This window comes from Microchirus variegatus, assembly GCF_963457635.1.
Source record: "Microchirus variegatus genome assembly, chromosome: 5".
In the NCBI taxonomy this organism is placed as follows: Eukaryota; Metazoa; Chordata; class Actinopteri; order Pleuronectiformes; family Soleidae; genus Microchirus; species Microchirus variegatus.
In genome coordinates this window covers 2476182-2620360 of record NC_139806.1, presented here as the reverse complement: position 1 = coordinate 2620360, position 144179 = coordinate 2476182, and the positions used below count along the sequence as shown (strand labels likewise).

The window sequence follows — 144179 nt, the reverse complement described above, 5'->3', positions numbered from 1 at the left end:
CGTTCCAAAACCGAGATGCCGAGCATGGTGAACCATAAGATCAGATTTGTTTCATATCAGATCAGAACCCATGTGACGTTTTGCTGATATACATGCGCTCTCAAAATTAGACAAAAATTGGAGGAGCGTGTCGTCCTCTGGAGGTAAATCTCACTCTCTATGATTCTGAATTTTTCTATTTCCCTTGATGAATAAAGGTTATTTTCTTATAATTCTTATATATAACACACAGGGTTAGGGTTGATGCTGCAGATGATGCTGTACTTGAATTCCAATTCCTATCTTAATCCTCAATCTCAAAAATGTTCTCCCTCTAGTGCAAGTGCTGTCCTGATTCTCAGAAAAATTAAGTTGAGGCCAAGTTTAAGGGCTGTATCGCCCTCAATATTGAGATTTTCCAAACCACCCTTGGGAGCAAGAGCTACCCAGAATGCATTGCGTGTTTTGACAGAACAAAGATGGCGTCGAAAGCAGCGAAACGAGTACGCTACAAATTAAGGCAAATTAAGAAATTAAATTTTCTTTGTAACTTGACTGACAAACGGATCAGAATAAATAATCCTGACGTAAATGTCTTCTTCTTCTTCTTCTTTTTTGGAGTTGACAGACTGGACGCAGCTTTGGCGTTATTCTGCCCCCTACAGTCTGAAGACGTATCTGCATTTAAGGGGTGTCCCATTTCTAAGTGACAAAATAACCCTCAACACTTGGTTTTGAGGCCAGTTAAGATTAAGGGTTGAGCCTCAGGGTTAAGATAGGAATTGGAATTTGGCCCTGAGTTGGAAGTGCATTATTTTTTGCACTGTAAAGCCTGGATTGTGTGTTTTTTTGTGTGTTTTTGCTAACGCTGGCACATTGAACTGTTGATTAATGTGTTTTTGTGAGGAATTCTGTAGCAAGTGATGTGTAAAGTACACAGTGATCTATACGCTTCCGTTTCCCCACTAACATCTGCTTCTTTTTTTTTTTTGCTTTGTTTTTTACTCCGCAGTAGAAATTGACGGAGTCTGCATTGACTTCTGGGTCAAATGATTTTTTGCAATATCAACTTATGTGTCAGGAACTGTCTGCAGCGGTTCTATGCTGTCCAGACCGTCTCATACCGTCCTGGCGCAGGATTACACATATAATCACGAAAAAAAAGATAGATAGACTAAAATAATCCCTGTTATTCCCTGGATAAGGAAACACAGATAGACGTTTGGAATATTGAGGGGTGACAATACGAACGATTCCGCCGTCGGAACACACGTCCACAGTGCAGTGATTGCTTTTGTGATTTGTGTAGTTTTGAGCAGCTTTTTCATGTCACTTCAGACGAAGCCGCAGATCCAACGACACAATAACAGACGAGTCGTGTGTTCTGTTTGTGTGCTTCTGTTTGTGCCGCTGCTTTTTCCCCAATCCAATTATAAAGTAATGTGCTCAACAAGATTGGGTCAGGTGGTCCACTCTTAGCAGTGATTACGGTCGGTGTATAAATTTGATTTAATATGACTGATTGCGCGGGACCTTATTTGTGTAGGTGAAGTGTGTGATTAGGTTTTCATTTCACCAGATGCCGAGATTTGTCGGAGATCTTCTGGAAGACGTCGCCGAGCATCTGGGCTCACGTGACGGCGGCGTGAGGTGCCGTTGGACTGCTAAGTGCGCCGTTTCAGCCACACTTGCACTTTTAAGTTGAATTTTTTTAATTAAGCAAGGCTTTTATACTCCCACACCCATAAAAGCACATTTTAATGCTCCCGATCTAATTTCCTGCCTCTTACACGTGTAACCACTGAGATCGCGTGTTAAAGGTAAATAGTTCGGAATTTTGAACATAAGACCTATTTTCCAACTCAGCCGGTGTGATGGAGACGTCTGGAGATGTTTACAAGAAATTTCATTCAGTTCTTCTAGTTGCCGAGTTTGTTGGTGCTCTGGCTAGTGCAAGTCAATGGTACCAGTTAGCATGGCATTAAAAAAACTCATACCGAACTATCCCTTTAAGACTCGGAGAAGAACTTCCACCACCGCACTCGGGGGAACCTGCCGTCTCACTGTGCTGCCAGCACCACCTACTGTGCGCAGCGTGAAGCTGCTCTGCTAACAAGCTGCTGACGCTACTCCTGGTGAAGAGATATGATTCAAGCCCAGGAGGAGGATGACTTACAATGCGATCTATAAGCAAACGCACAAAAGAAAACAACGGCAATCGTCAACAACACACTGTTGTGTTGTTTGTGTTGTGTTGTTTGTGTGTCAGGGTTCAAGACCCTTTCAAGGAAAGCTTTTGAAAAAATAAAAGACATGAGTCATTGAAATCACTCGAGTTTTGTGCCAGAAAAAGAAGTCAGGTTGATATTTGGGTGAATGTCGACCTCGTTTGTTTACGACGCCACCTACTGTTTCATGTCCTACACTCTTGGAAATAAAAGTGCTAAGTAGAATCATATAAGGTTCTTTGGCTTGTCCTCATAGGAGAACCCTTTTGGAGGGTTGCACCAAGAACCCTCTTAAAACCCTTTATTCAGGAAAGGGCTTTTTAAACGGTTCTCTGGATCAAAATGGTTCTTACTGGAACCATTAGTGTTACCAAGAACCCTTGAAAAACCCTTTCCCGAAGAAAAGGTTTTTCAGAAGCAAATGGTTCCAGGTAGAACCTCAGCTCTTGTAGAACTAGAAGGAACCCTTATTTCTAGAAGGAACCCTTAATTCTAAGAGTGTACATTGCTTGATGAGGTCTACGCTGAACACATTGTCAAGGTGTGATTATAAGCCACGTTGTTTGGACACCGTCCACTGTCTCTGTCTTGACGTGAGATTAACGTTAATCCAAGAGAGCAGATTTCAATCGGCTCGTTTCACCAAAGCAAATTTACAAAGACTGATTTTGATCCCTGAGGACAATCAAAAATAAAAGTGGACGCCGCCATCACGGACGAAGACAAGACAAGCTCTTACATCTTGTCAACACATTCTGTCTTTGAATTTGAGGGATTTGGTCGTGGAAAGTCCTTGAATTTGAGGTGCGGGAACCCTGCGTACACGTAATCCCCTGTGTACAAAAGGAAAAGAACTCAATGAAGTCGTCCATATCTAGATGTAGATGTAGATGGCGTCTCTCCACCGAAATCCTCCAGAGAAAGCTTCATAAAAAAGTAACTCAGGTGACATTGTTTTTTGGACATTGCATAGCTTCCAGTGTTTGTCTGTTTTGAAGTTTGTGTGTTATCATCACTGGTTATGGATGGATGCAGCCTGAAGTCGCTCAAAACAGCTTTAGGCTGCAGCAGCAGCCCACACGTGAGGCTGCGAGCACATCGACCCGTGGAACATGTGAGTGGGCGTCACGGCCTTGTGGGCACAAAAATGGGGATGTGTTTGTTTTCTCTTGTGCTGCTGTTTTTATATTTTATCTAAATTACTTTGTCTCGTTGATTGAGCCTAAATGTTCAATGATGAAATTAGTATATTATATTATTGTACACTACCGTTCAAAAGTTTGGGGTCACTTAGAAATTCCTTATTTTTTCCTTATTTTTGAAGGAAAATATATATTTTTTAATGACTATAACATTAAATTACTCATAAACACACTCTATACATTGTTAATGTGGTAAACGACTATTCTAGCTGCAAACGTGTATAGAGGCCCATTTCCACTATTCTAATGGTATGTTGTGTTTGCTAATGGCGTTAGAAGGATGATTAGAAAACCCTTGTGCAATGAGTGAAAACAGTTTTATTTAGAATAAAAATCATTATTTCTAATCTTGGCAACGTCTTGACGTATATTTTCTATTCATTTTGCAACTCTTTTGATGAATAAAAGTCTGACTTTTAATGGAAAACACACAAAAAATTGTATAGGTGAGCCCAAACTTTTGACCAGTAGTGTATATATCTATCTTAAAGGTGCATTATGTAATAAATGATAAAATCCTCCTAATATGTCACAGAGACTCAAGAATAATGTTCATATAACAAACTGAACTCACCAACAACAACAGTACAGACAAAATATTTGCATTAAAAAAACTATTTTGCAGACTGTAAATCATGTTTATGTTTTGAAATCATGTTTTGGCGTCATGTAGCGCCACCTACCGCCGTCTATCAATCATTGCAGTCAGTAGAGTCTCAGCTGCAGAGCAACCACAGGTTGCCAGTTACATCAAAAAACGAAACCTAAAAGACCTCTGTGTTTTGAATTTGAATGTAGTAACTGTTTTTGGCCACATTCTTACATATGGCACCTTTAAGGTCATGTCAGTGACATTGTGCACAATCTATTCTTTCAAAAGTATGACAAAGAAGTATAAGTGTGTGTGTGTCTGCATGTCTTTGTGTCACTTTTACTTTTTCTGTGTGTTTTTTTTTTTTTTTTACACTTGACCGTGCCCTACAAACGCCAGGTGAAGCATAAAAGATAATACCACAAATCAATAAAAGCTTGGCTCGGATGGTGACAGGCGGCCTGAAGGAGAACCTGAGCTTTTGGACACGTCTCAACTCCTGTATCTTTTCAGGCCTGGCTGATCAGAGCCAATTTTCTATGTGGCTACACCGGAGCAGCTGTGAACACAACACATTGAATGTGTGAACGTGTTTAGCCAGTGGATCAGAGGACAGAAGTCCTGGCCAGTCAACAGACTGTCATGGACCTCGGGGGAGAAAAAAAACAAAAACCTTTTCAGTGTCTGCAAACACAGAACAAGCACTTGGGAGAGAGACATTTTCTATATTTGCCTGCGCTTGCTAATAGATTCAGTGCTGTCAGGCTGCTCTCTGCAAAATGGACACTATCCAGGGGCAATGCAGAGACACATAGCCCCCAAGAATGGATTATATTAGTCCTCAGCAATCGCAAATCATGAAAGTTCTTTTAAATACAACCACCAGGACCCTGTCACCGACAGCACTGCACTCAATAAAGTCCAAATAAAGGAGGGAAACACAGCTTTACTGCAATTTATTTTACATCAAAACAGAATAATGCAGAAATATAAACTGTGGATGAGCAAAAAACAAAAAAACAAATTGAGCTGTGCTGCGGAGCTGAAAGAGAGAGGGAGGGAGGGAGGACATTCTTAGAGGATGGAGGAAAAAACCGAGCCCAGATGTCTCCAAACGTGACAAATCACCAAACCACAGCGAGGAAAAACAATAAGTTATATGAAAAATACTAAGTTCAACACATTTTAAAGCGGACCTAGACCGGAAGTTCCAATTAACGCTGTTTTTTAGTGTGTATCTGCGTCATTACCTTGTTTATGAAGCCCTGAAGGTTCTAAACAAACAGTTCAGCCACTGCTGAGAACGCTGTGTTTTATTGTAATCTCGGGCTCAGCGAGATCTCTGAAAAAACCTGGTCCGGTTACATAAACAGCGGTTCTCCTGAACAGCAGATCCTCCTGCTCCGGGCACTAGTCCGGGCACATCTGGTTGCGTACATTGAACCGCAGAAGAAGAATAACGTCCGTTGTGGAGGTGTTTCACGAGCGACAGTGTCTTCTGACTCTGGGTCTGACTCTGGGTCAAAGGTCGTCAAAGGGACTGAGGCGGGGAGTCGTGAAGAAGCTATTTTTAAACACTGTGAAAACAATGTTTTGATAATGAGGAGCAGTGCATCCACCGTTCCAGAGGTGGGCGATGTGCTTCTGAGAGCGGGTGTGCTGAATATGTCACTTCTGGGTATTGGCCAATCACAAGACTCTGTCTTCTGGGTGAGAGAGTTGAGTCTAAAATATCGTGGCTCAGGAACAGCGTCAGAAAAGAGGATTTCAATCGGCTCGTTTACAGCAACTAGGAGGTTTTTGAGCATAAAAACAAGTTAATGTATGTAAGTAGACCTCCATAACTAACATATATGTGCAACAGGACCACTCTAGGTCCGCTTCAACGCAAAATTGTCCCTGGCAGTGACCGTGTGAATGTGTGAATGTGTGAAACTGTAGTAGCAGCTCTGATTGATCATATTCAAAAATATGAACCACTCCTTTATGAGACACAAAAGGGAAAAGGAGGGGTCTCCCAGGGTTCTCCTACTTCCAAACCCCCCCCCCCCCCCCTCAATGAGTCTGTTTCTGCTCTGATTTTTCTATGATGGCCACATCACATCACATCACATCACATCACATCACATCACATCACATCACATCACATCACATCACATCACATCACATCACATCACATCCACGCCACCTTGTTGTGAATACAGAGAGTGTTGGAATAGTCGGAGCAGAGCGAATGCAGAAATCAGATCAAATGCATGGCACAAACACAGAGAGAATCTGGAGCTGCAGATGTGCCCCTGAGCAAACGTGTGTTGGGATGTGAGGGAGGAGGGGGGGGGGGGGGGGGGGGGGGGGGAAGCAGTCGCATGAAACTTCTTCAAGCCGAAATTGGCCGTGCTTTTTTTTTTTTTTTTACGTGTGATGTCGCATCCAAAGATGGCAAACTACAGCAGCCCAGAGCCAAAAGCCTCTGCAGCTCAGCAACAATCGCACCAGAGCTGTCAGAGTGAGAGGATGACACTCGCATCCATTCACCCATTCATCGCTACAGGCCGAGATCCCCTTATTCCCACCTCTCAGTGTTGGCTTGACTTTTTTTGCACACTTTCACACACTCGCACAAAAATAATTGGTCTCATTTCCCAGCTGGATCCAGAGGAAGTTAAAGGACAGTGTCGTATAATTGCTCGGTTTGCGTATTTTGGTGTTTTCTCGCTGATGGTTTTGGTGAAAAAAACGTTTTTTTTGTTCTGTTTTCTTGTTTTTTTTTTGTCCTCCATTTGACTCTGAGTCCTCTGTGTCTCACATTGTCGTTTGTAATATGAGAGGGAAACAAAACACAATCATCTCCATCTTCAGCTCCACCTAGAGGTGCGAGGTTAGACTACGGGCTAATTCCAATTCCTATCTTAACCCTTAATCTTAACTGGCCTCAAAACCAAGTGTTGAGGGTTATTTTGTCACTTAGAAATGGGACACCCCTTAAATGCAGATACGTCTTCAGACTGTAGGGGGCAGAATAACGCGAAAGCTGCACGAAGAAGAACACATTTACGTCGCGATTATTTATTATGATCCGTTTGTCAGTCAAGTTATTAGGTTATTGGCAAAAGATCGTAAAATAAAAATAAATGTTACGCAACAATGACGTTCATAATTTTTATATCTCTATCAACAAAGAAAATACTTCATTTGTAGCGTACTCTTTTTTCGCTGCTTTCGGCGCCATCTTTGTTATGTCAAAACACGCAATGCATTCTGGGTAGCCCTTGCTCCCAAGGGTGGTCTCAGAAAATCTCAATATTGAGGGCGATACAGCCCTTAAACTTGCCCCTCAACTTAATTTTTCTGAGAATCGGGACAACACATTTTTGAGATTGAGGATTAAGATAGGAATTGGAATTCACCCTACAATTACAATTGTCACGCTGTCAGATTAAGTGACTTAAAGGCTTAAAGAAACCGGACTTAGAACAACCATCGGGTAAGTTTATATGACGTAAAAGACCAGGTAGGACATTTTGGTCCGGTCCGTTTAAGCGTATACATGCAGGAGTAATCGGACTTTGAATCGGATTATCTAGGGTACGTTAGTCTGACTAAGAATAGTTCGATTTTACGTGACACTCTGAAAACCAAACTATTATCCTAGTCCGACTAAAATTGGACTTCTGTCCACACGCCTCAACATCCATCCATCCATCCATCCATTTTCCACCGCTTATCCGGGGCCGGGTCGCGGGGGCAGCAGTCTGAGAAGGGACGCCCAGACTTCCCTCTCGCAGGACACTTCCTCCAGCTCTTCCGGGGGGACCCCAAGGCGTTCCCAGGCCAGCCGGGTGACGTAGTCACTCCAGCGTGTCCTGGGTCTTCCTCTGGGTCTTCTCCCGGTGGGACATGCCCGGAACACCTCCCGAGGGAGGCGTCCAGGGGGCATCCGATACAGATGCCCGAGCCACCTCAGCTGGCTCCTCACGATGTGGAGGAGCAGCGGCTCTACTCCGAGCTCCTCCCGGGTGACAGAGCTCCTCACCCTATCTCTAAGGGAGCGCTCCGCCACCCTGCGGAGAAAACTCATTTCAGCCGCTTGTATCCGGGATCTTGTTCTTTCGGTCATAACCCAAAGTTCAAGACCATAGGTGAGGGTAGGAACGTAGATTCGCCTCAACATATAAAACAATAATTACAAATTTCCTGGCTCTAAAAAATGGAAAATTGCAATGTGCGGACGGTTTCGTCGCCGCGGTGGCAAAAGACTAATTTCCAGCATTTAATTTTGATTTATTCCTCACGAAGCCAGTGAAGACGTGCATATAAAATAAAAAAATATATATAAAAAAAGCCCCTTGCTGCTGAAAAAGTGTCAAACATTAATTGTCCTCCGGTGCTAATTTCACTAATAATTTTGTGCAAATGTATGTGCAAAATCAGTCAATTGGCCGTAATAGAAGAACATTTATTTGACCAAAAAAACTGTGCTCAGAATACGCCCTGGAGTTTAACGTGATAATAATAATTAACAGAGGAAATGAAAAATCACAGCATCATTTAGCGGCTCGTGGTAATTAGCATATCGATGATCATTTCCGTGACACGCTCTCGTGTTAGGTAAAGGTACAGAGGCGACTTTTTTGAGTGGAAAAAGTGGTATTTGTTATTAGCGATGCTGCTCGTGTATGTACTGAGGAACTTTTGGGTGGGATTATGGGAAGGGGAGGGGCTTTAAGCTAAGGGGAAGAATCGAGAAGGATTAAGGAACGAGGATAAAAGAGTGAGGATGAGCATCAGGGCTTGAGGTGAGATTATGTCATCTGTCTCTTTCTGTCTTTACCTATTTGTTGTCCTTCAGATTATTATTATTATTATATCTGTGGCTTTGCGGTCATTTCTGAGGGGGAAAAAATGTTGACCGTAACCATGGCCTCAACAACAGGAAGTTAGCCATTTTTAATTTTTGGCGTTAGCTTTGGTGATTTGCACGGGACCGGATCTATGTTCCCCGGGTCCTATGTTCCTCGATTTCACCCAAAAAGACCCTAACCCCTTACCCTAACCCTAACCCTTTACCCTGGAGCTCCACACCCAGGCTTCCACAAATTTGGGAACATAGGACCTTTTTTGGGAGAAACGGGGAACATAGGTACGACCCCATTTTCACCCGACATAATCGAGCTAACTCCCGATCTAAGCTCTATAAGGCCCCATGGACTGCTATCTTTGGCCACTACTTCTTCTACTCTGTTTCGTGAGCGGGGTGGAAGTTCGATTCGTGCATTCGCTGTTCACGCGCACGGATCCAAAAATCTCGACTGCATAATCCTTGAAGATGCAGTTTGCGTGTTGCGCGTTGGGTCCACGGAAGTTTATAGCAGGGCCTTAAACGAGCCCCGGCTCTGATGAAAATGAAGTCGAACTTCAAAACTGCGATAAAGAGACTGAGGAGACGAGAGAAAGCGTTTGGTTGGAGAACGTTTGAGCTGTGGTTTTTAAGAGCTTTGAACTGCGATGGGCGTAGGATGAGACGGACGAGATGAGAGGAACTGTGATCAAGAACTCTCGAAAACTGTCGAGGTGGCGAGGGCTAGCGGAACACCGCTCAGTGTGCGGCTCGCCAGAAATTATTCGAAAAAGAAGAATCAATCAATCAATCAATCAATCAATGGAAAGACTCTTAACACTTAACATCTATGTGCATTATATTTACTGTGTTTGTAGTGCTTCTGCAGTATCTGTGTCAAACATGAACGGAATGTGAGCAGCCTTTCTGTCGCAGCCTTTTCCCGACGGCATTGATTTCCTTACAATGATTCTTGTTGTGCGGCTACTTATCCTTGACGCGATCACTTGCACAAACGCTGGTAATGGCAAAACACTTTCAGAGGCATTCAGAACACCGCTCTCAGTGCTATTACTGTAACATTAACAGTGATGGCAGTTTGTGTGCGAAATGAAAGTCTGCGATGAGACCTCAACTCTCCATGCCGGGGACATATTTCACTCTGATCTCTGTGTATTACAATCGTCAGAGTTCCCTTATAACCTGGTGCTCAGGTCAGTGCACAGCAGTGTGTGCCTTTTTCCCTTTGTCATTCATAAATCACGCACATACTTTGGGTCTGACGGCGACGACCGCGTCCTTTGACTATTAATTCCACTGAATCTACAGTCCTGGTTTAAGTTAATATCGTCCAGCTGGAGGAAAGATAAGGCCGTATCTCAGAGAGCTGTGTGTCGCTAGCTAATTGAAAAACAATATTGTCTTTCATATCTCTATTTTAAAAAAAAGTTGGTGTATGAACAAGACAACAGGGTCAGTATCACAAAGCACAGGTTTGCCCTCGACAATCGATGTCATCTGCACAGAACGCAGTACCGTTCCCCTTCATCATCATCATCATCATCATCATTTCCATTTCCATTGATCCGGGCTTAGGAACTGACGCAAGGGATTAAACGAGATGTGGCTCCCTCTGTTGGCTGAGGTCATCACAACATAACAATGAGCAATGAGGAATGGGTGCCCGGCGGGGGACTCAAACTGGCAACCCTTCAGTCACAAGCAGAAGAAGGTTAGAGGTAAGTCGGCTAAGTTTGAAAACCAAGTGTTGAGGGTTATTTTGTCACTTAGAAATGGGACACCCCTTAAATGCAGATACGTCTTCAGACTGTAGGGGGCAGAATAACGTGAAAGCTGCGTCCAGTCTGTCAACTCCAAAAAAGAAGAAGAAGAAGAACACATTTACGTCAGGATTATTTATTTATTATTTTATTTCAGTCAAGTTATTAGGTTGTCAGTTAGTTATAAGATGATACTCATACAAATATTCAGCTGACAGTTACCACACACCACGACTTATTGAAAAGTAAACCATAGCGAACGATCGTGTGTCTGGGCGGTGGGTTAATTTTTTTTTGCGTTTTTTAGCCCCTAAAAACGCCGTCGCCGTCTAAACGAAAGGCACATCTGATAAAATATTTTGTCACCCGGGAGCGTTGTCGTGTAAAGCCAGCCGTAGACCATCTCAGGCCTGAAGGTGTACTTCCTGTTGCCAGTAGGTGGCACAATGACTGGCTTTGCAGGTGAAAAACAATAGAGACTATTCCCTCAAACATAACGTTTCACCTGCTACCACGGTTGTCGTGGTAACGGAAGGTGAGGGCGGAGTCTGTCTGAGGGCGGAGTCTGTCTCATGCATGGCTAGTGGGAAAACAAAAATATGTAAAATGTCTTTTTAACTTTTTACATTTTGCGCTCAGCTTTTGTTGAGCTAATATTTGCCTCCTCCCGAATATGACGGGAACGTTTGTTGTTTGTGTAACGCTGCCCTCTACAGTTTAAAGCTCTCAACGCTCACAATAGCATCAACCATGCCTTAGTCTTATTTTGTAATTTTATAGAAAATAGTACAGATGAGCACTTTTTTTTAAAACTTTAAACTCTCTTCCGTCCTTCGTACAGATCCTATAAAAACGACAATAGCACAACAAACACAAGCAAATTAGCAATTTCTCTCAGTCCGTACCTCCTGCTCCTGCTCCTGCATATCGCTGAGCGAACACTTCCACAAATTAAACCCTGCAGGAGAAGAAGAAGCAGCAGCAGCCAGATAAAAGGAGGTGTTAGTTGTTAATCAAAACAGGAAAGGACAGAGGAAACGAAAGGAGAAGGAGAAGAAAAAAAAAAACATTAGATGAAGATTAAATTCATTTGTCGTCAGCACAATAACCTGTCAGATGGAGCATCCCTCCACGGCGTTATATTAAATAATCGATTACTTTAATGGAGAACTCAAATAGGATGCAGGGCAAGTTAATGGTTTTATTTTATTCTACCTTTCAGAACAGGTTATTTCCTTCCCGATGAAATATGTGGATTTCGAGGTCACAGTTTCCTCTCGTACGAGACGCTGCGCTCCCTCTCACCGGTGCGACGCGACAAGCAATCGGCATCACAGGTGCCATAAAAGGAGGCCTGTTTATACTGCTGCTAGATCAAATACACTGTGTGTGTGTGTGCTCTTCTACAGATGCTATACAATATAAATAAAAGCCGTGTGTTATTGCTCTCATGCTGGTTGAAAATGAGTGGATCGGATATCAGGAAAAAGACTTAAATGCCTTAAATATCGTGTAAATGCTTCAATAAGCGCGGGATGTAAAGCGTGAGCAGCAGCAGCAGCAGCAGCAGCAGCAGCAGCAGCAGCAGCAACACTGCTTAACTCAGTTGTGTGGTCGGCTGTTTATTCCTACCTTCGTGCACGTTAGAATATCTGTCGCACATTTAGCAGCATTAGGTTTTTCCGAATTGGCCGATTACGGCCGGGCGGCAGATGCATCAGCACAACTGTTATTAGCAATTTAGCTGTTTAAAATGAGCGTATAAGGACGATCAAACGGATCATGATTCTCGCCCGCCGGACGTGCGAAAGTGGTGTTGAGCCATTTGTGGTGATTTGTAGCCGTTAGCTTGAGATAATGTGCAATAGAACAAAAAAAAAAAGTGAAATGTTTTTTCCTGTAGCTCGAGTTTTCCAGATGTAAAACTTTACCACTGCTCTTAACGCCAGTAGGGTTGGGTACTCGTTCTTAAGTGAACCGCTACGTTAGCGGTATCTGCAGTGCGGTATCGCTACCAAACGGTATAATTTCGGTACTTTTAAAATGTTTTTCAGTTGTAAAATAAAGTCTACACTCCACAGTTTCAATTTTTTATTAAGAATATTTAAGAACAGTGAATAAATAAACGTAATTTCCTCGTCAACGTTTCTAGCTTGACTGGCTTCAACGGTGCTAGTAGTAGCACTGCTAGCACTGGTAGCTGATGCAGCAATCGTCACGTTCCGTGAGTCAAAAACGGTACATTGTTCAGCTTTTAAATAAATCCCGTGTTTGACCAGATGCTTCATCAGGTTTGAGGTGTTTCCCCGCCCCGCCATTTGCGGTGATTTGTAGCCGTTAGCTTGAGATAATCTGCAATAGAACAAAAAATAGGTGAAATGTTTTCTTGTGGCTCGAGTTTTCCAGCTGTGGTACCGTTCTTACTTGAACTGATGCGGTTCCTGTATCAGTATCTGGAATTCATTACCGGTACCAATGGTTTTTTTAAGTTGTAAAAGTCTCTACACTCCTTAGCTTCAGATTTCTCTTAAGAACAGTAAATACAGCTAGCTAGTTAGCTGACAATTATGTGTCGATGAGGTGGATTCATTGTTCATTTTTCGTCGTCAACGTTTCTAGCTTGACTGGCTTCAGGGGTGTTGCTTCTAGCAGTGCTAGTAGTAGCACTAGTAGCTAGCGGTGGTAGCACTGCTATCGCTGGTAGCTGATGCAGCAGTCGTCACTTTGCATGAGTCAAAAACGGTACATTGTGTGAAAAATTTGTGTAAAAACCGCCAGTTAGCCTTGATATTTCACACGTGAACATTCAAATTGAAGCCGTTTGTTTGGAAACTGTTGTTTTGTCTGTGACGGCGCCAAGTACGTCATAAATTTCGACTTTTTATCTCATAATTTCCATGTTTTTATCTCATAATTCCGACTTACTTTGACAAAGTTTTATCTTATTATATTTTTTTTCTGGCGGAAATAGGCTTCCACAGCATCATTTGAATTTGGTTCCCGTGGCAACATTTCCACTCTTTGCTCACCAGCAGCGAAGCATTTTACATCAACCACCAGCGACGGGAACGCCAGAGGTGAAGAGAAGAGGAAAACAGGTGGAGAAAAAAAAATAACTGCAAGTTGAGAAAAAAGACAAAGCAACAGGTTTTTGGATCATATGAGGAAATAAATAAAAAAATAAAAAAATAAAAATAACCAACAAAAAAATAGCCCCCAAGAAGAGTTTCAGATGCTCCACATGACACAAGAAACTCACCGTTCACAGAGGAAGTGAGGTGGGGATTTGTCAAAGTGTGCGCCCCCTGCTGGGCTGTGGACACCGTGGACAGTTATAGGACACCAAGTGGAGAAAAAACAATTCTATACTGTAATAATGAACATTTACGAATTTAAGGTCAAATTCGGGGCTGATCATTAAAATTGAAACCTTTATTTGTCTCATCCTTCTCCAAGAATATCTCCATCACTCTGTTACCCATTGTGCCTATGGGGCTCAGCACTGCCCCCTATCAATGCGGCATGGTACTTTCTGCCTCACCCATGTATGTGGTTATACGTCTGGTTCGCTGCAGGTCAACATCAATGTGTGGTGGTGGTGGTGGTGCAGGAGCTCGTATAGATTACATATATATATAAGGGCCTTGTGTTTCCCCTGTAATTTACCAGTGTAAATTAAACCTGGAATCAGTATCGACACTTTTTTTTTTAATTTTATTTGTCGACAAAGATTTCCTGTAACAAGAGGGGAAGAAATAGTGAGGCGCTGAATACGACAACTATACTGATAATAATAACAGAAATAGCAATAATACAGTACAACAATTACACGTGAAAGAAAACAGGAGGAGGATCTAAAAAAAGCAGCTCAGGCATCTTTTAAAACACTGCAAGGAGTAAAAATAATGAGAACTTGATTTGTTTTTCTTTTTCAATGAAATGTGTTTTTTTTTATGCTTATAAATATAAATATAAATGCCCTCCATGTCTCTAGTAGATTTATCATCATCATGTAATTGTACATTTAGACTAAAAGCTTACATCCAAGCCCACATTCATCACAAGATTTGCCATTACTGAAAATGAGAGTGAGCTTCAAAGAGCTCTATAATGGTAAATTATTAATATTTGGAGAAATGATGACCTTTTTTTTTGTTTGTTTTTTGTTATTTCTTAGAAGGAAATTGTCCAAAATTTGTGTCTACTTTAATGTATTTGTTACAGTTACTTTATGACTTTTTAATCTCATAATTTCGACTTTTAAGATCATAATTATCTCGTAATTTTGACTTTTAATCTCATAATTATGACTTTTTTTATCTCGTAATTATGACATTTATCTCATAATTATGACTCTTCATCTCATAATTTAAACTTTTTATCTCATAATTTCAACTTTTTATCTCATAATTTCAACTTTTTATTTTATAAATTTTACTTTTTATCTCGTAATTTCGACTTTTTATCTCGTAATCCTGACTTTTTATCTCATAACTTCAACTTTTTATCATATAATTATGACATTTTATCTCATAATAATGACTTTTTCTCTCATAATTTCAATTTTGAGGAAGTTTTCCCTGTTTGTTTTCTGTTTTCTATCTTCCATCGCTCATCACGCTCCTCATGGAGCTAAATCCACACCTCCCTGCTCAGATCCAGTCATCCAGGCCTTTGACGAAGACCCTGTGAATATATGTGGCCATTAAAGGAGTGAAAGAGTGCTGCAGGGTCTAAAATAGGTTGGCTTTATTTGTGTGTGTGTGTGTGTGTGTGTGTCGCTCTAATTTGACACCACGCAAGGCGACACACCTCCAGCGTCTAATCCTTCTCTGTCAAAAGACGACATCTTTGCACAGAACGTGATTATTTCTGTGCCCGTCTGTCTTCAGTGTAAACACACACACACACACACACACACACACACACACACACACACACACACACACACACACACACACACACACACACACACACACACACACACACACACACACACACACACCCCCAAACACACACACTCCCAACAAGCCGCAGCAGATCAGTCGTCTTTTATTTTCGGAGCTCATGTATAATAAGCCCCTCAATCTGATTCGGATGGTGCGAAAACAAGATCTGAGGTTTGTGTAGCGAGGATAAGACGCTCTATTTATGCCCTTAAAGCCACAACACCACCACCATCATCATCACCACGTGACACTTATTATTTAGCGCCGCTGCCGCTAAATTAGCTCTGTAAATTTCCCGTCATACCTTTTATTTGAGGCGTGAAACGGGGCCGAGGTACGTTTACGGAGACGTGTGGAGACGTGGCAACTGAAATGTCGCAAACAAACTGTTGTTGTTGTTGTTGTTGTTGTTGTTGTTTCTGTTTCTTTGGACAGTGCAAACCTAACCCTAATTTGTAAAAAGATACTTGGATCAACGAAACAATAGCAAGAGGCCATCCCGTAAAAATGGCTTTTTACGGTAAATTTTGATTCATCCACTTCTTCAAAATATCATAAAAGAATTCATGATTGAGAAGATGACACTGTGTTTTCTGAACTCATAAACGTACTTTCTACTGCAGTCGCTTCTCTGTTGTTATTTAACTTCCTTAACTTTTCCTCTGACAGTTTTTTCCGGTGCTTTTGTCGTCAGGTGCAGTTTTTGTCTGAAGCCTCGTTGAGCATCAGCTCACTTTGAGCTATCCTGGATTAGATGTTTCTCCAAACTCACGCCGTCTTCAAAAAGCCATCGACGAACGAACGAACAACAGACACTTTGCATTCATCTCCGTCTGTCTCCGGCGTCGGCCTTTGATGATGCAGAGGAACAACAGGCAGCACATCCACATCCACGCAGTCGCCGTTCACTTACTGAGGACGCACTCATCATCAGTCCCTGACGCTGATGTTTTCCCCACCATCGCTTCTTCTTCTTCACGTCTGGATGTTTGCAGCTGTCCTCGCTGAGGGGAGGACATCTGTGGTGGATCGTGTTCACCAGAGAGAGGACGAACGCACTGATTGTGCTCTGAAGTCAATGTTCAGAAGCACAATCAAAAGTCTCTGAGACCAAATCCCAGCACAGATACAGTTTGTCTTGAACACAGTTTGTCTTTTCTGTGTTCCTAAGTGTAAGATTTAGACTTGCAAGGAAAGTAGAAAGTGTTTTCATGTGAGATTTTCATGGAGGATTAGGGCCACACAGGAAAAAAATATTTGAGTTCTGACTGAGAATAAAGTCAGAATTCCTAGTTTTAAAGTCAGAATTCTGAGAATAAAGTCGGAATTCTGAGTTAAAAGTCAGAATTCTGAGAATAAAGACAGAAATTCTGAGAAAAAAAGTCAGAAACTCAGAATTCTGATTTTAGTCAGAATTATGAGTTTTAAAGTCAGAAATTCAGAGAAAAAGTCAGAATTCTGAGTTTTAAAGTGAGAATTCTGAGAATAAATTCCGAATTCTGAGAATAAAGTCGGAAATCTCAGTTTAAAGTCAGAATTCTATAAATAAAGTCTGAATTCTGAGTTTTAAAGTCAGAATTCTGAGTTGTGTAAATAAGTGATTATTTCAATTATTGCTCTCTTTGTATCATTTTGAACCAGTACTGTCCATTTTCTTCTGATCTCTGGTCTCAAACAGACCAGTTTTCACCAAACAAAACTGTACGTTTTTCTCCTTTTCTGACCGCAGAGACGGCGACGGGCGAAAAATCCTCGTAGATCGGTAGTTTCTGAAATCCTCCGACAAACATCGCAGCTTTCTCTCCTCACCCCTGTGCTCACTTTGAATGCGATTAGGATATTTAGCGACTTACGAGCAGCAGTCGAGAAAATAACCAGACAAAAAGTTGAGTGTGAAGCGTCGATGTCAGTGATGTCGTTTACACTCTGCAGAGAAGAGAAGGTGCGATCGTGGAAGGAAGGAATGAGTGTCAGAGACGAGAGGGAAACTTCAGTTTAAAGACGGTGACACATAAAACTATATCAACTATATCAACTTTAGATTAGAACATTAGAGCTGCAACTAACCATTATTTTCACAATTGATTAATCTGCTGATTATTTTCTCGATGAATCTATGAATTGTTCCGTCCAGAAAATGTAAATAAAATGTCTTTGTTTTGACCACAAACCAAAATGATTCAGTTTTAAGAAGCTAAAACAATCAGAAATATTGTTTTAATCACGGAAAAAAAGCTTCAAACCGATTCATCTATTATCAATTGATTTAGTAATTGATTAATAATAGATGAATTGATATTATGTTCTGACACCTGTGTGTAAACATTTACATTTTAATAAAAGCGGCAAATGTAATTGTCCTTTAATTGTAATTGTCCCTTAATTGGCCAACGGATTTAACGGTAATTAGGTTAATGATGTTTCTGTACAACACATTCATGTGAACAGACCAGCAAAGTTCAGTGTGTGTGTGTGTGTGTGTGTGTGTGTGTGTGTGTGTGTGTGTGTGTGTGTGTGAGAACAGATGCTTTTGGTTCTGTCACTTCGACACACACATACACACACACACACACACACACACACACACACACACACTCGTCGTTTTCACAACCAACTTCACAATTTCACACAAACGCACGTCATGTCAAGTCTTGCGCTCTTGACAACTTTAATGGAATCGACTGAGAATTTCAGCACACACACACACACACACTTTCAGAGAGCACTCCTCCTCCTCCTCCATTCTCTTCTCCATTTCCTCTTTTCTTTCTGAAGAGTCCTCAGACAGAGGCTGCTGTGGCGACACCCGGAGAATCCTGCTGATTAACAGCTTTTCCTGTTTCCTGTGATTGGGTGATAATCTGCGTGTGCTTATGTGTGCATTAAGAGGAATGATTATTATTATTATTATTATTATTATTATTATTATTATTATAAACGAGCAGTTGAAAGGTCTGAGGCAAAGCCGCACTGGAGCTGCGTTCGCTCAAGACGGTTTAACAATATATCAAATTTGGAGGTCTCTTCATTTGTAAATCTGGTCATATTTGTCTCAGTTTCTAATAAAATAACGAAGTACAGAAAGTGTCTTATGTTCAACGTATCTTTGTTCAGGGTGATGCTGACTATTACTGTGTAAAATATCCGTAAAAAATATTTGCAAACCTCTTAAGGAATAATTTTAAAGAATTTTTGTAATTCAGGAAATGATTCATTTGCCCTGATGCACTTTGACAGTGAGCTGACTTTAGTCTCAAAAACAAAAAGTATCTCGGAATGACTTGAAATTTACCATCATAATAGTCGGCATCACCCTGAACAAGGATCAGTTGAAAATATTTTCAAAACTCCTAAGGAATAATTTTAATGAATTTTTGAAATTCAGGAAATTATCCATTTGCCCTGATGCACTTTGACAGTGAGCTGACTTTCTTAAAAAAACCAAAAAGTATCTCAGAATGACTTGAAATTTACCATCATAATAGTCGGCATCGCCCTGAACAAGGATCCGTTGAAAATATTTGCAAAACTCTTAAGGAATAATTTTAATGAATTTTTTAAATTCAGAATATGATCCATTTGCCCTGATGCACTTTGACAGTGAGCTGACTTTCTTCTCAAAAACAAAAAGTATCTCGTAATGACTTGAAATTTAAATGAAAAGAGCAGCGCCACAAATAACCAGCGTACCTGTGTACTGCGTATATGTGTCTCTGTTTTTAAAGTTTAGCGTTACTTTAGAGACTCATTTTAACAATCGTGAGTCACGTAAACATGACGTCACGCGTCTCTTTTTCCGGTCAGCTGTCATGATCTTTTTTTACAGGTTTTTAAAAAAACATTATTATTTCTTTCTTCCTGATGGGCTCGGCATTGCACGGTAGCTGTTAAACAGTGTGCTCTACAAAGAGTGAATGCCTTGATATCATATACATATTCTGTAACTGTGTGAAGAGTCAAAAAGCAGAGATTGAGTCAACAACAGGAAACAAATCGAATACACAACAGGTCAGATGAGGCAGAGCATATTGAACTAAAGAACCCAAAAGAGCACTTGGCATAAACACCAGATAAGGCAGAGGCAGAATGAAAGTGAGCTGGTTTATATAGAGGGGGGAACTAATGAGCTGCAGGTGAGGAAAAAGGGGGCGTGGCATAACAGGTGAGGAGAATGAGCTGATTGCACTGGAGAGAACTGTGAGTGTGGGAATCTGTCTAGTCCGAATTCAAATATGTGATGAATCAGAAACACTTACCGTTCTGGGGTTTTGACACCAAAAATAAATCTATAAATAATTGTTCCCAAGCTAAATATTAAGTGTAGTTTCAAACACAAACAAAGCACCCAACACTGATAATTTTAGATTTGACATAAAAATACCACGTTGACACGCTGAATATAATAAGTCCAAGTGTTCATTAGATTGTTCGTTTCTTTAGATTGTTTGTGAAGACAAATAAAAAGTGTTGTAAACACACACAAACCCACATAATAACATATTAATAGATATAGATCAGGGGGTCTCAAACACATTTAATTGTATATAAGCCTGTCTACATGTATATTTTGAGTTAATGTTTTAATTCGGTTTTATTTCTGGCTGTTTTTTACGGATTAATTTTGCGCCATAAATGTTTTTTTTGTTGTTGTTGTTGTTGTTGTCTTGAACTATCCATCAAAACAAACACTTTTACTTTGAAATGGTGTACAATGTCATCATGATGGATTATCAAGATGTCCTTTTAATTTCTAATCAGTAAACCGTTAATTTTTCCCGAATTGTTCTTTTCCCAGACTTTTTTCACTTGTCCCGCCCCCAGGTCATTTTGAGTTTGAGGTTCTGATATAGAGAAACATTTCAATCATCAGAATATGATTATATTTAGTCGACTAAAACTAGACCTCACCCTAAGTGCTCTTTTAATCATAAACTTAATTTGCTCTCACAGTGCAGAATATGTACGGTAACTCCGAGCTCGACTCTACTTCCACTTACAATCTGAGTCACTTAAGTCACGGTTGATGTTGAAAAGAAATATAGCTGCTGCTCCTCTGTTCCGTTCCAGCAGAAAATATACGCCGGCTTCTGGAAAATGAAATGCATAAAGAATGATCCTGCGGATCATTAGACGCGACATGACGGATCACGCCGCGTCCTGTGTGAACACACAGTAAGAACTGAATTGAATTGCAGCTACTTAGCCCTTTATTTTACCGCTTTGTCGCCTCCGCTGCTTTGCGCCTCATATTTCAAGCAGTAGCAGCTGCTTTTAACTGCAAAAAAAAAAGCCACAGTGACTAACAGCAGACAATGTCAGCGACACAAAGGGCCAAGCTGTGCTCCGACACCGGCGCTGGTGACCTTAAAAACTCTCTTTGTCGGTGTTTTGGTGGCACTGGTGCTCAGGTGGCAGGAGCCGTAATGGTATTTTTTGATGGAATTTGGAATCCTTTTTTTTTTCAATTTGCACTTGACTGTCACGCACAAATGTCACCAAATATGTCTGACGGTCTGATACAAATACAGAGAAATACACCAAATTCAAGGGCCCTCGCTTCCCCGTGCGAGTCAGGTGGTGCAGCAGTCCCCTGACCTCGCTTGTGAATCCGCAAAACTTTTTGACAGCTTTTCATCTTTGATGTGTCGAGCACAAATTGGACGAGTTTGCTCATTTATGTGGGGTGCAAATCGCCAAAATGGATGCCATAATTCAAAATGGCCAACTTCCTGTTGAGTTGAGGCCATGGTTACGGTCGACTTTTTTGTTCGTCTTGGTCTGAAACATCTTCCCACCAAGTTTTGGGGAAATTGGGTGGTTTTTGCTATTTAGAGCCCTTGAGCATCGTAATCCCAAGTTTCAAGTGTTTTTATGTACGTTAACCCCCTTAAAAATGACCACAAAGTCGCAGATATAATAATAATCTGAAGGATAACGATAGTTTCCTCGAGCAAGTTCCTTCCAGTAGCTGTGCGATGGTAAAGGGCTCTATATAGCGCCCCCTAAGGTGAAAACAGGCAAAATTGAGTTCCACCGAATTTCCCCGAAACTTGGTGGGAAAATGTTATAGACCAAGACGAACAAAAAAGTCGACAGTAACTATGGCCTCAACTCAACAGGAAGTCAGCCAGTTCGAATTTTGGCAAACTCGTCCGAGCGCGTTTGTCGAATTTACAATTATTATTACATTATATTCGGCCCCTGCCATTCGCCATAGATTTAAATTATAACCAGTGTATGTTTCAAAACCTGCACCAGTGTTTTCATGTGTTTTTATGAGGAATAAAACATCAAACAGGTTGATTATAACTCAAAACTGATGGAGAATTTATCGACGCACGTTCAACAAACTCAAGAACCCAAGAACTTTGTGCTCCCTACAGAACAGAGACTGTGATAACACTGACTCTGAGTTCTGGAGTTGTGTGGAACTTTCCAGGAAGCCACAGTGTGTGGGCGACGCAACAGATGAATAAATGAACGTCGCCTCTGTCTTTAAAATGTCCTTAATTGACTTGCAGCGACTGTGTTTGAACTTTGACACTTTGAGTGGATCTGCCACAGTCGGGGGGGAAAAAAGCTCACAAGTCGCTTTAATCATTCAAAGCGTGGATTTAATTTAAATATGTTTCCCCCGTTAGGACAAAAGAGCGAGGAGAAGAAAGAGTCGAGTCATGTATACGTTTGGAGGTTATGGTAATGAAAGAAGACCATAATCCTTTAATCGCTGCAAAGTATTATTAAACAGTTTGCAATTAATTAGAGGATATCTGATTAAATATTGAGTGTTAAACATTAAGATTACATTTTTGGTTTGCTCTCTCATATGTCTCTAATTAACATGCATATTCCTGCTCTCTCTGCTTGGACTTACTGTAGCTTGCCTTTGAACTTTTAATGTTTTCTTTCTCTATTCTCATTTTGAACTTGTTTAATTTTGAACACCCCAAAGCAAATAACATCTTGATCGTGTCTTAAATTAGACGAGCAGGTCGGGTGAATGTACATCTGACAGACTTGTGTTTGTCTCATATTAAACTAACACAGAGAAAACATTAATCATGTGTTGTGTTGTGACGTGAAGATGAACAACCAGGATTTGCAGTGACTGAAACCATACCACGATGGAAACACAGCATAAGTCAATGAGAAAATGAAAAGGGCCCAGCGTTGAGCCTTGTGGAACTCCGGCAGCGAGGCTGCAGGGCCAGTTTTTATGTCATCACTCGGTGAGTAAAGATTTTCTTGATCAGTTTCAGACCTTCTTTAAATCAGCTACACGTTACACTCCGGGAAGATCTGACCTTCAATTATTCCCAAGAAAAACCGACATGGCGCTGACCAAACTGCGAAATACGAGGCTTCAAATAAATATCTAATATGGCGAAATGTTGATGATACATTTTTCCAAGACAGAAAGAAAAAATTTCATGTGTGTTGAGATCCCAAACATGATACTATTTTACAACATTTTGTACCAAATGATTATCAATACAGTATCTATCTATAGCATTGGTTCTCAAAGTGCGGCCCGGGGGCCAATGGCGGCCCCCAGAAACATTTCTGGCGGCCCGCAGTGACTTACACTTGATAGTTTTAATCCAGGAGCTACTAAGCTTATTAAATGTTTATTGGACTTTACTGGATACAGACCAATAAGTGTAAACTGTAGATTATTAAAATGATTACACAAGGGATTTCTTTCTGCCCAACGTTGGACTGAAGGCCACCAAAGAAAAAAAACCAGAAAGAAATCCCATGTGTAAGAAGAACCCTTGGACGCCCTCAGTCCAAAGTTGGGTCCCCTAAATTGGCCCTCAGGGATCAAATAGTATCTATAGTAGTCTATAATTAGACTGTTAGACGTGGGAAATGACACGTGTTTGGATGTTTTCCTAATGCTTAACTTAAACCTTTATTAATGAGTAAAAAAAAAACATCAACCTCTTTCTTTTGTAGAGTGTAAGAAACAAAATCATACATCTTATGATCTTCTGTTGTAAATGCAAAAGGCTCACGGGTTCAGATGTAAAATGTGCAGCAATATTCAAACAATCATCTCGTCCTTTATCAGTTCCGCCAGGGAGGCGACTGTTGGGTCCGTGAGTGATTCTGCCACAGAACCACAAACCCAAACACAAAAGGCAGAGAGACATAAAGGATGACGAGTCCAGCAGCAGATGGTCTGTTCTCCACAGAGACCTGATCTCAGCATCCTGGAGTCGGTCTGGGATCATAAACAAACACTGGAACCCCGTTTTTTTTTTTTTTTTAAATTGCGCTTGCTTATTTATTTCCTGGTGTAAACTTGGCCATATGGTCTATTATTTAGAAAGCGACTTTGGCCGTGATGTGTCCAAGTCCTCCTGGGCTAGATTCCTCTCTCCTCTGCTCCTTCATGGCCCATTGTTTCGCAATGAAATAACAAAACTCTTTCTGGCTTCTGTTTTATTGTTTGGCTTTTATGAATTTTTTATTTTTCTCAATGCGAGCTGACAATAAAAGCCGTTTCCCAGTGTTCCTTGGGTTCCAGAAGAGCCCGTTTCTCTTCTCTTGTTGTGCTTTCTCTCTCAGTTGCAGTCCTCTACAGCGGCTTCCAGGGTGTGTTTGTGTGTCTTGTTGTTGTTGTTGTTGTTGTGCCTGGAGGTGGAGGGAAAGGCCTAACCCCTGCAGGCCATTACAGAGCACAGCGTCCTGGAGAAGCAGCTCCACACTTTATTCACCCCGAGCCTTGAAGAACGAACAGTCATAAATTTTTGAGTTAATCTGTGTGTGGTTAGTGAGTTTGACAGTCACTGTTTATCTCCATACATGACATCTTTATCAAAGATTAAGTACACTCGTAACAATAAAAGTGCTACGTAGAACCATATAAGGTTCCTTGGCTTGTCCTCATAGGAGAACCCTTTTTGGAGGGTTCCACCTGGAAACCTTTTAAAACCCTTTATTCAGGAAAGGGGTTTTAAAGAGTTCTCTGGATCAAAAATGGTTCTTACTGGAACCATTAGTGTTACCAAGAACCCTCGAAATCATCCAATAGCCTTCTAACGCGATTAGCAAACACAATATACCATTAGAACACTGGAGAGATGGTTGCTGGAAATGGGCCTCTATACACCTATGTACACTCTTCGAAATAAGGGTTCCAAAAGGGTTCTTCTACAAGGGCTGAGGTTCTACCATTTGCTTTTTCAAGTGTTCTTGGTAACACTAACGGTTCCAGTAAGAACCCTTTTGATCCAGACAACCCTTTAAAACCCCTTTTCCGAATAAAGGGTTTTAAAAGGGTTCCAGGTGTAACCTTTATAAAAAGTTTCTACCTGAAGCCAAAAAGGGTTATCCTACTGGAACCATTAGTGTTACCAAGAACCCTTGAAAAACCCTTTCTTCGGGAAAGGGTTTTTCAGAAGCAAATAGTTCCAGGTAGAACCTCAGCCCTTGTAGAAGAACCCTTTTGGAACCATTATTTCGAAGAATGTACCTAACGGAGGCACACAGGGTTAAAGTTACAGCCGCCAATGCTAATGTTGACAAAAGAAAGCTCGTCAATCCCCATTGAAAAAGGTTTCAAAACTCTCTGCAGCTTTACCAATTTCAAGATTTAATTGTACTGTATATGATCAATATACACCATTTATAGATTAATTCTCCGTTACATTAGCTGGAAAAGAAACAGTCCCACGACAAATAAATGGCTTATGACATTGTAACAGCAGTTTACGACAAGCAGCTCAGTGCTGATCGGGCTGAGCTTCAGTCAGCGCCGCCCACTCTGAGAATTCATCCAGAGAGTCTGAGACAGGGACTGACAACAAGAGTAGCTGTGTGTCATTAGCAGAATCCACATGGAGAAGAAGAAGAAGAAAAAGAAGAAGAGAGGGCCCGGGATGATGCCTTGTGGAGCTCCTGCAGTTAGTACGAGGAGACCTGTCAGGTGGAATGCAAACGGAAACACAGAGAGCGACTGAGACAGCCGCTGCTTTCACGGCGGGAGAAGAAGATCTGGCCTCGCCGTGTCAGCTGCAGTCGACAGCTGCAGGAGTACGAGGACAGAGAAGGAGCTTCCTCCTTCGCTCCTGTCACGAGGAGATTCAACGGCTGTTCAACGGCCGACTTTGAAAGCAGATCAGTGCCGAGATCTATAGGTTGTTGCCCGTTCTGTCGAAAGAAAAGCAGCGTCTTATCACGTACATTACAACGTATAATATCACCTCAGTGTGTGGTTGACCAAGAAACCTAATTATCGAGAGAGAACAGTCACATTTTAGTCGGATTGTGACATGTTGGTACTTCATTTTGGAGCCTTAAAAAAACATTATGTGGGGGGTAATAATCTTTCTGTAACTGGATGTGAAAGATGTCACTTTTCTACCTCTTCTTAAGAGAGACAGATGGAACGTCGTCATCAAACTAAAAGCAGAACAAACATTTTAACTGTAAACGTTTATTTTTGATAAAATTAAACAACTTGATAATACATCATCATCATCGTCATATACAGATGGTTCCACACCTCAATGACATTACAAAACAGTGAAGTTGGAGGTTTGGCTTGATTTTTTTTTCTTCGCCCACTCCAGGATTATCATCATCATCATCATCATCATCATCATCATCATCGTCGTCCTCCTCGTCGTCACCATGTCCTATAAATATTTGGTACAAAAAAGAATGAATTACAATGTAAAGAAAAGAAAAACATGGATGTTTATGTTTTAAGCCTTCAGAGCGGAACACGGTCACGGAAACACAACGAGAACAAACTGCTGCTTTTACTGGAACGGTCATAACACAATACAAACGCCTGCTATGAAATTAAATTATGACATCGTGGTTTCCTCCATCACTTGGAATATATATATATGTATATATATATACATATATATATATATATATATATATATATATATATATATATATATATATATGTATATATATATACATATATATATATATATATATATATATATATATATATATATATATATATATATATATATATATATATATAAACATGGCACTGAGGTTGACTGTTGTGATTTTTTAACTTTTGCAAATAATGCCATATGCCACCTGCCAGTGTTGGTTAATTACAACATTTCAAACAAAACCTCATGGTTTTGAGTGAGACATGAGAGTGGGCTGACAAAAAAAAGTAAGAAAAAAACAAAACAAACAAACAGTAAATAAGGAAAGAAATGTGTTTTTTTTCCCTCCTTCTTCTTCTCGTCTCAAACAAAAGCAGTGAGTGAAATATGTGCCAGAAAACCTTAGGGAGTAAACATTTGAATCCCATCTTCAAACTGTGCGAATACATGAGGAAAAAAATAAAAATAAAAACAAAACAACAGGTGTGAGGAAGGAAATAATGAGGCAGAAAATGAGGTTACCAGTGAACCGGTGAACGACAGTCGAGATGCAGAACGTGGCTGTGAAGTACAGTAGGTCTGTCACCTTTTGTGTCCGTATTCACTTCACTTTGTTTACTTTCACAAAGAGCCTCATTGTGGTTGCGGCTAATGTGTTAGCATGTTAAGTACGCGGCGTCTTCGCCTCCATCTGGAGACGTTTGTATTCCTCACGTCGATGAACGGATTATAAGAAAGGAGCTTTCAGCACTTTTTAGCGCTCAGTTGTTTAGTCAGCACAGTTTAGCCGAGCTATGGTTGTCGCAGCTAGCTTAGTTTAGTCCCAGAATACAAGCACTAGCGCGTCAAGAATTTATTTAATGACGTGCGTTTGTCAGGTGGCTAGTTGTTAGCATGTCAAGCGCCATCCAAGAACTTTTAAATATTACATTTTATGCCGGTAGAAAAGTACTGTATTTGTATTTGAATACAGACATCCCAATACTTTTGTCCATATAATGTATTTTCAGCAAAATTTTGGGAAAGCTGAAAGATGCTAAAGCACGCTATAAAGTGAGGAGTTGGTGACCGTCACTACACACAGGCGTGCCATAAAATGGCTTTAATTAAGATTTTTTTATAGGTTTAACTTAAACTGCGGTCTGGATTTTCACAATAAAAGTGACAGGCCCAGCTTCACAGCAATGTAAAGCCACTGTTCAACCAACTGTCCCTTTGACACCTGTGAAGCTGTGTTTTCAGCAAAAAAGTAAAATTAAAGTTTTACAGAACTTAGTTCACATCCAATAGGACTCAGTTCCACCACAGTTCTGACACAATATACAGCCAAGAAGCTAAAACTCTAGAAATTATGCAGTTAACATACATATATTTTTTTGTGTGCAGCAAAAAAAAAAAGGGGAAAAAAAACAACAACAAAAAAAACCTGCATAAACATAAAGAAATCAGTGCATTTATTCAAAGGAGTTTTCTTTTACTCTGTGTCCCGAAGAAGGCGATTTTCGAGCGAGGATTCTTCAGAACAGCTCCCCTGGAATGATCATTTTGTACAAGACGGCGGAAGAACGACAAAAAAGCAATCATGTAAAAGTCGTTAGCCCCCTCCAGTGTCAGCCAGTGTGCAGGCGTCCACAGTTTAGCTCGAAGGGCAGCACAAAGGGCACTTAGTCAAAAAGGAAAAAAAAGAAAAGAAAGTGTCTTCCCCACACGCTTTGCTTCATATCTGCAGCCGTTAGTGTGGTCCAGTTCTGAACAACAACAAAAAATTACACTGGGGTTTTGTGGACTGACCTGGTTCCAACCACTCCATTCAGTCGGCCTTGAATGGCACATTAAAAGCCACGAGTGACATTCCAAAGACCGCTTATTCAGACATTAATGCCAAAACCTGAATGCATAACGTCCAATTCTCAATAGAAAATACAATTCAATTTTGATTTTCAAACTCCAATCAGGCCTGAAATGCGTCTCTGAAGAGGTCCACACTGGTGAAACTGAAGATCTTTGGATCCACCGTTGGGGCAGGTTGATTTACATTTCCATTCCCAAATATACATATATTTAGGACATTTTATCTCCAACTGAAAAAAAAACAACTCAATTTACATTGAAGGCAGGACAACGATCGAGTGGTGTTCTTGATTATCCCATGACATGGAACAGACACCTGCCAGCACACCTGCCAGTTTATGTGTTTATTTTTGAAAGTTCTCACGTTTTCTTAAAGCTCATCATCAGTGTTTACAGCAAGACGCAGCTGGTCCTTGGTCACAACCAAACCGAAGCTCGTCTTTTCTGCAGTATCTCTGTTAGCAGAAGTCACTGTCCTCGGCTCCGTACAGGTCGGCTAGTTTCCTGAACCTGGGCCCCCAGTCACTCAGGTAGTGATAGTCCTGCTCGGCCTCGGACGAAGCCGAGCCCAGCGAGCTCAGCGACTCCGCCACCGAGCCGGTGCCCTCGTACGCGTAGGTGGCCAGCGAGTCGTAAGGCGGCGCCGTCGGGTTGCAGTCGTTCTCCAGAACCCTCTGGTTGATGAATTCGCGCACGTCGCCGTTGTCCCGCGAGGCCAAGTTGACGGGCGGCATTATGAGGGCTGGGCCGGTGGGCACAGGCCGGCGTAGCGGCGGGTAGAGCAGAGTGTCGGTGGGGATGATATCGCGCCTCTGCTTGGCAGACTCCTCCAGGGCGGCGGCGGCGTCCGGGTGCCGCAGCGCTCCGATGTCGAAGGCCTGCGTGTCCTCCTCGCCGCCGCCCTCGTCGTTGTAGCTCACCACGTTGTCGCGGACGTCCTCCTTGGAGATGATGAGCGGCTCCTGCTTCCTCTGGCGTTTCAGCGCCGTGAACAGAACAACGATCACTGCAGGGGGACAACAGCAGAAGAACACAGGGTCATCCAAATGTTCAAGTAGCTAATTTCGGTGGCTTCGTTTTTATCGGGGATGACAAAGAGTAGTCAAGTTAACTGCCAAATTCTCAGATTATGATTAATTAAAGTGGACCTGTGGCTGGACCAGTGGCTGTTTTTTTAGTGTGTATCTGCGTCATTACCTTGTTTATGAAGCCCTGAAGGTTCTAAACAAACAGTTCAGCCACTGCTGAGAACGCTGTGTTTTATTGTAATCTCGGGCTCAGCGAGATCTCTGAAAAAACCCGGTCCGGTTACGTAAACAGCGGTTCTCCAGAGCAGCAGATCGTCCTGCTCCGGGCACTAGTCCGGGCACATCCGGTTGCGTACATTGAACCGCAGAAGAAGAATAACGTCCGTTGTTGAGGTGTTTCATGAGCGACAGTGTCTTCTGACTAGATGCACTGCTTCTGAGTAGCAGTGCATCCACCGTTCCAGAGGGGGGAGCTGTGCTTCTGAGAGCGGGTGTACTTCCGGGTACTGGCCAACCACAAGACTCTGTCTCCTGGGTGAGAGAGTTGAGTCTCAAATCTCTAAGCTGGGAAACACCGTCAGAAAAGAGGATTTCTATCGGCTCGTTTACAGCAACTAGAAGGTTTTTGACCATAAAAACAAAAGTAAATAAAGTAAATGTATGTAAGTAGACCTCCATAACTAACATATATGAGCAACAGGACCACTCTATGTGAGCTTTAAACTAGTTAGCTAACATCAATGCCACCCGTCCAATGTCAGACTGCCAAGTTTCTAACTAAAACATTGGTTTGGTGTAGGGATCTGACAAGATGAAGGCAAATGATCTGCCGCGGCAACCCCCGAATGAGAAGAGTCAAAAGAAGAACCTGTACAGGAAATGGCTGACTTACCAATATTAGGTCTTACAGACCTACCCGACAGGTTGTCTTTTTAAAAAGTTGATCCCCCAAATTTGGGAAACCTTGTCCTTTGAGCGTTGAATCATAAAATCAAGAGCAACCGGACTCAATTGTAGACTTTGTAGACTACGCATTACATTTTCCGACTATTTGACTTTGGGTTGTGAAGCTGTTATTACCGCTGAACGACGGCTAACAAGCTCAGGTTTTTGGCACCATAACATGGGTTACACTTAGCTTAGATCAATAGGTGAATATGTTCTGCTTGAGTGGAATATGCACATCTGTGATATACGTGAGCTCTGGCCTCGTCTTCCCTCCACTCGGCACACCAGGGAGCGTGGAGTGATGACACACCGAGTTCCCCCCATGAAGAACGAGAGTTTTAGAGCCTACAGGTGAATCCAGGGTTTGGAGATGAGGCCCCTTTTTTTTCAAACGCTACAAGAGCAGAGCTGACAGGTTCGAGTGCATTAAAAGGCTCCCTTGGAAAAATGCCACGGGAGCATTCCATTTTGTAATAAACCAGAACAATCTTTTCTCCAGCTGAACACAGGAAGCACAGCAACGATCAGGTAAAAGAGCAAGATCTGCCCATCACGATACAAACCAGACACATCAAAATAAAAAAAAAAACGAGGTGCAGATGAATTACATCCCCCAAAATAAAGAGCTGGAAACACCAGCAACAGGCAGCCTTTGATTTCAGAGAGGGTGCAGCCATCAATAATCATGCAGAACATTTGATTGGCTAAGCCCAGTCGGGGCTACTTTGAATGCAAATCGAGGAAAAAGCAAAAGAGCACGGTGGCAACAAGAAAGAGCCGAGGCGGAGTTAAGGTCGGGGGGGGGGGGGGAGTGAAATAACCCGAGATTAGGAGCAGCGTGAATCCCAGCGTGAAATGAAACGTCCGTCAAGCAACAGGAGAACATGAGCTGGGATGTGAATGAATGACACGCGATTCTTTCATTGGATAGAGAGAAAAGGTTAAAAAAAAAGGAGGACCAATCATCGTTAATAAAGGGAGGCAGTTACTGCACACGAAGGGCAGAAGAAGGAAAAGACGACGGACACTGACGTGAATTCAATGAACGCGTTATATCGACCGTCTTTTCCAGCACCACAGACTGTGATTCCCACGTAATACGCTGATATACTTGTGTTTCCCCTGCACAGCTACACGGCGTCAGACGGTCAACAACCGCTCCGTCTAACGTTCATTCCCACCTGAAGTGCTGTGGCTCGATACGAGCCGACACTGCAGGTCTCCCCTTCAGCAAACTGCACGTTATCACAGTTTCCTTTTAGTTTCACACCGTTAGATCATTTATTATATTGTTCCATGTCCTACTTGCATCGGATTTTGTTGATCTGCTCTGCAAACAAGACAAGACAAGACATCGATTGCTATTCTCCCTCGGAAACGTCTGGTGCGAGCGGCTCAACGCTGAAAGACCATGTCGGGAAGGGGAGTCGGGGTTTTTAGCCGGTTCGAGGGTTGCCAGGTTGAGGCTGGGATGGATTATCCTTGGCAACTAACTCTTCTGTTGCTGTTCTGTTCCGTCTGCTTAACACTCCACCTGCTTCACTCTTAGAAATAAAAGTGCTAAGTAGAACCATGTAAGAACCCTTTTTGGCTCCAGATAGACCCTTTTGGAGGGTTCCACCAAGAACCCTTTTAAAACCCTTTATTCAGGAAAAGGGTTTTTAAAGAGTTCTCTGGATGAAAATAGTTCTTACTGGAACCATTAGTGTTACCAAGAGAGGGTTTTTCAGAAGCAAATGGTTCCAGGTAGAACCTCAGCCCCGGTAGACCTTTTGGTACCCTTATTTCTAAGAGTGTAGTGGGCCGGAATTTCAAATCCCAGCAAGGGCCAAGGCACCCAATGCCCTATTGTACCCCAGGTGCACGCAAGAATGGGTTGAACAAATTCTAATTCCGAGGGTCTACGGACGGAGCCCACGAAGGTCTACTGTAATTTGTGCATTTAGAGTTCACCAAAGCAGTGAAGCAGAGTCTTCTATTACGGACTGGGTTGTGTTGATAGTGTGTTGCCGTACAGGAGCAGCCAGCACAATACAGCCATAACGCAGCGCACGCCGTGATATCGTGCGTATCAATGGCGCGGGCCTTGAACTGACAACTGTGCCGCGTTGACAAAGGTGTAACTGCTGAATCTGAGTCCATTGTGGCTTTTTAAAAAAAAAAAGCCTCAGAGATGTTACATTTTCAATGGCTCGCATGTAATAAAAAAGCTCCAACAAAGGCAGACTGGCCGAACTCCGGGAACACGACGGCTTTGTAATGCCACAGAGGAGTTTGTCCACTTTTGCCCAGATTTGGATGAAGTCTTCGGTTTATTACATGTTGGTGGTGATCTGAACATATTAAAGTTCCCAGGTGAGGGGAATTGTATTGACAGTGTGGTGGAAACTAGAGCGGTTTCTATGGTTATGATTATTATTATCATGACGTTTATTCAGGATGAGGCATTTGCATGACAAGTTTCAGAGTACGCGAGTGAAGAGGAGTTCATTTAAATATGTGTGTTTGTGTGTGTGTGTGTGTGTGTGTGAGCCTGTTTATGGCTGACTGCTCTCATATATGTTTGGACACTGCATTTCAGCGCTGCCTCTGTGTGTGTGTGTGTGTGTCCACTAAGTCTGCAATGACTACACCTTCAGAGGCATAAATATGTATTCATTTTTTTTTTTCCCAGCGGCCCACTGGACTGTGACCACTGCATGAATAAGAGGATAAGTGGGGATGTGGTGGCAGATGAGATGCGCTCATTTCCATACGAGGTTTGATTCTGATGAACAGCAGCCGACTGAAGCCCTGAACCGACATTGTTTTCCATTACAAGCAAATGAGAAAGTGCAGCGGCTGCTTGTGTTAACGACGCCGTACAAATGGAAGCTGCTAACATGGCCCGCGCAAGCGTGCTCAAACACACACTGCACACTTTGTGCGCCCGTTTCATTTTGTATTTGTCCTTTGAGCTTTTTCTCTGCTGTTTGACTTTTATGCAAAATATGTTTTTTTTAAATTTTTTCTGAATTTGCCTGTTTTTGGCTTCACTTTATATTCTTGTTGTTATTCGTGTATGTATGTATAAGGTTATGTTTGGTTTAGGTTTACATGAGCTAAGATGCAAGTTAGCTTACATAGCGTTGACTTGGGTTAGGTTTAGCTTAGGTTAGATGAGAGTTAGCTGAGCAAAGTTTACATTCATGTTAGGTTAGAACATAAAAGACCCTCAACATTGCACTTTCTTATAGCCTCTGTACGTTTTAACACAGTATTGGAAAAAAGCAGCCTAAATGCTCTGACGGCGTTGGAGCTAGAACTAAATGCAATAACAAGCAGGTTCTGAAGTGATTCATGCTCTTAACGGAAATGCGGTGCCTTATTTTAGCCATAAAATGAAGAAATATACCGCAGAGCATTCTCTGCTCCTGACCTGACCCTTTCTTTTCCACGTGTGTTGTAGAACATACAGTACGTAGCCTTCACCTAGCGCTCAGTTTGTCCATTGTGGACGACTGTAAAGACACGGCATATAAATATAAAAGGCTCGTTCTGTGGTCATAAAAAAAAACCAACAATTCACACAATCAAGTGACAGTTTCTCATAAAAGAATCTGTACAATTTTTACGCATGGGACCTTGAAGTATTAAATCAAAACAAGTAATTCCATAATAAACACTGAATCGTATTGTAGCTCATTCTCTTAGTGACTCAGTGACACACACACACACACACACACACACCCCCACACACACACACACACACACACACACACACACACTACTCACTCAGCAGTATGATGGCGCACAGGAGGATGGCGATGAGCGCGCCCGTGCTGAGGCCCGGCGAGCTGCTCAGCGCCTCGGGATTACACAGCTCCATGTTGCCCTCGCGGTCGCAGGTGCACACTCTCACAGTCAGGGTCCCCGTGCTGCTCTGCATGGGGTAGTCACCGTCCGTGATCACCACAGGAACCAGGTAGATGCTCTGGTGGAGGCGGCTGTAGCTGGCTCGACGCGTCAGGATGCTGGCAGTGTTATCTGAGACGTGGGGAGAAAAGTCGCGTTAGCCGATGACTTCAGCTCACCTGCGGCGCATCGACGACGCCTAACGCCGTCAGGAATTTTAAAAAAATAAAAAAATCACGTTGTTTTCCACGGTGGAAAGAGACGTCTGCGACAAGGCATTAGTCACTAATTAGAGTTTGAATTAGCGTTGAATTACATTTGTTTAAGTGAAATGAAAATAGCTAAAATGATTAATCACCTGCTTCAGTGCAATAAATGGTTTAAGACGCGCTGATGAACTCTTGATTCAGAATGGTTCTAATGTTTGTGCTACACTCTTAGAAATAAGGGTTACAAACGGGTTCTTCTACAAGGGCTGAGGTTCTACCTGGAACCATTTGCTTCTGAAAACCCCTTTCCCGAAGAAAGGGGTTTTCAAGGGTTCTTGGTAACACTAATGGTTCCAGTAAGAACCATCTTGATCCAGAGAACCCTTTGAAACCCTGAATAAAGGGTTTTAAAGGGTTCCAGGTGGAACCTTTATAAAAAGGTTGAGAGGGTAAATATAAGGCTCTAACTTCATTAACGACATCAGCGTTTATATAGAGTCTATAGGTATATAGGTTCCAGGTGGAACCTTTATAAAAAGGTTCTACTTGGAGCCAAGAAGGGTTCTCCCAATTAAACCCCATCAAGATTTACGAAGAAGAACTAAGTCCAGAACCGAATTCTGTAAATTTGCCAGTCAGACGAACACAGAACACGTCTGTGGAGCGAAAAGGTAAAAAAAAGAACATTTGTAGCAGCACTTGGCCGACGTAATTATCCCCAATTATGAGCTCCATACCCGCGAGCATATTCATTTATGAGATTTGTACTGATATGGCTTTTATTGATCTTTGCTGTTGTTCATTTAGTGAAACCGAGTTTCAGTTTTTAATAAACCTTGATGTGAGCGTGAGATGGCAGAGAGTGATATTTTCTGTCCTCCAATGACTTTATATCAACTCAGTGCCTCTCTCTTCATTCTGGAAAGCAGCTCATGAGTCGAGTATCTTGATTTTTAATGCGCTCGGCCTCAGATTTCTGCTGCGTCTGCTCGAGTGTTACTTACCGCCGTTGTCTCGGACGGTGAAGTTGCTGCGGTGCATCTTCTCAGGAGCCAGACTGAAGAAGAACTTGTGTCCCGACGACGGCTCGTCGGCGTCGACGGCGCTCACCGTCTGGATTCGCTGTTTGGAGACACACGGACGTGCATTAGCATCAAAATCCCAGCGGACGCCAGTGAATATAGAGGGTGGATGTCGAGTGGACGCAGGGTTGTTGTGAAAGCACACGCTGCTGTGATGTAAGCCTCGGATATTATCGGGTGATCGTTTGTCTTATTTGTCTGTGCAAAGTAAAAGATATGAATTTATCTGTCAACAACGCGCCTCTTTGAGATGATTTATTACATTTGTCGGCGGAAAGTTAACTGAGGCACAAACAAACAACCAAACAATGCAATGAATTAGAAATGATTTCTGTTGCTTTTAGTTTGCAGGGTGAGTCCAAGCAGGAAATAACACATTATTACACCTCCACCAGGGGGCAACCATGCCAGTGGCAAAAGTAACTGTTTAAATGGAAGTTGAATAGTCGTTTCAGCTCATGGAGATGAAAAAAGTACGGCTCAGTGGACAGTGTGATTGACAACTAGCGTCAAATCGAGATTCCCGAGGCTCGTTTTCCAACGCGAAGGCCACATCTATGTAAGGTCTACGATCAAATTCCTATTTTACTGCAGTACGTCCAGCAGCAGATTGCTAATCCCGAAATAAACGACATATAATATCAAAAAAAGATTACGTACACAGTGTCGTCGCTACTTTCTCTTTGACGTCCTTATTTATTTGCAATCCTGAGGCATTTGTAGTTCAAATGTGACCATCGCAGTCTTCGCCCAGACCACAAGATTACGACAAGATTACCACCTTTACAATAATATTGCCCGTCACAATAACCACTTGGACGTTTATATAAAGGTTTAGAAAGTACTACTTTCTTATTTATTTGCTATCTTTTAGCAGTTTTAGCTAAAACGTTATAGCTGCAATCTTTACCTTGACCACAAGATGTCACTAAAGCAGATGCGCTTGTCCTTTACGATAACATTGCTGATCACAATAACCACTTGGACATTTATATAAAGGTTTAGAAAGTACTACTTTCTTATTTATTTGCTATCTTTTAGCAGTTTTAGCTAAAACGTTATAGCTGCAATCTTTACCTTGACCACAAGATGTCACTAAATCAGCTGTGCTGGTCCTTTACGATAACATTGCTGATCACAATAACCACTTGGACGTTTATATTTAGGTTTAGAAAGTACGACTTTCTTATTTATTTGCTATCTTTTAGCAGTTTTAGCTAAAACGTTATAGCTGCAATCTTTAGCTGGACCACAAGATGTCACTAAAGCAGATGTGCTGGTCCTTTACGATAACATTGCCCGTCACAATAACCACTTGGACGTTTATATAAAGGTTTAGAAAGTACTACTTTCTTATTTATTTGCTATCTTTTAGCAGTTTTAGCTAAAACGATACAGTTGCAATCTTTACCTCGACCACAAGATCACAAGTCACTAAATCACGCGTTATTTTTATTTTGACATTCTCTGTGTCATTACAATACGTCAGTTTTCTTTTTCCCGTTACGACGTTCACAGTTGGAGAAGTTTGTTTCCGCGTTGCGACGTTTGCGACACCTTTCACGTCTACACAGGGCGAGAGCTTCACACTGCACAATTATTATGTTTTGTTGCTCTGTTTTGGCTGGATCTCCCTGATTGTTTAAACTGCTGTCACAGTGACTTTAAAGAAGGATATAATTACAGCACAGCAAGTTTCCCGTCATTTCTCAGCCGATGACATTTCCCTCTTCAAACGCTCTCGACTGCGGTCGTATTTCGTCGAACGGGGAAACACTCACAGAGAGATTAGTGGCTTTAACAAAGATCTGTGCCAATCACACGCACAGGAACACACACACGGAATAAATCCACGAGCACGAGGAAGCGGCGGAGGATATTTAGTGAACAAATACTGATGATTAACACTGATGGACAGATGAAAGGGCAGAGGAATTAAAGGATGAACTGGTGGCAGGATGACAAGGATGTGCGGAGATTAGCGGCGGCAAGCCACCGCGGCGAACTACGTCTAACTGATGCTGTTTATAGTGATTCTCTAACACTGGACCTTTAAGATTAAAAACAGGTATAAATCAGATGGAAATCGACGGTTATTTTCCATAATCTGTTGATTATTAATCGAGTCATCGTTTGGTCCATAAAATGTTGATCAGTGTTTGTCAAATCTGAAAATGATGATGTTTCTCAAATGTCTTGTTTTAGCACAAAAACTAAAATGATTCAGTTTTTTAATGAGAAACATATTAAAAAGAAAATATCCACATTTAAGACGCTCCTTCCCTTCTAAGTGTGTTTGGAGAACCTTCAGTTAGCATTAAAACTCAAAAAAAAGACGTTTTAGTTTGTCCATTTTGGGCTACTGTTAAAACAACATCAAACTAGCATGGGTGGCCCAAAATGGCTGCCAGGCAAATTAAAAATATGTTGACCCACAGTTCACACACTGGACTTTTGAGTTAAACAGAGAAGACAAAGTGACCGACAAACAGAAGGAAACACGGAGACTTTATACTCTGTAGGGGGCGGAGCTGAGCTAACGAGGAACAGGTGCTAACGGTTAGGAAATAGGTGTGGGTGTGGGCGTGGCATGAAGTGAAACAGGAAGTGACATAAAAAACCACCAGGAGAACTTCAAAACAAAAGTGCAATTAAATAAAAGAGAGAACGTCCACCCCTTACAAGGTTGCACACTGAAATTAAATCAATCAAATTCAGATTTTTATAGAATATTCAGGTTTGGCAAAGTCAAAAAACTATTGTGTAAAGTCATTCTTTTAAGGAAGCTGCAGGGGGAGCTGATTAACGTGATTTACTGTACGTCAATGGCTACGACTCATTTCTGCAGCTCGTTGACCTACATTTGTCAAACACTACGAGGGTCAGTGTGGTCGTGGTGTAGCAGCGGCTGAGTCCATGTGAAAATGCTGTGTTTGACTGTTCATAAATATGAGGAGAAGGAGGAGGGGGGGGGGGGGGGGATTACCAGCTTAGTTTAGCCTCTTGGACCCAACATGATGTCCCATAAGTGATTCATAAAAGCATCGGCGCACAATAACTGCACGGCGCCACCACCTGCTCAGAGCCCGAAGAGCTCAAAAATCTGTGGTAAAAGGTCGTTCGCGTCCACTGTTCCACATTCTGTGTTTCTACAGATTACTCACAGGTTATATAGTATATATATATGTATAATATATATATATGTAAGGAGAGAGTTTTTGTTTTATATCCCCAGCAGAACAATAATAATAACTATTTTATGTTAACTATTTCTGGACACAATATGACTCTTTCTATGCCAATAAAAAGAGTCCAAATTGAAATTTTGACAAACTGGTAACTGTGTATAACTGAGGTGAACTCACTGCGTCATCATTGGTGTCCATCCTTGTTCACGCATCACAAATAAATATCGGAATTTTCAAATGTGATTTAAATGATCACACACCGATCTCAGTAGCGGCTCGTTGGGGGAAATAAATCTTAATTCGACTTGAGAGAGGTGGTTCATGCCATATATCATCATTCCTATTCCTAATTTCCACTTTTGAAATCCCTGGAAACATCAGTGTTGTTAACGCTCTCAAAACTGTTATTATTATTATGATCATTTTATGACAAACCAACACAGGAAACCAGGTCATTCAGAACAGTTCCTCCACTCTTTTTCCATGTGGCCTTGTGTAGATCGGTGATTTACACAATGAGTGTTGGCAGTGGCCGCCCCCTAGTGGGCTGTGATGGTACTACAGGTTAAATTGCTGTAAATGATGTACGATTGTTTTTTTACGAAAACACTGATAAAGGATATAAACTAGTGCTGGGCGCTAGGTTAACGCACTACGACTGATTGGAACCGGTGTTTAAATTCTGTGTTATTTTTCTTTTATCTGACCTAGTATAGTAGGTAATATATATATACACACATATATATATATATGTAGTATATGGTGATATTGTGATATTTTATGTTGTGATTTAAGGTTTGGGTGTCAAACTCAGTTACTGTGACGTATTATCAGAAATGAAATGCAGGTCGTCTTCGAAGTTTCTTGTGTTGAAAAAGTAATTATTGCAGCGATGCAAATTATTTTCAAATCTAATCTACATTTCCCTCCTTACGGTGCACTTCTGTCCCCGTCTGCCTGTCGTTCCTCCCCCACTGAGAACACCTGCTGGCCGAGGCGACGCAGTAATTAGCAGCCGCGCTAACATTAATCAATTGACTGCTGAAGAAAATAACCTGTGCTCAAAAAAGCGGAGTGAGTAAAAAAATCTGTGCCTTTTTGAAAAAGAAAGCATCCAAAAACTACAATAAACGGAGACGCTCTCACAGGAAGTCTGTATTTTGGATCCGGAGGGACTTTAAGGGACAGGAAATGACATCAGCCACAGAGGCTACTGGGAGCTAACAGCAGTTAGCATTTGGAAAAGTGATCATTTGCAGGCTCTAGCAGGCACGTTGCCGTCATATATAACATGTATCCACTGGACAGATAAATCCTCTGAGGCTGGAAGTTTGTGTAGAACTCTGTGCTGCACTGTGGATCCAAGAATAGAACTTTTCGCAGACTTCCGGTTCCCAGCGAGTGCGGAAGTCAACATCGCATGTTTTTCTCCTGTACTTAGACTGAGGAGGAGCACAAAAACATGACTGATTCATCTTTTTTCACACTTTGCCGACTGATAGGACCTCCAGAGTCCCAAATATAAGGATTTAAATGATTAAAAAGTTGATTTTGCATAATATGTCCCCTTAAAATGACACCGCAATTGAGCTAGAATATCATTTGGATCACCTCTCAAGGAGTTGAAAATTTTGTATGTGATGTGAGATTCGGAATAGAAACAGAAAAAGATAGTAGATAGTAGATAGTAGTCGCCCCCTCTTTCTCTCTGTTTGTGTCTCGTCTGTTTTCTGGATGAAAAAAGGCAAAGTAATCACAGGTTGTGTTTACGCGGCTGAATCGCGGCAGTAAAGTGAAACGATCGGGCGGCCAAACTGGCAAAAACGTGCGTTCACTTTGGAATTCATGTCTGGCAGACGAGAGAAGGTATGAAAGCGGCGAAAAAGTGTGTGTGAATAACAAGATTTTCCTGAATTATTTGGTTGGTTTTTTTTGTCCTGGTGAAGAAATTCTTGCTTTTTGATTCACAACTCTTTTCCTGTTACACATCATCGTCATCCACATATGATTTCAACCTTTTATCTTCAATAACGCAATAATTTCTCATTATAACTTATACATTAAGTGAATTTAACCAAAACTAAATGGCCCGTCCCGCCAAAATAAAGATATTGGTTGGGTTTCATGTTGCAGTTGAATTATCCCTCACCTGACTCCCTCAGGTGTCGCCTTCAGTGACCATTAACACTCTTAAAAGGATATTTAATTTGTCCATTGTGGGCTGTTGTAAAAACACTGACTTGACACTGGCGCCTCATGTTTGCTGATGATCGTCTTCTTCTCAGCTTCAGTTTTGGGAATTTAAGACAATAACACAGTCTGTTAAAACTACAGAAGAAGAAGAAAAAGGAGGAGAAGATTTACCTGACCAGCCTTGGTCCTCTCACAGACGAAGGTTTCGTACACGGTGGCGAAGGTGGGAGCGTTGTCGTTGATGTCCAGCAGGCGGATGTGGACGGTAACGTGGCTGCTCTGACGGGGATTATCTGAAGGACAAACGCGAGAACGGCGTCACACACACAAACGTACGGAACAACCATCGACTTCCTCTTTGCGTTGCGACAGAAGAAGAAGAAGACGTGGTTTTTGAAACCCCAGAGTTGAAATAAAGAGATTTTCGGTCAAACATTGTTAGAAATGAAAAGCGACTCGACCAAAACAAAACATAGCCTCTTCTCTTTTACTTTTACACCGACTTCACTAGAGTGAAAATGAATTCCACTAACGCTGCATCGAACACTGCCGGCGACACGGTGACGTCCCACCGCTTTTGCACATCTCTTTTTACTGCATTAATTCCTTAATTCCCTCGCACAGTGTTTCGATGACGATGAGGTGCGAAAAACGAAACTTAGGCGTGAAGATCAGAGGCCGCCGCTACAGGGTTTTCAAAAAGGCGACTGACTTTTATCTGCTCTAAGATAACTATTAAAAAACATAAGCCAATATTGTCCGACTGGCCCGGTTTCCTTCTCTTTTTGACATAAAAAAAATGGTGTATTCTCTTGATCTGGTCTACTGCTGTATATCAGATGCACTCATAATGTCTCAACACATCAGTTATAATCAAAACTAGATTGCTTTTGTAGCATTGGTGCAAATTCGCCAAAAACGCCCAAAAAACGGCCGTTCAGCCCAAGATGGCGGCCTTCCTGTAGGACTTACGGCAAAGTCGTCATTGACTTTTTGGACCGTCCTGACATGATGAACATGCATACCAACTTTTGTTCATGGACGTGAAACACAATTTTTTTTTTCATAAGCCCCTCCCATTTCCCAATTTTTTAAGCACATGCCCCGACCTACTTTCAGACATAACATTTCACCAGGTCTGATGCGGTTGCAAAAATCCATGTGTATGGGAAAGGCCTCAAAAACACAATTTATTGTAAAGACCTAAATATGGTTTTGTAATGTTCAATATGGACAGAAATCATCAAACACTGAGGTCAAGTTCACAATATTATACCTCAAAGTGTGTATATCTTATATCTGTGAGGAGATCGCGTGTCGCTCTCTCGTTCACAAGAGGAGCACAGATGAAGTTGCGTCACAGATGAAGTTGCGTCAATCTTGTTTGACTTGAGCGATAGCGGGAACTCGTCTTAAAACTCTCTACTCGGCCAAATGAGATTTTGTTATTTGAGGTGAACAGATGCTTTCGCCGCTTCCCGCTCAGCTGGTCCCCGAATACTGTAATTAGTGGTTACAACCTCCCTGTTCTCGTCGAGTTCCCTCCCGTGATAAACGACCGTGACGCGTCTCGTCTGGCCTCGTACATCAATACATCACATCGCATCTGCAACCCCCCGACACCCACACCCCCCCACAACCCCCCCCACACTCACTGAACTCGGTGGCGATGACGGAGATGTTGTGCCACGCCGTCTCCTCTCTGTCCAGACGTTTGAGCAGGAACACGGAGCCGTTCCCCGGGTGGACGTTGAACAGACGGTCCATGTCGGTGCGGCGGTCGATGGAGTACCTGACGAAAACGGGAAAAAAAAGGACAGCGAGGGTGAGTTGAGCGGGTGAACTACAGTGACCCGAGGATTATTGATTTCTTTCAGTTCTATGATGAAGTTGAGCAGTAAAAAAATGTGATATCACATTATTTGTATTCTGCGTCCTTCTTCTTCTGGCTCTGTCAAGCAAAACTATCAGACCTGAATGAGGGGAGCAGCACAGGAGTGGGCGGGGACAAGAGCTATTACGAACACACCAAACTGCGGAATTGTCAGGTTTTAATATAGTTAACGGCGCGTAAACATGTGACGTCATGGAGTCCAGGTACCGTTTACCAGTTAGCTCCGTTAGCTGCGTTAGCTCCTTTAGCGCCCGTTAGCGCGCCTACAGTGGAACTGGAGCGGTCCGTTTATTAAACGAATAGAGCAACGCTCCAAATAACTAGCGTACCTGTCTACTGCGTATGTGTGCCTGTGTTTTTAAAGTTTTAGCGTTACTTTGAAGACTCTTTTTAACGAACGGGAGTCACGTAAACATGACGTCAGGCGTCATGCGTTAATGTTGACGCATCAGTGCCCAGCAAAAATAGCTTTAATAAATCAATCTTTCTCGCAATGAGATCAGAATATGATTATATATTATATTATTATATATCAGCACTCGCTAGTTTCACTGCAAATTAAAGGGGAATTTTTATAACTTTGACTTTGTGGGAAAGAGTCCTCTTTTCACATTATGTGAACACTTTCTGCAGAATTGGTATATTTTGGTGGGGCGGGCGTATAAATGTCAGGTTTTGAGAGCTACAAGTAGATCCTTATCTTGTTTTTTGGGGGGCGATCTTGAAACTTCTATAGAGGGCAGAAATGTGTTGTTGAAAATTTTCACTAAGGAATGACGAGACCGCCGCTCTTATTATCCTGAGGAGGAGGGAAAAAAAAATTAAAAAGCAAAGTACAGAGGAGATAAGAGACCCTGGAAGGAACATAACAACAGCAGCAATTTCTCACAAAGAAAGAAAAAGGCAAGAACGTTGCAGCACGTCGTTGCATCACTGTGCTAATTTGGTGTAAATTTTACTTAATGACTTCACATGGTTTTCTGCACCTGAAGGAACAAAAAAGAACTGGTGCATCAGGAACGCGTCCACTTTGATGTACCAGTTTGGATGAAACCAACAAACAAAAGGAACCCTTGATATATAGGAAAAACCGCCGGAATCACATAAACGCCGCTGCTCGTTTTCTGCACTCTGTCCTCCGCTCCCATTAAATCTCACTGTTCAAAAAACATCTCAGCCACTTGAAAATTCCTGTGGACCGCTTCGCCATTTTTGAACTATTTGCTGAATGCAGGCGGCTACACTCGCAGGCTTCACAGCGCTCGCTCCATGGATAATAGAACTGAGATGCCTTTGCCTTCTTGGCTTTTTCTTTTCCTCTTCCATCCGCCTGTCAAAGCGGAGGCAAACTGCTCTGTGAAAACTTCACACTGCACTGTGTATGTGTATGTGTGTGTGTGTGTGAACATCGCCAGTGTCTGGATCAAAGCTGCTTTCCCTAACACCCCCCCCCCCCAACTCAAAAAAAGCGTCCAAAAGTAACCAAGCAGCTAATTAAGCAGCATTCACAATCTTAATTATTGTTTTCCATAAAGCGATATGTGAATCTCAAAGCGCGTCCAGGTCGAGTCATAATTTGGAAGCACTCGACGGTAAAATAGTTCACTGACACAGCGCGACACAGATGATCCGTCCGTCATATACACAAACTCACCACCACAAGAGTAATTGGAACTGTGTGTGAGATTATGTGTGACACCGTCATTTTAAGAGCACTCCATGGTCCCGCGCTTGTTTTAATTTAATTTGTTTGTGTTTTTTCCGTTAAAAGTCACACTTTTATTCATCAAAAGAGTTGATGAATAAATGGATAGAAAATAAAGTCAAGACATTGACAAGATTAGAAATAAGAGTTTTCCGATCATCCAATAGTCTTCTAACGCCATTAGCAAACACAATGTACCATTAGAACACTGGAAATGTGCCTCTATACACCTATGTACATATTCCATTAAAAACCAGACGTTTGCAGCTCGAATAGTCGTTTACCAGCTTTCTGGCCACTTGGGGGCAGCACAAGAGGCTAATTTGCTATAGCTAACATGCTAAAGAGGCTCCACAAAAAAATTATCATTCAATTATTGATTAGTGTATCTTAAAATAATCCATAATCCATGTTGAGATATAACAATAAAAGTACTATGTGATCACTTTGAACCCGGTTTATAGGACATGCAGTACAAATATGAAATATTTGCTGTATTTCCATGTATTTTATTGTTAACCAGACGTTTGCAGCTAGAATAGTCGTTTACCACATTAACCATGTATAGAGTGTATTTATGATTCATTTAATGTTATTATTATTGATAAAAAAAAGTACTAAGGACATTTCCAAGCGACCCCAAACTTTTGAACAATAGTGTAGATCTTCTTTACCCGATCCAACCACGATGATGGTTTGATCCTCTCCTCATCCTCGTCTCCTCGTCCAGATTCATATTTTTTTTATACGACCTCCTCCTGTTGTTTATTCATTCATTCATTCATTCATTCATTCATTAATACATTTATTTACTAACCCTAACAGCTCCAATTCCCTTTCCGAGATCGGGGGGAAGTTTCAACTTATCTTAACAGTGTTGTAGCTCCTGATCAATACCCAGTGCAGCAGAGCAAATTACTGAGGGCCTTAAGGCTTATTTTCTTTTTTTTTTGTAAACATCAAGAAAATTCCCAGGACGTGCCGATGCCGTTTGAGCAAAAGGACAATTACAAAAAAAACGTGGCGCTCACACAGACCCGATGCCGAGCATCAATAATGAACGGCGCTGCAGTGAGCACAGGCAGCAGCCTGTAGGTTTTCACCCCCGCGCAGATGTACGGTCCACAGATGGTACGTAATCTCGACTGTAATCACGATACCGACCGCCATTGAACATGCTTTACATTTTGATTCTGTTTACCCTCTTATCAGAGCTCCTCACGAGCCTTTAGAGAATCGGGGTCCATTAGAAGTCAGACTTCACCCAACTTCAATGTATTTGGGGAGGGGGGGGGGTGCAAAAAAGCTGAGCAGGCAGTGCAGATATGGAAACTTTTAAATATGGGGCCAATTCCAATTCCTATCTTAACCCTCGAGCTCAACCCTTAATCTTAACTGGCCTCAAAACCAAGTATTGAGGGTTATTTTGTCACTTAGAAATGGGAAACCCCTTAAATGCAGATACGTCTTCAGACTGTAGGGGGCAGAATAACGCCAAAGCTGCGTCCAGTCTGTCAACTTCAAAGAAGAAGAAGAAGAAGAACACATTTACGTCAGGATTATTTATTCTGATCCGTTTGTCAGTCAAGTTATTAGGTTGTCAGTTAGTTATAAGATGATACTCATACAAATATTCAGCTGACAGTTACCACACACCACGACTTATTGAAAAGTAAACCACACCGGCCGACTATTGACAAAAGATCGTAAAATAAAAATAAATGTTACGCAACAATGACGTCAGTAATCCATAATATGGGCCTAAACTAAGATCATTTTTATATCTCTATTAACAAAGAAAATACTTCATTTGTAGCGTACTCGTTTCACTGCTTTCGGCGCCATCTTTGTTATATGAAAACACGCAATGCATTCTGGGTAGCCCTTGCTCCCAAGGGTGGTCTCGGAAAATCTCAATATTGAGGGCGAAACAGCCCTTAAACTTGACCCTCAACTTAATTTTCCTGAGAATCTGGACAGAACTTGGACTAGAGGGAGAACATTTTTGAGATTGAGGGTTAAGCAAGGAATTGGAATTCACCCATGAATGAATGAATGAATGAATGAATGAATGAATCTACTTGTGCAGCAGAAACAACCGTCTTCCCTTCAGTGAGACAAGGAATGAGTTCACGTGTACTGTATATGTGGTCGTGACTACATATACAGTATTTAGATCCGGCTGTATTTAGATCCGGCTGTACTCAAATACACACTGTACCGACATCAGAGGACTCAAGGGTTCAAGGACCTGATGTGCCGACACTGCAGTTTAAGATGGGGAGGGCAACTTGTAAGAGCCTCTTCCACTTTTTTTATTGATTTGCAGCACACGCTGCATCTGGCCAAGTGATCGTCCTTGGGATCTTGGACAAAGTCAATCTCAATTGTAATTTTCTTTGGGGCGAGCCAGAGATCTTAGAATTGGAATTTGCATTTTCCCCCAGCGCCATTCGCTCCCTCTCTCTCTCGCTTGCTAAACTCTACTTGCTCGTTGTTCTGCGCGGAAGCGAGTAGGCGGCGTCGTAATAAACAAGGGGAGACAAAACCTTTCAAGGGCCTTGAAACACTGACACTGTTTTTTTGTCTGTTTTTGTTGTTTTTGGATCGGCTTTATGATCAAACATAATGGATGCTAATACCAAATAAAAAGGTCTAAGGGGAAAAAAAAAATCACAAATGCTTCCTTTTATTTAGAGTTGAAGCATTGTAGCAAAAGCAAGCATACACATTTGTGTTGCTAATGCTACATTGCTTCATTGGAGATACTTAAGGGTAGCTTGAAAAACAGCCCCAATTCAATAATTAACTGCGGTACATGATGCCATGCTGAATTCTGGACCCACTGCTAGCACCAATGCTAGCAGGAGCAAATCAAAACCAGGGTATGTAAATATTCCTGCACAGGCGCGAGCTAACTACAGTAAACGTACGTATTTAAATGCTCAAGCAGGACAACGTCCACACAGAGCAAGAGCCATTCGACCTGTTGTTGGTGTTTCTGTTGGACGGAGTTCGCCCAACGACCGCAGACGCTTTAGCAACATTAGAGACAACAGATACGGTTCTGCTAACGTCCAACAAAAGCCACTTCCTGGACCGTTAAATGCCCACAGTCGAGCTTTAAAAAGTGAGGCATTTACACGGACTAGGACTGAAAGTTTACCACGTGCTACTGCTAATTAGCTGTGCAACTTTACCTGGTTACGTTCTGGAGGCTACCTTAACTAGCTAAGAACCGTGACAAGACATAGAGGAGGGGAGCTTGTAATTAAGAAGCTAATGGAATTATAAAAAAAAACAAAAAAACTCCGGGGCTGCTGGTGGTTAATGTGACCATTACAGTTTTATGCAAATACCCTTAAAATTTTAAATTTAATTGGCTATTGGCCATCTGCTGCGTGCAGTACAAGTAGTGTACAAGACATTTTATTCACTCAGCAGAAAAAAAAAAAAGTGGGGGGGAAGTAAACAATTCACTGAAAAATTCATGACTCATCAGAATCACAAAGTGGGCTACGACAGAAAAAAAAATCCTGACTAACTTTGACTGACTGACTGAATAACTAACTAACTAACACACTGTGGACTCACTTCACACCTCACTACATTGCGCTGTCAGCAGGACACGAGCACAGTGTTCGGGTTTGACCTGGGTCAGTTTGGGTAAAGTCGGTACAGCAGCTGTGACCCACTGAGCCCTTATTACATTAGAAATGAACTGTGTTTACCAGGTAGTATTCCATTAAATCCCCAGGGATTAACAGGGGACGAGCATTTCCCGCTCGTGGCTTGTGACTAAAAATAAATGTTTGTGAAACGCTGAAAGATTCCGCCCAGGTAGCGTTATTTTCACCCGCGAGGCCGTCGAGGCTTTCTCGGCGGACGTTGTCAGCGTTTTTTTAGAAAGAGGGCGCGAAAGTAAACCGTGGCCTTACTTGACAATGCTGCGAGCTCCGTCGGGGTCCATGGCGCTGACCGAGCCCGCCGCCACGCCCACTTCCGCGTCTTCCTTCAACTCCATGAAGTAGCTCGTCTTGTCGAAGAGCGGCGGCTCGTCCACGTCGTCCACGGCGATCCTCACCGTGGCCACGTCTCTGGAGCCCGCCGACGCGAAACGCGGGTCCATCTGGGTGTTCTGGACCTGGATCTCGACGGTGTACGACGGCTTCTTCTCGAAATCCAGAGGCTGCACATGGCAAAAGAGGGGAGACAGAAGCTGAACTTCAATTCTACGTGCCACATGTGATGCGTAAATAATGCTGAAACGAATAATACAGTTAGCATACGAGTTAGCCACATGGAGCAAAAACCCACAAAATAACCAAAATAAAGAAAGAACAATCTCAAAGAAAAGAAATAAAGATGTTTTTCAAAACTTAAAGATGCACTACGTAGCTTTCTGGCCACTTGGGGGCAGCACAAGAGGCTAATTTGCTATAGCTAACATGCTAAAGAGGCACAAAAAAACTCTTATTATTAAATTGTTGATTAGTGTATCATCTGCCGTCATACGTACGCCACGGTTACACCACCGTTCAAAAGTTCGGCGTGACCTATACAATTTGTTTTACATTAAAAGTCACACTTTTATTCATCAAAAGAGTTGCAAATTGAATAGCAAATATAGTCAAGACAAGATTAGAAATAAGAGTTTTCTAATCATCCAATAGTCTTCTAACACCATTAGCAAACACAATGTACCATTAGAACAATGGAAATGTGCCTCTATACACCTATGTACATATTCCGTTAAAAAACAGACGTTTGCAGCTAGAATAGTCGTTTACCAGCTTTCTGGCCACTTGGGGGCAGCACAAGAGGCTAATTTGCTATAGCTAACATGCTAAAGAGGTGTGTGCTCCACAAAAAAACTCTTATTATTCAATTATTGATTAGTGTATCTTAAAATAATCCATAATCCATGTTGAGATATAACAAAAAAAGTACTATGTGATCACTTTGAACCCAGTTTATAGGACATGCAGTACAAATATGAAATATTTGCTGTATTTTGTTGTATTTCTTGTTATAGTCCTTATATAAGAGAGTATATATACTCGGCGGTTCAGCGGGGGAATTATCTGGTTCAATATGTTATGTAATTTTACAGCTGAAAAGTTGAGCATCAAAGATAGGACGTAAGAACAGGACTCTTATCGTATCAGAGCTGCCGACTGATAAAAGAAAAGAAAGAAAAAAAGAACAGGACATGGAGTTACGCTGGAGAACGTGACATTAATAAAAAAGCTGCTGACAAATTCAATCACGTGACAAGCGCTAATAGTTTTTCAAGTTCAAATAACGTTCACAGAATGCGTTCCTCGACATCGCCTGTGACGACGCTGTGCGGCTGTTGTCTCCAAAGAAGAACAAAGCCTGGAATTTTGACTGGAGCAGCTCCCCCCCAACATGAAGGGCCTGCGCCTCCTTGAAGAAATAGCGGATATTGTGCTCATCTCGCATCCTGCTGACAGAACATCATTACTTCTTTGTTAGAGCCCGCAGACTTTCTTAGGGTTGTGTCAGCAAAGAGGAACAAAAGAATTTCTAAATATCAATTGTGATTGCACATCGGTAAACACGCTCTTTTGCGAGGACACTTTGAGTGAATCATTTTCTAAAAGTCGACAGCAGCAGCAGAAGAAGAAGAAGAAGACGGAAAGAAAGCAGCACTCCAGTGCATTTAGTGCCTGCTGCAAAGGCTACGACTTGAGGGTGGGCGAAGGGAAGGTAAAAGATGAAGAAGTTTAATTTGGTTTCTTTCATCTGTCAAGCACGCCGAGGCTTTGCATATTTAACGGCACATGTAAAAAACGGACTACGTGGGCAGGATCCATAATGTGAGTCCAAAGTGTGGGATCTGACGAGTCACCGCTTTAGAATTAATTTCGTTTATTTCACCAATGCCACAAGGAAAAAATATCAAGATAATTAAACGGATGCAGAGTTCCAAACTCTCAGAAAGAGACAACGCCGTCTCGACGCTGTAACTTAATATAAACTTAAGTGGAATAATTAAAGTATTCTCCGCGACACAGCACTGACATCTAACCAGTTACTAGGAGATCAGAGATTGTAATCTGACATTTTCATTATCTCAGAGTAGGAGGGAACAACTTTACTAACCAAACCTGTACAGTTCATAGGGGTGGGGGGAAAAAAATCGATTCACATAGGAATCGCGATTCTTATCATCCACGATTCTGAATCGATTCATAAACTAAAAAAAATTGATTTTTGAAAAAGAAAAAAATATATATATATTTTTTAAATTTCTATTTTGAAAAACCACACAAAACACCAATTTGTGTTTTTTGTGTACAGTTTATTTTTTTAACTTATGGGAGAAAAAGGTAGCTAGCTTAAGCTTTTATTTATGCAAGTTATTTTTTTGTACAGTAAGTAGGTTTTTATTTGTTTTGAATGAATAAATCTTAACTTTAGTCTTAAGTTTGCCTTTGTGTGATCACATTATATTATCTTATAAACTGAATTGTTTTGATGCCATAATTTGCCTTAACACACTATGCATCGTTTCAATTTTTGAATCGAGAATCGTTTGAATCGCGAGAATCGAGAATCGTTTGAATCGAGAATCGTTTGAATCGAGAATCGTTTGAATCGAGAATCGTTTGAAACGAGAATCGTTTGAATCGAGAATCGTTTGAATCGAGAATCGTATCAATCGAAACGGTTGAATCGAGAATCGATTTTGAATCGAATCGTGACCCTAAGAATCGTAATTGAAGCGTGAGCCACCTAACGATTCACATCCCTAGCAGATCATACTCTTTATTTAGACAGATATATGAGATGTATTATTACGTCTTTACGTGACAGAACTGCTGTATTTTGTACCTGCAGCACATCCTAAACTACCGTGCCATTTCCACCCGCAATCGTCTTTGTTAATTAATCACAGAAAGTCAAAATGTGACAACACGTTGCCGGAGAAAGATGCACGTGGGACAATCAGAAATCTGCCGTGAGTTTTTCAGAAACTCGTGCGTCGACCGCGCTGAGCTGCGTTTCCGCTGCTGTTAAAAATGTATTTCCTGACTTTGTCGCCCGAGCTACAGTCGTTGCTCTCCATCGCCCTCTTTGTCCGTCAGCGGCAGTGCAGACATTATGCTCAAAGACAAAGACATCTCTCAACTCTACCAACAAACCAAACGAGGTAGGTGTAGGCAAGAGCAGGTGCACTTATTCGCTCGCTCGCTCACTGGTGAACAATAAAGCGCTTACACCGTCAGCTCTGCTGCCTCAACATTTTTAGACGTGCCACATTATTTTTACTTCACGGTTGTAATTTTTTTTTTCGTCGTCAGCCACTATTTTCTGGCATGAAGAGGACAAACTTTGCATTTGCTTTACATGCACTTTCAGCTGCTTTCAGACATGTGATCTCTGGAGATCGTCTGGATGGGGGATGTGGGGGGGGGGGGCTGCTGTGTTTGTGTTGAGAACACAAATGTTGCCGCTGACATTTTTCCTGCCAGCAATTTTTTCTCCTCCCAAATCTCCAGATACCGTCTTAGTGAGCTCATGTAACGACAAAGCCAGAGAAACTCTGGAGAATCCACAGCAAGTCAACGGGCACCAAATGTTCCCCCTCGCTTAGAACACAACTCGCCGTGACCAGACACCCCCCCCCCCCTCCCCCGTTGCAGTCGTCATATCGTGTGAAACGCAAACTACGGACAACGTCTGGAGCCAACTGTTAATATCCTAACGTCCTGCGTCCGTCTTACCTTGCTGACAGTGATGACGCCCTCCTGAGTGGCCTTGTCGGTGGAGATCTCAAACATCTCCATGCCGTCTCCGCTGACGATGGTGAAGTACATCTCAGCGTTCTTCCCGACGTCTTTGTCCGTGGCCTTGATTCTTCCGATGGGGGTTCCAGACTTGGCCGACTCGGGAACTCTGAACTGGTAAATACCTGAAAACAGAGACAGCGAAGACAGTCAGATCACGGCTTTGTTTGCCTGCACCCCCGTATAATGTGGAGGATTCTTCTTTAAATCCAACGAATGATCGCGTTGATGTTTCTCCCCCCAACAAAAATGTTGAAGAAATAATCTGCGCATGCTTTTGTATTCCTGTTCGGGAGGCGGAGTCTTGATCATGCGACCTTGGTGTACTAGTGTTGATGATCGTAATACTTTGACCTCGCTTTGAGACGCTTGTTCTCGCCTTAGCAGCTATTTGCAATATCTTAAATTTGCCAAAGATCCAGTATTTTGTCTCAGAACTGTGGGAGGAAGCCTGAGAACCCGGAGAAAACGCCACGTGAATTGCGATACCGACTATTATCATGGTAAATTTCAAGTCATTCTGAGATACTTTTTGTTTTTGAGAAGAAAGTCAGCTCACTGTCAAAGTGTATCAGGGCAAATGGATCATGTCCTGATTTTCAAAAATTCCTTAAAATTATTCCTTAAGAGATATGTGAATATTTTCAACATATCCTTGTTCAGGGCGATAACGACTATTATGATGGTTAATTTCAAGTCATTCCAAGATAATTTTTGTTTTTGAGAAGAAAGTCAGCTCACTGTCAAAGTGCATCAGAGCAAATGCATCATGTCATTGTTCGACTAACCGCTAACCCGGGTCTTCAAGAGTGCTAACCACGACACCAACCATGAGGCCCCCCGATTACAACCAATTAACGTAAAACATACAAAACAAGTATTTCCCCTTTAGTAACACAAGTCAGTAAGTCTTGAAAACATGGCAGGACCACACTGAAGGCACTGCCAGTCCTACTAGAATATAATCTTGTCAGTGGTTGCATTCACAGAAACTCACGTCGCTCTGACTGTAAACAGCTACTGAAGCCAGTGTTTGTGTTTTCTTGTCTAATGCAGCCCCATGAGGCCCCTCACACCGTTACCGTTAGCGCAATTAAGGGCTGCGCAAATAAACCTGACTTAACACGACAGCCGCAGCATCGCCACCTGAGTCATTAAGGCGGCGGCGGCGGCGGCGGCGGGGGCGGCTGGGTGTCGACGAAGAGCTCTGTTAATACACCGGTGTGGAGTCGGCGATGGAGCAGCTGCAGTCGTCGAGGAGGAGGAAGAGGAAACAAAGACGTTGGAGAAAGTTCATCTCAAATCATGTGACGGCATAAACGCTGAATAGAGAAACATCTCAGGACTTCATTGTGAAGGTTAGACAGGTTAGACAGGTGAGACAGGCGAGAACAAAAGACGGAGGACAAAAATTAAACATTAAAAACATCAGTGTAAGCGCTGATGGAAGCCAGACGCTATAAGAACAATGTCTCTGCACCAAATCGCTGACAATCATTCCTTTTTTTTAAAAAGAAAGAAGCATTTTTAAGAGATTTTTTTTTTTTTTTCAGTGCTTTTTGTTCTTTGGATTAAGTGCTAACATTGTCTATTTCCATCAAGGCTGCTGCTGCTGAGCAGAGTCAGCGATTACTGAGACTTTTCCCTTCCCACTGTGAGACAACCGCACACACACACACACACACACACGTCCACAAGTAACACAAACACAACTAAATGAATGCAAATGAGGATTCACTGGGTGACAAGAACCTGAGGCACCTTCCTATCAACATTACATCCTATACTCTCTCACACTCTGTGTGTGTGTGTGTGTGTGTGTGTGTGTGTGTGTGTGTGTGTGTGTGTGAGTGAATATGTTCCATCTCAGCGACTCCAAGTGTGTATAAACCACTTGAGTGAGTAATTATATGCTGCAGAGACACATCAGGTATCATACAGTCTGTCACACAGACACTATTCAATCTACATTTCAGTATACTTATGTGGCTCGGGAAGGAGAATCAGATAAAAAAAAAAAGGACATGTTTACATTCATGAACGTCACAGCAATCGTTTCAGACGGGAAAGAAGGAAACGCGGCTGTCGACATCGGCCTTATCTTATTCAACAAAAGGATCGTTTCATTACCTTCACAAGGAGGGGTGTTTCCTCCTCCTCCTCCTCCTCCACCACAAACACGATAACTATTCCTATCGCCGATGACATTAAAAGTTCTAAGATCTTTAAATAATAATAATAATGATAAAAAACAATATAAGGTATAACAAAAGCTTAATTAACAGCAGAACACGAGGATTCACACGTCGCTGCACGACAGAAGCTCCGCTGCGAGCGCGGCGAAACGGAAAAAAACCGAATCACACACACACACGCGCCAAACGTGCCGACATGAACAAAACTTCACAAAACTGTTCAAAGTGACAGGAAAATAAGTGCCACAAATTCTAATCAGCAAAAAAACTGATTTTCTTTTTTTTAATTACAAAAAAAAAAAAAAAAAAACTCTGCACAGAGAATAAAAAACTGCCATCGCACACGGAAGAGACTTTTCAGAGTATTGGCGACAAACATCGCGTTTTGTGTCCGAGCGCCTGCCCATTTTAAGTTAAAATTTGATGGAGCGCTGTGGCTTTTGACTGAATTTCCATCATTAACTTGTCTAGAACATAATGGACCAAGTTTGACGCGGCTAGCTCAAACGTGCTAGGTCGAGTTTGTTCAAAACTAGCCTTTTTTTTTTTTCCAAAATGGCCGACTTCTGCATGGGCGGAGCTAATGGAAGTGCATCGGAAATTAGTTGGAATCAAGAGAGCAACGAGCGTCGCAAGTTTGGTTAAAATCGGAACAATTGTGTGCGACTTAGAGACGATAGAATTTTTTTTTTGCATTTGACGCAACTTTTGTCTAACCACGACCGGACTTCTGGGGGCGCTATAGAGCCCTGGGGCTAAGAAAGGGTTCGCGTCCTATGCCACTTTCGCATTTTTCGCCGACCCGACCAAATGTCAATAGCTTTTATGCTAGTTCACCTCCTGAAAAATGACCGGAAAAACCACAGATATAAAAATAATCTGACTGATAAAACACAAGAGAACCGTCTGACACCAGAAGACGTGAGAACGTGGGAACGATAAAGTGACTTGAGATCAGCGCGAGGAACAATTTACTCGCTGAAGCACAGCTAACGCTCACTCAAACACACACACACTTGACGAGTTCGCACCAGATGTTGCTGCGTTCAAACCTCAGCTATACTGTGACGCATCTACTAAAGTGGGAGTAGCACTGAATTAAACTGGAATACACACACACACACACACACACACACACACACACACACACACACACACACACACACACACACACGCACACACACACACACACACACATTCTTGTACTTGCCACATACTGACGACCAGCATTTCCACTTTATAAATCAACACAATTACAATGAATGACATCTATAAAGAACTACTGGGTGCAGTACCATAAAATGTCTGCAGGTGGAACCGGGTTGTGTACCAAATTGAGGAACTCAGTTAAAACAAACAGACTATAGCATGTTTACGACCCAAGGAAGTGATTTCAATGAAAACAAAGTGAGGACCGGCCAAAATGTCCTCACTTCGTAAAAAGGACCTCACTTTGTTGGTTAGGGTTACCCTTACCCTGCGAGGTGTTGAATACTGCACACAAGTATCTAAGGCACTCTATGCAGTATATTTCTGTATACTTGAAATAAATACAGTAGATCTATGTCTTTTAATCTATGTAGAAAATGATAGAAATAACTAAAAATAAAAATGTAATAAATTAAATAACAATTAAAGTTACTTTATAATCTTGCTATGTTTTAACCCCTTAACAACTAAGCCCTTTTTTTTTTTAACCATAAAAGAGCCAGAAAATGATCATGTGAGTCACTTTTTCCGAGAATAACTTCTGGACAATATCTGGCAGTTATTTTACAATATACTGCTATTTTAAAACGGTGTATTTACAATTTAAAATTGAGGGAAAAAAACCACAAGATTGTGCGTGTTAAATTTGACACGTGAACAGTATACGACATATCTTAATGGCGCCGTATGTAAGAATGTGGCCAAAAACAGTTACTACATTCAAATTCAAAATACCGATGTCTTTTAGGTTCGGTTTTCTGACCTAACTGGCAACCCGTGGTTGCTCGGCAGCAGAGACTCTACCGACTGCAATGATCAGTAGACGGCGGTAGGTGGCGCTACATGACGCCAAAACATGATTTCAAAACATAAACATGATTTGCAGTCTGCAAAATATTTTTTTAATGCAAATATTTTGTCTGTACTGTTGTTGTTGGTGAGTTCAGTTTGTTATATGAACATTATTCCTGAGTCTCTATGACAAATTAGGAGGATTTTATCATTTTTTACATAATGCACAGTACGTGAGGAAGAGGATGATTTTAACGACGGCGATGATGTTGAGAGGTCAACATAGGCGACACACAGCGGATAGCAAATTAAAAAACAACGACATAATAATGCAGAAAAGTAAAAAGGCACTTATTTCAAAGACCACTTCCAACAAACACAAACAAATATTAATTCAAAAAATCGACAGACGGGAAACGAGGTGAACGATTTTACATCTCGGTCTAATCTGTTCTTTGTCAAACAGCAGCTGAGATCTGAGTCTCCACCATCATCGTTTACAAATACTAGCTGTTGCTGTTTTTTTTACTATTATTATTATTTTTTAAATTCTCATCAGAATCAACCGGGCTGAAGAAGAAAGGGAAGAAAAACACACACAAACATCTGCTTGTGATGAACATACGACGATGAATAAACATAAGTAAAAAAAAAACAATCCTGCTAATTATAATCTGCTGGTGACAATAATTGTACAATACTGTACTTGTTATTATTCTGAAAACAACAGAATAATAATAATAAGGATAATGAAAGCAGAGATATCACCGGTAGCGGTATTTAAAAATGCAGGGCGGCCTGGAGGCCTTTGTCGCTCCGGGTTATGTTTTGCTTTTATTTTTTTATATAATCCCAAATATCCTCAGGACCCTTAGAGAGCGAGGGAGAGAGGGATTTATTTGATGTTTTCACAACACTGAACACTGACATTCTCAGCGTCTTGTTTATCAATATTTAGACCTGGTTTTATCGGATGTGGATTCCAGGCGACGCGTACAGTACGTGACGTGAGCTTTTGTATCTGCGTTATTGGATTAGCCGCCGTTCATTCAAAGCCGGCATCACTATGTCGGAACGAGGTTTTGACGAACACTTGTCTCCGCGGAGGATTAAGCTCCAGACATTAACAGTAGATTGTAGAGAGAGAAATTGGACTGGGCTAATTTGCTCTCACCTCTCCACACCAGAGTTTAATTAAGCAACTCTTCTGGATCCTTGGATGAATTTTTTTATTTATTTATTTATTCATGTCCGAGCGCTGGCCACCGTCGCTCTGTTGCCATGGCATTCAGAGCCTGAATTTGTTTTTCAAATTGTTTTTCTCTCTCTCTCTTCTCCCCGAGGCTCTGTGTCAAGTGTCCTCAGGAGAAAGTCTCTAAAGTCACATGTGAATCCAGGATGTCGCTCTTATTGTTTCTGTGAATCCACTTTTAAAACTCAAGCTTGTTCTCATGCGTCTTCATTTGAATTTAAACATTTAAATTGTTATTGAATATATTATGTTTATGATATATATATATACATATACAGTAAAGTTTTGAGTAAATTTGGATTCCTAGAATTAAATAAAATATCCTGAATTCTGAGATTAATGTCAGTATTCTGATATTTAACAAATAACACACACACACACACACACACACACACACACACACATTTAATTTTAGAATTCTGGTAAAAGGTTCATAATACTTTTCAAAATTCTGATATTTTAATCTCAGAAGTATGATTGTAATCTCAGAATTTAGGCTGTTTATCCCCTAATCCTAAACCTCTTCTGTAGAAATCATAATCTATTCAAACAAACAAAACAAAATATCAGAATTCAGAGATTTAAAAAAGAAAAAAAAAATCTTATTTCTGAATTTAATCTTAGAACTCTGGTAAAAGGTTCATAATACTGAGATTAAAATCAGTCAATTTTTTTTTAGAATTATGATTTTTATCTCAGAAGTATGATTGAAATCTCAAAATTCAGGCTGTTTATCCCTTAATCCTGAACCTCTTCTGTAGAAATCATAATCTATTCAAAACAAACGAACAAAACCTCAGAATTTAGAGATTTAAAAAAAAAAAAAAGAAAAAGAGAAAAAGCTTAAATTCTGAGATTAAAGTCAGTATTCTGATATTTGAAAAAAACAACAACAAAAAACAAAAAACATCTTAGTTCTGAATTTATTCTTAGAATTCTGATAAAAAGTGATGAAAGGTCACAGTCGTGTGTGTGTGTGTGTGTTTAAGCTGCCACTTCACGTCACATTACCTTGATCAGTTACTGTCATTTTCGTTTTTATTTAAATTCATATCTGTGCTACATTTTCAATTTACTTCTCTTTCACCTGTTCATCACCTGAGACGTGACTTCACGGAGACGTTGACGACCCTTTCTGCGCATTTACAAATTAATCGTAAATAAAAAATGAAAAAAAAGGTACCCTGTATCTGAAGCCTTGAGCTGAGTGATCTGTTCTTCATCTGGTGATTGCTCTAAAACAAGCTTTACACTGAACGACTGATTGCACCGACTGAACTATAATTTACAGATTGAATAATAATTAAATTTTTCCGCAGCGCCCAGCTGTGCCAGTGCAATCTATAATTTGTGGCCACATTTGGAGAGGACGTCATGAATATGTAAAATAACACAACACAGCACTAGTCTTCAGAGAGAGTCTACTTGGTACAAAGCCCACGCGTTAACACCGAGTATGTTTCTGTGATTAAGGCTGAATCCAGTTGAATTAATTAAAAGGTCTTTCAGGAAGAATCACTGTTACTGGGACAGAAGTTCATAACGTCGCATTTGTACGTTTTAGTGTGCTTTAGTGTGATTATGAGCCATTTTTCCATCGTGGTACAGTACGGAACGGTAAAGTCCTCGAGAACTGTACTGTTTACTAGCGCTGGGCACGTTAGCAGCGAGTGACGTCATGTTTATGTAACTCCCGATTGTTAAAATAACGTTAAACTTTAAAAACAGAGGCACGCATACGCAGTACACGGGTACGGAGGCTATCTGTAGCGCTGCTCTTTTCGTGTCGTCTTTGTGTTTGAGGCTTCAGGCCACGTTATACTTCTGCAACTGAGTAATGCGTTATCCGACTGCGTAACCACGGAGACCCCTCGAGCCTCTCCGTCGTGGTGCCGGATACGCGCTGCAATTTCCCGCCCGATCAGTAGGGGTCGCTACGCAAGGTTGTTGTGCGTCTGGACGATCTGCGGATCTGAACCGGTGTTTACGTAACTATTACGGGTTTTTCAGAGATCTCACTGAGCCCGAGATTACAATAAAACACAGCGTTCTCAGCAGTGGCTGAAATGTTTGTTAAGAACCTTCAGGGTTTCATAAACAAGGTAATGACGCTGATACACACTAAAAAACAGCATTAATTGGAACTTCTGGTCTAGGTCCATTTTAAACATCTACAACTAGTGATTCACCGGCACTTCATCGAAACAACAATCTCAATCTCCATCTTGGATCACATTTGCCTTGCTTTCCATTCTTGGATTCCATTGTGCGTTGCTTCAGTTTCCTCTGATCCTCACTCATATTAATTGGAGGGAAGAGCTTCCCCGTCTTTACCGCACGCTACATGTTCCTGCTACGGACAGTTTCGACTGTTATTACATTGAGTAGGTAAAAAAACAAAAAAAAACTTTATTTATTAGCAAAAACCGGAGCTGCCGTCTCCCCCTTACCACTGCTGCCAACACACAACCCACTCACAGAATCTTAACCCTTACCCCTGCGGGTCATCTCTCAGTAATAACTCCAGAAATGATGGACTTTCTGTGGGGGCGGCAAAGGCCGACCTTCCCGCCTGAACTTCAGCATCCACGCGCTGAAATGTGCAGCAGACTTTAGTTTGGGAGTTTGTTTTTTGAGTTTTGAAAAATAGCAGCAACTTCTCCATTTAAGAGTTCCGAATCTATTAAAAAATAAAATCAGTAAAGAGAAACTCCATTGTATTGTGCGCCATTAGGGTAAAAAAAAAAAAAGTTTTGTACCACTCACTCACTCACGGCTAAGTGGAGCGATTGCTGTTCTGTGAACAAAACCAGTTGTCGTTCTTCACTCGCTAACACACACATTTCCATTAGTGTCCGTCTATATTCTGGTAAAAATCCATAAAATCTTAATTTTCCCCCTCAGTAAATGGTGGGATATGAAATGTTGACTTTGCCTCGAGGGCTCGTTTTAAGTACATTTGGACGCAAAGGGATATTATTGATTCCTGAACTTGATTTGTGGATAAATAAACTCTGTGACATTTCTGTCTCGTTGAAACTTTTTTTTTTTCTTTCATTTCTGCCTCTGATTTCCATAATGAATGTTATGTTATTGTGTGACTCGGTGTTTCATCATGTGGATGCGATATCACCTCCTCACTTACTCTGGGTGAAACGTGGCGGGTTGTCGTTGACGTCGGTGAGGGTGATGTTGACCACCGTGGTGCCCGTGAGGCCCCCCCTCTGCCCGGCCATGTCTTTGGCCTCGATCACCACCTGGTAGTGCTCCCTCTGCTCGCGGTCCATGTCGCCGGGACCCAGAGCCGTCCGGATCACGCCTGAACAACAGAGACAATAACGTTATATAGCGGAGCTACGTCTTATACCTCCTACATCACATCACACTCACACTCACCCGACAATGACAGCCCTGCGCTGTACGAATGAACAAAAGAAGATTGTTAAGGTGACGTTAACCTGACTTTATGTTCTCTTGTTTCCTCTGTGGGTGGTTGAGTAGAGAACCACCTGTTTTTATGCACAGCTTGTTAACAACGGCGTTTTCAAATCCTCTTTGACCTCACAAAACTTTGCGTAATGCGTTTCTGTACAAATCAACAGACTTGATATACTGTAGGAACACATCACTAATCCTGTTTGGTTACTTTAATCATGACTTTACTGAGTTACTTTTCAAAAACATGATGCACAACCAAATGAAATGCAACAGTCTCTGACTAGGAAGAAAATTGTTAAACATTTAAACCTATTTTCTGCACATATTCCGCCATATTTTGATTAACTTATATTTTTCTGCAAGTTTCCTCTTCTTTTTTTTGTTAGCCCTGGTCCGAGGCTTGAAACTGTAACGCTAACTCCGCGCTAACTTTATCTTTGCTGGCATGCTAACAGGACCAAGTGTCACTGGTGGGCACTGATGGGTATCAGCTTCTTACATGTGAATATTTCAGCTCCATATAACAACCAAATTAAATGCAAGGAAGAAAATAGTTGTTGGAGTAATATTTTGGAAAAATGATGCTTCCCAACCTCAGTTTCCAGTTCTTTTTTTGTTACGTGCCCACCAGTGACACTTGGTTCGAGCCCTGGGCTGAGGCTGGAAACTGTAACGCTAATTCGGCAATTTTTAGACTCACCGGTTGCGTGACGGGACCTCATTCCCAGAATGTAAACAGTGTCCGCCATCTTTGCTGGGGACCAAGTCTCACTGGTGAGTATCAGCTTCTTAAATGTGAATATTTAAGCTCCATATAACAACCAAATTCAACGCAAGGAAGAAAATTGTTGAACATTTAAACCCATTTTCGGCACACATTCCGCCATATTTTGATAAAGTAAAGCAAGTCTTTCTTCGGTTAACTCATATCTCTGCATATTCCGCGACCGATGTGAAAAATTATGCTTCCCAACCTCCGTTTCCAGTAATTTGAGAAATATCTTTATTCTTTTTTTTGCTACGTGCCCACCAGTGAGTTAGACCCAGACAGTGTCCGCCATCTTTGCTAGCAGTTATGCTAACAGGACCAAGTGTCACTGGTGGGTATTAGCTTCTTAAATATGAATATTTTCTGATTTTCTTTGCTCCATAAAAACAAATAAATCATTAAAAACTGAATAATTTTGGTTTGTGGACAAAAACAAGACATTTGAGAAGATCCGAGAACCGTCTGCTTTTGAGTCTCCAGTGATAACAATGGCATGACTGTGTCGCCCCATTCATATACTGTATATATATATATATATATAAAAAAGAACTGCAGACTCCATTTGTGTTTTAATCGATGGCTGTTGTGAAGCTTTTTACCCTTTTCAAATAAAACTGCTTTGGGTTGCTTAAGATAAATTGGGTTAGTTATGGACATCTTTTTTTTTTCCCCCTTTCATCGATCCAACTCTCTTCTAAATGTTGTTTCCTTATTGAAAAATCTGTCTATACTGGAATGACTTAATGAGTAATTACTGAGATTGATACAGGCCACAGAATTCAGCAAGCATTCATATTTATTTATTTAACGTTCACGTAACGGCCACTTTATTAGGAACGCCGCAGGAAGTAAAGGCAGGAGTGGCAGCTTTTTTTCCATGCAAGGTTTGAAGGGTTATGTGTTTTTGGAAAATAGTCTTTGGTTGTAAACAAGTGGGATTGTTACCGTTCCTGCCTTTTTTCTATTTTGTACCAGTCTGCTCAATCTCCTCTGACCTCTGGCATCAAACGAGCCATTTTCTGCCCGTCGCGCAGAAAATGGCTGTTTCTGTAAATTCTAGAAATGGTTGTTTGTTGTGTTGTGTTGTGTGAGGAAGAAAAAAGCACAATAAAAGAGCGGTTTCTGAAATACTCTGGCTCCAACAACCATGACATGTTCAGAGTCACTAAATGCAGCCTTCCCCCCCCCCCGTCATTCTGATTCTTCAGTTTGAACTTCACAAGCGAGTGTATGTACGTACTTTTCTGTAAAATCCTTTCATTCTCATTTAATGTATTATTATTAGTGCTGGGAGGTTAAGTGTGGTGAACGTGCGTTAACCACGTCAACGTTAACGCACATTAACGCGTTTCCATGACGCGCGTGACGTCATGTTTACGTGACTCCCGATTGTTAAAATGAGTCTCTAAAGTAACGCTAAACTTTAAAAACAGAAGCACACATACGCAGTACACAGGTACGCTGGTTATTTGTAGCGCTGCTCTTTTCCTTTAATAAACAGACCGCTCCAGTTTGACTGTAGGCGCGCTAAAGGAGCTAGCGCAGCTAACTGAGCTAACATCTTGTAAACGGTGCCTGGACTCCGGTGCCACAGCACGTAAACATGACGTATTATTTATCTCTTGTTACTATTTACTCAGATTGCGTTCACAGGAGATTAACCCTTTTACAACCACAGGGATCACCGCGGCGCATACGTATTTCAAATTACCATAACTCTTAGCTGCTTCGTGCAATTTTAATCTTTCAAATTGCCCCTGAAACCTGTGAAAAAATTCTAAAACTATAATTTACAAGATTCGGATTTATTTACACAGAATATGCCTCTAAAACTTTGCCAAACTCCAAGGCACTCAGTCATTACCGTAATGCATGTAATAGCATCAGAAAGCCCCATTTCACAGCTTCCATGGGCAGTTCAAATGATTAAAATTGCACGAAAAAGCCAGGAGTTACGGTAATCTGAAATGCACATGCGCCGCGTGAGCACAGCGTACATCTAGACTTGTGTGTACAGTCAGTGGTCGCTGTTAACAACGTTCCACGACACTTGTTTACGCGGCTTTTATCGGGGGAATAATGTTTGTCACACCATGAAATCCGACCATGAACCTGAACCTGACTCATCTTTTTAGTTACAAACAAACAGATGAGCAGAAAGAGATTAGAGTGCTGATTATCTAAATGGACGGCTGACTTTTTTTCTTTTTATTTACACAGAAAGTACACAAGATCAGCTGGGGGCAGGAAAAGACATTACAGCAAAACCCATTTTCTCTTCTCTGTTCCCTTTTCTCCTCGTACAGAGGTGAAGGCTCGTCCTCATACTCACCGTTTTCACCATTAGGGTTTTTAGTTCTTCCATAATTATGAGTATTGATTCAAATTGAGATTATAAAGAGCTGAGTTCATGCACAAAACACCGTTTAGCCAAATCAAATTTAGCTGCTGGTTACAGACGCAGGTGGGAAAAAGGATTTTTTTCTTCTTCTCTAAACTGCTTACAATAACACGAGTGAGATAGAAATGGGATTTAAAGTCAGCAATGCAGCTTCAAATGAGACGCAGTATTAGTGCTGGCAGTTTCCTGCTCTTGTGGTTTTTGCGTCTCCTGCTTTAATTATTTGCTCTTTTGTTGCTGTTATATTTTTTCTCTTTTTTTTTATCATAATGACAATGAAAAGAGTCTTCTACTGTTGTGTCGTTCCAGGTGCGGCGTCGTCCGATGTTTACTTTCATTTCTCCGCGCGTCCACTGCGCCATGTTTAACTTAGCTCACGACGCCTAAAAGGAACGCTGACATTTCACCAAAATGTCAGGCTGCTTTAGAGCAAAAAAACACCCGCTGTAGGAGCTTTTAAGCTTATTTTCTTTCTTTATTTCACTTATTTTTGGAATTAAAAAAAATCACAGTGCCAGTATGAAGGCTTATGTTGGTTCTGTGAAGCTTCAAATGATCTCCTCTTCATCCAGACCTGGTTCTTCGGCTCCTTCCGTCACTCCAAAGACACGAAGATGATGGTCACGCTAGCTAACTTAGCTAACGCTAAACTGACTGCAGGCATCAGCCACGATGTTAGGCTGGGTTTATCCTACAATAAGCTCCACCCAAAAGGATTTTTATGTCACTTACTACTTTATAACGGTCAAATATTAGGATTTTGGAAGCGATCTGGGTGCAGATCTTAATTCAGGGTGAACAATTAACCTGAGCAGAGGCACTTTCCCATTTCACCCATTTTTTTACCTACTTGGTAAAAACATTTCTGGATGAAGAAGCCCTTTAAATGGCTCCACCCCCTCCTGACCCCTGATAGCAGCATAGGCTATAGCAGTTTGGCTAGTTTCTAACATCTAATTCACACCTTTCTTGATGTGTTTCAGTATTTTATACAAAGATACTCTGCGTATAATGCATAGGACGTACAGTATCTACACTCTTAGAAATAAGGGTTCCAAAAGGGTTCTTCTACAAGGGCTGAGGTTCTACCTGGAACCATTTGCTTCTGAAAAACCCTTTCCCGAAGAAAGGGTTTTTCAAGGGTTCTTGGTAACACTAATGGTTCCAGTAAGAACCATTTTGATCCACAGAACCTTTACAAACCCCTTTCCTGAATAAAGGGTTTTAAAAGGGTTCTTGGTGGAACCCTCCAAAAGGGTTCCATGTGGAACCTTTATAAAATGGTTATACCAGGAGCCAAAAAGGGTTCTCCTATGAGGACAAGCCGAAGAGCCTTATATGGTTCTACTTAGAACTTTCATTTCTAAGAGTGTAAGCATTACCCAGAATGCATTGATTGCGTTTTTTAAAGGACAATTCTGTCACCCGCACCTGTGTTGGGGTCCACTGAGAAGTACGGGTGTCCTTGGCTGATGCTGTACACCAGTTTGGCGCTGCTCCCGTACATGCCGTCATCGGCGTCCGTCGCAGTCACCTGCATGACGGACGTACCTGAGAGAGAGAGAGAGAGAGAGAGAGAGAGAGAAACGCATTCACACCGTTATTGTAGTTCAAACACGGGCTGCAGCTAGCGAATATGCTTGCAATCGAGCGTTCGGCCAATTATTTTTCAATTAATCGAGGAATAATCGATAGAATACTCGATTACAAAAATATTCAATAGCTGCAGCCCTAGCAAGCTACATTAAATCGGCTAACATCAATGTTTACTTTAGCGTGTGTCGCCAGCGTTAGCAACTGCATGCTATCGGCTCAGATGCTGAATCATTGTGTTGTTGTGGTTACGCCAGCTGTCGTTGACAGTGGTCCTTCACATTGTTGGGTTCTTGAAATGGTTCCACACTTTGGACATTTTGTACACACACACACACAGACGGATCGGAAATTTCCGATCCAACTATAGAGATTTCCGATCCGTCAATTACGTCTGTATCGGAACCCGATACCGATACTGGATCGGATCGGCCCCATCCCTAGTTCAAACGATACGATAAAGCCTCATAAAATCATTACATTTGATGGACGAGTGAGTGGTAGGTGAGTGGCAGAGGAAGTCGTCTTTTGATCAGATGGTAGTGGTTCCCGGGGTGAGATAACACTTAACACTTAACCCCCCAGTCGCTCCTGAGGGCTGTGTCAGCAGCGTTGTGTCACTTTGAATAAAAGCGTCTGTCAACCACAACACAAATGTTCCTCCTCGCAACGGGCGAAAAAAAAAAAAAAAAAAGCGATCTTACCGATGTCAGACCTCTCGGGCACGCTGCCGGTGTAAACCTCCTTGCTGAAGTGAGGCTCGTTGTCGTTGATGTCGTGGAGTTTGACGGTGAAGTCCGTCTCGGGCTCCAACTTCTGACCCGTGCGCTTGTTGACCACCGTGGCTTTGAGGATGTAAAAAGACTTCTCCTCACGGTCCAGGCGGCGGGTGGCGTGCAGGTCGCCGTTGTTCTCGTCGATGACGAAGATGGTGCCCGCCCCCTCGCCCGACAGCACATATTTGACCACGCCGTTGCCGTGGTCCTGGTCTGACTGGAGCTGCAGAGAGAGAGAGAGACAAATAACACACATAAGAGCTCAAATTATTGCTGCTACACAAGCTGTGCACACACGACTTTTCAGTTCAAATTTCTACTTACATACATTCAGAGGTAATAAACAGCCCACATTTTAATGTCGTCACTCATATACGAGTAAAAACACCACCAAGAAAAGGTAAGATTGTGAGGAGAAAGATGTAATCTCATGAGAAAACCAAATTTCCCTTCATTTTTTACCGTCTGCTTGTTGTTATTTATTATCTTATACTTGCCCTAAATCAAACTGCCTTCAGAATTAATGAAGCTGTCCTGTTTTGCACTGCAGTCTTATCATTTTTAGACTTTTTCCATAATTGTATGCAGGGGAGAAAACCATTTTGGTAAAAAATAGTTTTTTGGCTTAATGTTTCCCACTCCGAGTTAAGCTGGTTATTCAACTAAGATCTTTTTCTGACCTGAGAGTTTATGTCTGGGGAGATTTCTTTATTTATTTCCTGCTAACATGGACGCTGTCCTGCTGCACGAAAATACTCACAAGAGCAGCAGATGCCTACTAATCCACTCCTGAAAATATTCCCCTCAGTAAAAGCACTACTTTCGCTTGCTGTGCAACGTTTGTTAAGACGAACGGACGCCAGCTGTTTGAGAAAATCACTGCCCCGTTTCAACATAACTACATATTTGTGATGCATGTTTCTTAAAAAAGGAACCAGTGTGTCTGGTTAACTCAAGCGAGTCTGCTTGTCTTTATTCATCTTCGAGATGGAACGTGTGTCACATTTAATTTCTATGGAATTAGATTTGTGTCGATAATTTCAAACACATTTTAAGAAGCAAATAAAGTATCGATTGAAACAAGTGAAGGAGCGCAAAGAATAAATCAGGGAGTGCAAAAACAAGTGAGGGAGCCTAAATAACAAGTGAGGGAGCGCAAAGAACAAGTGAGAGAGCGCAAAGAACAAATCAGGGAGTGCAAAAACAAGTGAGGAAGTGCAAAAACAAGCGAGGGAGTGCAAAAACAAGCGAGGGAGCGCAAAGAACAAGAGAAAGAGCGCAAAAACAAGTGAGGGAGTGCAAAGAACAAGTGAGAGAGCGAAAAGAACAAGTGAGAGAGCGAAAAGAACAAGTGAGAGAGCGCAAACGACAAATCAGGGAGCGCAAACGACAAATCAGGAAGCGCAAAAACGTGAGGGAGCGCAAAGAACAAGTGCGGGAGTACAAAGAACAAGTGAGGGAGTGCAAAGAACAAATCAGGGAGTGCAAAAACAAGCGAGGGAGCGCAAAGAACAAGAGAGAGAGCGCAAAAACAAGTTAGGAGCGCAAAACAAGTGAGGGAGTGCAAATACAAGTGAAGAGTGCATAGAACAAATCAGCGAGCGCAAAGAACAAATCAGGGAGTAAAAAAACAAGTGAGCGAGCACAAAGAACAATAGTATTTTCAAACAATAAAACACAATATTTCTGAATGACTAAAATGATATTTTAGTTGCTTCTTGAAAAGTGTTGTTTGAAAATATTGACACAAATCTAATTCCATACATTGCCTGCGTTATTTTAGTTAAATCAGGTTTCATGTGTGTACAGGCAGGTTATTCATGTGCATGGACGGAGGCTGGAGAAGCACGGACAGGCCAGTGTGACAAGCTTATGAAAGATGAAGTGGAGAAGAGCAGTAGACAGAAACACAGAAGGAAGAGCAACGAGGTCAGCTCCAGATTGAGAAACAAAACAAGAATCCTCTGAAGCAGCAAACGAGAAAGAGAGCAGCAGAAAGCCAGAGTTTGTGTTGCGCCCGGAGCAGGAAACATCTGTGAGATCTGCAGCTTTGACTCTCTTATACCTGCAGCAACAACCTCCCTCTCTCTTTCTCGTCTTTGTCTGTATCTGTCCACCTCAAGAGGCTCACTGTTCACCTTTCATCCCTTCATCCCTGCTTTACTCCTGTAGGTCAGGTGTGAAGCCGAAAGCCTTTGAATGTGTGTGTGTTTGTGTCCGTGTACAAGTGTAGCGGCACTGTAATATGTAAGCATCCACAAAAACCACTGTAGAATAACGTTCTTCGGTTATTCTTGTGTTATCTCGTTGGGACGCGAAAGGTTATCAGTGGTGTTATCACATGTTACTGTTATAACTGGTGAGGGATCCCCTAATGCTTCATTTTAGTTTTGCTTTCTCCTACACTGTTGGATAGAATCGAGTAAGCAGAATCAAAGGCTGCAGCCTCGAGTGGTTCGGCTATTCAAGCGCTAACCAGTTGTAATATCGCCCATAAGAATCTAAACTCCCGTTTAAAGCCTTAAAAAAAACCATAAAATAGTGATTTGCGCTCTGTTAATTCCTCAGGAAACATGAGCATGAAGCTCATTTGAACTTCTTTTTTAGCCCCAATCATCAGCGGAGTTGCACCCTGCTGGGTATTTCCGCCAAAATACTTTAAACTCAGAATTCTGACTTAACTCTCAGAATTCTGACATTAAACTAAGAATTTCTGACTTTAAACTAAGAATTTCTGACTTTAAAACTAAGAATTCTGATTTTATTCTTGGAATTCTGACTGTGAAACTCAGAATTCTGACTTCAAACTCAGTAAAATTCAGAATTCTGACTTTGCTTTAAACTCAGAATTCCGACTACTTTAAACTCAGAATTTCTGACTTTAAAACTAAGAATTGTAACTATATTCTGATCTTAAAGTCAGAATATTGAGTTTAAAGTCAGAATTCCGAGGATAAAAATAAAATAAATAAGAATAAAACTATTCTACAAGTTTTCACAAAGATGGTCACATCCTAACACTAACCCAGGAAAAACACACCAGTTAAGGACTCTGCAGCTCATTACAGCAGTAAGTCAAAGACTGGGTCAGTTTATGAACCTTCCAAACTTTCCTTCTTTCACATACCAACAAAACCTCGACAGGAACAAGAGTGCTGATGCTCAGTCTTTGTCTTTTATCCTCCACTCAGAAAAAAAAGAAAGTCATAATCTGAAGACTGTTGAAGTTTTGCTGCGTTGTCAATGAAAGGATTTTCCTCTCAACTCGATATATCTGTCCCCACAGAAGTCCTGTTCCTTCAAAAGCCTCCCCCAAAAAAAGACAAAAAAAAAAAGAGAGGCTATTGATGTTTTTTTTTTAACGCGGAAACATCGTGAACGAACACTGCTCAAGTTCTCGTCCCCTTCTTCTTCTTCTTCACCTTTTCCGGACAACTGTATACGCTCCACGCCTCGACCGACCTGCCGGTATAATGAATCTCACGCCGGCACAGATTTTTTAATTGGTTTATGCAGATGAATCACAAACGAAGGAGGAGAGAGACCAAAAGAATGACTGAGACGCCGCTGAACACGTTTACGATTCCTGCCATCGCCAAACATCAAAAACACAGCAGCGGATGGGGAATTTGCCCGTGTGTGTGTGTGTGTGTGTGTGCTCATCACAGAATGACAAACAATTCTTGCGTGACACAGCATCAACAAACACAAGTCCGTGTTCTTGCAGTGTGGTCGACCATGAACACCTGACCAGGCCGGGTTTGGACAGATATTGTCCATAAATATGTTCATCTTTTGAATCATTCACATTTCACGGGTCCAATCTGGGGAAAACAATGACCGTTTGTGTCCAGTACAACACACAACACCGATATCACAACCTTGATTTTCTACTTTTTTACATTTTACATTTACATCATATTTAGCTCATGGAACCGACTGAATTTGACCCTTTATCTGAGTTTCTATGGAATTAGAACACTTTTTACAAATCCCCAAAAAATATTGATTTAATCATTCAAAAATATTGTATTTTATCGTATTAGTGTCCCTGATTTGTTCTTTGCATTATGTTTTTTTATTTGTGGGCGGGCCTTAGGAACCTGGGACGCAAAGAACAAGTGAGGGAGCGCAAAGAACAAGTGAGGGAGCGCAAAGAACAAGTGAGGGAGCGCAAATAATGTGAGGGAGCGCAAATAATGTGAGGGAGCGCAAACGACAAATCAGGAAGCGCAAAAACAAGTGCAAGTGCGTAAAGAACGTAAAGTGTATTTTGTTCTTAAAATACAATAAAACACAATATTTTTGAATGATTAAATTGACATTTCGACAAGTGTTGACACAAATCTAATTGGGGTTTTATTTTTTATTTTTTAATGAATTAAGTTTCGAGCTAATAACGACACTGAGCATCATACCGGTTCATCCTTAGAAGACACAACGCTAACGATTGCGTGTCAGGAGAAGTGGAGAATTTAATTACGACGACAGATCGCCTTTCACTTTTCACGTACAGGAGGTTTGTAGTCCGATCGATTATCCCAATAATATTAGTGTGGGTTGCTTTAAATGACAAAAACACAATGCTTTGTTTTTTAAGTGCTGATGAAGAATTGCAGAGGTTGTGCAGTGAACGGCGTCGAGGAAAGGAAACAAGATGTCTTACTTTTGATGGCCCTGAGACTTTTTTTCCCTGAAGGGAGACTTATTAGGAGCAGACTGGCAGAGTGTGTGCAGTACGCTGGTATTTTTAGACATGCGCACCCAATGTATTCATACATGTCAGTGTTTGCAGCTGATGAGTTCTGAGGCAGAACAAACAATTCTGTCCAGCTGCTTTCCCCTGCAGAGCCGCGCTGTGTTCAGATACGGAAAAGGTGAAGCCGTACTCTCGAGAGCAGCGCTGTCTCTGTTCTTAGCGCCCCCGAGACTTCAATTGGGGGGAAGAAAAAACACACTTGGTCGGGCTTTTTTGGCTACAAAAATTGGAGGTGTCAAAGTTTGAGCTCCAAGAAACTCAAAAGACTTTCCGTCAGTCCAAAAGTTGATCACCGGCTTTAACGAAGAAGTGCTCTCTTAGACGTAAGCCACCGCGACACGAAGTCCAAAACTGATGACGAATAAGACATGAGGGGAGGACAGAACTGAACAGGCCGGATAATTATACACAGGTGAAAACACTAAGAGCAGCAGCAACAAGACATACGCAAGGACAGCGGCGACTAAAACGAGACGTTACACGTCTATTCCACATGATCGTCATGCAAATGCACTACAATACTGTTTTCTTAAAGTCACGTAAACACATTAGTCCGACTAAGAACGAGCTCGTCTCAGTCGGACTAACATACAGTACCTGGAACAGGAAACAGATTCAATCCGTACTAGCTTGTATAGAGGGACACATATGACACCTATGTAGACGAAATCAGACGCACACACAGCTTGGCGAGTCGTTCTATTCCTTAGTCGGACTACGGCGTTAGCTCGACTAAACCGTGCATATAAAACGTACCAAATGATGCAGTTACCCACATCCATGACTCATGGCCACATGATATACATTTTTAGGCATATTCATATGGATGCAGATAACCACTGAGACGGGCCATAGTCTGTCGTCTGGACGTAGAATACGCCACATTTAAATGAAAACAGTATTATGAATGCAGCCCAAGTGTGAGACACTTGAGAGTGAGAGTGTGTGTGTGTGTGTGTGTGTGTGTGTTCTTGGCAGAGCAGCTGGTGAAGAACAGGCAGAACTAATGCTCTGAAAATGAGTCACACTCCGGCCCCTTGATTACAGATGTATGCACAACGGGTCTGTAATCATTCAGGTGACTGATGATGGACTTTCTTCCCCGCGCGGAGATAACGACAGTGGACATAAAACATGCAGCGGCTTTGCATTCCTAAAGAGACCCGGCATAAACAGACGCTAAGTTAAACCTGCTTACAGTGGCAGAGGATGCAAGCTGAGCTGCTGCTGTTCTGTCTCTTCACCTCATATTCCTCTATGACAAAGCACTGAATAAGGGAATTGGCTCTTCGTGGCTGTCTTATTAGGTTTGATTGTGATCAATTCATGGAGATGTCATCTCGGGTCGTCAGTGCACTGTACTCCGACGTGACGCGATTGTAACAAGTTGTTGTTGTCGTTGCCTCTCTGTGATTTTAAACCTGGCACTCCGATCTCACTGCGACCTCTGGCAACGACCACTGCGTTTCTCTGGCCAGGAGAGCTGCTGCTGCTTCACTGGATATGTTCACCATTTTCCCTATAAACCCCGGAGATGCTCGTGTGCATGACAATCTGTGAAATATTCAAACCAGCCCATCTGTCACCAACAGCCATGCCCACATTCAGAGATACTTCAATCACTTTTCTTCCCGTCTTCTGATGATTCGGGGTTTGAAGCTCAACAGGTGGTTTCTGACCCTGGACTGAACCACCATCACCACACGCCGGATCAGTAGGCCTGGGCAACAGATTTTAACCTCCTAACCTCTAATCCCAACCCAAACCCTAACCCAGAGCTCTGCCTGGGGATCAGGTCTGTCAAACCACCATTTGACAGACCTGGACTGAACCAACATCACCACACGCTGGATCAGTAGTTCTGTGCAACAGGGTTTTAACCTCCTAACCTCTTAAGCCAAATCCCAACCCCAAACCTAACCCATGCCTCTTTGTGCATCAAGTTGCTGCCATTTGATCAGCTGATCGGTTTCTATGGTCGAAAAGCTCCGTCTAGGCCGTCCTCGAGATAATGTCATCAATCAGAGCAAAGGCGATAATCATGAAAACAGAGACAAGCATCCGCAGTCATTGCATTGTATTTAATTTACTGCTCCTAGCAACGGCTGACAGCGTTTGCATGTTCGCTGAAGGGGGGGGACGCGAGCCGACGAGTGGGCAACATAGCAACCGAAAGAAACTAGATAATGATGCCAGACTGATTAATTAAATGACAAAGTCACTGGACCTTTACTAGAAGGATGAATATTTGGCATACGGCGTCTACATAAATATATAGCGAAGTAGTAATTTAATACGACAAAGTCGGTGGCTTTTGTTTGACATCCGGTGTTGGCAAAAGAGGAACTGTTCGCTGCAGAGGTTTTTGGCTTGTATTGGACGTACATTATATGAATGTCGCCGTCACCCTGAAAGTCCTGCCAAATCCTGTTAGAAAATCCTGGCACTTGACTAAAGCGCTGCTTAATATTCTTTACGGAAGAGTGGCAAAGTCAAAAATAACAGACTGAACAGCCATAAATATGCTGTGACTGACTCAATTCTGAGTCAGATAGAGCCCCGGACTGCTTGGGGCTCCTAAGAGCACCTAACAGTTGTATCTATTTATTTATATTTACCTCCCTTGAAGGCATGACTGAGATGTTTTTCGCCAAAACAAGAAGAGGAAACAAAATGTTCCTCTTCAGAAATGCAACATCACATTTATAAGCAACCACACAACCAGAATTCGCTGCCTCACGGGTCCAGACCTGCGCCAAGAAGTCAAGCCGTTTGCATCCATGTCTAAGCAGGACAAAGATGACTCGCATACACCCCATCAATTGCCACTTTTATTAGCCACACGGGGGCCTGCGGCAGATTATACTTCTGCACACCTTGGTTGTAGCACGCGTTGAGTTGCTGTTCATTTTCTATCATCATTTTAAACCCTGTCTTGTCGGGCATCGACGAGGCATTTTCACTCAGAGAACTTTATGATATTTTCTCATATTCTCAACATGGAGATGGATGGTTGTGTGTGTGTGAAAATCCAAAACGAGTCAGCAGTTTCTGAAGTAGTCTGTGCAGCCTGCCTGGCCCCCATAACTTCAGAAATTCATCTTGACCACGTCTACATAATTTAAAGTGAAACTTGAAATTCTGGTCTCGACAGAGTACATATTGGACACTCCCCCTCTCCTGGCCATGTGGGTTTGCTTTCAAGGGAGCTGTGTGCTTGCCGGTCAGCACCTGTGTTGTACGATTCAGTGTACCTAGCTATTTTTAAACATTGTTAAGACAATGTTTTGATAATGAGGAGCAGTTCATCCACCGTTCCAGAGGGGGGAGCTGCGCTTCTGAGAGTGGGTGTGCTGAATATACTGGCCAATCACAAGACTCTGTATTCTGGGTGAGAGAGTTGAGTCTGAAATATCGCGGCTGGGAAACACTGGATTTCTATCGGGTCGTTTACAGCAACTAGGAGGTTATTGACCATAAAAACAAGTTAATGTATGTAAGTATACCTCCATAACTAACATATATGTGCAACAGGACCACTCTATGTGAGCTTTAAAGACGTGCGGTGAATTCTGATGACTTGAAACTAGTGCTGGGCACGTTAACTGCGGTTAGCATGGCGCGTTTCCATGCCGACTGAGCGTAAGAAGACGTGCGTGGCATCATGTTTGCCGTACGCTGGCTATTTGTAGCGCTGCTCTTTCCGTTTAAGAAACAGACCGTTTAATCTCCAATACGACTGTAGGCGCGCTTACCGGCGCTAAGTTAGCTAACGGAGCTAACTGCTAAACAGTTCCATGGACTCCGGTGCCGTACTACGTAAACATGAAGTCACACGTGTCTTTTTACGATCAGCCGGCGTGCGTTAACGTGCGTTAGCGTTGACGGCGCTAACGCGTTAACGTGCCCCAGCACTAGTTGAAACCATTCACGCTTGCAGAAGCCAACGCTGGTGTAAACAAACAACAAAACACTTCAGGACAGGACATTTCTGTACTACACATTTGTTTTTCAAGTTGTTATCACAGAAAAAAAGACATTGCCTCTATTTAATTTGTTAGTTTTGGTTTGTCCATACTGATTTAGACCAACAACTCTGTGCTCCGCTACACAGCAGAGTGTAACAGCAACAAAAAAAAACAATGTTCAGCATTAAAATGCCGTCTGACTGAAGTGCTAAAGTAATACAAACACTGTCGTGCTGCAGTAAACATAATTAAAGCGGTTCCTCTGGTGGGGGAATAATGGTTTTAATAAAACTTAAAGTCAGTGGTTGGAGTTGACACGACGCGTGACTCAGCGAAACAATTCCACCACTCAGAGAGAAAGAGTGAGAATTCCATCTGATGTGACTGAGAGAATAATTTTCTTCTTTAGACTTTTCAAAGACAAACTTACAACCACACGATGTGGAAAAGATGGGTCACACTCGCACATCTCCCTGGTTGTACGAGTCTCCATCGAGTCAAGCGTTGAGAGATAATGAGCGTCTTCAACCAGAGAGACACAGAATTATCATAAAATACAGACAAACATGCACGGTCATGTTGTGTTCAATTCATTTTCTGCTCCTAGCAACTGCTAATAAGAGCGTATACACGTTGGCTGAATGGGACGGTTGGCATGACAATGGGCGACATCCACGACAATAAAAAGCCCCCAAAGACTCCATGATGTCTGATTAATTAAAGGCGGCTCGGTCAGTGGTCATTTAAGGGTAATTAGCCTTTTCCATATTTACCACGCTCCACATACCAGTGAGAAAGAGAAGACAAAATGGTTCCCCGGCAAAAAACGGTAGCATTTTACCGTAATACGTAACGTCTTGGCCACGCAGCAGGAAGACTCAGGTTTGAGCCTCAAAAATATGGGGATTAGGTCAACTGGACACTTGTTTGTCTCTATATGTGTCTCTGTGACGGACGGGCGAACTGTCCACGGTGTGACCCCGACTATCGGGTAGCGTTAGCCCCTTTAACCCTAACCCTGCGACCCCTTGTGTGGAGGATGAAGCGGTAGAAGATGGATTTAGATCAGGTTTGTGTGACTTTTATCCAACACTCTGTAAATCAACTAAGTAAGAGAAAATATATCATGTCGTACATTATTTCATAAACTGACGTTTCCACACAGCGGATTTACTATTTTATCTCTCCACTGCACAGCTTGTCCTTGAGTTAAGGTTATTCCGCTGTAATGTAATATTGACAACATCTCACAGAATAACTTTTTTTTTTTAACTGTTTTGAAAGTGAAACAGCTCATGCAGCACATCATCTCGCCGAGCCCCGTTCCATTTACTATTTAATGACTGAAACATCAGATATGATCAGTGTTTACAGTACCACGGAGCTGTGACTTGCATGTTTGCAGCAGACGGGACCTCAGGGGACGAACCTCACCTCCCAAACTTCTTCGCTCTTTTGTGGCTGTTCCTCTTCCCCATCCTCACCTCCTCGTGTTTTTTCTTTTACTCAGCAACACTTCTACGCCGACATGACAAAACCTCTGTTCTCCCCTTTTCCTCAATCCCTCGGCTTCCATTTCCTCACCTTCCTCCCTTCCCTCTCCCCGGTTTGATCCGTGCTGTCTTTTCCTCTCCAGCGCTGTTCAGTGTGATTCGATCTGTCAGTCTTGTAGGGCTGCAACACCTCCCTCCGTGCTTTTACCTAACATGAGCTGATGAAGCCCGAGGACTTTTCATCGCAGCACAAGAGCTCGCTTCCCAGAGTGCTGATGTGTCCCAGGAACGCTGCCTCTATGCGACCACCTCCTCCTCCACCATGCATACTGCTGTCTCTTATGGTTCTTTTCACCGTCATATCCAAGCTGACAACGGCACCACACTCACGCGGTACCTCACGGCGACCTTTTTAGGGCTCACGGCTATTTCTGACTTCACTGACAAAGCCCTGCAGCAGTGGGCCATACTGTGGTATCAGATCTTTGCAGTTATACGCGCTGCGCTTGTCTGCTGTTGTAATTAGGGCCACGAATGGCAGGGAAACTTCAGATTATTATCATCGTTATGATATACGTGGCTTTCTGGTCATTTTTGAGGGGATAATCGTGCATAAAAACTGGTTATATTAAAAAGTGGGTATAGTTCCCAGACCTGTGTGTTGCTCAAGGGCTCTTTAGCGCCCCCTAAGGTGAAAACAAAAAAATTGAGTTCCACCGTATTTCCCCAAACTTGGTGGGATGATGTTATAGAACAAGACAACGCGACAGGAAGTGGGCTATTTTGAATTTTGGCGTCCATTTTGCCGATGTGAACGCTACGTACTCGTCCGAGTGACATAAATAAATGCGCTAATTCGTAATAGACTCATCAAAGGTGTTTCAAAAGGTTTTTGCGGATTTTGAACGACGCGGCCACGGCAGCCCTCAGCATTTTGGCGAATTTTGACCATTCGCCGCGAAACAGGAAGTGCCCTATGACTTCAGCATACGTTAAGTTCCACCGAATTTCCTGAAACTTGGTGAGAAGATGTTTTTCGATGTCGACGAAGAAAAAAAAAATGTAGACTGTGACCATGGTCTCAACTCAATAGGGAGTCGGCCATTTTGAATTTTTGGTGATTTGCACCCAACGTAAATGAGCTTAAACTTTAAAGTGAGGTCAGGGAACGGTTGCACTCCCTCACCTGCCTGGGGACGCTTGCATCTGGACGTGAGCGCCCTATCATGACCTCCTAGTCCTAGTTACTTGTGTAGTTTTAGGATTCAACAAATGCACCAAACGCCACAAAGATAATTCTGTCTGAGTGCTGCAGCAACGTGCACACGAATACAAGTTACAGCAAATTTATAACAATATTTAAATCCCTGCGATTGGACCATAAAAGAAATGAGGCGCACATGAAGATATTTTCTCCATTAGAGAAAACTTCTTATAGAGCTAGAGAGAGAGATTAAATTAAAGTATGCAATTCTTTTTTGTTTTTAAGCTGATCAGGGGATTCATTTAAAAAATGCAAACGCTCGCAAATAACTGGCTTTTGTCGGCAATAAGACGGGGAAACAATTGGTATTCACTCCTGGGTCAAATTAATCTATTTAGTGGCTCTGATTGGCAATAATGGAGATATGACATGAAAAAAAAAAAAAAAAAAAAAAAAAGAAGTTTTTTCTGAAATGTTTGTTGGTGCATTTAAAATACATAACCCAGTAATGGAAAAGGGTTAATCACATATTTTTGTGGGTTTACCTGCAATTACATCTCCTGCATTAGCACTACCCATTAACTCTGGTGTAAAAAAAACAACTGATAAACTTTGTATGTCACTGTTTTTTAATCACAAAACTAGTTGTTGTGTGCGTTTAGTGTGTTTTTCTCACGACGGAGCGCGCGTGACATGTAATTGTTTGGGCAAAACCGAGTGTTAAAGAGTGGGTTTCTACTTTGTTTCACCTGCAAAGTGAAAAGTGTGAGCACGGTTTAAAAAGGTCAGTCCCCGACTGCACTGGGAAACTGTCGGAGCTTAATTAAGGTAAGTGCAGAGGGTCTAAGTTGAAGATGGCAGTCAGTGAGCAAACGGTAATGAATGTTACTGAGGTTTCTTTTCTATTCTACCCCCCCCCACCCACCAACCCCATACACAAGTAATTAACTGTAGGAGTACAAGCTAATCGATCAGTGGCAGCAAATAAATGCGACTTCTTAAGTTCCTCCCAAACAACAACACGCTGGATGTTCGTCTGTTCATGAACTCATTTCAAACATGTTGCTGTTTGATTTTGTTCAGGAACGCGTCAATCAGAGGAAGACGACTGATTAAAGAAACTGCATCCTCCATCTTTCTTACAGGGATTTCAAGATGTCAGGAAAGGAAAGATGACCCATTTATAAAGTGTGTGTAAAGTGATAAAAATATCTCTTGGTGCCAAAATGTGGTGCCAAATAAAAAGCAGGTGAGACTAGAGCTGCAACTAACGATTATTTTGGTCCATAAAATGTTAAAAAACGTCGATCAGTGTTTGTCAAACCAGGAAATGACGACGTTCTCGTATGTCTTTGTTTTGTCCACAAACCAAAATGATTCAGTTTTAATGATTTCTTTGTTATGTGGAGCAAAGAAACCCAGAAAATATTCACATTTAAGAAGCTAAAACAATCTGAAATCTCGTTTTTAATCATAAAAAAAGCTTCAAACCGATTCATCGATTACAGAATAGTTGACGATTAATTGTTAAAACCTCCCGTTAAACAAACAACATTTTTACACTATCTTCGCCCACAGATGGTCAGAACCAGCTGCACCCGTGTAACTCTAAGTGTTGCCATGGTTACCGTGTTATACAAGCCCATCACAACGTCACGTCCACATCACCCTGAGCAAGAGCCGACGTTTTTTTGTAGGGTTCACGATGTCCCGACCGCGACTTCCTACATCGTACTTTTGCGAGTTAAGTGGCTTCACTCGAACTCAGCGAGTAACCGAGGAGCCAAGGGTTTTTGTGAAAGTGCCCGAGCTGAAGGAAACTTGCTCGTTAACTTAAAAAAAGACCTCCGATGAGGAGTGAGACGAGACCATGGTTTGGCCTTTTGGACGATGGGAGCCGCCTGAACTAATGAGTAACTTGATGTCCCATCGGGGTGCGTTTGCACAATCGTGATCATGCATGTTTCAGTCAGCTGTAATTACTTGTAAGGCTTTAAAAAAAATGCTTGTCCGAAATCCGAAAATGAAAAGGGGATATTACCATTTTACCTCATACTATGCTTGATATTAGGCATGGACAGAGAACTTTTTTTCCCATTTGCTGATAATTAGTTATTTTCAAAAATTTGTGCTGGGCACGTTAACGCGTTAAATTTTAAAAACAGAGGCACACATTTGTGGCGCTGCTCTTTTCGTTTAATTAACAGACCGCTCCAGTTTGGGCAAAACCCATGTTTGACCCATGGTGGATAGTCGTCATGGTAACGTTTCGTGTCTTAACGTCAACGGTGGGTATCGGCGCCCAGCACTATAAAAAAAATGTGATTTATGTACCAGGATACTACACTCTTAGAAATAAGGGTTCCAAAAGGGTTCTTCTACAAGGGCTGAGGTTCTACCTGGAAACATTTGCACCTGAAAAACCCTTTTCCCGAAGAAAGGGTTTTTCAAGGGTTCTTGGTAACACTAATGAATAAAGGGTTTTCAAATGTTTCTTGGTGGAATCCTCCAAAAGGGTTCTCCTATGAGGACAAGCCCAAGAACCTTACATGGTTCTACTTAGCACTTCTATTTCTAAGAGTGTACACATTTATGCAGCGTTACCATGTTCCTATAAATCAACCACTGGCTCAGTAATTGATGATTTTTTTGACTTTCTATTCGTGTTTTTGCCCGTAACGCCCTGTCCCTACTCAATATCCAGTCCCACTAAAATGCATCTCATATCGTTAGGAGAGCATTCTCTGAAGCACCGACCAAAGGCAGCAGCAGAGAGCGTAGACCTGCCAGCTCTTGTTCACCTCAACCTCAGCAGGCTTCACACAGAGCAACAACACAAACACACATACAAACACACACAGCACCTCCCAGCATCTGGATACTGATCAAACAGTATCAACAATCATCACGACGTTCTAACTTCACTAATGGAGCCCCAGAATCTTCTCTTCTAGATATTAAAACAGAGCAGCGTGTGAGATGGAAAATCCATACGTAGCCCTGGTTACTCAGCGCAAGGTATAATTGCACATTATACACCTCATTAGAAGTCCAATAGTACATCATCAAAGGGCATGTTTTATGCGCGGCATCACTGAGGGCCTTACTTACGAATGAATGGATGAAACCTTTCTCTGCCCCAAGGTTCGCGAGCACGACTGTTTTAAAAATTAACTTTTATTCCTTTCCTTTTTCTTGCAGTTTCCCTGCAGTTTGTGCAGGCGTTAGCGCGCGTTCATCTGTCCACTCGTTAACTGCATCATGGCAACAGACATTTATGATTGTGTTTTTTCCCCATTCTACGGTTGTAGCACAGCACGGCACGGCTCGACTTTTCTTTTCCATCAGTGATAGTGCCTGGTACCTGGTGGTTTTTATAATACCTGCTCTGACGAGGTTCTAAGCAAGAGCTGAGCCGATACCAACTTCAAAGCCAACAATGCCAAACTGTAGATCAGTATAGTGTAAATAGTTCCAAAATCTACCGTATTTTCCACACTATAAGGCGCACCGGATTATAAGGCGCACCTTCAATGAATGTCCTATTTTAGCAATGTTTTCATATATAGGGCGCACCGGATTATAAGGCGCATAGAATAGAAGATATTGCAGTCAAACGTTTGACTGGGGTTGCGTTATGCATCCACTAGATGGAGCTGTGCTAAAGGGAATGTCAACAAAACAGATAAAGTCAAACTTTACCAAATGATCCATGTATAAGGCGCTCCGGATTATAAGGCGCACTGTCGTTTTTTGAGAAAATTAAAGGCTTTTAAGTGCGCCTTATAGTGCGGTATTTATAATCCCAAAATCTATTTATAATCCCCAAATCTATATATAATCCCAACATCTATATATAATCCCAACATCTATTTATAGTTCCAAAATCTACTTTATGTTCCAAAATCTACATATAATCCCCAAATCTACGTATAATCCCAAAATCGACATATAATTCCAAATTCTACTTATAGTTCCAAAATCTACTCTTAATTTCAAAATCTATTTATAATTCCAAAATCTATTTATAATCCCCAAATCTACGTATTATCCCCAAATCTATGTATAATCCCAAAATCAACATATAATTCCAAATTCTACTTATAGTTCCAAAATCTAATTATAATCCCAAAATCTACATACAATCCCCAAATCTATGTATAATCCTAAAATCTATTTATAATCCCAAAATCTATTTATAGTCCCCAAATCTATGTATAATCCCAAAATGTATTTATTGTCCAAAAATCTACTATATTTCCAAATTCTACTTTTAGTTCCAAAATCTATTCATAGTCCCCAAATCTATGTATAATCCCAAAATGTATTTATTGTCCAAAAATCTATCTATATTTCCAAATTCTACTTATTGTTCCAAAATCTAATTACAATCCCAAAATCTAATTACAATCCCAAAATCTGATTACAATCCCAAAATCTAATTACAATCCCAAATCCCACTGACTGGAGTCAGAGTCATGTGTTCGACACAAGAATCAAAGCGAACAAAGCCAGAACTGTGGATTAAAGTTAATAAGAGGAAAAATACTGCGATTCATAAAATACTTCAAAGGAAGTTTTCAGCAGTCAGGACGACTTTCTTTAGGCTTCGCTCCACTTAAGAATTCACTGTTTAAGCACAAATCTCCACTTCAGCATCACTGAAATACTACTGAGATCAGCGAGTCGCTGCTGCTGCTGCAGTATATGTAGAATGTACTTTCCTAGAGAGAGAGAGTAAAAATCTATTTAAGCTAATAAATAAATAAACTTTCATGCGGTTGAGTCTCAGTAAAGTGTCGAGGTAGCACGACCTTGTGGCCTGTGTATGGAAGTATGTGAATTTTTTATACTGCTCTTCCTCTCATATACTGTAGACCTCTGTGGTCACAGTGAAGAACACGTGCACAGCTCGCAGATTCTGCCGCTGCATGAACCCGGACATGTTTTTACACTCGTTTGTGCTTCCCCGGATTTAATAATCCATGATTATGAAAGGTGCATCTCTGTCGTCACGCTTTCATTGCTTATGCTCACACAACACAACCAGAAAATCACGATAATGTGGTAGATCATAGTGGAAAAACACAAATATCTGGCTTTTTAAATTTAAAAATGTATCATTCCAAAATCTATTGATAATACCAAAATCTAATTATAATCCCCACATCTATTTATAATCCCAACATCTATTTATAGTCCCAAAATCTAATTATAATCCCAAAATCTACTTATCGTTCCAACATCTAATGATAATCCTAAAATCGATTTATAATCTGAAAATCGATTAATAATCCCAAAATCTATTTATAATCCCAAAATCTATTTATAGTTCCAACATCTATTGATGATCCAAAAATCTATGTTTAATCCCAAAATCGATAAATAATACCTAAATCTATTTACAATCCCAAAATCTAATTATAATCCAAAAAATCTATTTATAGTCCCAAAATGTAATTATAATCCCAAAATCTATTCATAGTTCCAAAATCTATTGATAATCCCTTCCTCCTTTTGCATTTTAAAATCATGTTAATGCTGATTTACGGTAAAAAACACCTAACACCTGACTGCTGAAGATGATTTTTAAGGAAATCCACCTCTGGTTTTCAAAATAAAACACTTGGATCGCTGTATCTGTGTATTTGAAAGTTTCAGACACCTATTAATCAGAAAATATAAGCATCTGTACAAAGTACTGTATACACTGATATCTGATAGTGTACAATGTTTGGAAAATAAATTCAAATTAAAAGTCCAGATTATCTCTTTTGATAGGAAATGATCATCGACTTTGAGACACTTTTCTACGCCTAGAGCAAACAACTTGAAACCCTGCTCATAAAAACTGCATTGTTACAGGAGCATAACCTCTGAATAAAGGTCTTTTAATATAAAATAAGAATGAAGTAGTCCCTGATGTGCTTTGGGGTCGTTGCAGTGCGTTTGGCCCCCGTCGGCCACCGTAGTTTCACCGTTAGCCTTGTAAATGGCGATCAGCGGTGACACAGACGTCGTTCGCCGAGTGTTTAGGGCGATTAACCTCAGCATAAATCCAAATGAACTAATTAATCCAAACGAGGAAAATTAGTAAACATGCATGACTAATAAGCGTCTTTCCACCTAATGGAGGGAACGTCGTTCTAACAACATGGAGGACAATAAAAGCCGTGGCACAGCTTTTTCACTCACCTTGCCGATGTACTGGTAGTCGCTGCCCGTGTACTCCTCCTGCAGGAAAAACTGGTTCCACATCCAGCCACGTCTCACTCTCCTGAGCAGCTTCTCCCCTCCGATCGCCGTCGCCGTCGCCGCCGCTGGGTTTCCCTCTCCGTCCACCGCCTCCGTCCTCCGTCCAATCAAAGACAACGCGTCCAGGGACAGGCCGAGACAAAGCCACATGAAGACCAGTAAGATAGTTCTCATTTTTCCTGGGGGGGAGGGGAGCGAGGAAGCTCACCGGGGGTATCGCAAACAAACGCTCTATCTGCCCAGCTGGATCACCTCGACTTGGCAGACGGATCTACCGCTCATAGTCCTCCAGGTTTTGGCTGACGGAAGAAAGATGCTGTAAAGAGAGGAGAGAGAGACAGAGATGAGGTCCAGGCAGTTTAAATGGATTCCCTCCAAAATCTGGAGCTGCTTTACGTGGATTTCCATCCATCCATCCATCCATCCATCCATAATCTACCACTTTATCCTCCACCAGAGCGTCGCGGGGGGTGCTGTGCCTATCTCAGCTGACATAGGGCGATAGGTGGGGTACACCCTGGATAGTTCGCCAGCCCTCCGCAGGACCACAGAGAGACAAAAACCATTCACACTCACACCTACGGTCAGATTAGTGTCCAATTTACCTAATCCCAATATTGGGGAAAGGTTTTTTGGACTAACCCTAACCCTAGCCCAGGTCTTCTTGCTGCAAAGGCAAAGAGCGCAAACCACTACATCAACCAAGCTCAACTTTGTTTCTCCATTTCTGACAAGAAAATGCCACTCACGTCACGGTCAAATTCTCAACGCCCATTGGTCACAAGAGCACCGAGACGTCTTCGCGTGGACTTTTGGACCATTTTTTTTTAAGGTGGTACTTGGTCGGAGAGTCATGAGCGCGACGGCGTCCGACAAAGCGAACGATGCCGAACTGTAGACGAGGTAAAAAGACTTCCCTGAAAACATTTGGCATAAGAAATTTAGCAAAAATCTTCATATTTAACTGGGTTTGGGGTATTTAGCGCCGAATCGCGACCCAACGTTCAGTGGTATTTTAATTCAGTGCAGCAGTCATGCTGAACAATGCTTATTAGGCTAATTTAGGGAGTTCCTATACAGCATATACGGTGCACGAATCGATATATGAATCATTTATGGTTTTATTTGCTTCGGTCTAAATTGGAGTCCACCACTCCCGATAAGAGTTCCACGGTTCCCTGCGTACATCAGTCCAGGCTCGTGCAAAAAGATACAGACTGACCGGCCGTCTTAATGGATGTTAAAGAACGTGAATAGAAAAAGAAAAAAAAAGGTGGCTTTGTGCACTTAAAACAGCGCCACGTCGATAAATCCATACACTTTCATGTTGAAGGATATAGAAGAAGCTCTTACACGGCAATTACAAGCCTGAAAGGAAGTGTGTTTTTATCTTCCCACACAAAACCTCTGCCAGTGTCTTTGTTGTAACAAGGGGGGGAAAAATGCCCTCATTTTGAGGAATAATCCACCCCCCCCCCCCCCCCATCAGTTCCCATTTTCAGCACTAGGGTGCAGCCCTCACATGCAGCAGGCGTCAAGCCATCGACCACACGTGCGGTCACCAGTGCACAGTCCTCATCCATACATGTTCCTTACAAAATAAAACACAACCCCAAATTATTCCAGTGAAATCAAAGACGCCAGACGGCGTCACAAATCAGACGGCAGAATCCACTTCACACGCTACGGGGGCCCCGGGTCATGAATCAACGCAGCGTTGACGCTCGTTTCTTTGCCCCTGGCTCCGTGTCCTTCCTTGTCTCCACCTTACATTAGACCTCATTAAGTCTGTGCTTTATGGAAAGGCTTTAATTGAATCAGATGAAAAACACACAGGAGAGTAATTGATTCTGGCTGGACGCCTTAACTCCCGTCTTTAACGGGCCTCATTGCTTCCATTACAGGGCAGCGAGAGAGAGGAGGCAGAGGCAGAGGCAGAGGCCCCCCCCCCCCCGGCCCCCATCCAAAAAAAGGAATAAAAGCCCACAAAGCTCCTCACAGCTGCGTCTACTTTGTTTCAGAGCATCATCACTGTGTTATATATATTTGTGTTGTTTTCAGCACATGCACCAGCATCACGATGTGAACAATCTGTGACTAAAGCAACAGATCGTGCCGTCACGGTCACCTTTTTTTTAGTTGACATATTAAATACAGATACGTCTCTTTACCCTAACGCTCACATGTGACGTTTAACGGGCTTAAAACAAACAGCCGAATGGAAACATCCGAATACACGTCCACCGCGGTCCGTATCATTCCCCCAGATGTCTACTGTGATTGTGCCATGATGATTGCGCCAGTCACTGGAAACCTTCCGAATAATAAGAAATAATATGCAGATTTCAGACATGTTGACAGCGCCGTGAGCCGTACAAATATCTGTAGAAGCCACTCTGCAGTCGTTTCAAATCCGTCGGGAGTCGATCTTGAGCCCCCATCTGCTCCAAAGGCTTAGCTGCACAAACGTTCAGGGCCTCGTTTTCTGTCTCTTCTTTAATAGAAGTGAATATTGTGGGGCAGTGGTGGCTCAGTTGGTAGAGCACCTGCCCCATATGCTGAGGCTGTAGTCCTCGCTGCAGGCGACCCCGGTTCGAATCCCGCACCAAGCGGTCTTTCCTGCGTGTCATTCCCCATCTCTCTGCCTCCCATTTCCTGTCTCTCTATACTATACTATCATTAAAGGCAAAAAGGCCCAAAAAATATATTTAAAAAAAAAAAGAAGTGAATATTGTGATTCCTTTCAATGAAATGTCACATGACACTTTCATCAACGTCGTTTATGTCAAACTGATCAGAAGTCATGGTTCGGTGTGAGAGAGTGAGTATTTAACGACGATGATTTAATCATCTGTTGATTATTTTCTACATTTATTATTTAATTACTTGTTTGGTCCATAAAAAAGGTTTTAAAAGGTTATTTTTGTTATCTGGAGCAAATAAATAACGGAATATTCATATTTAAGAAGAGGGATAATGAAACATCTGAAAACCTGGTAATTGGGTGGACGATTCATTTAGAAATCTCGGAATGTAAATGTTTTCAAATCTCGGAATGTCAACGTTTTCTAATCTCGGAATATGAACATTTTCTAATCTCGGAATATGAACATTTTCTAATCTCTGAATGCAAACTTTTTCTAATCTCAGAATTTGAATATTTTCTTATCTCGGAATGTGAACATTTTCTAATCTCGGAATATGAATATCTTCTAATCTCGGAATGTGAATATTTTCTAATCTCGGAATATGAATATCTTCTAATCTCGGAATGTGAATATTCTCTCATCTCGGAATGTGAATATTTTCTAATCTTGGAATGTGAATATTTTCTAATCTCGGAATGTGAACATTTTCTAATCTTGGAATGTGAACATTTTCTAATCTCTGAATGCCAATTTTTTCTAATATCAGAATTTGAATATTTTATAATCCCGGAATGTGAATAATTTCTAATCTCTGAATGCCAACATTTTATAAATTTCCTAAAAACTGATTGGCATTTTTCAACATTCTCCTACATTTGACGGACAAATCGAGAAAAAAATCGACAGATTACTCAATTTAAAAAAATAATCCATAGTTGCCGCCCTAACATTACTAAAACAGTTTTACTTAAAAATAAAACACACACCTCAGGCGCCGTCTGAGCTCCGTGGCACCGTTTCAAGTTGGCACCAGAAAAACCAGAGAAAGAAAAGTCAGACAGGGAAAAGTCTCCGGGGAAACAGATTCCCTCGCTCAGTTATGATAACAAAGAGCACATTTATCTCTCCTGAACCACAGCGTTAACACCAGGCAGAGTCTCCAGGTGACTTAGGTGACTTTATCGTTGCCATTAGTCTTTAATAAACTTTAAAAAGTTATGATATGTGAGTCAAAAATGGTGACTCTATCTATTCTCTGTCTGTATTCACTTACACTCACACACACATGAGCCACCGGACAGCTTTCACACGTCTTATGCAAAGCTCCACCGAGCTGCAGCCAACACAATGCAGCCTGTGCCGCGGACTTTTCAGCTAAACGGGATTATAACTCTGCAGCATGTATGACTCGATGTGGCTCGTAACCACGGCGAGGCAGCGCTGTGTGTGTGTGAGTGTGTGTGTGTGTGTGTGTGTGTGTGTGTGTGTGTGTGTGTGTGTGTGTGTGTGTGTGTGTGTGTGTGTGTGTGTGTGTGTGTGTGTGTGTGTGTGAGTTTAAAACGGCGGGGCCCTGATGCTTCCTCTCTAATCTCGCCTGCTTCGGTCTTCACAAACGGTGACAAATGTTCATGACCTTCAGGTGACGATCGCCCCCCCCCCCCCCGCCTCCTCTGTCGCCTCCTCCTTCTCCTGATGCTGTGTTTGTGTGTGTGTTTGTGTGTGTTTTTGTGTGTGTTGCCACCTTGCAGACAGCCACGGAGACCTCTGACAACTCCCAGAGGACCAATTAGAGGTGAAAAAAGGAGAATGTCAGCCACCGAGCACTCCCTATGTGTGTGTGTATGTATGTATGTGAATATATGTGTGTGTGTGTGTGTGTGCGCACATGTGACAACCCAGCCACCTCTTTCCATCAGAATCCACCAGCACACACACACACACATGCCTGTCCAGTTTCAACTCAAGCACTCTCTCACTGTCTATCACTGCCTCTCCCTCACACACACACACACACACACACACACACACACACACACACAGAGCCGTCAGATAGTGCGGTCACTGGTAGTTGTCGGTGTGAAGTCTCATTATGAATAAACCATCGAGGTGCAGGAGCTGCACCTTGACTTTAGACACTTGACTGAAAAAAGGGGGAAAACTTTTTTCTGCAACTTTTCTTTTGTGTGTGTGTGTGTGTGTGTGATCTACATGACACCGCCATGAATCACTTCTGTTCTTTCATGCAACGCCACAACACACACAGAGAGAGAGCGAGACACACAATGTCAATTTAGCTGCTCCATCATTCGAGTGTCGGTAAATCCGCGACTTCGCCCAATCAACTTTACAGTCTGTCACTCAGGCCTGTCAGTCAGTGTTCAGGGTACAGTGCAGGCGCAGGAAGCCCACTGTTTGGCTCAGTGTAGGTACACTCAATAAGGGTTCTAAAAGGGTTCTTCTACAAGGGCTGAGGTTCTACCTGGAACCATTTGCTTCTGAAAAACCCTTTCCCGAAGAAATGCTTTTAAACTACTCACGGATGTCTTGTTTTCTTCAGTTAGACGGATGTCGCGATGTAGCGATACAGGGTTGTCTCGCAAGAGTCGTGGTATCGTGACATTATTGGTATCTCGAGTATCATAATGTTTTAAATTCTTTAAAAGTTCCTTCTAAAAATAATAATAATGGATTGGACACATAATTCCACGACAGTCGTCGTATCAGTCGAATCACACACTGTAGAGTTTCAGACACTCTTTCAAACTGGGATATAACAACACACTTTAGGACAATCTTTCCTCAGAAAACATTTATGCTGCAAGTTTTTTTGTTCTAGGGTTATTTCCAACACGAATATGGAGTACACATCCAGCTGGGGCAACACAGACCTGCTACCACTTTGTACTTGAGCTAAAAAAAAAGGCTCCAGTCACTATTTAAGTTATTAAAAAAAACTGTTTTTGTACGCGAGTACACACAAAAAGTGAGCAAACATGATATCTGTAACAAAGTGGGCATCGTTGTCAGGTTGGAGGATTACGTTCCGCGACTTCACTGCAGCATGATGCTCATTATGTAAATGATTGCCCTATTTAGAGTGAAACAGAGGACAAAGCAGGACTAAGCTTGCAGTTAACTATCTCGCAACCTCACACTTCACCTTCCAAGGGTGTTGGAAAACAGGATGTAAGCCTTCAGTTAACATCAAAACTCAAAAGATTAGTTTAGTTTGTCCGTTGAGGGCTTACCTGGATACTGTTATTGTAGAACTGTCCAGCAGGTGAAGCTGTATGTGTTAGACTTTATGATTAAGTACATGTGCAGTAATCAAAGCCATCAAAGTCATCAAAGCATCAAAGTCATCAAAGCATCAAAGCATCAAAGCATCAAAGCATCAAAGCATTGTTTTTAAATGTCATCAAGGCTTTGTGATCAAAGGTATACGTTTTCGCCGGAGTTTGTCTGTCTGTCTGTCTGTCTGTCTGTTAGCAACGTAACTCGAAAAGTCATAGACAGATTTGGATGAAATTTTCAGGAAATGTCCACAATGGGACCAGAAACAAGAGATTTAATTTTTTTGGGGGGGTGGGGGGCTGAGCTGCCTTGGCGTAGGTCTGCAAACTCTGAGTGCTTTTCTATTTTTGTTACATATTGAACTTCTGTTTTCCTTCTTTTAACCGGTACTCTTTGTTGGTTTACTACCTATTTGTTAGTGTCTATTAAGTAGAGTGTGGAATAAAACTTTCGTAAAGACACAAGAGTTGTCCACTGTAGTTGTTCTGGTCGCCCCTTCCAGAGAGGAAATTATTGACTTGAAGAGAGCAGCCAGTAAAAAATCTGGACAGTTATAAATGGGTTAGGGTTAGGGTTCATTCTGGGGTAACGACAAAACAACAATTCATACAGTCCAGGTGATTGTACACTTGTGGGAAATGAAGTATAGTCATTTTTATATCTTTAACTTCTACCACATAAATACAATAATTCCACCTCAAATTGCCTGGCCATGGAGTCAAACCCTCAGCTTCTTGTGCTGCTCCACCTTCTCCATGAACTCCAGCTCGCTCGGTTGAGGAAAGGTTAATTTAGGCCTTTCGATTGACGGGAGATGTGAATTTAAGTTTCAACCTGACGGGTTGAAACTGACAACCTTCGCCTAACGCCAGCTGTGAGTGGCTCCATCTTCCTCAGGAAGGATAATCAGCACATAATGAACGGACGCATGAAGACGGCGCTGACCAGACTGTTATGAGTCATGACGTGTTGTCGCAAACACATCTTTTACCAGTGCAAACAAAAAGCACAGAGAGCGAGAACTGTCGCTATAGTCACCGCATTTATTTCAGGCAAATGACACATCCTGATACTTGACACCTGGCTTGGAGACGCGTGGTCTTCATCATGCAGCCGAGCTAAAAATACAAGAAAATTACCATTTTCAGAACACTTTTTTCAGGAAAATAGATATTCACTAGTCTCAAATTTGACCTTTTTTTCCCCATCGCGCTGTGCAATTAGACGCGTTAAGAGGACTAACAAGGTAAAACGGTGCCATTATCTGAACAAAATATTCACTCTAGTGACACTCCAATCACTTAACTGTGCATTTATTTGCAATAGCTGTAAATAAAAGTTTCAGCGGTTGACTTTGCCGCCTCAACGGCAAAGTCAACCGCTGAAATGCCGTAAGCTGTTGAAATTTATAATTGCTTATGAAACAATGACCTCCAGAATGGCTGCCAACGGGCACATTACTTCATATTAGAGCCCTATTAGAAGTGGGCCACTGCTGCCTGGGCAAATTAAAATGGAGATGGTACATGCTGTTTACTGATTTATTCATGGCAACACTGACTGATATTGATGGTCTCTCTCTCTCTCTGTTGCTCTCACATGGACTTACAGTCATTACATGGTTGTTTCCTTCTCATGCTCATGATGGCTTTTGTGTACAGGATTGGAAAACACTGACAATCTGACATGTGGTATAGACCTATGAGACCTTGACCATGTTGTACCATGCCTCTTGACCAATGTCATGAACCCTGGACCTTCATGGGATGAGTGGCATGAGATGATTAGCATAGGAACACAAAACACAAAAGAGCTAGATCTCGCTGTTAATTAGGTAAAGTGGACCTAGACCGGAAGTTCCAATTAACGCTGTTTTTTAGTGTGTATCTGCGTCATTACCTTGTTTATGAAGCCCTGAAGGTTCTAAAGAAACAGTTCAGCCACTGCTGAGAACGCTGTGTTTTACTGTAATCTCGGGCTCAGAGAGATCTCTGAAAAAACCCGGTCCGGTTACGTAAACAGCGGTTCTCCTGAACAGTAGATCGTCCTGCTCCGGGCACTAGTCCGGGCACATCCGGTTGCGTACATTGAACCGCAGAAGAAGAATAACGTCCGTTGTGGAGGTGTTTCACGAGCGACAGTGTCTTCTGACTCTGGGTCTGACTCTGGGTCTGACTCCGGGTCAAAGGTCGTCAAAGGGACTGCGGCGGGGAGTCGTGAAGAAGCTATTTTTAAACACTGTTAAAACAATGTTTTGATAATGAGGAGCAGTGCGTCCACCGTTCCAGAGGGGGGAGCTGCGCTTCTAAGAGCTGGTGTGCTGAATATGTCACTTCTGGGTACTGGCCAATCACAAGACAGTTGGGAGGCTCTGCGCTGGCTGGCACAGCGGCAGAGCACAGCGTCAGAAAAGACGGATTTCTATTGGCTCTTTACAGCAACTAGGAGGTTTTTGAGCATAAAAACAAGTTAATGTATGTAAGTAGACCTCCATAACTAACATATATGTGCAACAGGACCACTCTATGTGAGCTTTAATTAGACATGTTCTCTGCCTCAGCACCAAGTATTATTTCACCACACTCGTGGATGGTTGCAAACGTTCAAGAAAGCCGAGAAGAAGGACACATCCTCAGAGATCCCTCTGTAACAAATCAGGAAAAAGAAACTGGTCATACTACCAGAGTGGTATAAGTGGTAATGAAAGTGACCTTTTCAAACGGCGGTATACACTCGAAATCAGCCATGGCAAACACTCGACTCCCGCTCAACCTCCTACAAAACACTGAGGAACTGTGATTGTCGGGATACAGCAGCCGCGTGCGGCGCGTTTTGCAACTTCACTTGAAAAATTGTGATTTAAAAACCCAACGCCCTGCCGCTGTTTTTGTTAGGACTGCATCAGCTTTTCACCAAAGCTGTGTTCAGGTTGACAGCTCATCACCCACCCAGACAGGCTTTACCGTCCTTTTGTTACAAAGCAGAGATCAATAATACACACATCTGTCCAGACACAACGCACAAACACACACACACACACACGAGCAGCGCTCTTGGAGAATGTGTGGTCCACGGGCCATCTCAGAGCACCCAGACGATGTTCTCAACACTCCTGCTGTGATCAAGACTTCGCTGCTCTGTGATGCTTCATCATCCAAAAGAAACATCATCATCATTATCAACAACAACAACAATAATCTGCTCCGTTGTTAACAAAAAGAAGAAATACTATGTTTTATATATTACGCCGAGGAGGGCAGGCAGGGCAAAAGTCCTAAAGCGAAAATCTAAAGCAACTCTCGCGCGTCCACATTAGTGCGAGCAGCGTGGTTCCCGTGGTGTTTAGTGAGAGAACAAAGAAGAGCTTTCAAATGAAATAAACATCTCCTCAACACTGTTTTGGGCAAAGACGTGAAGCAGAAAAGGTAGCTTTCGCGATTCCATGACGACTGACCGGAAAAAGCCCCGCGTGACGTCATGTTTACGCGACTCCCGATTTGTTAAAATGAGTCTCTAAAGTTAACGCTAAACTTTAAAACACAGAGGCAAACATACGCAGTATACATGTACGACCGCTCCAGTTCGACTGCAGGGCGCGCTAACGGCGCTAAAGGAGCTAACACAGCTAACGGAGCTAACTGGTAAATGGTGCCAGGATTCCGGTGTCACAGCAAGAAAAACTGCGTTACTTTAGAGACTCATTTGAATAATTCCGTAGTCACGTAAACCGTCACGTGTGTATCTGCGTCATTACCTTGTTTATGAAGCCCTGAAGGTTCTAAACAAACAGTTCAGTCACTGCTGAGAACGCTGTGTTTTATTGTAATCTCGGGCTCAGCGAGATCTCTGAAAAAAACGCGGTCCGGTTACGTAAACAACGGTGCTCCTGAAGAGCAGATCCTGCTCCGGGCACTAGTCCGGGCACATCCGGTTGCGTACATTGAACCGCAGAAGAAGAAAAACGTCCGTTGTGGAGGTGTTTCACGAGCGACAGTGTCTTCTGACTCTGGGTCTGACTCCGGTGTGTCGTGAAGAAGCTATTTTTAAACACTGTTAAAACAATGTTTTGATAATGAGTAGCAGTGCATCAGAGGGGGGAGCTGCACTTCTAAGAGCGGGTGTGCTGAATATGTCACTTCCGGGTGCTGGCCAATCACAAGACAGTTGGGAAGCCGGGGTGAGAGTTGAGTCTGAAATATCGCGGCTGGGGAACAACGTCAGAAATAACAATGAAAAGATGCTCGTTTACAGCAACTAGGAGGTTTTTAACCATAAAAACAAGTTAATGTATGTACGTAGACCTCCATAACTAACATACATAACTCCATAACTAACAACATGATGTCACGCCCGTCTTTTTCCAAGTAAGTCGTCGTGGAAATGCGTCACACGTTAGCGTTGACGTCGTTAACGTGCCCAGCGCTAAATAATAGTTGCGACAGAAAACAAAGACATAGTATTGCTCAGACCATGAAGCCTCATATTTATTTTACGATGAACTGGAGATACGTTTTGTTTTTAACTAAAGATTGCCTTGGTTTGCGTGACCGTAAACTGGATAGGAATTCATTTTTCTCTCAACTTCATTTTCTTTCATGACAAACTGGCAAAAAAAATATCTTGCACACAATATATATATATATATTTTTTTTCCCACAATTTTAAAATAAATATTTTCAAAGAGCAGCCTCTCTTTGTCTCAGCTTTCTCTGTGTTCTGTATTATATTCTTTGGGAATATGAGGCTTTGTGCAAACCAAAAGAGCAACCGCTTTACTAATTAATTCTGGTGCATCACAGTTAGACAAAGAAAAAACACCTTCACAGTGGAAACAAAAAAAAACACAATGGAATATCAAAACACTGCAGAGGTCCCATTTGTTTTGCACTGTTGCTTTTCACCTTAAGGTATTTTACCTGCCTGAACTGCGCTGATACAGGTTTGATTCATCAGTGAATGCACCGCAGCAAAAAGGCTCTCTGCCTCCTCACTTATCCACAAAGAAGATACCTGTTTGTGCCTCTATTCAAAATTGCATGAGAACTTTTTTTTTGTAAATGACCTTAAAGTATCACTTAAAAAGTAACACAGCGGGGGACGTTAAAAACGTATCTTCACATATTTGACGACGCTGATGAGGAGACGGAGAAAATTGCCTCGTTATTTCTAAAGCACTGAATGTTCAGTCGGGCTATTATGTCATTAAAGAGTCAATGCACACACACACAGAGACAACCCTGATAAATGCCACGCTGCTAATTTATATTCACAGACTTTTTTTATGATAGGGGTTCTGCTTTGACGAGTGCCGATGACTCTTCACTGCCGTATTAAGTTTAATAAGATTAAAGGGTTTATTTTGTCGATATCTACAACTACAACGATTCCCGTAAAAAAAAGCGACTCGTTTGGCATTTATGGGCCACTCAACGTCGCGTTGTTTCACATCTGAATAATAATCATCAGCATGAGTGAAGGCTACCCTAACAACGTCAGACTCGGATGCAGATTTGTTCCAAAGCAAAGCAAAGTTTTATGGATTTAACAGCTTGAAACTTCACCGTACGTGGAGAATTCGACGTGCAGCACCTTTGTCACACTGAGGCTATGTCCTCATTAGTGTCTTTCACTGCAAAAATGTCGTCGCATGTGCTATGGAAACCCCCCCCCCCGCCACCGACACTACTCTGTATCTTTAAGACCTACAACGGGAGCATTTGAAAACGCAGGTCGCGCCGACTGACGTTCATCAGTTAAATGAACGTAATCCCAACTTTTCGTGGTATTTTCTGAAACTAAGAGAAGAACAAATTAGAAAATCTACTTCCTGCCAACACCAGCATGCATGTGGCCAGTATATCTGAATGGTATTGTAATATTGGTGTTTTAGGGTGGATTATGTGGACCAAATAGTCTGCTTTGATGGTTCGAGAAGTCAATCATCAGTAAGGTTTAAGGTCTGTGATGTGTTAAGTAGTCTAGGAAAACTGTCCCCCAACCATAGAGGACCAAAAACGGCCTGTAGAAGACTTTCCTTCTCATATAAAGACACGAGCTGTTCGCTGCATGACATTGTGTGAGTGACTGAGGCGACCGGTTGGAGAGTTAAATAGCTCAGCCTTTTTTTTTTCTTTTCTCCTTGGCAGGAAACCACAGCCGCTCTACCCCCGCGTGTGAGCGCTCCACTGAGCTGAATGAGCTCTGCAGTCGCCACAGGGATTATCAAGAACAGCAGAAAGGTGGCGCACACCTCACTGGTGGCACAAGTGAGCATGGAAGTCCCCGGGCTGAAGGAGCCACAGTCCACAGACGTTCATATGTGACCAATGCGGAAAATAATGGTCTCACTCACTTGGACATTCATTTGGAAATTGGACCATGTAGTTGGCGGAAGAAGTTCTGAAAATCTCCCGAGCAACTTTTGTGGACGCTGGCGCTATCGCACATTCTCCACTTCAGCGACTGTTTGAAAGCAGCAGGTGTGCTTGATTTGGCATTTGCTTACCAACAAAACCCCCCAACATCACGAGCATGGAGGACCGCCTCTTTACAGAGGTGGTGACTCCTGATTGACAGCTCTGAGGTCCAGTGTGTGAGAATCGGTGACATCTAATGGTGAGACGGCAGATTGCAACATATGTGTCAGAGTACCGAGTGACCTCCGTGTAACCGAAACACACCTTCTACCCTCGCATTCATAATTTATGTAGAAGAAGAACAACAACAACGAGAAGCAAGATGGCTGCCTGTGTAAAGCAAGGCCCATACCTACAGCACATGCAGTAATTCTAAAATCAACATATATGATTAGCATTTATACACTAATACAAACACTTATTTCTGCGAATAAACCCTCCAGAAAAGTCACAAAACTCAGCTTCTCGTGGCCAAAATAAAACAACAGTATATTTAAACTCCGTTTAGATGTGAAGCCTTAATTCAGTCAGTGTATCTGCCGAGTGCGATCTCACTCAAACACCGCATCGCCGCGGTGGATTAAGGTTTCTGGGGTCAGTCAGTGTTTGAGGGGAAATCAATGAACGTGTTGATGGGTTCTCTCTCACAATGCGACAGTTTCGGGCGCTAAGTGACTGGAGTCGCTCGACTGGAACTTATACCTCTTCACAATCATTAAGATGTGGTTTGAATGGTTTTTTTTACTTAGCACTGTTTGTAATTAGCGTCTCTACCCGACGTGCACTGTGTGACACTATTAGCATCGTCTTAAAAAAGCCGCGGGCACAGCACTTCCTGCTCGTCCCCTCTGGTGAAAATAATGTAATTGATGTGTGTGTGGGTGTGGGTGAGGGTGAGGGTGAGTGGGCTCTAAATGGCAAAAAGCTTTTAACTGCGCGCGTGTCTATAAAATGACCTACATATACGGGTGTTTAGTCGAGTTCCCCGGACAACGTGGGGCAAGCGAATGGATGTTAAAGTCTTTATTCCACGCAGGCTCTGCTGCCACCAGGAACGTCAACATCTCGTCTAGAAATCAGCTTTTAGTGAAGCGTCATGGCTCACAGGAACTGACAAAGCACCAGACAGGACACAAGCACATTGTGGGTCATGTAATCCCTGCCCGCTATGCTTGACCCCATCACACACACAAATGCACTCACTGGGTTACACTTTTCCCAGTAATTACAAAGTCCCAACCGGCTTAATCCCCCATGCGACCTGAGCTTCTTTAATCTTAACAAAGGGGAGATAATAGATGTTGTGGTGGTGATGGTGGTATGTGTGTGTTTGTTTGTTTATGCATGTGTGATTTGACACATCTTCATAGTGTAGTACGTCCAGTTAATGATGTTAACATGTGCAGTCAATGTATGGAATTAGATTTGTGTCGATGTTTTCAAACATCACTTTTTAAGACGCCAGAAAAATATCGACTTAATCATTAAAAATTATTGTATTTTATTGTTTGAAAATACACTGGTTTTTGCGTTCCCTGATTTGTTCTTTACACTCCCTCACTCACTTGTTTTTTGCACTCCCTCACTTATAATCATTTTAATGAATTTTTGAAAATCATGAAATGATCCATTTGCCCTGATGCACTTTGACAGTGAGCTGAGTTTCTTCTCGAAAACAAAAAGTATCTCGGAATGACTAGAAATGTACCATCATAATAGTTGGCATCATCCCTGAACAAGGATCCGTTGAAAATATTCGTAAAACTCTTAAGGAATAATTTTAGTGAATTTTTGAAAATCATGAAAATGATCCATTTGCCCTGATGCACTTTGACAGTAAGCTGACTTGTTTCAAGAAAACAAAAAGTATCTCAGAATGACTTGAAATTTACCATCATAATAGTCGGCATCACCCTGAACAAGGATCCGTTGAAAATATTTGCATATCTCTTAAGGAATAATTTTAATGAATTTTTGAAAATCATGAAATCATCAATTTGCCCTGATGCACTAAGACGCAAGAAAAATATTGACTTAATCATTCAAAATTATTGTATTTTATTATTTTTGTTTGAAAATACACTGGTTTTTGCATTCCCTCATTTGTTCTTTACGCTCACTCACTTGTTCTTTACACTCACTCACTTGTTCTTTGTGGGCAGGCCTTAGGAAGCTGCCTGCCAAAACTCTGTAGCCAATCAGCAGGCAGCTTACAAGAACAAGTGAGTGAGCGCAAAGAACAAGTGTATTTTCAAACAATACAATCCAAAAGTGTACAAATGTCAGATTTTAGGTGGACACTGGAAATGTTCTCACGTCGTCATTGCGTGTGTACGTTGTGTGAGCGCCCTGATCTGGAATCTGCATCAACAACAATTAGTGGATGGATCGTGTTGTTGCTACCAGATGGTACTTTAGGATTTACAGTGTTACGTAACTCTATAGAGAGAGGGAGATTATTGAGAGATTATTCAAACCAACAACAGAAATTTGATGGGGGTACACACTGACTCTGAAATACAGGAACTTGTACCTTTGACAGAACCTCATCTCCCACAAGATCTGAAACAATTACTTGATTCAGTAACTCTCAGTTCCAGCTTAGCCACCGACCGCTAAGTTCTCATGTGGTGTGTCCCGATACTTGTTGCGACACAGGGGGGTAGGGATAAGTGTTTGGGCTAACTAGATACAGAGGGGATACAAGATTAATCCCAGTTTAACAAATCCTAGGAAACTACCAAACGTGACGCTAACGTTAATTAGCGAGCTGTGTAGCTCAGCTAAACACGTCTGGTGTTATTCCCAGTGATTAAAGACATTTCCTGACACGTCCTTGCGTAATAATTCCCATATAATACATTAGCAACAACAATAGATGTGAAACAATTACTCTATTTGTCATTTTCACGATTAAAACAAGATTTCTGATTGTTTTGGCGCCTTAAATGTGAATATTTTCTTTCCGTTTCTTTGCTCCACACAACAAAGCGTCAGACCCAAATGACCAAAATCGTTAAAGGGATACTTCACTGATTTGAATGTGGCTTTGTATTGCTAGAATAGCAGTAGTATTTTTTTAGAAAATGTGCTTCCCTCCCTCAGTTTTTCACTGAGTTGTAAAAAAATCTGTTTTCAAAATGTGCCCTACTGTGATGCAAAACGTGTCATTTGACTCACAGTAGGGCACATTTGGATAAGGGAAAACAGATTTTTTTACAAGTCAGGGAAAAACTGAGGGAGGGAAGCACATTTTCTAAAAAATACTACTGCTATTCTAGCAATACAAAGCCACATTCAAATCAGTGAAGTATCCCTTTAAAAGTACACGAGGCAATCCGACAGACGGCTTTGCGGCTTTGTGTGCGCGTCGCTGCTGTAAATGAGTTTTGTCCGGCACACGGTCTGTGTGTGTGTGTGTCCGTGTGTGATTTTGTTCGCGAGGGTTTGCCGCGCTGCTCTGTTTGCGGTCCTTTCATTCGCGAGGACGTTTTTATCACGGGAACTCCTGTTTTTTATGGCTGCCGCACAGTCAGAACACAGCAGGAACACACACACACACACACACACACACACACACACACACACACACACAGACCGTGTGCTTTTGTCACTCTCCCGTGGAATGTGGCGTTCTATTACTATGCAAATGAGCGAGCGTCTAACCCTGTAAACTACTGTGTGTGTGTTTACAGCACTCTGTAAAGAGCAGAGATATGGTTAGGAGAGTAAACACACACACACACACACAGATGGAACAAGGCTCGGTGTAAAGCAGACGACCGTGTGACTGTGCGCTACAATCATCCACTTCACGCAGCTGCACCATCACAGGCTTCTCCTCGAGTGTGGAGATCAGTGCAGCTTCCTCTTATCTTAATCTCTTGGAAAAGGAATGAATCCAATTTGGAAGTGGTTGAGGGGTCTGGGGAGAAAAGGAAAAAAAAAAAATCTACTTGTTCCAGAAGTCACAATCAAATATTCATGCTCAGCCAGCTCCAGCTCCTTTCTGTGCCACGTCCAAAACTGATTAATAAGCACTCTGGTGGGCAGTCACTCTGAAACAGAGTTGATAAAGACGGCGAAAGGGTCGGCCTGTGTGCGTTAATTACCCTGTAAATACCGAGCACCGACATATGCAGCCACGTGAAGCTGATTCTCATGTTCCAGGTGCCCAAAAAAGGGGGGAAATCATATTGATTTCACATCACTGATGTACAGTATTTAGGAGTGATCTGCAATATATGTACAGATAAGTCAAGGTGCAGTATACTTTGTAGTTTGTGTAAACGGTAAATAAATACATAAATAAATAAAGGGCTGCACGGTTTCAATCTGTCGATATTATCGCTGGGCACGTTGACACGCTAACGTCGGTTAAGGGTGTTAACGGCGTCAATGTTAAAAAAAAGTATCTCGGAATGACTTGAAATTTACCATCATAATAGTCGGCATCACCCTGAACAAGGATCTGTTGAAAATATTTGCAAAGCTCTTAAGGAATAATTAATACATTTTTGATGTTACAATGTTAGCGCGCGTTAACGCATGACGACTGACCGCTTGATGTCATGTTTGTGTGCCAGAGGCACCGGAGTCCAGGCACCGTTTACCAGTTAGCTGCGTTAGCGCCGTTAGCGCACCTACAGTTGAACTGTAGCGGTCTGTTTATTCAAGGAAAAGAGCAGCGCTACAAATAACCAGCGTACCTGTGTAACTGTGTATGTGCGCCTCTGTTTTTAAAGTCTAGCGATACTTTAGAGACTCATTTTAACAATCGGGAGTCACGTAAAATGATTAACGGATGAAAACGCGAGCCATCCATTAACGTGTCCAGCACGATATGGTAAAATACTCCAGCAGGAGATGAAGCCATGTCACTCACGGGGTAAAAATGGACCAAAAAACAACAACAACCGTAAATTACAGATAGATACGGGAGCCACAGCTCACGACCTTTAGTCGGTTCGTTTGAAAATTCCATGGCTTCTCCTGTCACGCACATATTTCACAGGCGATCAAATGATGGCACAGATTGCGAGCTTTAAGGAATCCAGTTCCGTCTGGCTGGGATCGCCTCCTGCGACCCTGCACATGAGTAATAGGTGTGGAAGATGAATGGATGGCTCGAAGGTCAGCAAGTGAGCAGTTCACGGCCTCGGAGGAAGAGCACACTGTAGAGTGCATTATCTAACGGGAGCGGTGGAGTATATGTGTTCTGTACAAGGCCACGATGTGAGTGTGTGTGTGTGTGTGTGTGTGTGTGTGTGTGTGTGTGTGTGTGTGTGTGTGTGGAGCGCCCACGCTGTTAATTTAACCTCACTGAACTACCAGGCAAAGTATGATTCAAACAGAACCACCATCGCAACACAACATCCATCCTCTGAGTAGTTAATACATCACCGCCGCCGTATGAACAGATTCCTACCAAATATACCTACCAAAAAATATTTTTTCTATTTAAAGGATGACACACACAGGAGGAGGAGGAGTGCACGGTAGATAAAATCTAGGGGCCAGAAAAATGCGTAAAAAATCCGACAGCCCATTCTAAAAGAAGCGCGGTAATAAAAGCGCTCTTTGAAATACGGCGCTTTTTATTACGCGATTTTACTGCAGCGGGCGCGTCCTGTCCAATCCAATCCAATGAAAGTGGACCATAATCAAAAGGTGATAAAAGTGAACAACTTACAGTAAACCCCCCGCGTCTTAGCGTCGCTATATCATATACACCAGGAGACGCACACGGGCAACGCAATGAACAACAGCTGCCGCCGTTTTAGTTTTGCTTCGTTTACGGGACTTTACGAACTATTTGGCCAACGTGTTCGCTTTGTCCCGTTCACTTAGACTGTTATCTTCAATTAACTCAGACAAAAGCCCTATGATGATGAAGAGGAGGAGGAGGAGGAGGAGGAGGAGGAGGAGGAGGAGGAGCACTCCAGACCAAACAAATAAGACTGAGAGTGTTTTCAAGGTGGTGTTTGTGTAATTTTTTCTTTAACAGCCAGCGAGACAAAGTGTGTGTAAATATGGGGTCGGGGGGGGGGGGGGCACACATTGTTCCCACTGAGTGTTTCCGAGGCGCAGGAATCGCAGCGTAACTCGGGACACGATACCAATTCTGTGATGATCAATACACTCTAATAAAAGTGCCAAATCGAACCGTATAAGGTTCTTTGGCTTGTCCTCATAGGACATTGGTTCTCAAAGTGCGGCCTGGGGGCCAATGGCGGCCCGCAGAAACATTTCTGGTGGCCCCACAATGAATTACAGTTGATAGTTTAAATCCAGGAGCTACTAAGCTTGTTAAATGTTTATTGGACATTACTGGATACAGACCAATAAGTGTAAACAAAAATACTGGGTATTTACCTGGTTTCTATATGGTGAATTTTAGTGTATTATTGTGTTATAAGCTGGTAATAAGCAGGTAGCTACAGCCCCCAATTACTAGCTATTTACCCAGTAAATATATGGTAACAGAAATGTGTTACTTGGTATTAACCTGTAATCAGAAGGTAAGAACAATGGACAAAATACATTAAAGTTATTACAAATGGGATTTCTTTCTGTGTTATTTTTTTTTCCTTTGGCGGCCCTCAGTCCAATGTTGGGTTCCTAAATTGGCCCTCAGGTATCAACACTTTGAGAACCCCTGTCATAGTAGAACCCTTTTTGGCTCCAGGTAGAACCTTTTTATAAAGGTTCCACCAGGAACCCTTTTAAAATCCTTTATTCAGTCAGAATTCTGAGAATAAAGTCAGAATAATGAGTTTTATAGTCCAGCGTTACTTTAGACTCATTTTAACAATCGGGGAGTCACGTAAACACGACGTCACGTGCGTCTTTTTCCGGTCAGTTGTCACGGAACGGTGACGCTGTTAAAGTTTTATCGTAATAACACGTTTTTCAGGCTGCATCACCCAGCCTTAACTTATTTAACTTTAAAAGGAATGTAAACCCAAATAATCTCTAGAACTGCTGTTTTGGGAGCCTTTAAAAACACTGGAAATATCAAAATGTCTTGAAACGACGACGGGTTATTCGTAAATCTTCTGTTTTGCCTTCGTGGATCAGGCCCGAGTTACAAGCGCTCACTACTTGCCAGGCGGCTTGACAACGGTGTGAATGTGGAGGCTGTTTGCCTCTGAATCAAAGTGTGTGAGGACACTCCCGCTGCAGCATTGTCTTCGGCGTTTCATCACACACACAAACTCATCATAGCATATCTAAATATACCATGCTCTGTGTTGCCTGATCAAAGCGATGAGCGATGCTCCAGTTTGTGTATTCACTGCTTCATTGTCTGAGCGGCCATTGTTTCCTCCACCTACTGCTGAAGCTAAAGGTACCGATCAGCGGTGAAGACCTTTCACCTTTTTTTTTTACAAACGTACGAGCAGGGACGGGAACAATGCACCATTTAATCACACACGGCACAATGGAAAGCACTCAGCCCCCTGTTTGTAAGTGTTGTGACTGTTTATTATCAGGACAATCTTAATCTAAATGAGGAGGAAGCCACTTCACACACACACAAACACACACACACACACAAGCCCAGTGATTTATAATGAATGAACGCATCTTTCCAGTCATGAATTCATCTCATTTTCTCATTGAATCAGTCGCGAGATAAGGTTTTTTTTTGGGTGGTCTGTTCCTTTCAAAAATGCACAAATATGAACTTTTATCTAAAGCAGTGGCTTAAAAGATAAACCCACACTACACTACACTACACTACTGTGTGTGTGTGTGTGTGTGTGTTTGTCGTCGCGCAGTCTGCGTTTACAACTTTTTCAGCTTTTTCTCAGAAGGTCAAAAAGATAAAGGGAGGGAGGAAAAAAGAAAAGAAGAATGAAATAATAAAAATAGCAGCCATCATCAATAGCTGTGCTGTTGATAGTGTTTCGCGCGCACGCGCACACACACACACACACACACACACACACACACACACACACACTGACTCGACCTTTGAGTCACAACTTCTGAGCCAGATCTTTTCAGAGTTTCTCGGTGGCAGCGTGTGATAAACGCCGCCACTGAAAGTGTGCGTCTCTACTTTAGCGTGTGTGTGTGTGTGTGTGTGTGTGTGTGTGTGTGTGTGTGTGTGTGTGTGTGTGTGTGTCTCGCTGCATTGTCATTGTCATTGTGAAAAGAGTCTTTAAATCACAACACTACTTTGGCTCCTCGGTGAGATTATATATCGTGTTCCCTTTATGAACCCAAGCGTCAGTGCGGAAATAAAAAAATGTTTTATGTTCAACAAAAGTTCTTCTCTACGGAAGAGGATTAGGGCCACACAGGAAAAAGAATATTTGAGTTCAGAGTTTAAATTCAAAATTCTGAGTTTAAAGTCAGTATTCTGAGAATAAAAACAGAATTCTGAGTTTGAAAGTGAAAAAAAGTCAGAATTCTGAGTTTTATAATCAGAATAATGAGTTTTAAAGTCAGAATTCTTTGAATAAATTCATAATACTGAGTTTTAAAGTCAGAATAATGAGTTTTAAAGTCAGAATTCTGAGAATAATTTCCGCTGCGTCTTTTATCGTCTCTGACCCGGCCTCTGACGAACAGCGATCGACTGCATTTGCAAACACAAACCCGGGCCCCGGAGAGGCTGTAATTGGAGGAGCTGTCAGCACCGGAGTCGAGAGGAAGCGTCGACGTCTTGACTTAAAACAACAATTTAGCGTCTCTCCTCCTGACAGATGCAGCTGAACACCTGTCAGAGGAGGAAAAAGTGTTCTTTTCACGTGGAACGTTTTCCTTTCTGTCCTTTCTGAAAAGCTCCCGCAGCGCGCACGACAATTTGGCATCTGCTGCTTCACGCAACTGTATGTGAAAAGAGAGGCGACGCTTAAGCTTACAACGTTTTTTATTTATTTATTTATTTGTCCGAATTCTGAGTTTAAAGTCAGTATTCCGAGTTTTAAAGCCAGAATTCTTTGAATAAATTCTGAATTCTGAGAATAAAGTCTGAATAATGAGTTTTAAATTCAGAATAATGAGTTTTAAAGTCAGAATTCTGAGAAAAAAGTCAGAATTGACTTTGACAACAGTTTTAAAGTCAGAATAATGAGTTTTAAAGTCAGAATTCTTTGAATAAATTCATAATTCTGAGATTTAAATTTAGAATTCTGGGAATAAAGTCAAAATAATGAGTTAAAGTCAGAATTCTGGGAATAAAGTCAGAATTTTGAGTTTTAAAGCCAGAATTCTTTGAATAAATTCACAATTCTGAGATTTAAAGTCAGAATTCTGAGAATAGCTCCCGCAGTGCGTTTCGTGTGACTGTATATGGAAAAGGGAGGCGACGCTTAAGCTTACAACGTTTTTTATTATTATTTATTTGTATTTTTTTTATCCACTTGTGGTGAGGGAAAGTAGACAGGTGAGCAAAAAATAAAAAAACAGAGCGAGGAGGCACTGTTGGATTCAGCAAGAAAATGTGACGGAAAAGAACAAAGTTACAGTTAATCCACTTATCGTACCTGACGACGCACCACTCACTGTTATCACCTCCCGCACACACACACACACACACACACACACACACACACACACACACACACACAGACGCACACACACACACAGTGTGTGAGCTTCATTAGCATCCACAGCTTCCATCATTAAACATGTGAGCGGCTGCTTTTTCAGACGACATCATCACACTCCAGTGACTGATAACAACGTTTTCAGACGACCGGTGTCGAGTTCCCGTGTCCAACGAACGGCTTCATCGATTTCACATTTGGTGAATGCCGGGGCCAACTGGCGCCGCTCCAAGCAACTTCCACTCAGAGAAACTCTCCTCCTCCTCCTCCCAGTACTGACTGAGGGTGGAAAGTTAGGCCTGATCCGTCAATCGCTGACAACAACAAGCTCTCACTCTCTCCTCTGTTAAATCTTACATAATTTTTGCGGCTGAATGATGAAGCCGCCTGAGGGGGCGAATTCATTTCCGTTTGGTCAACCACCTTAAGACTGCTGCTGTCTGACCCCCTGTGTTTTCTATCTGTCAATTTGGTTATGTTTTTTTTTAAATGTATTAAGACTTCACTCAGAGATTGAATGCCCAATCTAAGCTAAAAAAAAATCAATGAAAAGGTCAACGGATACAAGAACAGACCGCGCTCATGTGAAGACTTGAGTGTATTCTTCGATTAAAAGTGCAATCGAAATAACCAGCGCAGCTGTTTCCTGACACACGGACGACGAACCCTCACATCCTTGCGGTTCAGAGGTTCAGCGGCTGTGATAACGTCGCGTCGTCTTCGTATCCAACAAAACCACAAAAACCGGCTACCGTTTTTTATGTGAGTAATTGTCGTGAGATCTATTGGAAATTAATTACAGTTCTTTTTTTGGTTGTATTGAACACAATCTTCTCCTCCACACTTCGTCAAGATCTGGTATTTAAACTGAAGACGTAAGCCTCAGAATATGTCTCTGAAGTCTTATGAGCAAGGCAAAGATAATCCCAGTATTTAACGCTTATCTGCCACACAGGGAAACCCCCCCCCCCCCCCCGATCCCCGCTGAGTCAAGTCTTCTGAGGCTTTTGGCTGCTGATAAAATGAAGGCCATCACTTCCCTGCACCGTCTTATCCCATCTTTATACTGATCTGGTCACAGTACAGTTGAGGCTGGTGTTACATCACAAGAAGAAGAGTCTCTTTAAATATTTCACTTTAAAAGTGTTTTTTTTGATAATTGACGAGTTGAAATGTTTGATTTCAGCCGCTTAAATCTTATTTTTGAACGTCTCTCTCTCTCTCTGGACAAAGCAAGACATTTCATATCCTCAACCACAAACGGATTCATCAAGAAATAAAATAGCCTAAAGCAGGGGTCTGCAACCTGTGGCTCTAGCGCCTCATGTGGCTCTTCAGTCCCTCTGTAGTGGCTCCTTGTAGCTTCGAAGAAAAAAACGTTTCATGTTTTTCACACTTTTTTTGTCAAGTTAAAGGCATAAATACAAGTGTTTTTTGTATTTTGTCCGTCACATCCGTCATTGTGCGCCTTACAAAACACGGAGCAATACCACCGGAAATGGTCAGGGGGCAGTATAGAGTCAATAGTCCGATTTGTGCGCGAAACGACAAAGAAGAAAGTTTCAAAGAGAGACGATGGTGCGGGATTATATCCATCGATGTCTAATATGTGGGACACGCCTCCGACACAGGGCTGCAACAATTATTCTGTTAATCCATCACTCAATTCACCGTTAGTGGTGTGAACCGGAATGTGAATATTTTCTAATCTCGGAATGTGAATTTTTTAATCTTTGACTGCGAAAATGTTCTAATCTTGGAATGCAAACATTTTCTCTCAGAGTGTGAACGTGAACATGTTCAACCTCAGGTGACCCGGGATTAAATTGGGTTGTTTTGACCAGTGGGAAATGGTGTAAATGGGATTAATTTGAATTATTTACACATTCTGTGACAGCAGTGGACTAAAGATCCAAGAAACAGATCACGTCAATGACGTTCTCTCGTCTTCTGCATCTTCTACGACTGTAATTTACCAAACAACAGAGTGACAGTGAGTTCCACAGACGGAGACACTCATGGACACAGCTCTCTAATCCACTTTCCTCTGGATTATTTTCATCTGACTTCTATTTCCTGCACATAAAAGACTCGTCTTTGGTGTGGATGCATTTATACAAGAGCAATAAATGTCCCAACAAAGATCAAGTCAGCCGTCTTTTATTCCTAATGGATGCGGAGTGACTTCCGTTGCCATGTTTTAGAGTTTTCTTTGCAAAACCATGGATTACCCACACTTTTACCTTCACTTCCGTGCACGTCCCCCGTTTGTTTGCCTTCTTTACTAAAAAAAACAGAGACAAACGCCTCCAGTGTGGTGATGAGAGTGCTGAGGTCAGGCTTTTGAGCTGCAACAAAGAGACCAGAGACAAATATCTGCCATCTCCTCACTGATGGCTTCACTGATTCTCCCTGGTGAGAATGTGGTGGCTCTTCCCTGGCCTGGCCTGGCCTGGCTCCCGGGGGTTATCTCCCTGAACTTTTGACTGTTTAACAGGACACATACTGCATGACTGACCCCGACCGCAACCGCGTCTGGGCCAAAGACTAAAGGTGACCGAGCTTTCGCCATCGCGGTTCGGCGGCTTTGAAGCACTAACAGAGACGGACAGAGAGAGAGAGAGCGTCCCCCCCCCCCCCATCAGAAGCTTGGAATAATCCATCTTTCTCTCATTTGCCATTTGAGTCGCCTTGTTATTCTTTTTTTGATTTCCAGCTCATGTTTTTTTACTCTTTAAGTCTCTTTCTTTGTGGAAGACGTGTTCAACACAATCGTCGTGGGCCTTGAGTAAAAATATGCTTTTTGTGCAATTTAGGCCCCCTTATAACCCCCCCCGGTTCCGGCTCTGTGTTTTCAAAGTCCACATTTACTGCTACTAAACACTAAAAAAAGCAGTAAAGACAGAAAACATTGACACGAGAAAACTGATTTAAATGGCTTCATATCAACTGTCACTCCCCCCACACCAAAAAGAGACTCTATTTTTTGGTGGAGGTGTGGAGAGTTTGAATGAGCTGATTATTACTATTGTGTTTTCCCTCATTCAGCACAGTTCAAAACCACCACCGCCGTAAACGTCACAGTCAGATCTGAGCCACTTTACAGCCACAGGTTTTTTTTGTTTTTCTTCAAAAGAAAAAACGGCGTCCACTGATGATGAAGGTTACGATTGAGCCAAGAATGCGGACACTTTACAGTCTCGGGGTTCACACTGGGATTAGAAAAAAAAAAAAAAAAAAACAGCTCTGTGTTGCCTTTTGAGGAGAAGCTTTAGGGAAACAAAGTGGCCTATTGTTATTTTGAGACCGGCCTATTATGGTCTCAAAGAAACGAGCGCCCTGCTGTACGCGGGGGCGCTGTGGGCCGGGCTCTCTGACTCACTTTCCCAGTAGGTGTCAGTGTCATTCAAGCACCATTATTAGACCACTGATGGGACTTTACTGGGAAATAATAATGTTTCTATTGTAATGCCTTGTTAATTTCTATGGTATTTAGTGGTTTTAAAAAAAAAACATAACTTCATGACTCATTCCAAACCAATTTTGCCCTCACTGTCTTCAAATTATTATTATCATTTTTTTTTAATCTTTTTTTTTTATTGAATGCATCCTTAACTTGATTTAACAATAAAGCGTTAATGCTAATGTTGAGGTGTTAAGTTTAAACTGATTGTGCAACAGCACAGGTACAAAGAGTGACTCTGCTCCCATTGACGCTTCAATAATAACCTTCATTAGTGGCATTGCTTTCATTGTTATTAAAGAGGGGGAAAAACTGCCAAAATAAAGAGAGAGAAGACAAATAAAATTCAGCTTTTGTTCAATCACGGGTTCATAAAGTGGTCTAATGATTAAAAGGACACAATCAGTGGTTATCTGATTGCAAATCTGCATATTTTTGTACAGGAAATACAATCATAATATGTGGAAGGACTCGTCCTGGTCAGTGTAAAAATAAATCTGAACGATGTTCCCAATTATAAACTTTGAAAAATCTGTCCATTGACTCTTTTAATCTCTCGCTTTCAAAGTTATAATTAGTCGCTCGACTGATTCATGTCAAAAATGAAGACGTATATATATATATATATATATATATATATATATATATATTATATATATATATGTATATATATATACATATATATATATAAGTGGGAATGTGCCAAGTTTGGCAATATTCATCATGGCAGTTGTTCACACGTCTGCAAACTGTGAGCATGAATCTGCAATTGACTTGCTCCTCACACACACACGCACGCACGCACACACACACACACACACACACACACACACACACACACACACACACACACACACACACACACACACACACACACACACACACACCGATCAGCTCCTCTGTTAATCTGTCATCAATAATGTGAGTTTAAACTTGTTGTTGTAGCACGTTCAGCTGCTTTAAAGCAAATTTGTTCCAATTTTAAATCTGAAATGAAAAATTCCTTATGAGACAGAATATATCGATGACGCAAAACAACAACAACAACACAGCTGTCCAGATGTTGCCCAACACTGCATGAGTGGCTGCCCCGCAACCTGCTGCCGTGACTGTTCAAGCTGCGTGTGTGTGCGTGAATGTGCGTGAGAGAGAGAGAGAGAGAGGAGAGAGAGAGAGAGAGAGAGAGAGAGAGAGAGAGAGAGAGAGAGAGAGAGAGAGAGAGAGAGAGAGAGCAGCTTCTGAATCCAGAAAGTCCACAGAAACCAGCTCAGCAGCAGTTTGAGGATTCATTTTCAGTGAGATGTGATCTAATCTGACTTAAGACGCAGGAGATGGAAGAACTTTACATCCGCTAATAAGATATTAACGTCAACATGGAGAGAGAGAGAGAGAGAGAGAGAGAGAGTTGAAAGACATGGAAATGAGTCGGCACGGAACAGCATCACTTCATTCTGCTTCTCTCTCTCTCTCTCTCTCTCAGAGAGAGCGCGCGCACAAACAGTGGACAAACACAAGAACTGTTCCATTTACGCACCAACACCTGATGTTTCCTGCAGTCACCCACACACACACACACACACACACACACACACACACACACACACACACACACACACACACACACACACACACACACACACACACACACGCGCGCGCCACTTAATGACTACATACATCCAATCTCAGATTATATATATGTGCATATATGAATTCAACAAACACGAGAAACACAACGTGGATGAATAACTTTTCACTTCCACACACAAACACACGTCTATTTTATTCCCACTCCTAACACAGCAGCATACACAAAACAAAGCTCCTCATTTTTAATATGAATAGGAAATTATATATCATTATTATTATTATAATATATTATCAGAGGATGAGACTCGCGACGTTCACGCCCTCAGCAAACACCGGTGAGGACGAGGTCAGTTTATCATCATACAATCAACATGAAGGAGGAAAACAGATGAAAAAAAAAAAGTTTATCTCTCTCTCTTTTTCATTCATTTTTCTTTTTTACTTTTCCATTCAAAACAAAAAAACAACAACAACAAAAAAAACAACCCAGCGCCAACTCCGCGTCCTCAGCGCGAGCTCCGCATCCACAGACACGGACCGCGCGTCCAGCGACACCAACAACAGCAACAACTTCACACACACGAACACCTACATTCACGCTGCTGCTCCCCTACACATAACACTAATAATAATAATAATAACAATAACAACAACAACGATATGAAAACTGGTGCCGGTGCGCAGCGCGCGCGCGGAGCCAGTGCCACTCACTCACCGCCTGTGTGCCGAGGATGGAGCGAATCAACGAGGGCGACCAACGGTGAATCCAAAGGAGACTGACTGACTGCTGCGCCCACAGCCCCTCTCTCTCTCTCTCTCTCTCTCTCTCTCTCTCTCTCTCTATGCTGTCCTCACTCTGCCTCTCTCTCTCTTCCCCCGCCCTCTCCCTCTCTCTCTCTCTCCCCCCCTCCCTTCCCCTCCCCTCCCCTCCCCTCCCCTCCCACCAGCACCAGCACCAAATCAACAAATTGGAGTTGAAATGGCTCCTGATTGGTCATTACAGTGCTGGCTGGCGATTATATGACACGCACGCGCGCGCGCACGGTAGCACACACACACACACATTATTGTACTTGCTGCACACTGAGGACCAGCATTTCCACTTTATAAATCAACACAATTACAAATCTACTTCATGAATGACATCTACAACAAAGAACTACTGGTTGCAGTACCATAAAATGTCGGGTGGAGCCCAAGAGCATAAAGGGCTGGAAAATTTTTCGATTTTTGTTGTTTTTTGACCCAAAATTTGACAAAAATACATACTATACTATGATTTTTTTTTTTTTTGACAAATTGAGTATAGCATGTTATAGCAACCTAAGGAAGTGATTTCAATGAAAACAAAGTGAGGACTGGCCAAAATGTCCTCACTCCGTAAAAATGTCCTCACTTTGTTGGCTAAAAACCCTCACAGGTCCTCAGTATGCCGCAAGTACAAGAACACACACACACACACACACACACACCTTTCAGTCCGGCCTTTTAGATCCTAAAGGCCAGGTCGTCCCTCCACAGAAGGAGATGTCAGGATTATTGGAAGAACCTTTCAGGCAGCGGGCGAGAACGCAGCACGTGGCACATTTTTTTGTGATCTGGCTCTAATAAGCAGGAGGTGTCAGATCACAACCCCCCCCCCCCCCCCCACGGCCCCCCGTGTGTGTGTGTGTGTGTCCATGCTGATCAATAATGATCCGTCAGAGATGAAGAGGAAGTGACAGTCACACGACTACACCACCGTGTATCAAAATGAATCTGGACCCAGGTTCAAGAAAGTGACGCCCGTGTAGAAGTGCGTGTGACCTGCGTTCTCTTGACTGGCCACCAGGGGCAACTCGACGACGAAAGACATATCTTTGCTAGAGTCACACCTAACGACTATTTTTTAATTAGTCATCGTTTGGACCATAAAATGTCAGAAAACGTTAAATAATAAAATGTCTATCAGTGTTTGTCAAACCTGGAAAATGATGATTTCTTTGTTATATGGAGCAAAGAAAACCAGAAAATATTCACATTTAAGAAGCTGAAATCTTGTTTAAATCATGGAAAAAAGCTTCAAATCGATTTATCGATTATCAAAATAGTTGACGATTAATTTAGTAATCAATTAATGGAGTAATTATCCAAATAGATTGGCGGTACAGTATCGAGAAGTACGCAAATCCTGTCCGACGACATGTTTTAATAATATCGTTATGAACGTTTAGATACTCCACCCACTGCCGTGTCGTCTTTACTTGCTGCCGTTGTTGTCAACTCGTAGCGTGTCACAAAAGAGTAGTTTTAGGTTTTTAGAAGTGTGGTTGTGGCTGCCAGGAAAAGTGATTTATTTTGTCCTCGGTTTAATAACATCTGCACTTGCTTCAGTCTTAGTTAGTTAATGAGACAGCCACAATCTTAGCTGGAAACTGAAGTTTTGCCTTGAACCAGTAAAACGCTCACTCCTTTGAGAAGGCAGCAGGAGACCAGAAGCTCTATGAATATGATCAACAACAAAAACATGGTGGTGCTGATAAAAAAAACAAAAAAAACAAAAACTGGAAACACAAGCTCTTAAACCAACAGGTGATGTCACGGCACAACTTGATCCGTAACCACATGGCCATTCATACAGTGTGTGTGTGTGTGTGTGTGTGTGTGTGTGACATTATCAAGAGGAAGCATTTGGTTGCTAAGCTGCAGGCAGAACCATGAGAAGTGAAAGTGTGTACTTTTTCCTTGTAGCAAACGACCCAAAAAATAAAAACGTTACCGACAGTCGGCGTTAACGGCATATTTGTGGCGTCGTGACTCATCGGAAAAGCAAGCGAGCGCGTGGGCGTTTGTCATTATTTCCAAAAACTCAATTTTAAGGGGGTTCAAATATTCAGTAGTTGTGTTGATACCAGACCTAAGAGCAGCAAGAGCAATGTATCTCAAAAGTACAATATATATAGATATAGATATAAATGAACATAGACGACAGTCAGCGATCATTGATAATAACCAATTAGTTATATATATTATTGATTGATTTATTAAAGGTGCCATATGTAAGAATGTGGCCAAAAACAGTTACTACATTCAAATTCAAAATACCGAGGTCTTTTAGGTTTCGTTTTCTGACGTAACTGGCAACCCCTGGTTGCTCGGCAGCTGAGACTCTACTGACTGCAATGATTGGTAGACGGCGGTAGGTGGCGCCACATGACGCCAAAACATGATTTCAAAACATAAACATGATTTGCAGTCTGCAAAATATTTTTTTTAATGCAAATATTTTGTCTGTACTGTTGTTGTTGGTGAGTTCAGTTTGTTATATGAACATTATTCCTGAGTCTCTGTGACATATTAGGAGGATTTTATCATTTATTACATAATGCACCTTTAATAAAGCTGCAACTGTCGTCACGAGTCATATATTTTTTTAAATATATATATATATATATACAGTATATCACATAATGGAAGCTACACCTGTTGCACTCCATGATATCTTAAGAAGACGTTCAGTTCCAGCTTGAGCCTGGAGTTTGGGTACGACTAACGCTCCTGTACCATCGTTTCCCGCTAAAAATGGCTGTCAAACTGAGGGTGAAAAAGCTGAAAATTTTAAATATTGTAGACTGAAGTGGGTGCAGATATTATTAAAGTGAGGATAAAATCCTTGCATCCCAGCCACAACCACACAAAACCTGAACTATCCCTTTGCAACGCGCTACGAGTTGACAACAACGGCAGCAAGTAAAGACGACGCAGCGGGCGGTGTTGAACGGATTGATACCATGTCAATGTCGATGATGAGAAACTGCTGGTGACTTTGAGGCAGTGACTCAGTGTGAATCCTGCCCGGGGACATGTTATTGAGTTAGTGTGTGTTACTTTATAGGTTGAATATTGTTAATTACTCATGCCAGTGTTTTTCCTCAGACAGTGTTGTCCTTTACTTATCTGGCGGGGCTGTGTGTGTGTTTGTTTGTGTGTGTGTGTGTGTGTGTGTGTGTGTGTGTGTGTGTGTGTGTGTGTGTACTCGTGCAGACTAAATGTGATTATACAGCCTTACACCTCTAGCTGGATGTCATCCAGGCTGCAGTGGAGTGGTTTGGAGTGAACACTTCATCGATCTGGAATAAGGTTATGTTCAGTTTTATATGAGGAGTTACTGTAATTGCTCTTAATTGACCCCCAGAGTAAGTCAGCAGCAGCAGCAGCAGCAGTAGCGGCGGCGGCGGCGTCTTCACAGACCCTGCCTCTGTAAGTGTCACTAACCCTCTGGGCTGGAAATAAACATTACCGCCCCTGTTCACTAAAAAAAAATAAAAAAAATGGCCAGCTTGAAAATTCAGACTTGCAGGCTACGTCGCATTTTATTATTAATTCTTTTTTTTTTTTTTTGACAGCTGTGTGAATTAAAGACGCCTCGTGGTGTAAAGAACATCGACAGTTTACACAATGGATTTAACATGCTTCGCGGCAGGGAAAACGATTTTTTCCGAGCGTGATCGCTAACACAGCCGTGAACCTGACCGACAGCGGAGAGTGATTTCGAGGTTGGTTATTCTGCTCGCTGCACAGCAGAGAGAACAAAGTGGCCAGTTACGGATCAGCTGGTCTCTTCTGATTCAGCTCTATAGGAACTGTCTGTGCTCCTGTTGCCTTAATAGACCCATCAGTCCTCAGATGATCCTACTTTAACTGGCCCGGGTGAAAGGATTTCTATTGAGGTGAATTATTCCCCCCCCCTCTCTAGGTGTCCTTGAATGTTAAAAGTGCTTTTACACAGGATTATTAAAGCATCTGATTATGCAAATGGGCAGCAAACCGGAATGCACTTTAGATGCACGGACACTGTGGCGACCAAGAAATTATATTGAATTAAATCCACAGTCGACAATGTTTCTCAAACTCTCAAAGAAGAGCTTTAATGATATTGGTGACCATAGTTCACAGAGTTTGTTTTTGCTTTGGAACGATATATAATTCACAATAACGCACATCATTTCCAACCATTTTCTACCATTTATCCTCCACATGAGAGTGCCAATCTCTGACATAGGGATATCGATCATCACAGGAGCCACATAGAGCGACAAACAACCATTCACCTCTCACACGTACGGTCAATTTAGAGCGTCCAATTTACCTAATCCACATATTGCATGTTTTTGGACTGTGGGAGGAAGCCGGAGAACCCAGAGAACATGCAAACTCCATGCACAAAGGCCCTTCTTACAACTTGAGGTTTATATCATGGGACAATTGAAAAAAAAAAAAGGGAACAATAATAAGCTAATCCAAGTCTAATGTGCACAAAAACACACGATACAGAAACACATCCAAACAATGAAATCATTGCAAAATCTAACATTGTAGAAAAAAGGGAAAATATCAGAAATAAGCTTATCTCAGTCTTCTTGAGACCTCTGCTCTACAGGGCAAGAGAAACTCAATCCAAATCACCACAGGATACGGATCGTGAGCAGTCGTACAAAGCATTATCGCACGATCTGATCCCCGAGGATTGGATGTTACAACCAGGAGCGAAGGGCCCGAGTGACTTTAGCGAGCAAGTCGGTGAAAAACAGCAAAACGCAAAAGTGCCGCTCGAATCCTCAATTCTCACACACACTCTCTCGTTACCTATTCAGTGTAGCTTTGGAAAAAGAAATCAGCAAATGACATCATGAGTTATTAAACCTGGAATCCAGTCAATAAAAGCAGACTTGAAGGTGTGTTTAAGATACTCGATTTGATGCCGAGAGCAGAAAAACAAACGCTCCGAGGACTTTAAGATCAAGACATATCGATTATAAAAGCAGGGAAAAGGTCACATAGATTGTTTTTTTTGTTTGTTTGTTTTTTTCTTCTCTACAGTGACACAAACTGTTTATAAATGGAGATGGTATATACAGTATATATATAAATATACACAAAGAATTGGACTTACTCTGTGCAGAATGGGACGTCACGCTGGGGCGACTCGCACCAGCTCACGGCGGAATGGAAGGCACCAATGGAGCAGGTTGAAACAGACATGATGTGGCTGCATGGATCATGCTGTTCATGGGAGGAGGAACTCCACCACAACACTGCAAAAATAATGGGGAAAAGCATTTTGTAAGCTGAGATAATTCTCCTTACCTTACAGTGCACACAGAGCGTGTGCCCACTCACACTTATATTCGGTTTTTCTACCCTTAATCTGACTAAAAAAGTTACGCGTTGGACCTTTAAATACAAATCAGCATCGCAATTTCTCGACAAACTCTTCGAGAAAACCAGGTCATGGCAAAGGTTTTTTTTAACATTTACTGAGATATGAAACACCAGAGGTGCATGACCACATTCTCCCAAACAAGATGTGAGCTTTACTCTTAATTCTCCTTTCAAGAGAAAGTTGTGAGTGACATTTATGAATCAGGCCACTCGTTCGGGTGAAAGTTGACTTTTAATCCGGGGGGGGGGGGGGGGGCAGCAGGGTTCTTAAGCAGCAGCGCTACAGAAAAGTAGCACACAAGGGGAAAGAGCTCTTACTTAAACTTAAACTGTCGGGAAAACCTTGAAACTCTCAATTTTAATAATTTAACTACGCCGAGAATAAAAAGGAAAGGAAAAGAAAAAACAGCTCAGTGAATGCAACGGAATGCTTTAACCCTTCTGGGTTAAATCCTGTTATTTTGAAGGCGAAGAGAAGCTAAAACATGTTTGCGATTCTGCGATTGTCAATAAAGGTTAAAGGTGACCATGATGTGTCACCAATGACTGAGGAAACTTTATTTAAAAACGCGTTTCAGACATTTAATCAAGCCGGCAGGTGTCTGAGGTTCAGTTGGTAAAACTTGGGTAATGTCAACACTTTTTAAATGTCTCTTGTTTATATTTGCCCTCCTTTTTTTTACCTTTCTTTCCACATGGCCAAGCATGCTCTTCACTGACACCAGGAAATGCCACGGCAGTCTCCGCCCCAAGAGAAGTCCTTTTATGGCAGGTTCCTGAGGGAACGTACCATGTGTAGTTTGGAGGAAAGGGGGGTTTTGAGGGAATCTCCGGGTTCATGTTATTATCTCATTATAATAGTCTCAATATTTTGGGGATATTATTTTGGATAATTGTGTCACTGAAATATATTTTTTTGTGGAATTTTGAAAAACTGGTTAATTGATTCCCTTAATTATTTTCCCTACAGGGGAAGAGTCTCTGCTTATGATATACTAGCACAGCAGAGAAAGGGTAAATAAAAAATGATTGGACTTAAAAAGCAGTATTTTTCAGGCCTAAAAAGCCTCAGTACCCCTCTCTAAAATGTCTGGACCAGAGGAGAAGAAAAAAAATGATGGTCTGCAGTGGACATACAAATATATGCATATATTCAGGGTTCCACGGATCCATGAAATCCTTGAAAGTTTGTGAATTTAAAAAGAAAAAAAAATTCAAGGCCCTTGGGTCATTGAAAGTGCTTGAATTTTGTGCCAGAGTGGACGCCACGGACCAAGCACCTCTTACTAGTTTCCCTCCCATCGTAAGCTTGAATTTTAGGGAAATGTTCCTGGAAAGTCCTTGAATTTTTACGTCAACCAAGTGTGTGAGAGAGGGAAGCAACAGAGGAAACTTCATCCGTGACTTCATCTTACACTATCTCTATCTCTCTTTGGTGGATATTTAAAAGTGTATAACACTTTTATGGTTCACCCTGTCATCTCCTGTCATCATGTGATAACTCTCTGGTGCCGCTCTCAAGCAGACACTCTCAATCTCCGCCTGTCGCCGAGACACTGAAATCAACTAAACTAGGGTTCAAGACTTGTAAAAAATCAAACAGACGGTGGGGGACACTTGTGTATGTGTTCAAACATTTTCACAGTTGCTGGACTACATACACAGTTTGGGGTCACCTATACAATTTTTTTGAGTTGCAAAATGATTAGAAAATATAGTCAAGACATTGACAGGATTAGAAATAATGGTTTTTATTCCAAAATGATCATTTTGCCCTTTCGTCAAAGAACAAGCAAAACTGTTTTCAGCTGTACTAACATCATTGCACAAGGGTTTTCAAGGGTTTTCTAATCATCCAATAGTCTTCTAACGTGATTAGCAAACACAATGTACCATTAGAACAGTGGAAATAGGCCTCTATACACCTATGTACATATTCCATTAAAAACCAGACGTTTGCAGCTAGAATAGTCGTTTACCACATTAACAATGTATAGAGTGTATTTCTGATTCATTTAATGTAATAGTCATTGAACAAAAGGACATTTCTAAGTGAGCCCAAACTTTTGAATGGTAGTGTCATTCACAAAGGTTTCTGATTAGCTGTTTTCCCCCCAGTCCAGTCGTATAAAATCATAAAACCCAACAGCATTTAATGTTAACATCACATTGTAAACATGAAAAAAAAACAAAAAAAACAATCCTCGCGAATGGCGACGACTCCCGTGTCGACAATCAATCACGTTTAATGAGAACAAAGCATCAAGCCTTTTACCGAACCACAGTGTGAGCTCTTCTATCACAGCCAAGTAATTATATTATATTATTTTATAGTACATTGAGTGAGTCGTTGCTGTTGCTGTGGAGATTTTCCATCGTCTGAAAAGCGGCGCTTGATTAGTCTAAGAAGCCCTAATGTGTTCCTTAAAAGCCCGTAGACGTAAGTGGACATTTTAACACCTTTAGTGTAAAGTAAAGTGCAGACAAGTGTAAGCTTCACCAAAACTTAAACATGACATCTTAAACCTCTGTGGTGCACCACCCAGGCGAGGGTTTGAATTCAAGTCTTTTTGGTTTAGCAGAATAAGACTCAAAAGTTGGGGGGGGAAGTAATAAAAGGTGTGTAACAGCTCAGTGAGCACAGGAGAAGAATATTAGAGTAAGTGTGCGTTTCAATAGCAGCGTGTCTCAGACATGAGCAGCTGCTATCATCTACGACGCCCTCCCCCTCGTGTGGTTACCAAGGAGGAAAATAGGATATTATCAGTATTTGAACAACATTGTTTTTTGTCGGGACTGGTGAATCAAATCGTGACAGTTTCAGGGTACGCCAGAGCTAAAAGGCTGAAAAACAAATTACTGTACAGCATCTATGAAAACACCTGGGAAGCCTCGGCTCGTAATTAAAAACCAAAGATCTCATAAGTAATCGAGGGGCGAGCGAGGTGAGACTTGACAGTGCAGAGAAAAATAACAGTAATACAAATATACATATAATAGGACTTGGGGGAGTTGCAGCATCCACACGTCTGACTGAAGCACACATTTTAGCTGTAGCAACACATAAACAGCCTGATGTGTATTATTAGTACTCCATTTCCCCCTGCATTTTATGTGTGATTATGAGTCTGAGTGCTTCCAAATAGCGTATACTGCTGCTGCTGCTGTTCAGCTAATGTGCTGTTCATGCTACAGCTCCCGGTCACAGTGTCAGCAACTCTTACTTACCCCAAGCTGCAGAGTCTGGAACCTCCACAGGATCAACAGTGATGAGTGGGAGGTGTGTCTCGCATACTCAAGAAGAAGAAGAAGAAGAAGAAGAAGAAGAAGAAGAAGAAGAAGAAGAAGAAGAAGAAGAATGTTCAGTTGCTCAGTCCAATTTTAATCAGACTAAGGCAATAATTTGGTATTCTTAATATATAAACATGTCTTAGTCAGACTAACATGCCTGGATAATTTGATCAAGTGTATATCAGTCATTAGAGCTTAAAATGGCGAAAACATAAGCCTGAAGTGGAACAACCTCAACCGTAAGCAAGTTTCATCCATGACAGCGGATTGGGGCGAAAACTCCCTTTACGCCCGACAGGCGTCTCTTCGTATACAAAAGCTCGACGTCAAGCTAGCCGATGTGTATGTTGTGTCGCATTTTAATGTCGCCGTTTGTTGTCGTACGACATTGCGCTATACAGTATATATCTCGTTGGCGGCTAAACATAAGTCTGAAGTGGCGTTTCAATCCAGAATAGTTTCAAAGTAACTGGCCCCAACCGTAGCTAGTAGCTATCTAGCTCCACCCATGACATTCAGACAGTGGATTGGGGCGACGGCAAAACTCCCTTTAAGACCGACGGGCGTCTCTTCATATACAAAAGCTCGACGCCAAGCTCTCCGCTGTCTGTTGTGTCGCTTTTGATATCGTCGTTTGTTGTTGTACGACATTGCGCTATACAGTATGTATCTCGTTGGCGGCGAAATATAAGTCTGAAGTGGCGTTTCAATCCAGAATAGTTTCAAAGTAACTGGACTCAACCGTACCCTTTTTTGGCACCCTTCCCTTGGGGGCTGCCAGAGTGGTACGGTAGCTAGCTCCACCCATGACAGTCGGACAGCGGATTGAGGCGACAGCAAAACTATATCACTCCCTTGGGGGATGCCAGAGTAAAAATCGGCAGGTCGGTCGTAAAATGGTACTCAACGACCGGCGGGCGTTTCTTCATATACAAAAGCTCGACGTCAAGCTAGCCGTTCGATGTTGTCGTTTTGTTGTCGATTCACTGGTACAACATATACAGTATGAATCTTGTTGACACTATATCGCTCCTACCAAGTAAAGGAACTGTACAGTACTTTACCAAGGTAAATAAATGTTGTATCTATCGTCACCTGTCCACTGACTTCTCGGATTTGAAGTCCTTCAAGTCTGGAATGTTTCCGCCGTTCAGCTCGTGATTCATCTTTGTCTTCTTTGTGTGTTTTTGTGCCGTGACATGGAACCAAAAAAGTTCCCCAGAGATCAGATATACATTTTAAAGACAGTAAATTCAGTGAAATGAACTCGGTTCAAATGTTTATTTTAGCATTCTGGTTTTATAGCGGGTGTGTCCGCGCAGACACTGTTTTCTTGTATCCTGTAAAAGTGATGTAGTACAAATCTGGGAAATCTGCTCCTCACTCATCCTCCCACATTATGAGCTACTACAAATAGCATTTATCACATATATAAATAAGAGGCGAAGGAAACCGGCTTCTGCTGTCTCGGTAGCTGTAAACCCGATGTAATTTCACTTCCTCTGAGCAAAAAAAAAAAAATGCCTCTTCCAGGAATTACTTTAAGTCACGGTCAGGGGGCGGGAAACCAGAGACAAACATAAAAACAACTTCAGGCTGAATGAGAAGAAAACTTCTGTTTGTTTGTTTTGATGTGATGTGCATTTAAAACCATGTTCCTGTTGAAACTCCATAAAACAAAGTCCCACTTTGGAACGGCTGTAAAACATAATCACGTCACGTGTGCTCGAGCCGCCCGACGATGGCCTCGAGCGTCACAAGGACGCAAAAATCTCACATAAGATGCATTGAAAACAGCTATTGTTTCATTCACTAATTCAGTCCGTCTGTGAATATTTGAGAGGATTCTCTCGGGCTTAGCACAGGAATCTCTAATCCGCCTTAAATCAGTTACACCATATTGGCTGCCTGGCTCTGGCTCTGCTGTTTACTCTGCTTTGCCAAGACGAGGGGTAAAACTGGAGCTCTGGCTGAATAAAGATGCACATTGGAAGCAGGGAAATTAGCTTTCCATTCAGGGCTTCTTCTTTTTTTTTTCCTGTGGCTACATAAACACGGGGGTGGACAATTTCAACAGCTTGATGATAGTTCCAGTAAATCTTGTCACTGTTGGTTTCCACCGATACCCTTTCTTTCATATATTCATCTCATTTAATCAAGAAACTAGTTGGAGAACAAGCCGAGACGAGGGCGGCTGGTCCGCTCATATTTTGACGTGACGTTCTCACCTCGTGAACCACGTCTGACTCTGGGGCGTATTTCTTTAAGTCATTAAAGCATTCAGACTCTGGAATGACCTGGGTTAAGACACCAGGTCTGCACGTTCTGCTGCTGTTTCAGGGATTTTCATTCCTGTTAGACTATATTGCTTTAAACTTCCCTGTGTCTTTTTCAGGGTTTTTCATTGTTTAAATTTCTGCTTTTAATTATTGGACAGGGTAAGCTTTTTATCTCATAATTATGACTTTTCATCTCATAATTTGACTCTTTATTTCATAATTATGACTTTTTACCTCATAATTTCGACTGTTAATCTCATAATTTTTACTTTTTATCTCATAATTATGACTTTTTTTTCTCATAAATTTGACTTTTTATCTCATAATTATGACTTTTTATCTCATAATTTCGACTTTTTATCTCATAATTATGACTTTTATCTCATAATTGCGACTTTTATCTCATAATTATGACTTTTTTATCTCATTATTTCGATATGAGATAATTATTATTATCAAGGCTAAGTTTTACTGGTGGAAATAGGCTTCCATAAAATGCAAAGCAGGTACATGTACAAAAAATCCATGGCAGAACACATAAGGCATAAATTCAGGCATTTAAGGACTTTTCTGCCCACTTTGTCATGTGATCCTGCAATACCGAGTGTGGCCACAGTGCACACACAATGCAAACAATCGACTATTAACCATACAAGTCAAAAGAATAGTCAAAACTCCTCTATTCCCACTTTCCCATGTGAGACAGGAAACTCACAAGTCCTTCATAACTAATGAGGCTCACAGAGAAACTGAAACATCCTGTGGTTGTTGATTCTGCTGTTAAACCCTCCCTAAATGTTACGCACTGGACTTTTAAAGTGTTAACACCTGCAGATATTTGCAGGTAAATCCAGCTCACATCATTAAACCCGGACACATTTGATGAATTGTTTCCACGCTGACATTTCCAAACACATTTGATTTTTGTGAATATTATGACCTGCTCTGTGTCTGAGTTTGTAATTGAGCCAATCAGATCTGTCTCTGACCATTTTCTTCTCCTTTTTTTAGGCTATTTTTGCCTCACCCTGCAAAATGTCAAATGCAAATGTGCATGCTGATTATCTTTAATTGTAGGCTAATTAATCAATAATTCACTGTACATGTTTTCTTCTTCCAGTCGTCCAGTCTCTAAAACACTGTATTCACGTCCACTGCAGACCATCTTTCCTCATTGACACTGTTTGTGCCGGTTGTGGTCAGGAGTCGCCTCACCATCATCCATCTTTGTTTCCATCGCGGACACACAGAGTCACAGAGTCACCTTGTCATCAAGAGTTTAGTGTTTCTGGGGCTGCTTTCAGAATAACATTACAAACCCAGTGACCCCAGCATTTCCACTCGTATACTCAATCTCCACGATTCTTCACACCGTGCTTTTGGGATATTAACGTTAAATGAAATAATTATCTCGTTTCCCGGCTCTCGACACATTTAACTTATGACAAAAAAAGACTTGCTGCGGGAAATTAACTCCAACGGCGGGGGGGGGGGGGGGGGAGGGCGGGTGGTAGTGGGGGTGTCGTCGTTTTGGCGGAGTCGCTCAGGTGCAGCATGTAGCTGTCGAAAAAACTAATTATACAAAAAAGAAGCAGAAAATAACCAAACAATATGCCATGAATGCATTTATAAGCCCCGAGGCTCTGTCATGCGTTTGACGGGCAATCACAGACGGGGTCGAACCATGCCAAAAAAAAAGGGGGAAGGAAAGATAAATAAAATAAGCAGATTTCTGACCGTGATGCATTAACAATCATGCACAGGTTGTTGGTGTGGTCACTGCTTCAGAGGTAAGAGAGTCACAACAACATCAGTGCACTATTTTAACAGGACTTCAGTCTCAGCTCGTAGCATGTATTGAATGACTGATAGACACTTACATGCAGGAGTAATCGGACTATGGATCGCACTATCAAGGTATGTTAGTCCGATTATGACACGTTTATATATTAAGAAAACCAAATGATTGTCTTACTCTGACTAAAATTGGACTGAGCAACTGAAACTTGAGTTTGCGAGGTTGCGATTTTTGGGGATTTTGAAGTTCCCAGACAAAGTTGCAGATAAAAAATGATATGTGTTCATCCATCCATCCATCCATCCATCATCTACCGATTTATCCTCCACCAGAGGGTCGCGGGTGGGGGTGCTGTGCCTATCTCAGCTGACATAGGGCGATAGGCGGGGTTCACCCTGCACAGTTTGCCAGTCCATCGCAGGGCCACATATAGAGACAAACAACCATTCACTCACACTCTCACAACTACGGTCAATTTAGAGTGACCAATTCACCTAATCCCCATATCGCATGTTTTTGGACTGTGGGAGGAAGCCGGAGAACCCGGAGAACCCAGAGAAAACCCACGCACACGCTGGGGGGACATGCAAACTCCTTGCAGAAAGGCCCTTGTTCCGAAGTTGTTCCAAACTTAAACCCTGGACCCGGGTGTTCTTGCTGCAAAGGCAAGAGTGCTAACCACTACACCAACCGTGAGCCCAAATGATACGTGTATATGTTTTAAATAACATGCATAACATTCAGTTGTACTTAATTTGCCAAACATCTCTATTGGAAGTGATTCATTGACCAAAATCAAATGATAGTGGGGGGTACAGATGTGGCTGTAAATGTCACTTTTGGGTCATGGTAGTCTGGATATTTTGGGTTAGATGTAAACAAACGTTGACCTGCCGTTTGTGCTAAAAACTTCATTTCAAGTCAATTGTATTTGTGTGGCGCCAAATCGTAACATACATTTTCTCAAGGCGCTGTACATAGACAAGACAGGAAGAAGAAATCTCTGACAGAACCAGACTCAAAGATGTGCTGCCATCTGCCAAGACAGGTTGGGGTGAAAGGAAAAATGGGGGGGCAGAGGAGTAGATATACAGTACAACAATGGTATCAAGTTCTTTGGTGTCCATTCTCAGGTCCAGAACCTGGTGTTAACGTCTGTCCAGAGGAAAAAGAAACTCAGACTTCCTCCGAATATGGTCATGAGATCTGAAAGGCATCCTCAGAGCCGTGCTTACACACCAAGAAAAGCCAGAGGGAGAGAGAGACGGACCAAAGAGTCACTAAATCTACGACATGATAGATAACAAGTGCTATAATATGACAAGTGTTGTATATCAGGAGGTCGGCTTGTGTCACTGTGAATAATGAGCGCAGGTTCAGGGGTGTGCAGGGGCCGAGAGCTTTGGGTTTGGTCGCCGTCTAAATACCTCGCGTCACCTCTGGGTGAGGTCGACTCACGAGTAAGCTAAATTCACGGCTGAGACCACGTTGGTAATTCTAAATATCCTCTTGCAAGGGGGGGAATTACAAGTGCCTTTGCAGGGAGAGTAAGACGCTGTCGACATCGAGCCCCGTTTTGGCGCCGCATACTGATTTCCTCCATGCATGAAAGGGAAAGAGGAAAATGCTCTGAAAGCGTGTTACTGATATGATTTTTACTGTCTGTCAGCATCAGAGTCTCCAGTCTCTAAACACGCACAAACAAGAAAAAAAAAAAGGCTTCCAAAAGGGTTTTTCTACAAGGGCTGAGGAACCTTTGAAAAACCCTTTCCCGAAGAAAGGGTTTTTCAAGGGTTCTTGGTAACACTAATGGTCCCAGTAAGAACCATTTTGTCCCAGAGAACCCTTTAAAACCCCTGGGTTTTAAATGGGTTCTTGGTAAAGGTTCCACCTGGAACCAAAAAGGGTTCTCCAATGAGGACAAGTCGAAGAACCTTATATGGTTTTACATAGCACTTTTATTTCTAAGAGTGTACAGTACACGCTCATCAGTGAGCATATAGTATGTCGGAATCCATGCAGTCAGGCTCTGACATTAAGCATCTATACGTGTATAAGAACATACACTACGTCTAACCCTTAAGCCCAATTTATACTCGATGCAGAGCCTGTCGCGGAGCCTCCGACTCGTCTTCGACTGCACAAAATAGTATTTGGCGCTTTCACACCACTAGTTCGATAATTTGATCCGCACCAGGCAATACAATTGTTATTATGTAACATATGACTCCAGTGTGGTCCACTTTCACACCAGCAAACGAACCAAAATTGGCCCGATTGACGTTTCATCAATGTGTTTATATCTTCCGGTAGAAAAGCGCCACTTTGACTCACTATGGAGCAACACATTCGCACATTGCTACTTGCTCTGAACTTTGTTTATTACATTCTCTGTATTGGCCATTTTTGGCAAAATATCAAATTTGAGAATGAGTCGCGGCTGCGTCTGGAGAACAATCTGCTGATGCGCTGGAGTCGGCGAAGACGTATAGCGCGTCATTTCAGGCAGAGGAGACGCGCTATTTTCATGAATGTGGTCGTGCTAACTATGAGACGAAGATTGCTCCAAAGACCTACAAGGTAGACTATGTCCATGGCATTTACTGCAGAATATGGTTTGGACTCGAGTTTGCGTTCTCACCAGAGGGACCGCACCAGAGTCTGACATTTGGTGGGGAGTCAAGCGGACCGAGACCACCTCTTTTTAGCGGTCTCGGTCGGCTTGATTTGGTGCGGACCCGAGTGCGATTGATGCTTTCACACCAACAAAAACGAAACGAACTAGAGTTTTTGGTTCAAATGGATCGTTTGGTGCGCAACAACTGCTGTTGGTGTGAAAGCGCCCTAAGTGTCCGTCACTCCGTCAAGGGACAACGGAGACGGCAAGAGCTGCGATTGGTCCTCAGGACAGGCCGAGCGAAGCTGCTCTGTGCCGGCTCACTGTGCGCACCGAGCGTCCACAGAGGCGGAGCTGATCACTGCCGTCAATGTCACTGCAAAACTATAAATGCGTCATATCTTAACACACACAGCACATGTTTAGACTCTAAATGGCCAATTTCTCTTGCCGGGCATAGATATTCACTGTGTGGAGCATCATGGAACCCTATGATGTTCCTGTGAGATTCCCAACAAACAAACAAACACACACACACACACACACACACACACACACACACACACACACACACACACACACACACACACACACACACACACACACACACACACACACACACAGGTATTGGCCTCAGGCCAAGGGAGAGGAACAAGAAAGGAACTCATTTGCGTTGTGCTCTGAGCCTCCGTCTCTGTTCTTCCTGTGAGAGCGGCTTTAAACACACAAAAGTGTTTGCACACTCGTGTGTGTTCATGGACCGAATGAAACAACAGGTTTAATTTCATTTCTCAGCCCTTCAAACGGCTTTCAGCATGTGCGGCGTTGTGCAGTTTGAAGCGCGTTTGCGCTGGTTCTCGTTTTTGCCACGATTGTTGATGAGCAACAACGCCCTGGTGTCTGCAGTGGCAGGAAACATGGGGATAAAAGCCAAACTAACCCTTGCATCTGAGGCCCTGACACTGTTGTGCTTCTGTGGTTAAAGTTCCTCAATGATAAGTACATTTACATTCCTTATACACAGTAGAATTCTACTGTCTTGTGCGCCCCACAAACCAGAAATAAAACCTACTCTGTTTTTTTTTTGCTGCATGCAGCCGTTCACGATGCGAGGTGAACTGCGGGTTATTGTGTCTTACATAATGAAACATTATGTTTCTATTGATAGATTTGTGCTGCGTAAGTGCTGCTCAGTTTGCTGACGACTCGCTTCTTAATGCCTCGCTTCTGTGTTGTATTCAGATGAATGGAACTCTCCTGACAGTGGAGAGAGAGAGAGAGAGAGAGAGACTTGCTTGAGTGGCTGGGAGGCAGCGACAGAGCTAACACTGCTGCTGTTTGTGGCAACAACAACAAAACAAAAGAGAGGAAGTAAAAAGCACACGACAGTCATCATAAACTACACTTTCAGACAAGTCCAGCCTGAGGCCGTTCTGTGTCTCAGGTTTTCTCCAGGTTCTCTAACCCTGCAGAGGTTAATAGGAGCCTTCAAATCCAGAGCATGTGTGACTTTGACGATGTAGACGATGTGAACATATACACGACCGTTTGGGGTCACCTATACAATTTGTTTTTCGTTCCATTAAAAGTCACACTTTTATTCATTAAAAGAGTTGTACAGTGAATAGGAAATATAGTCAAGACAAGATTATTATTATTATTAAGGTTTTCTAATCATCCAATAGTCTTCTAACGCCATTAGCAAACACAATGTACCATTAGAACACTGGAATTGGGCCTCTATACACCTATGTACATATTCCATTAAAATTCTGATTCATTTAATGTTATATTCATTGAAAAAAAAAAGTGATTTTCCTTCAAAAATAAGGACATTTCTCAAAATGTATTTCATTTTTAACCTTCTTCCTCAAAATTTTATTTTTTTTCTCAAAATTTTATTTTTTCACTTAAAAATTTAACTTTTTTTTCTCACATTTTATTTTTTTTATTTTTTTCTCAAAATGTATTTACTTTTCTCAAAATGTATTTATTTTTCTAAATTTTTTTTCTCAAACCTTGAATTTTTTCCCCTCAATTTTTTACCCCCAAAATTTAAAATGTAAATTTTCTTTCACAAAATGTTAATTTCTTTCTCAACATTTCGTATATTCTTTGAAAAAAGGTGCTAACTAAGAAACTAACATTTCTAACTAAGTGACCCCAAACTTTTGAACGGTAGGGTATAATTTATGTAGCATTTCACTTCACACTCTTGTTGGCGCAGGAATTGTACAGAATTACAACTTTTGATGACCGCCAGAACATACATTTGACATAATTCACACAATCAGAACACATGAGAACAAGTGAGAATGAATGATCACACATGGATATGCAGCTCACGTCATATGTGTTTCATTCATATTACGCACCATAAACTATGCTCATAATGAGTGTGAGGATGAAGTTGTATCATTAGGACCTGCATTCGGTTCACAATAGTGCTCGTTCTGTTTTCCTGAGCACCAGTCAGACGTCCAGGAAACACTCCCACCCTGATCCTTAAAAATCCTCGTAAAAAAAAAAACTCGGAGCCATCACAACAGGCTCTCTGCTGGCGTATAATGGCTCCCTCTCTTCTTCCCCTCATTTTACAGTATTTTCTCTGTCCATCTCTGCAGTGGCGTGGAGGGGGGCTTCAGACACGGAGATTACAGACCCCCCTCTGACTCCACAGATGGACACTGCCACCCCTCCCCCCTCCCCCCTCCCCACCACCCACCACCATTAAATTCCTCTCAGATCACACACTACTCTTTTTGTCCATTAAATTGGCGCTGCAGAGTGTTTTCTGCCAGGATATTACAGCTGGTAACCAAATAATAAATCATTCTGTAAATTTTTTTTTGCATCTTAACTTTCAGAAGTCACATTAGGTTGTGGATAAAAAAAATAAATGTAGACAGGTGCTGCAGAAGGATATACCGAGAGAGCTGGGGGACTTTGAACGTCCAGGGTCCAACGCTACAGAGATATTAGCTCCTGGAAGAGATTTGGCTGTCTGACTCTCACAGGACAGCAAGCTAGCAAAGCTCCTGATTCCTGCAGGAGCTGAGGCAGCAAAAGCAGGATGTAGGTGAAGGGGTGCAACCAAGCAGGGGAAGGGAGAGGGAAAGAGGGGAAAAGGTTTGTCTCTGATTCTCTTTGTTGCGCACCATACTTTTTTTTTTTTTTTTTTTATTTAATAAATGTGCTTATTAATTTTTGTTTGCAAATTCCAGCATATGAAACAGCAAACATTATTACATAAAACAAGGCAAACGTTTCTCCCCATTCTCCCTCCCATCCCTTCCTAAGGTGTTAAAACTAAATGAAATTAACTTATTTAGAAATTAACTAAGTAAATAAATAAGTGATAATAAAACAAGTATAATACATATACACACATACATCAGCACACACTCTCGTCAAATAAACAGATGTAACAGTGAAAACAAGTAAAACATTGATGCATTCCAAGAGCGTTTCCCAGGACATTATATCACGCCGCATGGACAATCTACTCTTTCAGAGCTTCCTCCTGCTGTAGCATGTTACCAACATTGGCGTCATGTCTCAGAAAATATATAAAAGGTTTAATGTAATAATAATGTAAGATATCTTTTCCAAAGTCATGTTTGAAGCCATCTCTTTAATCCACCTTCCAATTCTTGGTCCGTCAACATTTTTCCGATTAAGGGAAATTACACGTTTTGCTTGTAATATACACATTTCTACAAATCTAGATTCTTTACTTTGTAATTGTGGGATAGTTGGATATATACCCAGAAGAAAAAGCTTCAGTGGTCCAGTGGTAACTGCTTAGCCAATATCTGATTGATCATATTAATAATATTTTGCCAGAAGGAATTGATTTTCACACATTCTCATATGCAGTGGTACAATGTTCCACTTGCTTCATTGCACTTAATACATGTATCAGGGATGCTATCATTAAACTTATGCAGTTTGACAGGCGTTATGTATGTACGCATCAGCCATTTATATTGAATAAGTTTCAGGTTGCTGTTATCGTACCTTTATGGTTTCATATTGCAAGCCCACAGTTAACTGATGCTCTGAAATAATGTTTTTGTGTAAGTATTGGTAGTTTATGCGAATTGTTTAGGACGACATACACTACCGATCAAAGGTTTGGGGCTCACCTATACAATTTTGGTTGTGTTTTCCATTAAAAGTCACACTTTTAATCATCAAAAGAGTTGCAAAATGAATAGAAAATATAGAAAATAAGCAGCAAAACTGTTTTCAGCTGTGATACCCAATAGCCTTTTAAGCCTTCTAAACACAATGTACCAATAGAACACTGGAAATAGGCCTCTATACACCTTTGTACATATTCCATTTGCAGCTAGAATAGTCGTTTACCACATTAACAATGTATAGAGTGTATTTCTGATTCATTTAATGTTATATTCATTGGAAAAAAAGAGCTTTTCTAAGTGAGTGCAAACTTTTAAACGGTACAGTAGTTTGCAGGTTGATATGATACAAAAGAAAAAACCCCACTGAAAAACAAGATGTCTCACTCTGTCAGTGCACGGAGAGCACTCGCCCTAACGCTGCAAACCTGAGACCTCGCGGTTCCAGGACACGGGGGAAGTCGTGTACACACAACAGGCTCGAGCTGTTGCTCAAACGGTGACAATCCTGCCAGTTAGTACGACAAAAATGAAAAAGATGAGAGCATTGCGAAAAAAATCAATTTTAATCCAGGTGCACTATTGACAAATTTCTCACATTTCTGCACCACCTAAAACCCAAGGAAGACCTTCAAGATTTCGAAAAAAAAAAACATCCTTCATTTTTTTTCTCAGTCTTTTATTAGCGTCATCCAGGACCATGATTGCATTTATCTGGTATTTAGTCATTTTTGCCTATTTGGGCTTTAGCCATTAATCTGTGGCCACTCAGCCTTGCCAAGCACAGATTGGCACTTCAGGCCACTCACAGGGCAAGTCTAAAACCCCCCCCCCCCCCCAAAAAAAAATCTAGTCATGCTTGTTACCAAACACATGGCAGTCGGCCACCATTTCCATTTCTGCCAAATTTTCATGAGCAAATTTTCACAGTGGAATGAGAGAGAATCCTTCCACCTTTTGGGAAAAGCCTCCCACTCAAGATAAGAGACTTTATGGTTTTATGACATGTGATATACAGTAAAGTGAAAGGATTCCTGAAATTCTTGAGAACTGAGGAGGAAGCGAAAGCAACAAATGTATATCTACATATATATAAGAATAGGGTGTTGTTAAGGGTTTGTGTCATGGGGTCTTTCAGGTGTACAGCCTAAAATCCAGTATGTGTGCGAGGGTTAATCCCCTGCTCAGACCCTACTATTAACCCCCTACCTTCTCTTTTCCACTGGCCCTGTTTCCTTCATTCGTCCATCACCCTTTCCTGCTCTATGACCGCCCTCCAGTCGTCCCTCTCCACAGTCGCCTGGCCCTCCCACTGACTCCTTTCCTGCCTTTATCCCACCCCCCATTCTCCCCCTATTCTCCTGTCACTGTGTCACCAGGCAGACGCACAATTAGAGACGGGAATGCTCACCGCGTCGTCTTTTTTTTCACCCACATAACAGCAGACATGTTAACAACCCTCAGCCATGCTGATGAGGTGACTAAAGGTTAAGGCCCCCCCAGCTTACGCCGGACTCATACTAATCTCGGGAAAGTCCAGTGATTCGTCATCATTTGATTCTGGCTAGCGTGAGCGGGCCGGAGACTTTGTACCTGTTCCCCCGACTGCTCTCTAAACACGTGCCAGGTTTTTGACTCATTCTAGAAATGGTACAGCTCTGATGAAAACTATAATCATAAACACAAATCCCTCTCATGAAGGCTTTAATGCTTGATGGTGAGCGTGGCCCGATGCTGCAGGAGGCAGCGGTTAGCCGAGAAGCGTCTGTCACGGCTAACTGCGTAGCAAGAGTTGCTAAATGTCATGTCGGCGATAGTAGCATCAACATCTCCAGGAACTTATTTACCTGGGGAAAAAATTTCCCGTTAATCTGTGTGGTTTGAATTTCCACAGCACCTCAATATTCTTGTGTTTTTGAGTGTTGTTGATGGATTCACAGCTAACCATGTAGAACTTGGCGGTTTGATTCCCAAAACCCTGTTCTTTCTCTGCAGACGGACTGTGATGCTCTGATGAAAGACCTTGAGAAGATACAAGCCTTCACTTCAGTGTCTCCAAAAGTCTCTGGAAACCCCCCCCCCCCCCACTAGATGTGTCACTTCGAGAGGTCTGAAAAAACATCGGAAAATGGGGAGCACGGCCTTGTCCGAGAGTACAGTGTGGAGCTGCGGGAAGAGTGAAGCGACAGACCCACAATGGTGGCCATTATCTGTTTATTTCCATATAGCCTGCATGCTAACATCGCTCTAGAATATAAGCTAACCCTGTTTTTTTTGGGCACAACCCTCCACTTTTTTTGAGCTGGTGGCCCCCCCCCCACACAGTGGACTCCTGGACTGGCTCTATTCAAATGAATGAGATGAATGTTTCATGCAGAGCTAATACTAGGTCTGCATTAGCATTTTTTTTCATGCTACGTTGACCTATTAAAAAGCTATGGGTAAAATGAAAAAAAGAAAGAAACAAATACATTTGTATGTGACGGATATATGATGGGATGCATTCTCCTCAGCAAAGACGTTGCACAGCCTTGCCCCAATCCATGAACTCCGCGTCTTACTTCCTTTACAATATCTATCTTTGTGAGGAGTAACACTGCAAACACACTTTCATGCTATCCTAATCTAATAAACACACAGACAGTGTGGCAGGCACTTGGCTTTCCCTTCATTAGGTTTAATTGTGCAAAATAGCAGGACCCTGATTCGTGGTGTACATGCCTGTAAGATGAGTGGAGTATTACACATTTATTATATACAATGTGGGTATAGTTTACAATTGGGTGCACTTTCTGCCTCGCTCACATTAGGATCATAATTACAGTTACTGTCCATTTTGTACCGATCGTCCCCGCGGTGCACTCCCATAAACGGCCTCACAGCAAGCCACGCAATTACCCAGCAGACACGGAACAAGAGGAAATTATCATGTGTCACCACAGTTAGTTACCACAACGACAGGACTTTGACTGCAGGAAAACACGGCACCTAAAGGTGAGCGAGTCCTTTTTTATTAATGCTATTTATAAAAAGGTATATTGCTTTTAATATAAAGGCCAAAATTAAGACAAACAACATCATGTCAAAACAATAAAGAAGTCTGCCAGTGGCCGGAGTCAGATATATTGGACATTTATTTGCTTTTTTGCCCAATCAGGAAAAGGCTTTAGTATTTTTTTTTTTTAAGGTTTGTCCTGAGTTTGGACCAGAGGAGGGAAAGTTGGCCCGAAACATTTACTTTCCACTTGAGTTATATGCTTTCAGGATGCGAGCACTCAAACTTTGTATCTCCAATTTATGAGACTTGACCTTGTGAGAAGCAGCAGAGATGGTGTGTGTGTGTGTGTGTGTGTGTGTGTGTGTGTGTGTGTGTGTGTGTGTGTACGAACAAGAACTCGCATCTCATTTGTTCTTAGAGACCTTTCCATGTAATTATGATGACGACGGCAGTGATTGCTGTTGTAGTTCTGTAACTACTGCATTTTAGTCCGTGCCTCAGTCCTGATGCTCTCCTATCAGTGCGGAGCATGTGGCAGCGGCGCCTCTGTAGCTGCCGTCACCTTGAGCCAGAGCGACCATTTCCTTTTTCCTGCCTCCCACATCCTGTCTGCTCATCTTTATTACCACACCCTGTCACTCACACACTGTGCTCTCGCAAAAAAAACAACACCACTGCTGATTGTTAACAACATGGAACATTTCCTTAAGAGGTTAAATTATTCCTTAAGAGGTTTGCAAATGTTTTTCACCGGATCCTTGTTCAGGGCGATACCGACTATTATGATAGTAAATTTCAAGTCATTCTGAGCTACTTTTTGTTTTTGAGACTAAAGTCAGCTCACTGTCAAAGTGTATCAGGGCAAATGGATGATTTCATGATTTTCAAAAATTCATTAATATTATTACTTAAGAGATATGCGAATATTTTCAACTGATCCTTGTTCAGAGCAATGCCGACTATTACTACGGTCAATTTCAAGTCGTTCCGAGATACTTTTTGTTTTTGAGACTAAACTCAGCTCACTGTCAAAGTGCATCAGAGCAAATGGATAATTTCCTGAATTTCAAAAATTCATTTAAATTATTCCTTAAGAAATATGCAAATATTTTCAACGGATCCTTGTTCAGGGTGATACCGACTATTATGATGGTAAATTTCAAGTCGAGATACTTTTTGATTTTGAGACTAAAGCTCAGCTCACTGTCAAAGTGTATCAGGGCTTTCCCCCACCCTAGATTACACTTGCCTTTGACATAACACAACAGGGACATTGTGTTTTTAAGTGTTTAAAGTGAAAATTCATATCCAGAGACACGTCATCCGCGCAGCAGACAACTCCAAAGCACCAGGTCGAGATCCAAACATCGTAACTCCTAGACCGTTTATGATTTCGAGAAAATTTTTAAAACTATGGGACTGGTGATCTGTCCAGGGTGTGACCCCGCTTTTTGCCCTATGTCAGCTGAGATTGGCGACCGAAACACAGCTTTGTCATTACGGTCGAACCTCAGGACACAAGATTCACCAGATCCATCAGCTTCTCAGTACCGTAAATCCTAAATGGATTGGTAACGGCCAGATATTGAAAGTGAGTTATCTTGGAAAAAAGGCGACGAAAGAAATCGACTGCCATAAAATCAAAATAAATCCTGGGCGGCCTGATCATCAGGATGGTCAAAAACAAGGATGTTAACAAATACAAACACCACATTCATAACCAGGACATGATTATGGTTGGATCACAGTGATATACGCAGGTCTTTAGACATGTTAATAATACAATTGCAGCGCCATCTGTGCAGATGCATATCTCTAAGGGAGACAATGAGATAATAAGTAATTAAATATCCACTTTATTCACACCATTGTCACAGTAGTTGGCAAAATTTCGCTCCGCACGACTTTCTCCGATACGTTTGTCATCCAAGTTTTGGCTTCTCACGATATATGTGGATATCGCCTGGACACGTAATGGTTGCTTTAAAGAAATATATGCGTCGCATAATAGTATAGAAAGAAAAATCGAATGTCTGGCAGAAAGCAAGAGCTGTCTCTGCGTGTGTGTGAATGGAGAGAGCTGCGGTGTTCTGGATAATAGAAGTCACACACCGCTGCTTTTAAACAATGTTGGTGTTAAAGAATGTGGACGTGTGGTTTGCTTTCAGGTTAATTAAGCTTCAACTACAAAGAACACGTTACACGTGTGTGTGTGTGTGTGTTTACTGCAGCTATCAGTGACAATAACTAGATATAAGAAAACACCTGAGTAGGGAGAGAAAAACAGGTTTCGTGCCAGTAGTCAGCAGCAGTGTGTTAGCAGCACAGACGATGATGCACAGCAGCACAGCAGGTATTTCTGCTCCAGTCTTCGCGCGCCGGCTCGTTTATGACCCGTTTTCTGACAGATTGCATAAACAACATTCTATTTGGCCATGATTTCATGCAAATTCAATGGACAGAGGCAAGCTGAGAGAGATGTAACTTCACTCCAGGCAGCGTGAAGTGAGGTGAAGAGGAGTCAGCAGGATGTTATCCAGGCCCCTTTTAAATCTGCTCCCCACAGCTTTCGCAGCGGCGAAAAAAACACTCATTGTGTGTTTGTGAGCAACAATTCTAAACAGTGACATCTGCCCAGAAACTCACAATAACAATAATGGTCTAGTGCGGCGCTTGATAAATAAATGTAAATGCTGAATGTGAAGGATTCTGTTTTGTGGGATTCAGAAGGTGAAAAAAATAAAATTTGTATGAAATCACAACAACTCAGTTGTCAGCAACACACAGAAAGGTACTGGGAGAAGGTGTTTGAGCGGTTTGACTGATCTACAGGCTCTTTGGTGATGTCTGCAACTTCAGCTGCTTTTTCCACCGATTCGGTTCCGTACATTATGCAATTATTCACATTTCCATCATGAAAAACATGTGAAGTGTAACCATATAACTGATCCTTACTGGGCGACTGAGCACAGTGGTCCTGCACATAAAGGACTACTAAATATTAACAGCTGGAAACTAAAATAATTAGGTCTGCACGCCTCCCTATGCAACTCTTCATATCCAATGACTGTGTGAAATTCCATGAAGTTATGTTTACATTCAAGCTTTCAAAAAGTGGCATTTTCCTGCCATTTTAACGTCAACTATGTTCTAAATTGGTTCGTCACCTCAAAATCCCTCCCATGGATAATTTCCTGAATTAAAAAGAATCATTAAAATTATTCCTTATGAGTTTTGAAAATATTTTCAACAGATCCTTGTTCAGGGCGATGCCGACTATTATGATGGTAAATTTCAAGTCATTCTGAGATACTTTTTGTTTTCGAGAAGAAAGTCAGCTCACTGTCAAAGTGCATCAGGGCAAATGGATCATTTCAAGAATTTCAAAAATTCATTAAAATTATTCCTTAAGAGGTTTACAAATATTTTCAAAGGATCCTTGTTCATGGTGATGCTGCCCATTATGATGGTAAATTTCAAGTCATTCTGCGACACTTTTTGTTTTTTTGAATAAAGTCAGTGGACAGCGGTGGACTGAGGTCACAGATAACACGAGGAGTCGAAAGTGTGAAAGATGTGATGATGAACAGCGTTTGATTTGACAGCAGAGAATCAACTGTCTCTCTCATCTAGTTTGTAGTTTGTGTAGTTGCATCAAGGCGAGCTCGCCCCATCTCATTTATTGAACGTCTCCAACTTCTGAGCAGTCGCATCAAATCCACAGCATTGGTTTATTTGATTTTTACAAAATGAAAAGAGCAGAGAATAAATCATGGCACAGGAGTCAAAGAAATGAACAGCAGTGTACATATACTTGTGCGAAAAGGAGCCAACTTTTCAGATTTTAGTCTTACACCATTTAAATCGTTTTTCATTACAAACCAATACAATTCTTTTATACACTTTTGTAATGGATTGGTGCTGAGTACGATTACTCTCAGAGGGAGACAAAGTCTGACCTGACTCCATTCTTATTAATAAAGTAAAAAATGTACTGCATTTGGTTTGTCATTATGTCAAATATGGGAATGTAGGTTGTAGCCAATGGGGGGAAAATCATTAGATTTAGGTTGAATTTGTTTTTTACTCACTTTTTTTTTATAAAGGATCCACCTCGAACCATTTTGGAAGGTTCCACCAAGAACCCTTGAAAAACCCTTTATTCAGGAAAGGGGTTTTAAAGAGTTCTCTGGATCAAAATGGTTCTTACTGGAACCATTAAGTGTTACCAAGAACCCTTGAAAAACCCTTTCCTGAAGAAAATGGTTCCAGGTAGAACCTCAGCCCTTGTAGAAGGACCCTTTTGGAACCCTTATTTCTAAGATTGTAGACAATTGATTGGATGAATGTTCATGGTGGTACTCCAGAACTGTAGGGGGTGCTCTGTCGAGAAAAAGGCATATCATTACCTCTTAAAGTTGATGCTCCACCATCTACAAGGTCAGGTCAAACGACGAGGTTCGCTAACAACTACTACATTTGGAAATGTAAGTGTATGAGTCTCTTTTTTTTATTTCGGTCATTGCAAAAAAAAAAAAATGGAGCAGAGATTTCTGGCACGAGTGCATCTTTTTCCAGGGTCAAGAGAAAAGGTGAAAGAAAAGAAAAGTCTCCAGCAGCTCTCCCCACTATACTAACAAATGATTGTTACACAGGTGTATTTGGACGCGTGGGCTTCATCGGGGTCATAGCTCAGGTCATGGTTTTCAACAGTCTTCACCAGCGTCGTGGCCCACCGACAACACACAGAACAGCACGGAAAACCTTTGGTATCAAGAGACCAGCTCGGAAAATGTTCTGGTTTTTTGGAATAATTCAATACAAAAAGGCTATTTTTCAGTAATTTTTCATAAGATGGACATGCATTTACTGCCCAGTTGTGATCTTTTAGTCCGTCGCGTGCGACTCTCAGTAATCCTACTTCCTGACTTCCAAAGTCATACGTTAAAGGACACTTCCACACGGAAACGGCACAAAACGTAAAAATTTTTTTTAAAATTCATTGCCGTTGTAAGTCGAAGCGCTGTAGTAGGCTACGTATGCCAGCGAGACTCTGGCGGAGCTTGTTCCCTCAATATCAAACCTGTAAACTAAGTGTAATGCCGAAATTTACCACCATTTGGTTGGCAGCACTGCTCTTTTTGGATGAGCGATCGGTACAGATCACGAGAAGAAGACCAGAGATGGCAGCTCACGCTCGAACAGAGCATGTGTCGTGGAAGCGTGGAAGTTGGGTGAAGAAGAGAGCAGTGGTGAGGGAGCCTAAAATATTATCCCCAGAGTCACCAATCTGCTTGAAATGCTTTGTTTTCTCAGTGTTTTGCTTTTTTGGGTGAAATCAGCCTATTTTCTAATGCAGATCACTAAAGAAAGGAAAAAGGTAGAGACAATTTTTTTATCCAGACGAAAGAAGAAAGTCTATTCTTTCTTTTGGTAGTTTCACTGTTTACAACACAATATGCTGTAGGTCTCGAAAGATGGGTCAAAATGCTCGAAAACGGCTGGCAGTATTGGACTCTGCTCTGAAAATGGCTGGCGGTGAAAGAGTTAAAGCGGACCTAGACCGGAAGTTCCAATTAACGCTGTTTTTTAGTGTGTATCTGCGTCATTACCTTGTTTATGAAGCCCTGAAGTTTCGAAACAAACAGTTCAGCCATTGCTGAGAACGCTGTGTTTTATTGTAATCTCGGGCTCAGCGAGATCTCTGAAAAAACCTGGTCCGGTTACGTAAACAGCGGTTCTCCTGAACAGCAGATCCTCCTGCTCCGGGCACTAGTCCGGGCACATCCGGTTGCGTACATTGAACCGCAGAAGAAGAATAACGTCCGTTGTGGAGGTGTTTCACGAGCGACAGTGTCTTCTGACTCTGGGTCTGACTCCGGGTCAAAGTCATAAAAGGGACTGTGGCGGGGAGTCGTGAAGAAGCTATTTTTAAACATTGTTAAAACAATGTTTTGATAATGAGGAGCAGTGCATCCACCGTTCCAGAGGGCGGAGCTGCACTTCTGAGAGCGGGTGTGCTGAATATGTCATTTCCGGGAACTGGCCAATCACAAGGGGAAGGGAGTGGGTCAGAGAGTTGAGTCTCAAATCTCGCGGCTGGGAAACAGCGTCAGAAAAGAGGATATCTATCGGCTCGTTTACAGCAACTAGGCGGTTTTTGAGCATAAAAACAAGTTAATGTATGTAGGTAGACCTCCATAACTAACATATATGTGCAACAGGACCACTCTATGTGACCTTTAAGTTACTTTTCATTGACACAAGGCATCGAATGCCGGCACAAGAGAGAGAGGCGGGACTAATGACATCATTGTTTTCCTATAATAGTGTATTCGCCGTCGACACCGAACACACACACACACACACACACAGCTGCTGTGTGGGTCAAGATGTTTTCGGTCACCGTGATCTCATTAGCCGTGTAGCGGCCCCACATGGATGAAAAGTGTGAAATCTAGTTTGTAATTACATGATGTACGCAATAACTCGCAGAGCAACAGAATTTAATTTGCCCGCGTGCTGTAATTAATATTTGTGGCAGCACAGGTCACTCACTGATTACTGGGGTTATATCATCTTGCTTTGAACAAGTGTCTTTTGATGCCGCGTTAGCTTAGAGTTGCTCCGTCGCTCGGAAAAATGTTGTTGTTAATCACCAGTTCTACCTGCCAGGACAATCCGTTTTTAAAAATGAAATATTCAAATGTCTGTCATGTCTTATAAAAAGGAGACGGTTCTTTTCTCTTCTTTCTTTTGGTGTCTTCAAGGACATCGCCACAACTGAGCTTTTCAGTGCGGGCTGACAGGCGTCGTTTGCACAAAGCACCTAAATTGACACAAACCTTTACAACCGGCCGTGTTCGCTGGTTGTTTGTCTCGTGGGTTTGATGTGCTGAAATCTCACATCTCATTGAACGTAATGTGTTCTGCCATCCGACTGGAAAATATTCAATGTCAGAAATGCCTGGTGGTGGCTGTTTCTCTATCACTGATCACAGCCTGAGTAAGAAGCCTGTTTTGTTCCCCCCCCCCCCCCCCACCAAGAGCATTGGTAATCAACCCCCGCGCGTCTTTCATGGCAACTTCAGAGGTTTGTTCAATGAAATCATTTCTAACAAATACTTGCCACCAAAGTTGAGCCGAACGTCCAGCCCAAAGAAACGGCGGGTACATTTTTCCAGTCAATATTTTAGATGCTTCACTTTCTTGGCTTTAACTTTTACTGGCAAGTGTGAAGAAACTGAACAAAGTTCCCCTCGCACATCACTGTCACAGTGGTGTTCAATGAGCCTCTTAGCGAAAGAAGAAATTGCACTTAAATGACGTGATTTTTTTTAAAATCAACAGTGTGGACAACACCAGCTTGCATTGAAGTGCACACTTGTTTTTGAAAAGGGAATATTCATTCTTTTGTACTAGTGCACGTTGGTGGCGTCAACGCATCTTAACTCATGACACGTTTCCATGACAACTGCCTGTCGCACGTGACGTCATATTTGCGTCCCACGCACCGTTTTCCACAGTTAGCTCTGTTAGCTCCTTTAGCGCCGTTAACGCACCTGCAGTCGAAATTGGAGCAGTGTGTTTATTAAAGGAAAAGAGCAGCACTACAATTAACCAGCGTACCTGTGTAAAGTTAAGCATTACTTTAGAGCAGGGGTGTCAAAGTCAAATGACCTGGGGGGCCAATGAACGGCTAGTATGGTCAATAGGGGGCCGGCCTAGAGAACAAAAAGTGGGAAAAAAAAAACAACTTTCAACAACTTTTTCGATGTGTCTAGCTCATTTACGAAGTGTGCAAATCGCCAAAATTCAAAAAGGCCGACTTCCTGTTGAGTTGAGGCCATGGTCTTCCCGCCAAGTTTCGGGGAAATTCGGTGGAACTCAATCTATGCCGAAGTTATAGTTATACACTTCCTGTATCGTGGCGAATTGTCGAAATTCGCCAAGGATTGCCATGTACACGCCGTTTTGAATCCGCAATATATTTTCACGACAACAATGCTAACATTGCTCCTACATAGATTTGTAGAAACGTACATAGATTCGCAAATAGCCAAAATGGACGCCAAAATTCAAAAAGGCCGACTTCCTGTTGAGTATGTGTATGTGTTTTTTAAAGGATGGTGAGGTTGTCGGCCATGTTTTCATTATAACATAATATTAAGTGGGGGGCCGCATGTAATCGATTGGGGGGCCGCATATGGCCCACGGGCCGGCAGTTTGACACCTGTGCTTTAGAGACTAATTTAAACAATTGGGAGTCACGTAAACATGACTTAAACTTTGACTTAAACAGAATTTAAACTGTCTTTCATTCAAATTACAACAGCATAGATCACGATCAGGCCTGCAACCAGAGATCGTATTCATCGTCGATCGATTTGTCGATTAATCGAGGACCGAAAATGTCCATCTTTGTTTCCCCAAACTTAGAAATGAGGATGTTCATAAAAATGTCTTGTGTTTGTTACACTGAGCAAAGAAAACCAGGAAAATGTTCCCATTTCAAATTCCCATGACGCCGTTAAAAGCGTCATGGGAAAGCTCAAGTTTAGTACGCAGACAAACAGTCCCACAATGACACATTCGCCTCTCGCCTCACTACATGTCAGTTCCTCATACAGTCGCACTTAAACAAAAAAGCATGCAGTGTTCAAATGGCTCATTTAAATTCCATTCAAATCCACACATTTGGATCATGACAGGTGGCGTTGACGATTGTCTCACGACATTCCTTGCCTCCGTTTTGGACGTGAAAAGTGATGTTCTGCACGTGTAGCTGTGTGAGCCGCGGCCCCACCTTTCCATCATCTGACCGTCTAATCCCTGCAGATTCATTAGCAGCTCTTCCCCACTGACTGCTAAATGTCACACAGAGAACAGAACCCGACAGGAGGAAGGAAATGAAGGCAGACAGCAGGAAAAGGAGTGAGAGAGAGAGGGAAAAAAACAGATATAGAGCTGGAGAGCTCTTTCCATCTTTAATTGTCTATTTCAGTCATGGCAACTAGATCATTTGGCATATTAATCACATTCTTCACCGCCACCCCGTTTCATTTATTCAGCGGAAAATTTACACAGCTGGTAATAAAGCGTCTCTCGCGGAGGCCAGTTTCAAAATGGAGGACCACATGCCAGTGTTTGTCCACATCTATACATGCTAATTAAATTGAATTTAATCAATCTGACAGCACTGGTGAATGCACTAATTCAGCCTTATTTAAATATCAACAACTTTGTTTTCCCCCGTTTAGTCTGAAATTTGACTTCCTTCCCATTTGCATTTGAACAAAGACAGAGACGGAACAATTGTTAGGGTTGCATAAAACGAAATACCGTAAACACCAGCGCTTGAATTTAGCTCTGTGTTAAGGTTAGGTAAGGTTAAGGTTGAGGTTAAAAACAGAAGGACAATTTGTCGTAAATACTTTAGCAGACGCTTTCAATGTGGTCTTTCTAGATTAACAGGTAGCCTATCATTACCACCAAGTATTGTCATTATCAATCATTATTTCACACAAATG

At 41.9% G+C, this 144179-nt stretch overlaps 1 protein-coding gene across 1 annotated transcript; it reads right to left on the bottom strand.

Moving 5' to 3' along the window:
• Window positions 1–28745: 28745 nt before the first annotated feature.
• LOC310927711 (cadherin-6-like) lies at window positions 28746–84523 on the bottom strand (the record flags this gene model as incomplete). The annotated part of the gene is made up of 11 exons (XM_083890085.1): window positions 28746–29293; window positions 34038–34289; window positions 35371–35488; window positions 41001–41122; window positions 42485–42621; window positions 48367–48617; window positions 52183–52370; window positions 60839–61012; window positions 65733–65852; window positions 66599–66893; window positions 84290–84523. 11 exons carry the CDS (start codon window positions 84521–84523, stop codon window positions 28746–28748), a joined length of 2439 nt encoding a protein of 812 aa, XP_083746211.1.
• Between the last annotated feature and the right edge of the window lie 59656 nt (window positions 84524–144179).